Consider the following 102500-nt stretch of genomic DNA (forward strand, 5'->3'; position numbering starts at 1 on the left):
GACTGCGGTAGGCACAAAACTGACATACATACATCTTATCTGAAAAAATTGAAAAAAACTACAATGATGCTCATGTTCTTCCCAAATTTACATATATTTATTTTGACTTAAAATTTCAAGTAACGCATATCGCTGTGAAAAAGGGTGTTATAATTTTTTCAGACAACTTATCTCAGCCATGTAACTTGTGGTATTTTGAAATATTTCTTCCACGAAAATTTGGATCGCTGGACATGTGGAATCATGATGCTGGCAAAAACGGGTAATAAGTCAAATCCAAAACGGAAACAAAGTTAGCACGGCTTGTATCATTGAAAGAAACCACACTTTCGCATGCAGAAAGAAAATAATCACACAAATGCAACGGACTGTACTAATTATCTCTGATTTGTGGCAATAGACGTTAACGTAAATAGTTGTAAGGCACCCGTATGAATAAGCATAAAATTAACGTGTCTGTCGTGAACAAAATTAACGTGAGTACGGATTACACGGTAATGCAGTAAACGTAAACATAACCGTCATAAGTATAATATTAATGCGGATCACTCTCATGGAGAAAGTGAGGCTAGGAAAGGACCTTGTATTGTTGCGCTCGCCGCGTCGCTCGTTCTCGCACAGTCACTCACTCGCTCGCACTCCCGACGCTCGCGGAAATAAAGGAGACACTGCGGTATAATGGGAAAAACAATCTCAACGTTTATTAAAGGCTCGCGATACAGAGGAGCGTGGACCACGTCCGCACGGTCCAACAGCTCGAGACAAAATCCATCAGCTGTTTCATTAAATCAATAAATCCATAAATCAACAAGCTCGTTGCTAAGGACATTTCGGAAAGACGGCTCGTCGCACGCTTCAGCTCGGACTCGAAGCATACCGGGCGGCATGCACGCAACAATATTAACGCAGTAGGACAAGAATCGAATTATGACTCTGTCGCGGAGAGCCGGAGGTCTCTTTCTCTCTCTCAATACCGTGGTACAGGTAAGATATTCACATTGGCACGTGGAAAGATGCCGCAAGTCGGGCACTGCCGTAATGGCGGACAAGAATACTGCCGCCTTCCGCGTGACCTTCGGCCACTTTCTCTTATATCTCGAAGCTGCCCTCAAATCTCGAAACTGCCCTTAAATCTCGTATTGGCAACGGCAAGCGTCTCGTACGCCTCGTATTGGCAACGGCAAGGGTCAAACTCTGATGGTCATCCGCGGGATGACCGTGTAACTGCCCTCGAATTCGTACACCACACACAAGATAACGTAACAATGTCGTCTCACGACACAACCAACCTCAACACACGCACGCGGGACAGTCCATGCACGCTCGCTCCCCGCGACTTCAACGCCTGTCTCGAGATCTCTCCGTCGATATATCGAGTCGTTCAATCGACCGCGTTATCGGCGTCGATAACATTGCCCCTTTCCGTAACACACTAATATATGATTTATAAACACATATCTTTAATAACTTTTTACATCACCCATGATCCTCGCCAAATTCAATAACAACCTTCCTTAAAAATAATACTTTATCCATCAAATAACTTATACATTTTTTAGACATAAATCGGTACCTCTTTCAACGATCCTCGCCAAATTCAAAACAACCTTCCTTTAATACTCTATATAAGACGATAGAGATGTATAACTTATACACTTTTTAGGCAAAAATCGGCAACCCTTTCATCGATTCTCACCAACCGACCTTTACCTTTAATAATACTCCATCCGTCACGACCGTGTGCGTCTACGACGCGCGCCACGCACTTGCAGATTAACTCGCACGCCACCACGGACCAATTAGGTGCGTAGGCATCTGCGCACCATTTCGCGGCGCAGTTGCCTGGCGTTTTCACACTTTGTCTTTTATAACAGTTGATGTCTTATTGTTTAATAAGACACATAACATTGAATATTAAAAACCTATTTAAGATTTTTTGGAATACGGAAGGTAATAATACATAATATGTATTACGCATATCGTAATATTCAATTTCGAGTGCATCGTATTTTTCAGTTCGCCGTAATTAAAATCCAAAGTCGTATTGTATTTTCAATGCTTTGTTTGCAACAAATAAATTCATATACAAATGTTCTCATTTTCAATCAAAAATATGTATTATTACTTTGCGTATTCCAAAAAATCTTAAACGGGTTTATAATATTCAATGTTGTGTGTATTAAATTTTATATTAGTGATTCAAATTCATGTTTGTGTATGAATTTAGCTATACAAATGCAAGCATTTTTATTTTAGATACCCAGTTTGTAAATTTCATTTACCATGGTATTGTAAATGTGTTGTAAATTTCATATCTTTTTTAACAGTGATGTACAACAGCAGCGCGGCAACGTTGCAGTCAGCTGAGTCAGCAGTCTTCGTCGTCGCAATCTACATAACTTTGTACATACAAGCGATACAAGTGTGAAATATGAGCTACAGCGAGCAGCCTCGACGTAAGGGACGTTTCGAGACGAAACGAAAAATTGATAGAATCTATACCTCCGTGCGCTATACTCAGCAGTTGACATGTGCGACGTTGCCGAGCTGCCGCTAGTGCCGCTCGAGTCCAGCCATTAGTTCCGTGTTGTCGATTTAGTCAATCGAAAATTACGTTTTATTATTATATGATTCGGTCAATGAACTCGGGCTTTCATCCAGTATCTTTTGCAAAATGTTTATTGCATCGTTTCGTCAGTTTTTGGTTCGTTCATCTATTTTTTAAGTATTGCAATTTTTGCAGCATAAGCAGCATAAGCTTTAGTCTCATTTTTCGCAAGAGCGGCTACCCCCCGTGTTAAATTGGCAAAGTTTGCGGACATATATATCTCTGGAACCAATCGGTTAAAAAATTCGAAATTTTACAGACACACTTTAGGAACGTTAACTTTTTATTTCATATCACATTTTCCGGGCTAACTACATTTGACCTAAATGCATGAACCACCTTAAGAAGTCGTAGAACGCGCATCAATATTTTGGGAACTCCCAGCCGCACGCTCACCGATTTCTCGCATGCTTGCCTTGCCTTGCTTACATGCGCCTGTCTTGCCATTGCGAACCTAGCTGCTTTGCGAATGCATGCCGAACCAGACGAGGCCTTTCTAAGCAGCCACGAGACCAACGAGATAAAGCGGAAATCGGCGACTTCTCCAGGAGACGACCGCCGGCGGACCAACGGTGAGTCGCTTTCGTTATTTCGTTGCATGTGCACCTTACTTGCTTTCTCGCTTTACATCTTGTTTGGGAGGGGATTTTGATTACCCCCCTTTGGTCCTTTAAACAATTTAGACAAGCTCGCCTCCGGGGGACTGACACCCCTCCCCTGCACATATCATATCCCACTCGGCATGTAATATTTCAGAAAAATGTTTGCAAAATTTTATTTGAAATATTACACTTTTCATCAATACTTCAGAAATATTTCACAACCGTTTCTACATCATTTCGGCAATGTTTCAATGTCCGCAATTATTTCAAATCTACTTTGCTAAAAAATTTCGTCAATATTTCTGTAATAACTGAAATATCTTTGAAATATATTTACGAAATATTGCAGAAACACTTCAGAGATATTTCAAATACATTTTACACTGCAAAAAATGTTTTGTATTAGCAAACAAAAGAGCATCGGCAAGCCCCTTGCAAAAAATGCCCGTTTTCGGTACCTTGATTTTTGAAACTTTTTTTTATGCCAAATGGTTACTTATGATGACCCAATAATCCCTGCAAAATTTTAAGAGGAGCATACGCCCCGTTTAAGAAATATAGGGGGTCAAAGTCGATCATTTCCAATCAAAAAATATAGCAGCTTCACATTTATACTCCAATAATAATGTCCAAAAAATTCAGCCGAAATGGTTCTTTTAAGATTTTTGGCTGCTGATTACAAATCTGAAGTCAGATTTTAAAAATTTAAAATGGCGGATTCAATATGGCGGACGAATTTTTCTTAAATTTATCGGATTTACTTGAAACTCGTTACTCGGGGGTTTTTGGAGTCGCTGATTACGAAATTGAAGTCAGTTTAGAGAAATTCAAAATGGCGGATCCAATATGGCGGACTGATTTTTTCAAAATTCATCGGATTTACTTGAAACTCGTTACTCGGGGGTTTTTGGGGTCGCTGATTACGAATCTAACGGTGAACTAACTTTTAACCAAAACTAAATCTTCTTTGTCACTACATTAAATTTACATAGAACCTATTTTGTCCTACAATGGACCTATTTTTCCTTACATTGGACCTATATTCTACCTAGGAGCGGTGAGCATCGAGCGGACTGAGTCTCGTTTTAAACAGTTCGGCCTAGAGTTACGAAACCCTGAAAACAAAAGACGATCAGCAGATCATCATTTCATTAACATTTCATTGTGTTGAGGTGGCCGCCCTGGGTCCTTATCAAATACTAAATGATACTTCCTATTATGCAGAACATCAGAATGAAGGAATATTTCTGGTTTCTAAGTTTCAACCAAACCCAAAACACAAAACAGCAGCTATTGGATACACAGATTTTAATATTACTATCCAAGATCCTATATTAATAAAAGCTTACATGAAATCACGATACCGTGGTGGAAAACACCATCACATCTTTGTTCTTTTTGACAGAGCCTTAACAGGACGAAACTCTATTAAAGAATATTTTTGTACGTGTGAAAGTGGCGCTACAACAGTTGGTTGTTGTAGTCACATTATGACAATTGTTTGGTTTCTTGGATACGGACAATATCATGAAATAAGTACACCTAACCCTGGAATATGTGACGTTTCTATAACTATACCTAAGGAAAAGCCACAACCAATGCAAACAGAAAACTAAAGAACCTACATTACAACTTGCTTTTGCTGGCTGGATTGTCGATTACATCTTGCCTTTGCTGGCTGGATTATGCATTACATCTTGCTTTCGTTGGTTGGATTATTACAACTTGCCTTTGCTGGCTGGATTATGCATTACATCTTGCCTTCGTTGGTTGGATTATTACAACTTGCCTTTGCTGGCTGGATTATGCATTACATCTTGCCTTTGCTGGCTGGATTATGCATTACATCTTGCCTTTGCTGGCTGGATTATGCATTACATCTTGCCTTCGTTGGTTGGATTATTACAACTTGCCTTTGCTGGCTGGATTGTCGATTACATCTTGCCTTTGCTGGCTGGATTATGCATTACATCTTGCCTTCGTTGGTTGGATTATTACAACTAGCCTTTGCTGGCTGGATTGTCGATTACATTTTGCCTTTGCTGGCTGGATTATGCATTACATCTTGCCTTCGTTGGTTGAATTATTACAAGTTGCCTTTGCTGGCTGGATTATGCATTACATCTTGCCTTTGTTGGTTGGATTATTACAACTTGCCTTTGCTGGCTGGATTATGCATTACATCTTGCCTTCGTTAATTGGATTATTACAACTTGCTTTTGCTGGCTGGATTGTCGATTACAACTTGTTTTTGCTGGCTGGATTATACATTACATCTTGCCTTCGTTAGTTGGATTATTACATCTTGCCTTTGTTGGATATATTGGATCCGCCATTTTGAATTTTTAAAATCTGACTTCAGATTCGTAATCAGCGACCCCCAAAATCCCCGAGTAACGAGTTTCAAGTGAATCCGATGAATTTAAGAAAAATCAGTCCGCTATATTGGATCCGCCATTTTGAATTTTTAAAATCTGACTTCAGATTCGCAATCAGCGACCCCCGAAACCCCCGAGTAACGAGTTTCAAATGAATCCGATAGATTTAAGAAAAATCAGTCCGCCATATTGGATCCGCCATTTTGAATTTTTAAAATCTGATTTCAGATTCGTAATCAGCAGCCAAAAATCTTAAAAGAACCATTTCGGCTGATTTTTTTGGACATTATTATTGGAGTATAAATGTGAAGCTGCTATATTTTTTGATTGGAAATGGTCAACTTTGACCCCCTATATTTCTTAAACGGGGCGTATGCTCCTCTTAAAATTTTGCAGGGATTATTGGGTCATCATAAGTAACCATTTGGCATAAAAAAAGTTTCAAAAATCGAGGTACCGAAAACGGGCATTTTTTGCCGATGCTCTTTTGTTACTGACGCAAAAACTATTTGTTGGTATGTGAAAAATAAAATAGTTTTCGGTGTCTACGTGTATTAATACTTTGAATTCGATGTCCACGTATCCCAGGTTGCCGATGACGGGATCCAGATAGTGCGCTTCATAGTTTTCGGTGTCCAGGTGTAATCGTACGTTGAATTCGATGTCAAGGTGTCCCAGGTTGCCGATGACGAGGTCCACATAGTGCGCTTCATAGTTTTCGGTGTCCAAGTGTAATAATACGTTGAATGCGATGTCTAAGTGTCCCAGGTTGCCGATGACGATGTCTAAATAGTGAACTCCGTAGTTTTCGGTGTCTACGTGTATTAATACCTTGAATTCGATGTTTAGGTGTCCCAGGTTGCCGATGACGAGGTCCACATAGTGCGCTTCATAGTTTTTGGTGTCTAGGTGTATTAATAACTTTAAATTTGAATGGGTGCGTTTAGCCGATACTCCGCTAGCATAGCAATCGTGAGCAGTCGCTCGTTTTTGCTTGTTTTCTCTCCTTTTAATCCATTAGGTCAAAAGAGAGGAAACGAGCGAAAACGAGCGACTGCTCACGATTGCTAGGCTAGCGGAGTATCGGCTGAACGCACTTAATGTAGGACACGTAGATATCGAATTCGAAGTATTAATACATGTAGATACCGAAAACTACGAAGCGCACTATGTGGACCTCGTCATCGGCAACTTGGAACACGTGGCCATCGAATTCAAGGTATTAATACACCTGGACACCGAAAACTATAGAGCGCACTATGTGGACCTCGTAGCGCAACTTGAGACTGACGGTGACGCGGTTAACAAACTGTACATTGATCAATTCTTTAAAATGTTGAACAATCAACGAAAAGAATCAGACGAGAAGCTGACTGCGTTCGAGAAGGATCTGCAAGCGTTACGGACTACGATAAACAAGCTTCGCCATTCGAGCACCGTTGAATCGGACGCGACAACAAACAATAACAACAACAACAACAACAACAATGGACAAACGGTTCAGCAAAAACGACTATCGAAAGGCGTCGAGTGAAGAGAAGCAACGGTTCATTAACGACGGCGAGGAACGGCAACGAACGACTCGAGAACGGTTGTCGGACGGCTGTCTAGCGGTTCGAGAACGCTTGTCGGACGGATGTCAAACGGTTCAAAAACAGCTTAAAAACGATTACGAGCGGTTTAGAAACATTTTCAAACTACGCGGAGACAAAAAAGGCTACAAACGGCTAAAGAACGTCGACGACGACGACGATGAGTGGTAAGAAGCAGTTAACTGACGACGACAACAAACGACAACGAACGATTCACGAATGGTTCAGAAGCGGTTACGAATGGTTCAGAAGCGGTTACGAACTCTTCAGAAGAAGTTACGAACTGTTCAGAAACTGCTACGAACGATGCACTAGAAGTAGAAACGGCGACAACGAAACATGAGACCGTTAAAATCGACCGATGTGGATAAAAATATCGAAAAGCGACGGTTGGTGGACGAATTGCACGCTCCGGCGAGAAAAAATTTTCCCCGAAGACACGTCATATAGTGTGAGGGTACGACAACCTGTGGCAGGCTGACATCGTCGAGATGCGTCCGTACTCGCGTTTCAACGGAGGCTACCACTACATACTTACCGTCATCGATGTGTTGAGCAAGTATGCGTGAGCCGTGCCGCTTAAGGGTAAAGGTGGCAGCGAGACGGCTGACGCTATCGCTGAGATAATTCGAGATAGCGAGAGGTGCCCTAGTAATCTACAAACCGACATGGGGAAGGAATTTTACAACACCGACGTGCAATGTCTCGTGAGAAAACACGACATCAATCATTATTCCACGTATTCGGTGTTGAAAGCGTCGGTCGTCGAGCGATTCAATCGTACGTTAAAGAACAACATGTGGAAGATGTTTACGCTCAACGGAAATTACAAGTGGGTCGACGCGTTGCCGCGACTCGTGTCGGATTACAACGCGCGCAAGCATCGAATTATCGGCATGCGACCCGTCGACGTTACCCCCGCGATCGCCGAAAGACTCTTGGCTACGGTGTACAGCGCGATAAAGATCGCGGGCCCGGCAAAATTCAAAGTGGGCGACTCGGTACGGGTCAGCAAATACAAGACAATTTTTGAGGAGGGTTACACGCCGAATTGGACCACCGAGGTGTTTAAGATCGTTAAAGTGCAGCGTACCAATCCCGTAACCTATCTACTCGAGGACTATCGTGGAAAATCCGTCTCTGGAGGGTTCTACGAGCACGAGTTGCATCGCGCGACTTATCCAGACGTGTATCTCGTGGAAAAAGTACTGCGCAGGAGGGGCGACGAGGTTTACGTGAAATGGCTGGGATTCGATGGATCGCACAACTCTTGGATACACAAGAACAATGTTATTTAATTTGTGCAAACTGTATTTTATTCTTAATATAAAAAATGATACATATAAAATGTTTGAAATATGTGATACATATACAGTATATAATAAAAAATATTAAATACTAAATACATGTGCGCGATATCCTTATTAATATCCCTTCTCATATATAATACGATATTTACTTGAGGACTATTTCTTACATACATACATATATGTTATACTACATACATTACGTACATACATTTATATGTACATACATACATACATTTTATTACATGTATTGCATACATTACATACATACATGCATACATACATTATATTACATACATACATACATGAATCTTCACTGTTCCTTATTACAATAACTACTATGATAAAGGTATGCGATAATGTCCCTACGGCAACGTATCGGTCGAATCCGGCACGATATATCGCTTATCGTCGTACGGACGGTACAAGGGAGACATGTATTCGTGGTGAAATTCGTATAGGCACACCTTCGACATGTCGAGGATGCACATGCCGACGTAGATCGGTTTGTCGAGTTTCACCTCGAGTTTGCGCAGTTCGATGGCTACCAGATTTTCTGAAAACACGCTACTGCTGTGAAAATTCGGTCGCGCGATCATTGCCTCTGCACCGTATCTACCCTTCCACTTCGTCACTAATTTTACATCGACGTGATTTCGTACATTCTCCATTGTTTTCCCAAAAACAGCGTTATACATTAATTTATATAACGTTTTTTCGAACTCATTTTTGGCTTGTATTCTGAATTTTGTATTGAGTTCGATGTAAGAGCGGAGCCACTCAGATTGAGCAAATTGTAATACGCGATGTATTTTAGTGATGCGAAGACCATGGCGCGTGCACTATTGCAGATTGCGATAATGGATGACATAACGCTTCTTATCGTGCAGCGTGGCGAGAAGTTTGTCCTGCCGTTTGCCGGATGGTTTATCGCGCGTCGGACAGAACGGTAGGTCAGTGTGCGCGTCGTGTTTATCCTGTGGATACTCAAGATTGACCTCGAGAATATAGCCCGTAGGCGAATCCAAAGCGATCGCGTTAACGTCGAAATTTGACGCGTCTTCGACTCATCGAAACTCTGCGTAGGGCAGTGGCTTACACATCGCCCAGCCGTATAAGTTGACATCGAAGTACATTAGGTACGATGACGGTTTCGATGAATCGTACAACTCCATATACTTGTTGTTGGCCTTCGCGTATCTGCCGGAACATTGACTCAGGCCGCCGCGTATACCACGTTCGATAAACATGACCATGTCAACGTCGGTCAGTAGTTCAAAATTGATACATGTATGTTTCAACATCGCGTCCCACGTAAAGCCTGGTAAAGTGTAGTAGTACGCGGGATCAAGTCCGTAACTCGCGACGCAGCTGTCGCGGAAATTTTCAAACACGTCGGCCAACAGCAAGACATCGCTTTTCAGGTATACATCGCTGTATTCGCCCAGAGTTCGAACGGAGAATCGCTGCCATACGTTCGCGGCGTGCGCGTAATCGTTCTCGGATACGGTGTCACCGGTCAAGGAACTATAAAATGAATCGCGCGGCGGTAAACATGTATCCTCCAGCTTTTCGACGCTGTCCACGTATTCGTATGGAAAGACACCTTTTCGCGTCAATAATTCGAAATCGTCGTCGGATAACGCGGAAAATTTTGAACGTATAATTTTTAATTTATTATTATCTAGAAAGGATGCCAATTTTGCGAGACTCGCGCTCAGAAATTTGTATGAGTCGATAAATCTTAATTTTATATCGCTTCGCAAATCAGATCTTTCCGTGGTGTCTTTCACGTGTTTAGTAAATGAGATGTACTTTTCCTTTGTTATAGGCAGTACATCGATTGAGCCTTCGAACGCGGCAGCTATCTCCTGGATAATAAAGTGCGCGTCATAGCCTGACAGATTGTGGAATATTACTGGGATAAAGTGAGATTCCTTATAATTCAGATTGCACGTCGAGTGTGCTGGACATCTGTAACACCCAGTTAGGTGGCAATGATCGCGTACACGATTATTTGGCGCGAACGGTTTTTCACATATGTGACATTGCGCCGCGCTGTGAAATGTCTCCCACTCGTCTCGCGTTAGGTCTACCATGCATACAATGTCGGACAAGACGTTCTTTACGCGATGCGCCAATCCTTGGAGTTCCTCGACGAACCACGCGACGCAGTCGTTATCGCGACGAAATTGATACGCTGATAATGTTTCATCATACGAGCACTGTATGTAGTATGCTATACTACATACTCGATGATGTTGATAGGCGTATGACGCGTGTTTCGTCTCCGGTTGTGTCTTCTGCAGCACACACTCCAGATCGGCGTATACCACGAAGGGAAGTCGCTCTTTCCTGCTGTGGTTCTTGAAGCACAGCCACTTGTTGTCTTCACTCGGTAGTTTGATAGCGCAATCGTTTACCTTTCGGCAGTCTACAGTGTGAGACTGCAACTTGACGCTCGAACTAAAGTAGTGAAGACATCTGCAAAAAAAGAATCATAAATATAATTTTTTTTTATACACAAAATATAAAAATGATATATATATTATTAAAAAATATAAGTACTTACCGATCGCAAAAGTATTTTTTGTTCTTCTTCTTGCTCAATTGTGAGCTCACGAGACGGGATAGATTTTTAATCCACGCGAAATGTCCAACATTGTTGTCTCGCGGATTTTGCATGTACAGCAGATTAACATGTTTTTTAACACTTGTGCGGTCGGTAAGCCGTATTGGAAGAACGTTTGAAGTCTTCTGTCCCTTGATGGTATAGACGTTGACGGATATATCGTTGAGTCGTTCGAACTGTTTAATTTGACTCAACGTCATTGGGAACTCAATGTCTCGTAAATCCAGTACCCTTGAATAATGCGGGTATGATGATTCCCGTTTTGGATGTCTTTCGGCTGGATGTAAGGCGGCGACCACTGACCACGCAAAACACGCATTGTCCATAGACAGCACATTGATCACCGCGTTCTTTACTTTAATATCTTTAGACAATTCCAAGTGACACCCCGCGCGCAAAGGATTGTATTTGTTGACGCTCACCGTCAAATTGAGGATTCGAGTCAACGCCCACCCACTGTCGCGTTCCGGGAACTCCTCGAGTTTCGCTAATGTGGGCTCGATAACGTGCAGCTCGTACCAATCATGCAAATGCGATGTACCACAGAGTTCTATGTTATTTGTACATATACTTTTATTGGCACGTTTATCACCCGCCACAAACTCCCCGTTGAACACGGTGTTCACTTTGACTCAGTTATGTGTTTTTATAATGTCTCGTACTCGCTTGCACACTACGCTGCAGGCGTCTTCCAAAAATTGTCGCGGTTCTATATGGTCTGTATTAATTACCGCACCGGTCATTATTCGCGTTTCGAACCCGGCGTCGATTTTTTGCCATACGAGTTCTGCCGCGCGCGTGTCGCCACTGGTGCCTGCATTCGCATAATTACCACCGCTATTGATAAATTGTTTTTCCAATCGCGACTTCACACCCTCGAGTCGCGCGATTCGGGCAACCAACGATTGCCTCTGCCCGATCGTTGGATTGTCGGAGAGCCGCTGACGTTTGGCACTACAGCGTGTCTCGAGCTGCTCGACGAATTCCGCGCATTGCAGTGTCCATGTGAAATATTCACCCACGGTAGCTACTTGGTCGGATAGCTCCAATAGATCGCGTTCGGTTTACTCGAATTGATCCATGTTTCATCATTTTCGCACCAGTTCTTTTATTATATCACTTCACAGCACTTGTACGTGATAACGTGTTTAACCACACAATAAATCTCGATGCTCTTTGACCGATGTATCGCTCTCAAATCGTATACTAATGCGGCTCGACGCGCTTCATCCCTCGTTATATACCCTTTGCCCTCTTTCTCGCTCCAATTGAATCTTGAAAGATCATTTCTTCCTTTGTCTTTTACGTACTGCGTCGTAAAAAATAGCGCGAAATTGTTTAGTCTACGAGATAACACCTCCCCCTTTTCCTTGAAAATGTTGTTTACAACGAACATGTTCCAACAGGTTCGATGCGTTATCGGATCGATCATCGTCCCGATGACGTCATTTCTTCTTTTGTTTTTTTACGTACTGCGTCGTAAAAAATAGCGCGAAATTGTTTAGTATACGAGATAACACCTCCCCCTTTTCCTCGAAAATGTTGTTTACGACGAACATGTTCCAACAGGTTCGATGCGTTATCGGATCGATCATCGTCCCGATGACGTCATTTCTTCCTTTGTCTTTTACGTACTGCGTCGTAAAAAATAGCGCGAAATTGTTTAGTCTACGAGATAACACCCCCTTTTTTCTAGAAAAATGTTGTTTACGACGAACATGTCCCGACAGGTTTGATGCGTCATCGACAAAAATACACGCTCCTACGCAGTGCGCTATTGAGTTAGTCTTACTCATTGTACGCCGCCAAGCGGCGTCGTTGCGAACGAGGCCCCCGCAACCCGACGGACCCCGCGGCGCAACCGCGGACCTCCACGCGGCCCCCGCGGACTCCCGCGGACCCCCACGCGGACCCGCGGACCCCCGCGGACCCCCACGCGGACCCGCGGCGCGACCGCGAACCCCCTCCCCCCGCGCGGACCAGCGGCGCGGACCAGCGGCGCGGGTGAATCATCCCGGTGACTCATCCCGGTGAGTCATCCCGGTGGTATGTCAAGGTCAACCCCCCCTCCCCCCACCCCGCGAAAAATCCGATATTTTTGTGTAACCCGATACCCCTACCCCTCACCCCCGCAAAATCCGATATCCTTGTGTAGCCCAATACCCCGCCCCTCCCCCCGCCCCTCACCCCCGCGTTATCTCCTTGTAACCTAATACCCCTGTGTAACCCGATACCCCCCTCCCCCTCATCCCTGCGAAATCCGATACCCCCCCTCCCTCACCCCCTCACCTCCCCCCGCGTAATCCGATACCCCCCCTCCCTCACCCCCCCTCGGAGCTCCCGGTTTGGAACCCGCCTAGTATAACTACTGACGTGAAACGACCGCGAGAAACATTAGTGAGCCGACCGCCTCACAATACGGTACATTCTCGGATTTTATCTTGCCCTCGACAACAGGGCTCAGCACTACATGCGGATCCGCCGGAACTCCGATCGGTTTAGCATCGCTCATTCCGAACTTCTCGATCATTCGCACATACGCACTCTGATGTAAGAAAATAGTTTTTTCTCTCTGTCACGATCAATCTGCATCCCTACACACTCGAATCTCCTGTAGTGATCGCAGACACACTGCTTAGGTGCTTAATCACACGCTCATTTATTTCGTGGGACTTGGCTGCAATCAACCTGTCGTCCACGAATAACGCCAAGTAAACTATCGAACCTTCGACACTCCCGACAAAAATGCATCTATCGGCTTCGGTTTTTTTGAACTCGAATTTTTGCAAGAATGCACTGAACTTTTCGTTCCAGCACTTCGGCGCCTGCTTGAGTCCATATAGGGATTTTTCCAAGCGGCACACAACACTTTTCCTCGCACTTCCTCGCAAATCTTCGACGCTGAGACACTTCGGTATCTCCATGAAGATTTCTTCTTCCAGCTTCCCGTGTAAAAACGCCGTTTAAACGTTGAACTGAGCCAACTCGAAATCCTTTGCTGCAACAATCGCGAGGAGCACTCTCAGCGAATCATATCTCACGACTAGCGCGAAAGTTTCCATAAAATATACTCCTTGCCGCTGCATAAAACCCTGAGCACACAGTCACGCCTTGAACCGATACACGTTGCTCTCTGGATCTTTCATTAGCCTAAAGACCCATTTTGAATCGATCAACTTCATACCAGGTTTCCGCTCGACCAGTAACCACGTCTTGTTCTCTCGATGCGCCTTCTGCTCGTCTCCGATTGCTTCAATCCACTGCGACGCTTCACTGCTTCGCATCGCTTCCTCGTACGACAACGGCACTTTGTATTCCGCCACGTTTGACTCGTAGCGAGAAGGTCGCCTCAAGCTCGAGCGTTCTCGCAGATTTTGCTCTTGGACGACCGGTTGCGCTCTCTCAACTGGCTCTTCTTCCACCGCCGCTGCTCCGTCGACAGCCGGTGAAAATACGTCCTCGCCTACCGCGCTGTCCTCGTCGCTCCTTTCTTCCTCGGCACCTTTTTGATTTCGCTCTTCTACGACTTTCGGCAGAATTATATCGTCGTTCTCTTCGTTATCGACCGGAAATGCTATTTTCCCGATCTTTTCTTTGAACACTACGTCACGTGATACCATGACTTTCTTTGTCACCGGGTCCCACACACGGTAATTCGACGAGTCACAATCGTATCCGACAAGCAGCATCCTTCTTGCTCGTACATCGAGCTTCGTTGTCATCCGCTTCGGTACATGCACGTACGCTTCAGATTCAAAAATACGCAGATGTTTCAGATTTGGTTCCTTGCCGACCCAAAGCTCGTACGGCGTTGACTCGCCCCGTGTTCCGGATGATCTCGATCGATTGAGTAAGTACACCGTGTTTGATGCCTCTGCCCACAGGGTCAGTGGGAGACTCTTCTCATGTATCATCGTCCTCGCCGCTTCGATGATCGTCCTGTTGTTTCGTTCAGCTTTTTCGTTCTGCTCCGGCGTATATGGTGCAGTACTCTCTCGTTGAATTCCTCTCAACCATTGTAGAACCTCAGAACTCTCATCGGCTTGCCGAACTTGTTTTCCACTAGCTTGTCGAACACCTTAAATTTTTCGTACACATCACTCTTGTGCCGCAGAAAGTATATGTAGCGAAAACTTGTTGCATCGTCTTTAAACGTCAGAAGAAATCGCGCACCTCCCAGAGTTTCCACGGACATCGGCCCGCATACGTCCGTGTGAACCACTTCGCCCGGAACCGTCGCCGCTCTGTCGCGCTTTTTTCGAAACTCGAGTCTATGTGATTTTCTCATCTGACACGAATCACAGAATAAATCACCTTTTTCAGACAGCTTTACTCTGTCCACGAGGCTTTTCTTGACTAGTTCACGCAACTTACGACCATTAACATGTCCGAGCCCCTCGTGCCACACTTGAATATCTGTCGCCGCCACATTCGCCTCCTCGCCGGCATTCGCACGTTTTACTCTGAATAGCATTCTGTAGATTTCGTTCTCTTGTTTTACGCCAGACGCGAGCATTCTGTCGCCGTCACTTATTGGTACGTAATTTTTCCGGAAAATCACCTCGTAACTCCGCGACGTGCATACTTCAACCGAAAAAAGATTCTTTTTCATCTCAGGAACATAAATAACGTTCTCTATTCGCTATTCAAACCACGCTCCATCGACGAACTTCTCAATCACGACAGTTCCCGTGCCAATAACTTTACATTCTTTATTGTCTCCCAGCGATATCGTTCCGCCGTTTAGCACTCGCCGATAGTCCTTCAACCACTCGCGTCTATGTGTGATATGCGCCGATGCCCCGCTGTCGGTAATCCAAATGTTTTCTTTACCAGCGTTCAGCACCTCGTTGACGACACTGACCAAGGCTCCGAGCCCTTCGTTCCACCGACTTTACCGGCCGTCGCTTTCGACTTCTCCGTGCAGCCGTCAGCTGCGTTCGGAGTAGCCCCGGTGGAGCAGCGACAACGGCCAATCGTCTTGGAGGACGTGCTGCTGTCGAAGTCACTCATACGAGCAAGGAGAGCGTCCAGGAAGCAAGCCGAGGCGGTGAAACGAGGCCTCGCGGCGACCCAGGAAGAGGGCGTTGATTCTACCGAGTGTGCAATGATCAACGGCGCGCGGGAAGTAAAGCGTCAGGCAAAGACAATAAAGACAAGCATTAGCAATAAGACGGTCTTATTGTATTAAAAACGTTCTGATTTTGAGCGGTGAACGTCAGAGTCTCTTGTAGTGCTGAGAATATGTTATTTCGTGTTTAAAAACATTATCTCCACATGAAGAATAATTTGATTTTGCGAGTTACAAACATAAAAAGGTTTGTTTGGGTATTAACAATTTTGGTTTAGCGTTATATTCATACCTAAAAAAAAAAAAAGTAGTAGCATTATACCTCGAAAAAACCTAAGTAACAAGTGGTAGATCTTTATATCTCAAAAAATCTCGAAAAAATCTAAGCAGCAGTATCTTTATTTCCGAAAAATTATAACCCAAGTGATACACGTCACAAAATTATGCTACCTTATCAAAAAGAAGAGTCGCGCTTCAAGTGATCGATTACAATTACAAAATAAAATGATATCTCTTTAAATTAGAGCGCCAATTACAGAGAGAACATGTATATTGCCTCAAAAAATAATTGTTGCATTACTTTGAAAAATCTTTACATTGTGTCAATTAGAAAAGAATGTATAATAACAATTTTATAAGATTAAAAAATTTTATTTAAATTTAACAAGGGAATACAAGATATTTAAATACAAAGTTTACATGTGTATTTTTTAATGGTCACAAAGAATTACAGAGGTAACAGTACAAAATACAAATATTTTATTAAAATATTTAATCCAACGAGGGAATACAATTTGTATTTTTTTTTAGGTAACAACATGTACACTACTATACGTGTACTTGGCGCTTTTTTTACCTTTTTTAAAAAAAGGTAATTTTGTGCGGATATCACGCTTTTTTGTATATTACGCATTTTATAAACAGTATGTACAGGATAAAGCTATTTGGAGGTATAATACTACCATTTTGTTTTTTTTTTTGAGGTAACAACATAACAGGGTAACAACATAATACATATACACTACTATGCGTGTACTTGGCGCTCTTTTTTACCTTTTTTTAAAAAGGTAATTTTGTACAGATATCACGCCTTTTTGTAGTGTTACGCGCCTTAATCTTATAAACAATATATCTTATAATCTTATAAACAGTATATAATACAAGGTATGAAGCTAAAAGTGTTACGGACTATTATTTCTAAAGAAAACAACAATTTAATATTTTGCTTAGTTTTTTTTAAATAATAATCTGTAACCCTTTTAGTTGTACACCTTGTATATATTTTTCAATTTTAACATAAAACATAACCGCAATAAAGCATGATTAATGTTAATAAATCGTTAACTGTAAAATTATTTATTTATTTTTATTTGCGTGTCTTACTGAATGTTGTTCGAAACTGTATATGTACCGATATCTTCAGGTATCGATATTTTTGATAATTATTTTTACGTCAGACATAATTTTAATTCATCTAATTTTTATTATGTCTAGACATAATTTTCGTCCAATTTCTATTATGTCTAAACATAATTTTAATTCAGCGATTTTATTATGTCATGACATAATTTTAATTCTGCCGCTAGGGAAATTTCAAGTCGATTCTTATAAATCAAGCTTGAATTTAATGTCTAGGTGTCCCAGGTTGCCGATGACGAGGTCCACATAGTGCGCTCTATAGTTTTCGGTGTCCAGGTGTATTGTTTAGGATTAAGGTAAAGTCAGGTGGCAGGGCGCTGTCGCGAAAGTCATCGCCCCTGGCGCAAGCACAAACAACCCTCGGGCTTGACTCGACTTTATCCGAGATCACCCGAATATCGCGGTTACCGTGTCGACAGCGCGATTGCAAAACGCGCACGCGTATTCCTAAATATGTATACCGCGCAACGCGTTACATCGCGGATCCATGTGATTCGCCCTTCGTGAGGCCCATACCCCCGCCGAGGGTCTCCTATCGGGACGAAGGATAATCGATATCGATCCGCGCTCTCTTCTGTTCTCTGCCGCGAAAAGAGATACATCGAGCCGGGCGTTCGCGACATTGTGTCTATCGGGAGTGGTCTCGACCGCCAGTGCGTGAAGTCCGTAATCAAGTTTCATCGCGAGCCGCATCCGTGAGATCGCCGCGTGAAACATCTCGAATCGCTCCTTCGCTCGTGCCGCGAAGAGTGAGCCGTTTTCCGACTGCGAGGAGTTCGGTATTGGGGAACGCGAGACGCCCTGTGCGAGGGTAGTTTCGAGCGTACACGTGTCGTCGCGAGCGGCATTAGTCGTCGCGCACGATCTCTCGTCATACGAGATTGACGAGTTGTCGCCCGCAATCGAGGGGGCAACGAGCACAAACAGATCACGTGATCATCGCATGCGGTACCGTGATCCTCATCTAAAAGACCGTACAGACGGCTAACGAGACCGTCACATGCAGTCAGCCCGGGTATCGTGAGTGCAACAAGTGTTGTGATAACCGAGCGTAAGTGCAAGCGAGCACTTCTCAATAACTCAGCGTAGGGAGCTCGATCCCGATATCGACCCCTCTCTCGCGGCCATCTTGACGTGCCGCGCCGTTCGTGAACACGGACCATCATCGTGAATGTAAAGCGTATAGTGATTGTGTAAAAAGCGAACTCACTATCGCGTACCCGAGACCAAGGGAAAGCCTGAGCATCTCGCACCTCGTGACCGCGGTCGCTCGTCTGCTTCGCGCCAAGATATCCGTTAACCGCGAGCAAGATCTCCGGACGCGAGGGCGGTCATCTACCGTTCTACAAGATTTCCGTTTCGCGAGCCACGCAGACAGAAGGAGCGACTCAAGATTTCCGTCCCGCCATCCCGCGAATGCTCCGGGTGCTCGGGTGCGTGAATGCGAGAAGTACTCTATGTGCAATAAAGTGTGTTTGTCAGAAAACCCGGCGAGCGTTTTTTGAACCCTCTTTTCGCTACCTCCTTGGTTCTTGCCCCGCGCCCTGGACAGGGTGGTCCCGGCATACTTCGTGTCCCGAGGGTACCTCGGTCGCGCACGAAACATATTAATTGTATTAATACCTTGAATTCGATGGCCACGTGTTCCAAGTTGCCGATGACGAGGTCCACATAGTGCGCTTCGTAGTTTTCGGTGTCTACATGTATTAATACCTCGAATTCGATATCTACGTGTCCTACATTGGGTGCGTTCAGCCGATACTCCGCTAGCCTAGCAATCGTGAGCAGTCGCTCGTTTTCGCTCGTTTCCTCTCTTTTGACCTAATGGATTAAAAGGAGAGGAAACGAGCGACTGCTCACGATTGCTAGGCTAGCGGAGTATCGGCTGAACGCACCCATCGTGTTACTATCGCTGCCGGAAAAGAAGGTTCTCTACGCTTGGCAGAAAGTGACGACTGACACGTTCGATCCCGACTTCGTTGATCGCAGAAGAGCTGAACTCGAGGTACGTTTCCGATTTGCAATTATAAAAGTATCGTCCGATGAATGTTGTACTCAATTATAACCTCAAATGAAGTTGTGCCGAGGGAGCGTTTCAGGATGTTGGGTGCAAGTATGAGTGTGAACGAGTGTGCAACACGCTGAAACGGTGGAAGTGTTGGAGAGGTTTGACACGTGTTGCCTCTAGTCGGTAAAAGTGAAGGGCGAGTCTACCGGCACCTAGACGATTAGCAGTTGCGGTGAAGTCGAGTTTTTGTTTTGTTCTAGTTAGTTTTATGTCAGCCCTTGTAAAGGCGAAATCTCTCGTGCGCCGAATATTAATATATATATATATCGTTCACATTAATAAGTCTCTTGATACGTGAAAAACCTGTCTCCTCCTCACAATTGAATCCTGCCTCAATATATTGTTTAAACAACTAGATTTTAGAATTTGTTTTAAATAACTGTGTAATAAGAAACAAATATTTTTATTTTAATCAGTTTTTTTTTTAATAAAATGTTTTATTTCAAGCAGATGATAATAGTATATAAAAAAAGTTTTGTTTATATAAGTAAATTAGTTTATATGTATAAAGTTACATCAATAAATGTATTATATTTATATAAAACTATATATATAAAATAAACAAAATTGTGGGAAAAATCACTTATTTAAAAATTGTAATAAAATTTGTACATTCATTTAAGTTAAAATCAATTAAATGGAATAATATATATTCAGACATTTTTATAAAACAAGATAAATTATTTGTAATATATACGTAGATATATAGCATGCCGTTTTACTTTTTAATAGCATAAATAAAATTATACTAAATATAAAAGTTTCAAAAAATAATTGTCTTCAGAAAAATTGCGATTCTTAATAATGAATTAAAATTATGTCTAGACATAATAAAAATTGGATGAATTAAAATTATGTCTAGACATAATTTTAATTTATTTTTATTATGTCTAGACTTTTTTTTTTTTTTTTTAATAAAAATTGGCTGAATTAAAATTATGTGTAATAATAAAAATGCGGATTTATTTTTATGTTAGACGTAATTTTAATTTATCCAATTTTTATTATGTCTAGACATAATTTTAATTCATCCAATTTTTATTTTATGTCTAGACATAATTTTAATTCAGAATTTAAACATCATTTTCATTCGATGCATTAAAATTATGTCTAGACATAATAAAAATTTGTTTTTATTTTTGTGTACAGATAATTTCATTTTTTATTATGTATATAGACATAATAAAAATTGAATAAATTAAAATTATGTGTATACATAATAAAAATGCGGAATTATTTTTATGTCGAGACATAATTTTAATTCATCCAATTTTTATTATGTCTAGACATAATTTTAATTCTGCCGCTAGGGAATTTTTAAGTCGATTCTTATGAATCAAGCTTGAATTCGATGTCCACGTGTCCCAGGTTGCCGATGACGAGGTCCACATAGTGCGCTCCATAGTTTTTGGTGTCCAGGTGTAATCGTACGTTGAAATCGATGTCTAGGTGTCCCAGGTTGCCGATGACGAGGTCCACATAGTGCGCTCCATAGTTTTCGGTGTTCAGGGGTAATAATACGTTGAATTTGATGTCTAGGTGTCCCAGGTTGCCGATGACGTTGTCCACATAGTGCGCTCCTTAGTTTTTGGTGTCCAGGTGTAATCGTACGTTGAATTCGATGTCTAGGTGTCCCAGGTTGCCGATGACGAGGTCCACATAGTGCGCTCCATAGTTTTCGGTGTCCAGGGGTAATAATACGTTGAATTTGATGTCTAGGTGTCCCAGGTTGCCGATGACGACGTTCACATAGTGCGCTCCATAGTTTTTAGTGTCCAGGTGTAATCGTACGTTGAATTCGATGTCTAGGTGTCCCAGATTGGCGATGACGAGGTCCGGATAGCGCGCTCCGTAGTTTTTCCTAGTCTGAGAGTTGTCAACTTTAACGCTAAATATCTCGCTTTGCAGGGCAGACCGCCGCAATTTTCTGCCAGATTCTTTCGTTTCGCGTCAAAACTTGTCGAATGAGCATAATTTTATTAATATTCAAGGTGCAGCGCATATTCTAAATAATTACCATGAATTTTTATTATTTTTTGACATAGGCCGGTATTCATGTTTTAAATCTTGTTTCAAGACCGTCTTAAGTAATATCTTAATGCATGGTCTACAATGCAAGTCGTGGGTCGTTAGTCGTAGGAAATGGACCAATCACAATCGAATTTGAAGGGAATAATCGGCTGTAATAGGTCAATTCTTACGACTCATGACTTTACGACTCGCATTGTAGACCTAGCATAAGCTGCTGATACGGCTCTGTGATTGGTTAATGACATCTTAAGATTATACTTAAGATGGTCTTATAGGGCCTTAGCACATAACATGGCGTATTGGTCTACGGTCCGTATTCATAGTCGGATCTTATTTCAAAACTGTCTTAAGTAATGTCTTAAGATGCTAATGCGGCTCTGTGATTGGTTCATAACATCTTAAGATCGTACTTAAGATGGTCTTAGATGTAAGATTTGACTATGAATACCGGCCTACGTCATTTATTTTTAGAATAATTAAACATAATTCTTAATTATTCTTTAAAAATAATTAGATTGTTTACTTACTTTCGATTTGTAACACGCTAATAATAAGTAGTACGACATATAAGTTGTACATCAATTTTTGTGCGTTGTTTACGCCTAAGGCTGCGGTCACATGGACTGATATTTTTCGCGTAACGCGTATCGCGTAACCAATCAGAAGGACCGTCTACAATAGCCGTAAGAGAATGCAGTAAGATGTAAGCAGTAAGCTATTGACCAACCGCAGTCAATTATTCTTGAGCTGTAAAAATTCTATTAGTCAATAGCTTACTGCTTACGTCTTACTGCACACTCATACGGCTATTGTAGACGGTGCTAAAGACATTCCGTGTTTTCTATTACGCGGAATTGAATGTCCTTAGTTCACATGAGCCATTTTTTCCGCGTAACGCGTATCGCGTAACCAATCATATCGTTGAATTTTTTAAAATATTCCAATAGAAATGTCAAACGTCGTAATTTATTGGTTACGCAATACGCGTTACGGGGAAAAAATGGCCCATGTGAACTAAGGACATTCAATTCCGCGTAACAGAAAACGCGGAATGTTTCTGATTGGTTACGCGATACGCGTTACGCGGAAAATATCAGTCCATGTGACCGCAGCCTAAAGCTGGATTCAGACAGGACGCGTCAAGCGTCAAGCAGCAAGCAACAACCAATCAGCAAGGCGATATTTTCCACGCCACTGCTGATATCACCTTGCTGATTGGGTTGCTGCTCGCTGCTTGACGCTTGACGCGTCTTGTCTGAATCCAGCTTAAGACTTACGTCTGACGTAAACCAATACGCCATGTTATGTGCTAAGGCCCATAGCGTTTTTCATTGGCAGAGCTGGTGCGCATTCAGTGCACATTAAAGCCGTCGTACACAAACCAACGTAAAGTGTATGTATAATATATAAACGGCTTAAATCATGAGATTTTCAATATTCTTTACTGCACTATTTAGTAAAGTATGTACTGGGTATTTTATCAGTCGAAACATATTTGCGTTTTACTTTAAATATTAGAAATTAAGGGCCTAAGCAGAATGGCTGTCTTATAACCTTAAGGCAGTGTTTTATGCTTTAAGTCTTTTGTTTTATGTAACGCACAATACTGTGTTAATGTTTCCTGTCTTGTATAGTATACGTTGCGTATACTACACAAGACAGGAAATATTAACACAACTAGTAAGTGGATAAGTATGGGGCGTCAAAACAAATCCCCTCCACTGACCCATCCGGCGCCAGGGGCGTGGCCAGACGGTCTGCCCACGTAACCTCGGAGCGCTCTGATTGGCTGCCGCGTGAGGGGTGGGGGTAAAATGGAGCGATTTGATTGGATACCCCTATCTACCCAGCGTCTGATTTGCCCTCCCTCCCCTGAGGTGTCTAGTGTCTAGTAATTTTTTGGGGGGGACTGCACGTAGTGGAAAACTATGAGACAAAAATGGCGGATTCAAATAAAACGTTTTGATTGGATACCCCATACCTACCCAGCGTCTGATTTGCCCTCCCCCCCTGAGGTGTCTAGTATCTAGTAATTTTTTGGGGGGGACTGCACGTGTCCCTCGTGAATGTAACGAGTGCGTCTCACGAGTGCCGGATTTGGTGTTTCCGAATATACGAGTGCGTCCATGAGTCCGGGGGTATCCATGTCCCACAGACAAGAGGTCAGATGGGAAGTTTTTGCGGGTGAAGAATAATTTAACAACGCCTCTATGTACGCGCGGTACGCGTAAGCGTTGTTTGGGGGTGAGACAAGCTTTTGATTGAAATACACGTCGATTTGATTGAACATGGAATGCAGTAAATGATTTACAAGGCCTACTTTGAACGCGCTTCCGCCTGGTGTATTTGTTTGGCTGTCGAGGTTATGGGCTTGTAATAGATCCATTGCGAACTCTCGATACTAGTTTGAGTGGGCGGCAATGTGAAGAAATCGAGCTCACTTTTTAAACACTCGTTCGAATGTGTGTGAAGAAAAGACATGCTTATCCTTCTCCTCCGCTCCTTGAATTCTTGGTTTGTGTGTGCGCGCGCGACGATTGAAAGAATATGTCGGATACGCTGCGTTTCTTGACGCTGTGGACTCGACGACCACGTTGTCTCGCAGTGGTGGTAGATGACTTTCTGTTTACAGCACGAGTCTTCTTCTTCTTCTTCGATGATTTTTTGTTCGTTATTCTCTTTCTTTTGTTTTTTGATGACGATTTTATTTTGTCCGTTTGAGGACGACGACGTTTACGAACTGCGACGCGACTGTCGTGGATGCCGAGGGAAAACTGAAACGCTGAATTTTTTGCGGCTACTTTATACCCCGATTCTTTCATCAAGCTGCTTATCTTCTCCTGTGCTTTTCTTTTAAGATTTCCACTCGATTCCTTGAAGCGAATTTTGAGCGCCTCCTTCAACGGTGCATTATTTTCGACATCTTTCATCACATTGATACCCGCGCGTAAAGCTTCTTTATCGACCGCTCGCGCGCCTCTACTTAAGAAAGGCAGTATAGAAAATAGAACTATTCTTTTAAGTTTTGCGTCCTTACAGTAGGAAGTAATGCAGTGGCGCCAGGCGTGCGACGCTATATCATATATGTTCTTTAACAACGGAAGCGAGTCGCGCAGTCGCTCGTGAGCTACGAGGTTATACTGTACCGTTCTGTAATAAAAAGTCTTGTAATAGATACTGAGAGTAATTTTGTAGAATACCCCGAATCTCCCGGAATATAAGAGAACACAACAGGCAGTACCTTTCTGAATAATCCGCCGAAAAAACTACCGATGACCTCGTTGATAGGGTGCTCCGACGAAAACTCGTGGAATTCCTCCGCCTCGTCCACTCTGGTAGTGTGAATCGTAATATTCGTAGTCCATTGTACTGAAACTAATTTTAAAATAAGTCGTTTTATTTTCGACCCAACTGGCCAATTGAAACCAAATTGCACAACGTTTCGACCGAATTCCGGTCCTTATCAAGTGCTTTAGGTTACACCGATCCGCATAACAAATTTACATGCATCGTTGACGTGGTGTCCTGACAACGTCAAGACAAACGCAAAACTAAACAAAAGACAAAATAATACATTTAACAATAGAAAACTATACAAAATCGTCATAATATCGCGCTGGTCAAAAACAATAAATTAATTAACACTGTAAAAATCAGTTAAAAACTTACAATTCTTATGCGTTCCAAAACAAACGGTGAGATCAAAACGTCACAAGCCATATTGAGGCACAAACTAATTTTTATTTTTTTCAACGACGACACTTCACCGCGGTCTTACTGGAAACGTCTAAAGTGCAATGTCACCGTCAGCGTCCCGGATTCAAATGGTATATTTTTTCCGAGTTGATCTTTTATATCTATTTCAATCGTGCGGAAATTTGTTTTGCGTAATGGAATATAATGCAGCGGAGAGAAATGTTTCACCTGATTCGTTCCGTAAGCCTCTACGTGATTATAGCGGTATGTCTCGACCGGCACTATTCGGAGAAGAGGAGTTTGTACGTCACCTATTACATAAAGCTCGCAAATATCGCAATAAACAAATATTTTATCTGGAATACCGCGCTGCAAACTACAAGGTTCACGACTATAAAAAGCTGTTTCGCGTACACCTTTACTTTCGTTAAAAAATCCAAGTTTAATATAATTTGCAGTAAACGGTTTTTTGGAAATAGGATAAATTGGGTTGCGCCTGGCATATAATTTGCCATAGTATACGGGATTATTGAGAAGAGCATGACCTAAACCGAGTATTTGTAGAAGAGTATCGGAAACGCTCATATAATGTATTAGATCGCATTCGCTTGCGTTACAGGTAATGTTGATGTAGATTTTTCCTCCAGTCTTCTCTTGCTGATCTAAATAAAAGTGCGAGTCAGCTTGTTTGCATGCTTCATTAATTGCCGAGATAAGTTCTGTGGTATTTTTGTAAAGACCGTACCATATTGTGCCTTTTTTCACCATTTGTGCTTCTTTCTCCCCCGGTTTAGTATCAAAGAAGTAGATTTCATTTTCTTGATAGCGCAAGTGTGAAAGAGTACTTGGAAATTGAATCTCGCTAAGCGCGACTTCCCATTCGCCGTGTGAGTGAACAGTTTGAGGTAATTCCGTAACGAATGACGAGTGACGAGGTTCTATTTTCCGGGAAACAGCGCATACTGCTATTGCTTGGAAGAACCATAAGAAATTGATCGTCCCTCATCTTGAGGAAGAGAAGTTAAATTCGAAGCGGGGATCCAAGTGTCGAATTTGCTGGGATAACCGCGCCAGCTAACTAACACCTGTTTATTAGCGCCGCGTCCTCTGGTCTTTATCACGCGATCGACGATAAACTCTTCTTCCCGCAAGTTTTTTTCAACTCTAGCTAATTCCTGTTCATAAAAAATACCGTCTATGACCTCATCCGCTAAATCGCTCAGTTCGTACACGCGTGGTTTTCGCCACTCGAGAACGCGGTGAATTCAAAATATCTCTTCACTTCACCTCGCCTCGTATCCTTTCTCGAAGGTAGCTTTTGCTCTATTGACGCGAACGAGTTCTCCACCGCTGTATTTAGCTTTTCGCGCGCGTTTTACCTTTTTGCTCTTTCTCCATTGTCGAACTATATTTTCGCGCGCTACACGAGCGTTTTCTCTCGTAACGACAGCCGGTTGCATTCTGATGGAGGAATGACGGGTGTGATTGTAAGCGCTTACAATATCTTGCAAAACATCGACGTAGCGCCGCGTATTTTTATGCGTAAAATAGCGCCACATTCGCTCCTTCAACGTTTTGTTGAAGCGCTCGACGACGGCAGCTTTGATATCCGGATTACGGGCCACGCAAAAACGAATGTCGTTTTCTTTCAGAAATTTTTGCAACGGACGTCCGATAAATTCTTAGACCGTCGTGAGACAGGTTAGTTTTACCCTACTGATGACCAGTCATTGCGATAGTAATCCTGCTCAGTACGAGAGGAACCGCAGGTTCGGACATTTGGTTCACGCACTCGGTCGAGCGGCCGGTGGTGCGAAGCTACCATCCGTGGGATTATGCCTGAACGCCTCTAAGGCCGTATCCTCTCTAGTCAAAGGTGGCAATGATATCTCTAGGAGTCTCGTGAGTCGAAAGGCTCAAAACAATGTGACACACTACTAGGCGGCCGGTCCCCCTTAAACGGGAGACCCGGTCGTCGCACGAGCCCGGTTTGCCGTACGGCGCCTCTGCCCGTCGTCGGGATTTACCTTTATCTGTTTGTAAGTATACCGGTACGCGCCCGTCGCTTTTCGAGAGCACGCGCTGGAAAGCCGTCGTCACGTGCTCACTCGTTTTGTCTCGTAGCGGTTCTACCCAGACATATTTACTAAGCACGTCTATAATCACCAGAACATACGAATATCCGTCGTTGTAACTTTTGAGATTTCGGAGCTCGATCAAATCGGCCTCCCACAGATCGTCGATATTCGACACGTTGTAATGCAACCGTGGAAATTTTTTGCGCGATGGACGATGCAACGTGTAAGTGTCTTGCGTTTCGAGCCAACGCGTGACTTCGTTACGGGAGAAATTCGGTTTAGCGGCGCGCGTCAGATTATCTGTTGCCGAATAGCCCGCGTAATGTCGCAGATCGTAGTAGAATTTTTTAAGTTCCGTTATTTCTGTTTACTCCAATCGAGTAAACGTCTTTTCTTTGCCTGCTGCGAATCAACGGTACTTTTCGGTGTCTCATCCGACGGTGTAAAACTCCTGAGAGGTCGAAAGGTCGCGATATTCGAAGAACTAGCGGATAATAATTCCTTATTTCTCACTAGTATTGAGGGGACGTTTAAGACGCGAAGTAATTGTGCGAACTGAAGTCTCCCCGTTGCTTTCACGGTTTTTCTTTCGCGCATAGCCTCGTTTATCAGGTCGTCGATATTCGAATCTTTTATAACGCTGCCGTCTATAGTGACGACTCCATCTTCGTTCCAGCTAATTCTACTTGGAACTGCTTTATCGAACAAATACTTTAACAATAAGCGAGCATTCGCGCAATAAATTTTTAGTACGCTATCCAGTATTCTTTTAGTCCTTTTCGACATATTACGCTCGTTTGCGTGACCGTAGCAGCAGCAGCAGCAGCAGCAGCAGCAGCAGCAGCAGCAGCAGCAGCAGCAGCAGCAGTGGCGGCGGCCGCGACGTCATTTTTCGCCATAATACCGCTAAAGTGTGAAGCCGATTCGAGATCGCGCGTTGTCGTCGTTTCGTAGTCGTCGTCGACGTCGTTGATGTCGTCACGACGAATATCGTTGTCCGCATTTTCGTCTCCTTCATCGTTGCGCGCGTCCTGATTTCGCTTTCGCGCTACACGAACAAAATGAAGATATCGCTAAAGTGCCTCTTTATATTTTTTTCATTTATTCCCGACGTCGAGTGGTAAGGGTGAATTAAGAATGAGACTCATCTCCGCATTGAGTCGCGATAGAGGTGTTCCCGGTGTACGCACGGAAATATTGGCGTTCTCCGAATTTTCGCTATTTTCCATCGTTCGTTCGCTACCGACGGCGGCAAACGCGGTGGGGAGCGTTTGTTGGGATAATTGACGCTGCATTCTTTCGAGATTTTTCGTAGTGATCAAAACCATCTTTTTTGCCCTTTCCATAACGCGCGTTTTAATCTTTACCGCCGATAATTCGCGACAGTAAGGCGGCTAATATAGGACTGATAATATAAGGTAAGAATCCACTTGTTGTACCAATAGCTTTCTTTTAGCCTTCAAATTACTGTCTTTTAACGCGATGCGATGCAGCGTCGCTTTGTGTTTGCTTAATCGTTTTTTTTTACGTCGTTCGAGCGGAACGTTACCTTTGAGCGTGTTGAAAACGCATTCGCTGATACACCGTATTAATTTATCGTCAGCGGTCCGTAAGAAGGTTGCGCGTTGATTTTTGTTCAAATACAGCAACGCCTCGAGAAGACAGGTATTTTTCTTTCCGATCGAGCGTCTGGCGTTTTTCGTCGCTCTGTCTGATTTTGCGTTATTTTCTTTCTTTTCCATTGCGAGAAAATTGCACGACTGTCCAGCGTGTGCGCTAGTGCGCGTCTTTTATACGTAGCCGTTGGAAAATGATCAACGCGGTACGTAGACGAAATGTGCCGTATCGTCGGGAAAAATACTCGTTCGAAATCGATATTCGTCCGGAGTTGATTGTTTCAAATCGAGCAGTAGATACCCGTGCGGTCTCGACGTGGCGTCGTAGTACGCCTCTTCTAGAAACTTTGGATCGTTGGGAAAGACTTGACGCGCTAAATGACGAATTTGCGCACGATCGTGAGGATTCTTGAAAACCACGATGTAATTTGCATTGAGCGATATATCGCGTTGCCCACGTCCCTGATGAAAAAGATTTTGCGAGATGAAAATTACGCTGAGATTCTTATGATGACTGCCTTTGGTAAAAAGATCTACGATCGCGTCGCTCGATGACGATTTTCTCATAAGATCGTCGATTATCATCAATTTAGGGGAAAGCGGATCGGCGGAATAATCTTCCGGACGTGGCAATTTCTCGCGAAATTCAATTATATTTTTCTTCACCGCTGCTTCCTAGCGCGCGTCGTATTGTAATTGACGATAAGCCTCACTTGGCGTAGTAAAACAAAACTCTCTCGAAACGCACGTCGGACATGTGAGATAGTTGTCGGAGAAAGGTTTTCACGAAGATCGTCTTCTCGCAACCGGTGGGTCCGCACACGATCGACGTCCAGGGATGTTTCCAGCGCACGTCCATTTTGCAAAATGATTGACTCGAATTTCGCGCGTGACTTCAAAAAAAATAATTTAAGGAGGAGAGGAGCGGAGGGAGGGGAAAGGATAAGGTAATCAACGGCGGCGACGGCGGCGGCGGCGGCCCGAACGTGCGCACCAGGGTACCTCCGCAAACGCTCGCGCGAGCGAACATCACCGCGGCCGTTGATCAGTTGATTTGCGCGCCGCGGTGGACATAAGCTTATTCGCCCGTCTTAGCTTATTACGATTCCGCAGCGAAAGCATCGCGATCGACGAGCTTGTACGCGATGCTCCGAGCGGAGAAGTGAGAGAGAAAAAATAAGCGCAGAGGGAAAGGGAGGGGACAAATATATATATGATACAGCAACTATTTACGTTTTAAATGTGAAAATATTTTACATTTTTAGAGGTTTTTTGAGGAAAGAAATCACAAATTTCAAGAAATTTTATATTTTATCACACACACACACACACACACAGAATATATTACATATTACTACATTATATTTTTTTAGTTACATATGTACAAAAATCCTTTTACGCACTTACAACTATTTTTACAAAATTAAAAAACTATTTACAATATAATACAAGAACATTTTTTTTGTTACCCTAAAGTGGCAGAAAACGTGTTAGCCTAACTTAAAAATAAAGAAAAAGGAGAAAAAATTATTCACTCCACGCAACCGTACGGAAGTGAATAACAATTATTGATAAATCTACGTTTTACCAATACCGGTGCGCACGTTTTCGTTTCTTCGCGAGTTACAATTTCATAAAACGCGGTGCGGCGAATTGCACTAAAACGTAGATTTATCACCGTCCCCGCCGCCGACGACGTTCCTCCCTCTTCCTCTTCTCTACCCTCTCTCTCTCTTTGTATTATTAAGTTTTTAATACTATTGGAATTTACAGCTATTAGAATTCCTATAATTTAAAGTAATACCTTTTACTTTACACGACTCTACAGTACGTCCGTCCGGTGTACAAACAATATAAGCGTAGAATTTTGGCCCGCCCGACACGAACTTCTCGATATAGCTGCCGTTGCCGTAGCTCTCGAGTTCGTCCGTCATGTCGCCGAGGAAGTTACCGGTACGCGGTTCGTACTCGTTCGGATCGCCTGTACTTACATATATACAAGAGTCGGTATCGTAGTATAAAACGCGTCTATCTATTGCTTCTAAATATTCGTTTAATTTTAAGCGCGCTTGTGCCGTCGCGTACGCCGCGATCACAACATTTGTCAATGGAAAAGCCACGACGGCCTCTTCTCGTAGCCGCCACGAAGCATATATCACCTCGTCGTTGACGGGTAATATGTCGATTATCTCGTGCTCGGAACTTGTGAGCAAAGTCATGAAACGCAAACAAGATTTCACGACCTCGGTCTGAGGCAGATTGGTTCGCTGGCCGAATTTCCCCCAGAAAGAATTTAAACAGAGTTTCGCGACCGAGCGCAGGCCAGGATTCCGCACGATGTTGTCCTTATCGAGAACAACACCCTCGGTTTCCACGTATTCTCGCAGGTATCGTTCTTTCGCCTCGTCGTCATGACAATCGCTCGGCCACCCACTAGCTTCTTGTTTTAATTTCAAAAATGTATTTATGTATTCGGCGAACAAACCACTCTGCCGAGTAACGGGGTCATATCGCGCAACTTTATATTGCCATATTTCGCTCACATTTGTCACGCGATATCCCTTCTCGACGGCTTTGCGCAATTCGACGGATACCCATGTACCCTCGATTTCACGATCGGCGGGGTTATCGTGAGTGCACGCGGCCTGCGAGAACGTTTCACAGCAGCTACGGCATAACGCGAACAATAATTTTCCGCATACGCGATATGGGAGTACCGGGTGAAAAAGATCGCGCGGTGGAAGTACTCGGCATCGGATGAGTCCTTCGATCGAATCAAAATTATAATTCGGTGCAGTTTTGATTATCGCTTGGCATTCTTCACCGATAAAAATATCGGGGTGACCAATCGGAAAAGCACCGGTTTTCAATACGTAGAGATACAGAGAGCATACGTCCACGTAACGTATTTTTTCCGTACCCCGAATTTCGCGTCGGGTGGCGATGTTTCCCGTGCGTCCTCCGTAAAATGCGTCGCGAGGATCGAGAGGTGCGTGTTTCAATAATGGGTGATTTTCTACATAATCTTTCATCGCCTGATTTTCTCGCAACTCACGGTCGAAATCGCATTCCCACATTTCCGACACGAGGTACCCCCTCCTTCGGAGACGACATGTCATCGCGAGTGTTCGTTCGTAGCGCGCGTCGATCGTGTCCTCGCGTTTCGCGGTCGAAGGCTTTCTATCGCGATTTACTTGAAAACATGTGGGACATCCGTGCCAAAAGCAATCGTAAAATTGTAGTACGTAACGTCGAGTCTCGTTGTCGTCGTCGTCGTCGTCATTAGTCGGCGTCTCGTAATATCCATCAACGCGCGTGCCGTCGATTTTATGCTCGCGCCCTCGCCCTGCGTGAATTATGGGATGTCCGAGCTCGTGCTCCATCCACACCAGCCACTGTAGAGCTTTACGCGAGTGATTATCGGCGAATCCGTATCCTCCCGCTGGAATGATTCCTATTCACTTATCATCATCATCGTCAGTGTTCGGAGCAACAGCAGCGGTAGGACGATCCGCACCACCTCCACCCGACTGTACTAAAAAATAAAAAAAACTTAGTATCGTATAATATTGATTTATATTAACATTTAAAGAGTTAAAATTTTTTTTCACGACCGCGATAGAGCATACTAAAATAACTCACCTTTAGTTGCTTTTATTACTGGCGTAGGTCAAACGTTCTTTTTTTTTAATGTTTGTCTCTTACTAATTTTCCGGAGACAAGGATCGAACCGGCGAGTAAGAAACATCTAATCAAAAATAATTACTTGTGTGATTAAAACAAAAAAAAATTACGGAATTAAAATTATAATAGACAAATATTATTACCTTCATAATTCCTGGGTGCGTATTTTTCGTCGTCGTCGTCGTCGTCGTCGTCGTCGTCATCGTCGTCGTTGTCATCGTCATCGGTTTCACTAATAATATCATGGTCAATATTATCGATATTATCATCACTCTCCTCCCCCTCCTCCTCCTCCTCCTCCGCCTCGTTCATCATCTCCTGCGATTCTTCTGTGATTCGAACTTCTTGTTCTTGTTCATGTTCTGCTTCTTCCTCTTCCTCTTCTTCTTCCTTTTCCTCTTTCTCCTCGTCGTCGTCGTCGTCGTCTTCCATCAATATTCGGTCGATCACCCCATCGATCGTCGAAACATCATCATCAGATTCCGATCCTTGTTCTTCTTTTTCTTCTATTTTCCTTCCTGGTAAAATGTAACATTTCGTTATTTCTTTTATTCGCTGTTAAATTTTTATCTTAACTTATTTTTTAAAAACTTACCACGCGGCGTATTAAATATGACCGAATCGGGTGAGCCCACAATTCTCAATTCCGCTTCTTGATCTGCTTCTTCTTCTTCCACCTCCTCTTCTTCTTCATCGTCATCTAAAACAGTATAAATTATATTTGTTTTATTATACAAATATTGCAAGTGTTAGTTTTTACGCGTTATTATTATAATCTCTTACCGGAAGATAAATCAATGACGGGGATGTTGTCTGCAGGTGGTGGTGCCACGATTCTAGCTCTTCCTATAAAATTTAATATTTATAATATTTGTTTTTTAATGATTAATTAATTTTATTATTTCTAACTTACGTGCTGGTACTGCCTCCTCAGCAATGTTTTCTTCCGCTCGACGTCTCTGCCCTCGTCGGACCGGTTGGACAGCGACAATACGGTTCTCTACTATTAAATTCATTTAAATTTTAATAATAAACTCCGTTATATTAAAATTTTAAGGTGCAATTTTTATTTCTTACACTTACCTATTCCGCCGTTACGACGCATAAATCTCGCAATATGCCCTCTTCCTGCGTCTTCTTTTTCGTGATTAAAATCCTCACGCAATGATAAAATGTTGGAAATGATGTTTACCAATCTTTGATTTCTCTTACAGTAACCCAGTTCATCCATAACGGATAATAGGGTACTGGAGCACCCATCCGCGAAACGTAAGAAAAGACCGGAAAGTAATTCGCCTCTTCGTCGTTTGTCACTGCTTCTACAAACTTACGTTGCTCATTTAAGCGATTGCTTAAATTGCAACTTACTTTGAAAAAATCGTCTAAAATTGCGCGGAGAAACATTTTTGCGACACTTCACTTGTCTGACTAACTATAAGAGCGTTGCAAGACGACTCCAGTACGACCGGACAAGTAAGAACTAACGCTCAGATATAGTATTACAGACTATTTATAGTTGAAAATATTTTCAAAAACTTCTAGAATAATGGCGTGACAAAAATTTTCTAGCTATCCCATTGATTACCAAATTTGAGGCTTTCCCGCCCATTTTCTTCCCACTCTCCATTACCGGCGGAAGGGTGAAAGGTTTTCGGAGAAAAGTTATTTTTTTTGCCATAAACTCTTTTCCGTCTTGTTCACAAAACCATATTCTTTTATTTAAGGCCTTACAAAGAATTCCTTATTAAAACTTTCTAGTAATGCTTTATTCCAACATGTAACTAGACGGTTTTATTATCGCAACTGAGAAATTTATTGATTTATTGCTTCCAGTGTAAAAAGCCAAAAACTTCTAGAATAATGGCGTGACAAAAATTGTCTAAGGTCCTGGTTAACAAATTCGAATCTTTCCCGCTCACTTTCTTTCTCCACCTTCTCTTTCCGGCGGAAGAAAACAGTTTTCGGAGAAAGGTTATCCTATGCCATAAACCCTTTTCCGTCTATTGTTCACAAAATTATATTCTTTTATCTAAGGACATACAAAGAATTCTTTATTAAATAATTTAAAAGATAAAAAAAGTTCGAATAGATTTTTGTTGTTTTTTTATTTTTTAGAAATATTTTTATTTAAAATTTAAAAATTTTTTAACCATTATACGCTTTTTGTATAAAATTTTTAACCGTTTATTTTATTAACAAATTCTCTTAACTCCCTATAAACTACCTATATTTCAGAATTTATAGTTAAAACTAAAAAAATCTAGAAAAGTCTAGAAAAATCTAAAGATTTCTAATTTTTTATCTGCGCGCACAGACTAATTTTTCTAGAACGTTGCAGACAAAGTTAACGTTTTGACTAACGTTACGAAGCCAGAATCATTCGAGTCCCAACGTTCGAAGCGACAAGTTCGCCAGTGAAAAAGTATATCTCTCTCATCTGACTTTTCGATTAGTGTGTGTGTGTGATGTGTGTCAGCCGATATTACGAAGAAATAAGAACAATGGCTAGTCACAGAGAAGACGCTAATAATTCTGAGAAGCGGATGTTCACTCGCAATATTCCTGATAAAGCGATTCTCGATAAGGAACGTAACTTCGAGGAAAGAAACAAGCAATTACATATGCTGCTATCGACAACATATGGACTCAGCAGCTCCCATACGAAAAGAATCCACGTAGGTTTGCAAGCAACATCCGAGGGAGTTTTCGTGCCGATGGTCAAATTAACCGGCAACTGTGCGGACGGCGTTTATTTCGACGAGAAATCGTGGCAGCAGTTTCAAGAGAACATGGGACTCGTAAGCGAATATTAAAATGGAGAAAGCAAATTGAAGCCGAATTCTATCTCCATTAACAATATCTCCGTCAATTTTACTTTGGCCTACGGAGCAAGATTCATATTGCTGGCGTACAAGGAAAACGAGGAAGATACTTCTGCCAGGACGGATCAACGAACAAGCGAGGAAAATTGTTCACCGACGAAGAAACGAAAAACATACGCTGTGGCAATTGTGATGAAGAAGCCTACATTTCTCGGACTGAAAAATATTGCGAAATGTATCGATGCACATTTATTACATTTAAAATCAGTGGCCGATAATGTTAACAATTGAGCGCATTATCTTATTAAGGAAATAGAGTTAAATCTTCCTAAAAGTTATATAGATGAGGATATTGTGAAATTAACTCTCAGAGGAAATTACTTCGACATCGAGCTTAATGTACGTACGCAAATAACCGATTTAACTTTCCTCGATACGTCTTTTAATATAGTAATGATAGAACTTTGTTTGCTGCGCTTTACCGAAATCTGTCGTATAATTTTGTCGAATCGCAGATTGTAAATTTTATAACATTATTGTTTAACAATTTATCTACAGTCTTACTTTATAAACGACAAAATTGTATTTTTTCCTATGAAGAAGAATTTGTAGTAATAAACATTTTTTTGTAACTTCTACATTTTTCTATTTTTCTTCAATCCTCACGTTCTCCGCAACAAATTCCTTTTTTTCTTATTTTTTCAGGATTGGTCAAAATTTATAAATTGTAAATTTTTTGAATGCGCTCAATAATAAAAATTTTTATTTAAAACAAAATAGTTGCATCACGTCATAAAGCGAACCTGTCCGTTCCTGTTTTACAACCTCGTTTTTGCAAGAAATAAGTAATACATGAGCAAATCTTAGAAACCAAGCGTATTTGTTTATTTCAAAAACTCTTTGTCTAGGCCCAAGTCCTAAAAAGAACCCCCTGGCCACGCCCCTGGCGCCGGAGGAATCGGTGGAGGGGGTTTGTTTTGGCCCATACCTACCCACTTACTACTAACACAGTATTGTGCGTTAAGCGAGAAACACAGACTTCTGCACAACGCATAATACGTAAGCATAAGAAAATTGATTGGTCTATAATATACATATGCATAAGGAAATGGACCAATCCATTTGTGCTTATGTAACTATGCAAGTTTGACTGGATTGATCTTTAAAGTTGACGACTCTCAGGCTAGGAATTCTGTCATACCGACGTAATGTAGCGACCATGAACATGCCCCGCGGCTACATGCGCATGCTCTGTCAGCTCTGTGGCCACGTGCGCATGCTTCGTGGCCGCACGCGCTATGCATACTTATAATGCATAAATATAAATATGTACTTTTCATATACCAACTATTCTCTGCTTTAACAAATTATTTCTGCTACAGCGTCAAAGTTAACGAAACAGAAATAATTTGTTAAAGCAGAGAATAATTGGTATATAAAAAGTACATATTTGACGACTTGACAGGTTATGAAAGCTTTCAAATAAATTTGGGCCGTTTCCGCATCGCCAACAACATCTTATACCGCGAGCCACGGATTATTATTTATTTGCTCGACTGAATACAACTTTATAAATTAATAGATTTGGAGGTTGTAAATAACAATCTAAAGTTGAGCGCGTTAAGGTATGTCGCTGCGCATGTGGCCACGGAGCATAATGCGAATGTAGCCGCGGGGCATGTTCATGGTCGCTACATCACGTCGGTATGACAAGATTTCTAACCTGAAAATCGTAAACTTTAACGCTAAATATCTTGCTGCGCATCGAAGACCGCAGCGTTTTTCTGCTAGATTCCTTTGTTTCGTGTCAAAAGTCGTTGAATGAACATAATTTTATTGATATTTGAAGTGCAGCGGGTATTCTAAATTATAAAAAAAAGTTTAAAATGATTAAAATACCAAGAAAATCAGTAAAGCAAAAACTTGACGTGCCCGGGTCACATTATTAATTGCATTCTTATTAATATACTTATACATACTCTAAAACATTGATCAATTATTGTGTTTTAATACAACCCGGGCACGCCAAGTTTTTGCTTAACTGATTAAGTTTATTTTATAACATTTAAAATTGGACGGAAAGACAATAGCATAATATTTTGCTGCATGTACTTTTGGATTTAAACTATATGCTACATATATGCTTTTAGATGAATTAAACATTTATTGCATATTCTTTAGGATTTAAAATTTGTGTATAAAATACTTTTCTTTTGTGTTTTTTTTTACATTAAATAAAACACTTGGATAGTTGTTTGATCTAATATTTGTTTTTGAACAGTTTTAAGGCTCCTAGTCCCTGAGCCGAGAACTTCGCATTAAAGATGGCGACGTACCGTCGCGGTAAAATTAAGAACTCTTTTCAATAGAAAATAAGCAAGAAATATTGAGAATTCTTGCGTAGTATTTCCAAATAAAAAGATGTTTGCTTAAGGATCAACAGGAGTACGGCACTTTATGCACTAATACATTTTAAACTGCAATATTAGTAAAATTCATATTGTACATATTGTAATATTTATATAGCGGCTACGAATCGTTTATCCCAAATTTTATCCAAATTAATTAATGAATCTCATTAAAATCATGCTCGTTTTAATCAGTAAGATTAGCTGCATCCTTGTACATAGCCGGATTTTGGAAAAAAAATCAAAATAAATTTTCCGAAAGTAAATATTACAAATATTGCAGTTAAAGTGCAGTTTAAAATGCACTTAGTGCATAAAGTGCACCCGTACTCCTGTCGATCCTTAAGAATCGGCAAGAGTCACGGTGGGAACCGGTGTCAGGTTGGGTTAGCTGCAAGTCTGTATTTTTTTTTATTATAAATTTTTAAGAGCCAAAATGAAAAATCCGGATCAGTACCGGGTAGCGGCTGATCTTACTGATTAAAACGAGCCTAATTTTAATGAGATTCGTTAATTAATTTGGCTAAAATTTAGGATAAACAAATCCGTAATTCGACATGTTAGCCGGTCGGAATTACGAATTCGTTTTTCCCAAATTTTAGCCAAAATAATTAACAAACTTCATTAAAATTAGACATCAAATTCAACGTATTATTACACTTGGACACCGAAAACTATGGAGTGCACTATCTGGACCTCATCATCAGCAACCTGGGACACTTGGACATCGAATTCAAGGTATTAATACACGTAGACACCAAAAACTACGCAGCGCACTATGTAGACCTCGTCATCGGCAACGTGGGACACCTAGACATCGAATTTAACGTATTATTACACCTGGACACCGAAAACTATGGAGCGCACTATCTAAACTTTGTCATCGGCAACCTGGGACACCTAGACATCGAATTCAACGTATGATTACACCTGGACACCGAAAACTATGAAGCGCACTGTCTGGAACCCGTCATCGGCAACCTGGGACACGTGGACATCGAATTCAAGGTATTAATACACGTAGACACCGAAAACTACGGAGCGCACTATGTGGACCTCGTCGTCGGCAACCTGGGACACCTAGACATTAAATTCAACGTACGATTACACCTGGACACCGAAAACTACGGAGCGCATTATGTGGACCTCGTCATCGGCAACCTGGGACACGTGGACATTGAATTCAAGGTATCAATACACCTAGACACCGAAAACTACGGAGCGCGCTATCTGGACCTCGTCATCGGCAACCTGGGACACGTGGACATCGAATTCAAGGTATTAATACACCTAGACACCGAAAACTACGGAGCGCGCTATCTGGACCTCGTCATCGGCAACCTGGGACACGTAGACATCGAATTCAACGTACGATAACACCTGGATACCGAAAACTATGAAGCGCACTATCTGGACCTCGTCATCGGCAACCTGGGATACCTAGACATCGAATTCAACGTACGATAACACCTGGATACCGAAAACTATGAAGCGCACTATCTGGACCTCGTCATCGGCAACCTGGGATACCTAGACATCGAATTCAAGCTTGATTCATAAGAATGGACTTAAAAATTCCCTAGCGGCAGAATTAAAATTATGTCTAGACATAATAAAAATTGGCTGAATTAAAATTATGTGTACACATAATTTTAATTCATTTTTATTATGTCAAGACATATAATTTTAATTCATTTTTATTATATGTCAAGACATAATAAAAATGAATTAAAATTATGTGTACACATAATAAAAATTGGATGAATTAAAATTATGTCTGACATAAAAATAATTCCGCATTTTTATTATGTGTACACATAATTTTAATTCATTTTTATTATGTCTTGACATATAATAAAAATTGGCTGAATTAAAATTATGTGTACACATAATTTTAATTCATTTTTATTATGTCAAGACATAATTTTAATTCATTTTTATTATGTCAAGACATAATAAAAATGAATTAAAATTATGTGTACACATAATAAAAATTGGATGAATTAAAATTATGTCTGACATAAAAATAATTCCGCATTTTTATTATGTGTACACATAATTTTAATTCATTTTTATTATGTCTTGACATATAATAAAAATGAATTAAAATTATGTCTTGACATAATAAAAATGAATTAAAATTATGTGTACACATAATTTTAATTCAGCCAATTTTTATTATGTCTAGACATAATAAAAATTGTATGAATTAAAATTATGTGTACACATAATAAAAATTGTATGAATTAAAATTATGTGTACACATAATAAAAATGCGGAATTATAATAAAAATTGGCTGAATTAAAATTATGTGTAGACATAATAAAAATTGTATGAATTAAAATTATGTGTACACATAATAAAAATGCGGATTTATTTTTATGTCAGACATAATTTTAATTCATCCAATTTTTATTATGTCTAGACATAATTTTAATTCATACAATTTTTATTATGTCAAGACATAATTTTAATTCATACAATTTTTATTCTTTCTAATAAAAATTGGATGAATTAAAATTATGTGGGTATAATTAAAATTCAAAGTTTGATCATCTAAACATTTATGTATTTAGATAAAATTTTTATTCGTTGAATTAAAATTATGCCTTGACATAATTTTAATTCTGAATTTTAATTATGTCTTGACATAATAATAATTGTAGGATTAAAAATTATGTCCTGCTATAATAAAAATCTGGTTTTATTTTTATACACGTTGTGCGTTGTATTTGAGCATAATTTTAATTTAGTAAATTAAATAATGTCAGGATGCGTAATACAAATTCTAAATTATTTTTATATTTGGACAGAATTTTTATTCGGTAAATTATTGTGTCGAAACATAAATTTAGTTTACCGCATTATTGACTCAACATGATAATATTTTAAAGAAATACTATTTATCTAAACCTTCTTAAGCTTTAAATAAGAAAAGTGGGTAATACGGAAATAGTCTTTTATAAAAATAAGGTGAATAAATTTTTTCCTTTACTAAGAATGGTTTTATAAAGTGATTTACTTTCATAATGTAACGCAAAAATAAAATGCTTCTAAATTTAAATAACTGATGTCATAATAAAAATTGACACGCTTAAATTGTGGAAGCATGTAAATTACAAAATTTAAAAATGCGATTTATTCTGTACATTTTAAATAATGCACGCCTTCAATGTGTTCCTACGAAATTGCATTCAATTTTTCAAAATTTTGCAAAGTGAAAGATTTAATTATGTTAAGACATAATAAAAATGCATTATAATTATGTCTTAACATAAGAATAATGCTACATTTCTTTATAAAACGCTGTGAAACGCCGTTTTATTTTTCAGTAGCATAAATAATATTTTACTTGATATAAACGTTTCAAAAAATAATTGTCTGAGAAAAATTGCAATTCTTATTCATGAATTAAAATTATGTCTAGACATAATAAAAATTGGACGAATTAAAATTATGTCTAGACATAATAAAAATTAGATAAATTAAAATTATGTCTTGACATAAAAATAATACCGAATTTTTATTATGTGTAGACATAATTTTAATTCGTCCAATTTTTATTATGTCTAGACATAATTTTAATTCATTAATAAAAATCGCAATTTTTCTTAGACAATTATTTTTCGAAACTTTTATATCGAGTACAATATTATTTATGCTATTGAAAAGTAAAACGGTGTGCCATCCAATTTTCGTTAAATTTTACTTTGACGAATTAAAATTATGTCTAGACATAATTTTAATTAATTATTTTTATGCCTAGACATAATAATAATGTTTCTAAACCATTTTTCTCTTTATTGTAAATTGGAGAATTAGTTCTTATTTGTATACTAAAAATGTTTGCTATTAAAAAGTAAAACGGCATGCCATAAGAAACGTGGACAGAAATATATAAATCTAGAAAATATTAAACTTTCTTACTCGTCAATGTCACTACATAACAATTATTAAAACACTTGTTTTAATTAAGACATTATTATACGTGCATAAAAGTAAATAACAAATGTCTGAAATATATACCACATCTGTTATTGACATGTTGTAACAAAAATATCATTCCAGTCCACATTACTGCTCGATGGAAACCGCGAGAAGGTGGTGGTTTCTTCCATCAGGAGGAAATGTAAAAAAATTGTCAAATAAGTTACTTACGAAATATAACTATTTCACAATTTTCTACATTTCCAAAGGATTGAGGGAATAAAAAAAAATAAAGAAATAAAGATACATATTTTTTAAAGCTACTGCATGCAAGCGACAAGCGATAAACAAAACGTAAAGCACAATACGTAAATAAAAAGTATAATACATTTTAAAATACTTAAGAAACATACAAACACAATAAAAACTACTGTATTTACAGTTGCAATAAGGCATGCATTTAAAAATTGTCCTTTATAAAAGTGTTTCACGCAATGGAAAACGAGATTTCACGCGTCGATCTCTTTTTCGCTGGCAACGTAACTCGTAGGTAAGGGATGCGAAATAATAATAGAACCCTGAACTATCTATACAATCGGAACGCGAAAACTCTTCACAAACCGTGGAGAATACGTATTCGAGAATCTCTCAGGTTTTGGCCAGACGACGCTGTTTTGCGTCATCCATTCTCAGTTCAGTCCTCTAATGCAATCTCACGCGATGCAATGTTCACGTCTCGACACAGAATGTATCCTAGATCCGAAAGTTTCTCCGGAGTATTATGCGCGGTTTTTCAGTCCAACTGTTAAGTCCAAAAATCAATATTTTTCTTTGATGCAAAGTTACATTGGTTTTTAACTCAAAGCCACGCTTCGCAATGTACCACGATTGTCACCACTCGTTTAAATTTAATATTAATTGTATTCAGTTTTAATTAGAACAATGGCTTTAAGAGTCTACACGTGTTTGTGTATCGACATTATTAATGATATAAAACTCACATTAAACACCTCTGCGTTGTTCACACATTTTTCAATCACATTTACAGTGTGAGTTTGTGCCTCCTGACTTTCATTTATCGCATTTATGGCGTCGTCAACTAAAAAAATATACAATATCAATTTTTAACACTAAATAAATAAATATACTCTCAAACATAAATGTAATAACTTTACACGTAATAACTTACATTTGCTGAAGCCAAGGCTTTACTTTGAGAGTAATCGCCCCACTTTCTTTCACCGCTAAGACAGAAACGAAACTTGGTTCGTTCCGCCGTTTACATCTTCAATACAGAAATGTGAGTTAACGCTGATTCCTCCCACTTATTGTTAATGACCTGTAACAAAGATTTGTGTTCAAATATGTATTATTATCTGTTAACACATTTTTTCTTGTATGTTAATAATAATTAATATTGTAATATGTACTTACAATAAGTTTAGCCAAGGCCTTTCTTGAGAAGTAAACATTCGTCTCACTTCTATTTGCACGACTCTGTATCGCCGTCAGTCACGAAAATTCTAATCTTAGCAGATCGTAGGATATATAAGTGTATAATATACTCAAGTGTATATCATTAATAATATATTTAAGAAACGCTTTTAATATAATTTATCGTGCCGATGAATTATATTAAAAGATAGAACTGTGAATTATTTTAAAATCCGCCACTGTTATTGTCAAATGTACAGAAAAGTCACCGGAGTTTATCCTCAATCCACAATAAATGGTATTTATTGGGTGAGTTAGCTCCGGTTTAGGGTGATCAATATACCAAAACCTTTTACTTCTGTAAAAGGTTTGGATAAGTATATGATCAAAAAATGTATATTTGACAATAACAGCGGCGCATTTGTTACACAGTTTTTTACATATGTATTGTAAAATTTATAACTTTTCAGTTACAAATTATACAATAACAATTTAGCTCTTTTGCAAAAATTAAGCCATTTATTCCAATTAAAACTAAATACAACGAATATGAAATCCAAACGAGTGGTGACAAGCGTGGTACATTGTGAAGCGTGGCTTTGAGTTAAAAACCAATGTAACTTTGCATCAAAGAAAAATATTGATTTTTGGACTTAACAGTAGGACTGAAAAACCGCGCATAACACTCCGGAGAAACTTTCGGATCTAGGATACATTCTGTGTCGAGACGTGAACATTGCATCGCGTGAGATTGCATTAGAGGACTGAACTGAGAATGGATGACGCAAAACAGCGTCGTCTGGCCAAAACCTGAGAAATTATTGAATACGTTTCTCTACATTTGTTTGTGAATAATTATCGCATTACGATTGCATGAAGTTCAAGGTTTTATTAGTATTTGCACTCACCGAACACATACGAAAATACGAATAATTTAAGCAGCGAATTAGAGACCGACGTGAAATATCTTGCCGGTCCATAACGTGTAAACAAATTTCGTGAGAACTAGCAAGAAAAATAAAAAGCAAAAGAGTACAAAAAGCAAAAACATATATACATGCATTACAAAAAGCAAATTTACAGCCACCAAGCAACCCGGCCAAGCTGTATCTGAGCCTCTCTAAAGCTAAACTGGAAAGCAAACGTTTTTTTATCAATCTAACATGCTCCTGCGGCACTTTAAAATATTTGTAAGTACGTCTTCCACAATAAGTATAGCTTATGAGAGACTCAATTATAAATCCGAGGACGTAGAGGGAACTTTATCACCAGCAAACAAACGCAAATAACATGCATTATTTGTTTCGTTTGTTCGACGAAAATTCTCGGAGGACATGAGAGCTAAATGTCGAGCATCAACTGTCATGGTTCGAGCTGTTTCTCCTCTCGCCCTCAGACATGATTTAAATACGCATATACCTTGAACGTGACTCGGAGAAAGGCAATTACGTTTCTTCGTTTTTACGTCTGTCAGCATGGAAAACACTCTTTCGGCATCAGCATTAGAATTTGGAAGAGATCGAAGTGCATTTACTAATTTTGTAACCATAGGAAATTTAAATTTGTCATCCGCGTCTTTAGTTGCCATTATTGTTTTCAAGGCATTATCAAAATCCAAACTGATTATATGTTCCTTCTGCTCTGATGTAAAATCCAGAACTAAAGATTTCCATTCTTTTCGCAACATCTCCTCATCAAATCCGCCCAATCGTTTGGCAACAAGAAGAACATCCTCAACAACGGAGTTGTTTGGTCTGTTCTCCTCGTCTTCTTGCTGCAGAGCAAATTTCGGATCAAAAATCCTCAATTTACTCAGAAAATCCTCTTTGACAAAAAGTCTCCGACGAATTTCTTTAGCAGCGATGTTATAGAATGACAAACAACTGGCGTATACTGATTTGACAATTTCACTTTGACCTTCTTCATTCAATTGATCAAGAAGGTCTTGGCAATCCTGTCCGACCATAACTTGATCAGGAGATATACGATTGCACGCGAGTAAAGGATCAATTACACCCATCCCTACAAACTTTAATAACGGAGCTTTTACTACATTACGAAGGATGGTTTTCAAAAAATTTTCCGCGGCTGACTGTAGTAAATGAACTTTTGTTTCTTCAGCTTGAAAAGAAGCATTGAATTTGTTAAAAGCATCAAGAATATACTCAAGAAACAAAAGATATGCTTTGATTTCTGGATTTTGCATCATGGGGGTACTTGGGGGTCCCTATAATTACCTATCTCCGATCCGCTGATATTTTGCGTGGCACTTCGATCCTTGCGTGACGCGACCGAAATTCAGAATTAAGCGATTTCATATTTATAATAATGATGAGAGATCACATTAATAATAATATTAACCTCGCGACACGACGCGGGTCGATTAACCTCGCGACACGACGCGAGCTGTCACATCATGACACACACGACGCACTACACGCACGAAACTCGCCACACTCCGCGATGACAGTCCCTCACGGGATGAAGCAAGCTTGCGGCGCGGCAATCAATCGAGATAGCCAATCGGCATCGCGGAAAAGAGGCTTCAGTTTTACGATACAAACGAAATTCACTCAAGTAACACGCCTTTTTTAAAAGTGGATTCTTCGTTGTTTCATAGGAATATTCAAAAGTGACACTATTTTTAATAATATTGATAAAATAAAAAACTGACTGTAAATATACCAGTAACAAATATATACAACTACACTCAAAAATCATATTTGGATTATATTTATCATATATTATGAAAGGCATTTCATAAATTATTTAATAAAATGTGTATATAAAAATTAAAGACGTATCCAGTTGTAAAATGTCAAGGTAAAATTCCTTAGCGAACAAAAAATGTCAACAAAAGATAAAGAAAGTAATTTTTTATGTGAAAAATAAACATTGAAATAATTAAGATTAACTTTTCGCATTGGCAAAACTTGTTCATATATAGCTATCGAGAATATTAAATGTATATTAAAAAAAGTAAATTATTCAATACTTAATAACTATTCAGATTTAGAAGGGTTTTATGTTCTGTGTATGTGAATAATTAATAAGTAATAAATAAGTTACAATAATCACAATTTACACATTTTGGATTACTATGAAGAATATCTGAAAGATAAGCTTATATTATCTTCTACTATTTTGAGACAATTTGTTGGTAATTTACTTACTGTTACTGTAATATAGATTCTCGGGATGCCCTTTGCTTCCTCATAGAGGAAGCTTTGTGATGGTGAAAAAATTTTTTTTTCGAGATTTTGATGGAAATAGGTTTAGAATGTTCTAAAATGTCGAAAAATCGTATTAGTAAAAAATGTCCGGAAGTATGTATGTATGTGTGTGTGTGTGTGTGTGTGTTACGGATTTTTTGTACACGCATCTACTTCTACAATTTTTTTAGATACCGGGTTGAAATTTGGCACACAAATAGAGTATCATAGAAAGTATGTCCTCCTCAAATTTTATTAAAATCCATAAAACGGTATAGATTTTATGCAGATTTTCATTTTTTTGAAAAATGTGTTTTACGCTGCATCTTTCTCAATATTTGAGATAGCGATCTATTTTTAACTCTATTATATTTTTGAGTTTTTTCTACCCCTATTTCATATATAATTCATTAAAATTTGATTGATTAGATCTCGTGTTACACACATTTGAAATTTCGGAGAATTATACATACAGTTTCTAATTTATATAATAATTGAAATCGAGTTAAAATGTTCATATTTGATAGCTTCGGTTTTATCTCGAAAAATCGTATTAGTAAAAAATGTCCGGAAGTATGTATGTATGTGTGTGTGTGTGTGTGTGTGTACGGATTTTTTGTACACGCATCTACTTCTACAATTTTTTAGATACCGGGTTGAAATTTTGCACACAAATAGAGTATCATAGAAAGTATGTCCTCCTCAAATTTTTTAAAATCCATAAAACGGTATAGATTTTATGCAGATTTTCATTTTTTTGAAAAATGTGTTTTACGCTGCAGCTTTCTCAATATTTGAGATAGCGATCTATTTTTAACTCTATTATATTTTTGAGTTTTTTCTACCCCTATTTCATATATAATTCATTAAAATTTGATTGATTAGATCTCGTGTTACACACATTTGAAATTTCGGAGAATTTGTACATATATAGAAGTTTTAAAAAACAGGATCTGATCAACCAAATCTGAATCAATTATATATAAAATAGAGAGGTAGAAAAGACTGAAGAAAATAATAGAATTAGAAAAGTTGTCAATATTTTATATATAAAATATAACAAAATTAAGATAAATTTTCTAACATTATTCTTTAACAAGCGGTTAAGACCTCACGTATAGTCTCTAAGGGTTAAAGTTGATTTGCTTATCACAATCTTTAATCTCTATTTAATTAAAAAAAAATACTTTAAAAAAAAAATTATAAAAATTATTTAAAAAAAAATTATATAAAATATAAACGTTTATTATTTTAAATCACATTTAACGCTTTTATTATTTTCAAAGATTACATTTTAAATATAACATTAAATTAAAATTGAAATACAATATTAAATAATATAATAACAAAAACAAATAATAAATTTCAATTCTGAAAATGTAAACAGGGCCTGTAGTAACGGGTCCTGAACGCCCCCTATTAAATCTTCTCAATCCTCCTATCCATCTTCCTCTATATCCTCTTCCTCGCCATTCTCCTTCTCTCCAGTTTCCTCTTCTCCATCCGCCTCTTCTCCATTCACCTTCTCTCCATCCTCCTCTTCCTTTCCATTCTGTACCTCTCCAACTCCCTCTGCCTCTCAATAAGCGTGCTCTTGATGAGTAATATCTATTCCAAAAATATAAAGAGTAAAATAATGAAAAGAGGGAAGAAGAAGATTGGAAATTCAAGGAAAAATGAAAAAAAGGAAACGGTTATGGACAGGGATTATAATTGAATTTATAACCTTTTGTAGTTATACGTTATAAATTAATGTTACATACCTCCTATTCCTTTCCTTTAGATTTTTTCCTCCTCTTCTTTTTCTTTGATTATTATTTTCCTTATCGTCTTCTTCTTCTTCTAAAATTAATTCTTTTTCAATTTCTCTCTTTCCATTCTCTTCTTCTTCTCTTCTCTGCTTTGGTTCGGTTTCTCTTTTCCGTTCTCGTTCCATTTCTCTTTCTTTTTCTTGCTCTTTCCGATTTTTTTCAAGTCTCCTAAGTATTAGAGAATTGACATAATGTTCTAAGATTGTTTCTTTAATAGTGACAATCTAAAAATAAAGGAAAAGAGTACAAACCTTTCTTTATTTATTTCCTTGTTTATTTCTTTTTCCCTCGTCTTTTTTGGTTCTTCTTTCTTCTTCTTCTTATTTATTTTCTGCAATTCCATTATATTCTCCTCTTTATCGTTTTGAATCGACATATTTGTTCTACGAATTTGATCTGTGAAACAAGCATCTATTGATTGTCAATTTAAAAGTTATTAAGTGTGCAAGTTGAAACTTGGACATTGCTTCCTTAGAGTTATTAAGTGTGCAAGTTGAAACTTGCACATTGCTTTCTTAGAGTTCTTAAGTGTGCGAGTAGAAATCTGCATATTGGTTCAGTTTTTAAGTGGGCAAGTATATTTTTATTTTTTTATTTTAGTGAATGTACATAATTATGTATACAGGCTCCTAAAGAGTTAGGTGTGCGAGTAGAAACCTGCACATTGCTTGATTAGAGTTTTTAAGTGTTTAAGTAGAAACCTTCGCACACAAAGCTTCCTCTATGATGAAGCATTAATTTTTTTAAATGTATAATTTTCAGTATTTATTTGTTTTGGCTTCCTCATAGAGGAAGCTTTGTGTGCGAAGGTTTCTACTTAAACACTTAAAAACTCTAATCAAGCAATGTGCAGGTTTCTACTCGCACACCTAACTCTTTAGGAGCCTGTATACATAATTATGTACATTCACTAAAATAAAAAAATAAAAATATACTTGCCCACTTAAAAACTGAACCAATATGCAGATTTCTACTCGCACACTTAAGAACTCTAAGAAAGCAATGTGCAAGTTTCAACTTGCACACTTAATAACTCTAAGGAAGCAATGTCCAAGTTTCAACTTGCACACTTAATAACTCTAAGGAAGCAATGTCCAAGTTTCAACTTGCACACTTAATAACTCTAAGGAAGCAATGTCCAAGTTTCAACTTGCACACTTAATAACTCTAAGGAAGCAATGTCCAAGTTTCAACTTGCACACTTAATAACTCTAAGGAAGCAATGTCCAAGTTTCAACTTGCACACTTAATAACTCTAAGGAAGCAATGTCCAAGTTTCAACTTGCACACTTAATAACTATGAGGAAGCAATGTGCAAGTTTCAACTTGCACACTTAATAACTATGAGGAAGCAATGTGCAAGTTTCTACTTGCACACTTTTTTTCTTCTTGATTCAGAGCATTGATGTCGACTTCAATTCTATCATCTTCTAATAATCTAAATGTTCATGTAACATTTGCCTTCCACATCGTTATCATCTATCGCGATTGATCTAAGGAAGTTTTATGCTATATAGCACTCCCCGGGAAATTCTACCCCTACTTCATATATAATTCTTTAAGATTCAATCAATTATTTCCCGAAAAATTGGAAAAATTAAAAAAACCGGCTTCCAAAAAGATCGGTAACAAAAAATTATACACTTTATAACACTCCCCGGAAAATTTTACCCCTGTTTGGTCTAATAATTCTTTGAGATTCGGTCAATTATTTCCCGAAAAATGAGAAAAATTAGAAAAACCGGTTTCCAGAAAATCGGTAACAAAAAACTATACACATAGTGGCACTTCCCGGAAAATTCTACCTCTATTTCATATAATTTTGGTAAAAATTCGGTTCAGGGGTTTGGGCTGGGCGTTGATAAGTGAGTGAGCAGTGAGTGAGTCAGTCAGGACATCTTCCATTATATATATATATATATATATATATATATATATATATATATATATATATGTATAATAGTTCCTTATTCAACGTTCCAATTTGTTTGTTTCGATTATCTTTAATGGGCAATAATATATAATATTTACACTTATTACCAAGAGCGTTTTTTTATGTTAAAAGTTGCATACCTAGAAGAAACAGTAAGTGGAAATCCAGTTATTAAATATTATATTTAAAAAAAAAACAACAAAATGTATAACAATAAAATTAAAGGTTATTTATCGTATTCAAGGGAAAAATACGAATGAGTAATATTGATTTTTATATAATTACAGTAACGCTATAAAAATTTGAAATAAAATAAGTCGTTATATATATATATATATATATATATATATATATATATATATTCACCCAACCTCCTCGCACTCTTTAACTTCCTTTTTCTCAAGTAATGGTTCGCTAAGGTCCAGTTTCACAAGTGTCGGTTAAGTTTTAACCTTAGATTAACTCACTCTTCGTCTCTTTCTATATAATAAGGGGGACGTTATTATAGAAGGAGATGAAGAATGAGTTAATCTAAGGTTAAAACCGACACTTGTGAAACCGTGTCTAAGAATAGTAAAACTGATGTTTGGACTTATAATTTCGACCAACATGGTGCGACAAACTGCATATGGTCTCTTTATATGGGATATGTGTCACTTCATTTATCCAAAATTCTAAAACTACGAAACTATTGTACTTATTTTATGCTGCCCGATTTCTAAATAATATACAATTTTTCTGGTTTATTATAATTTACACTACCTATATTTAAAAACATGTCTTTTTGTTTGTTGTCATGAAAATATTTGCTTTTGACATACATATAAAAATATATTTTTCTTATAATTGTATAGATCATTTCTTGACGGTCCGTTTTTATTTATTTTTTTGTGTTTTTAATATATAATATTACAACGTAATTTAATATTCTGCAAAGGAAAATATTTTGAACCAACAAAATACGTATCTCTTTATTTTATGTATATTTTATGTAAAAAAAAGTTTTAACCGGTTTAAAAAATACGAGGTCATTTCTTGTCTGAATTGACATGGAATTTCTCATGTATAATCAAGGACTAATAGTTTGTCCGGTTGATCTTCGGAAAGAGATTTTATTTATATTTAATATCTATAAGCTTCTATATATATATATATATATATATATATATATATATGTCAGCAATTATCAACTTTTTTAACATTTCAATATATATTTGACATCCCGTTTTTCTGCTCTTATAATAAATCACTACGTGTAAGCCGTGTGCATTGGTGCTCATCCACTTCCAAATGAGATGCATCCCAAAACTCAACCGAACAACCTTTTAGTTCTCGACTACATTGCATAATAGAAGTACAATTTGTCACTAGGAAAGTAAAGAAAGTAATTTTAGGAAAAATTAATGTTTTTAAAAATAAGATCTTATACATTATTTTATGTAGAACAAGATTTATTTTGTACTTTCGAAAACTGTTTAAAAATTTATTATTTAAAATTATCTAATATTTAAAGTGACTATAAGCATACTAAAGGTCTATCCAGACAAACTTAATTGCATAGGTGCATAACCATATGCATAAAGAAACGGATTGGTCTATTTCCTTATGCACATGCATATATGATGCCATGGACCAATCAATTCTCTTATGTTTATGTTTATGCGCTATGCAAGTTTGTCTGGATTGACCTTAACAGGCTACAAACGGATTATCCAACCAATACTACTACATAAAACAGTTTTACTTTTTTGATCGATATATTGAGTTTTAATGTTTAATATAAATATAAAATAATAGCTATTTTTGATTGGTCGGAAAGACACTTTTAACACTTTAACACTTTTAACACTTTTTCTAAACATCATAAAAGAAACAACGAAACGGTATTTTATTTATGATGACAAGCATCGTTTGTTATTGGGAGCCAATAAAACGGCGTACTTAGTGTTGACTTTGCCCCGAACCTCGTTTTCACTTTTGTCACTCCAAAAACATCAAGATTTTGAAAATATGCAAAAACTATTATTGGATTCGTATAGAGCATCAAATTTCTCATCAAAATCACTTACATATAGGTTCGCAAGAGTAAACTTCGATGAAAGAATAGAAATTTTAGAAAAATTAGAAAAATTACTTTTTACCATCAAAAACGCTTATATCGCGCTAAAAATTACACCATGGCTCAGAATTCCACCAAATTCCATTAATAATACTGGCACATAAAGAAGCATTTAAAGTAGGAAAGGCAAGTTTCTAGATTTAAATAGGCAAAAAGCCTAGTGTCTAGTTTACCCTGGTGTCGAGTTTGCCTCGGTCTTCCCTATACTAAAAAAGAAAGGATTATTATTCTCCATATATTTTGCCTTCTTTTAGAGAAAAAATATGGCAACCCACAATCAATCTTCATATTGCGAAAGTTGTAGTCGATATCCCTATGTCGGCAGAGTATCCATAGGAAAAAAGGAAAGTGTTGACTTCATCTATCAATTTGTGACGAAAAGATTTGTTACCACGAACCACCGGAAACTTAGCGTATTCCATACTGCCCCTGACATAATAGGACCACCCAAATTTCAAAACTATGGAGAACTGTTTCATCCATCATGTTCTTTTTGGAGTAAAATATATCGAAGTATGTGTATGGGCCGGTATCACAGTCTCTGATTAACGTGATCCTCCGATTAAACTCACTCTGCATCTCTTTCTAACTGTCCCCCTAGACAGAGACGAAGAGTGAGTTTAATCGGAGGATTACGTTAATCGGAGGCTGTGATACCGGCCCTATTTTCTGGTATTATCTGTTATTGTCCTACACAAAGTAATCGCTATCTATAAATTTATGTTACAAAATTTTCTGCTATTTGACACATTTTGATTTTCTCAGGGTTGGCATGTTTTAAACAATTTGTTTAAAACTGTCTGATTAAAACTGATTTAAAACAGTGGACACTGTTTTAAACATTTTTAAACTACTGTTTAAAACTGTTTAAAACACTGCAATTAAAAACATGTGATTATTTAGAAAAAATTGCAAAAAAACAAAAACTAAACCTTTATTTAGTTTTTTATCTATATTATTTGTGTAGCATATAAATATAAAGATATATATCAATTAATTAATCTTTATTTCACCCCCCTTTCCGGGGTTGAAAAGGCGTTTTTTTCAGTAAAAACGTTCCCAAAAACCTTTACAAATTCTGCTATACAAATAAAATCATATACATTATACATTCAATCATTAATCGTATACATTTTATATCTATAATAAATCAGAGTCTGTATTTACGAATTACATAATCCAGGAAACGTAATTCAAATTTGAGCTCAAGATTCTAATAATCAGTGGATTCAGTTGTGGAATGGATCGTCTCATATTGTACCCCCGAAATCAATATTATTTTCTCCACCCTTATCGCACCCGTGCGACTTTAAAACCAAAATGCTCAGACTATTTTTTAAAGGCAGTTCACCTGGCTCTTACACACAGCTAGATGCAGTGATGCTTATCGGTACATCAGAATTTATCTTTTCTAGAAATCCTAACGAGAATTTAACTAATCTGTTAAAAAGAATAAACAGCATGTACTCTCCTCACCATGACGATGTTCATAATTTAACAGCAGATTTGAAAAGTGCACACTTGGATATAGTTCATCTGCAAAGAAATTTACCTGAATATGGTGTTATTTCTAACAGGTATTACTATCGTACATTAGGGAATATTTAAATCCTTTTTTTTTGTTAATAATGAAAATCAATTTGTTCCAATGATATTTGTAGCAAAATAAAAAGGATTACTTATAAAAGTAATTTAAAGCGCAAAAGGGCATCTCAAGAATTAAATAATCATTCCAATTGTGTAAACAGTATGAAACTCTCTTCGAATGAATCCAAAGAGCTATCACCTTGCAGTTTATCGGCGCACGTTGCAAGTAGTTGCAGTTTATCGGCGCTTCCTGTAAAATATTATAAAAAATCTATTTTTTATAATAATATTTATTGTAATGTTATTTCGTGTATTAAAGTTTTATATTTTATTTTTGTAGGATAGAGTACTACTAATAATATTAAAGAATTTAGATCTGACAACGTTATGCAGCATGAGTCATGTAGATGAACGCTTCAAAAATTTAACACAGGACTCTGAACTCTATACACGTTTGAACATGCGATGTGTAACTGACAAAATTACAAAAGCATTGAATTTCATGGCTTGACAGCTATATTTAAATATTTGCGACAGTTAGATCTTACAGCAAGCAACTTTGATGCTACGAATTTTATAAACTTTCTACATAATTGAGGCAGGCGTTTAACGCACTTGAGATTAATAGCGTTTTTCACTGGCAGAGCCGGTGCGCACTCAGTGCACATTAAAGCCGTCGTACACAAACCCACGTAAAGTGTATGTTTAATATAATCGGGTTAAATCATGAAATCCTCAATATTCTTTATTGCACTATTTGGTAAAATATGTACTGAGTATTTTATCAGTCAAAATATTTGCATTTTACTTTAAATATTTGAGACTAAATCAGTGTACAACGGCTTTAATGTGCACTGAGTGCGCACCAGTTCTGCCAGTGAAAAACGCTATAAGTGACTACAAATCTGTTAATAGTCGTGCTCTACTTAAAATTTCAGAGATATGCAAAAATTTAAAAGGTATGCATGTATGTATATGTATGTATATTGTATATGTAGATTATCAAGATTACGGGTAAATTGCATATATTCAAAACATATTTTATTTTTAGAATTGGATCTATGTCGTTGTTATCGCGTAAACAACAAAGAATTTTCATATCTCGAGAGGCTAAATGGTTTGGAACATTTAGACCTTTGTGATACATTTATAAAAACTAAACGTCTTTGCAAAATACTGCAAAAAAATCAAGGGATGCGTGAATTGCACTTGGTATGGAGCGGTTTAAACAATAGAGTTAAGAAATTTGTGTCACAACTTGGAAGTAATAAGTTTATTAAGAGGTCTTACATCGCAGGGTTTAAACGCTCTCGCTGACTGTAAGAATTTACGAAAAGTGACATTTGGCCTTTACAAGTATGTCTTTTAATTTTTTTTTTAAATACATTTACCGTATTTTTTTCCAAATTTGTATATGTTTGCTTCTCTTGCATCTCAAGTATCTTGAAAAAGTTGCATTAATTTCCTCTTTGCAATTAAAGTATTGTGATAATTATATGATTTTTTGTTACAGATCAAAGAAAAGCCTAATCACTGATAGCTTAAACAAATTACTTTCTTCCTGTCAACGCCTGGAAAAACTTTTTTTTATGTGGTGTCCTTACTGATCGCAATTTGGAATTGCTAGCGCAGTGCAAAAATTTGAAATAGTTATATCTTGCAAATGTGGTTTATGATAGACCTGATAAATTTTCCATCATTTTCGAACAATGTCCTACACTGCAAGAGTTTTATCTCGACATAATGTGTAAAATTAACGATGGCTTATTTCATGATTGGAAAAAGAGATATCCACATGTGACGGTCTATACGTGTTATTGAGATGAATTTAGAATTGACCACACGATGCTTTTAAAATCTTGAATTAATGTGCATATACTTTTTTACATTGTGCCAGTTAGTCGAGAAATCAAATAATATTTTAGTTTCAATCTCACTGGCGGAAAAAGTTATATATATATTTTTTTTTATTTTTTATACACCTTCGACATATATAATGGTGTCTACAACGCATGATGGATTTTTCCGTACCATCACAAATGAATTTGGAATTGACAACACGATGCTTTTAAAATCTTGGATTAAGGTGCATACTTTTGCTTCCTCATAGAGGAAGCTTTGTAATGGTGAAAAAATTTTTTTTCGAGATTTTGATGGAAATAGGTTTAGAATGTTCTAAAATGTCGAAAAATCATATTAGTAAAAAATGTCCGGAAGTATGTATGTATGTGTGTGTGTGTGTGTGTGTACGGATTTTTGTACACGCATCTACTTCTACAATTTTTTAGATACCAGTTTGAATTTTTGCACACAAATAGAGTATCATAGAAAGTATGTCCTCCTCAAATTTTATTGAAATCGGTCTACCGGTATAGATTTTATGCAGATTTTCCTTTTTTTGAAAAATGTGTTTTACGCTGCCGCTTTCTCAATATTTGAGATAGCGATTTATTTTTAATTTTATTATATTTTCCAGTTTTTTTTTTCTACCCCTATTTCATATATAATTCATTAAAATTTGATTGATCAGATCTCGTATTACACACATTTGAAATTTCGAAGAATTCGTACATACATAGAAGCTTTATAAAACTTGATCTGATCAACCAAATTTTAACCAATTATATATGAAATAGGGAAAATTATATATGAAAAGACTGGAAAATATAATAGAATTAAAAATAAATCGCTATCTCAAATATTTATAATATCGGGCTGATTTTTTTTATCGATAAAGTGTTGTTTTAGTTTTTAAGTGGACAAGTATTTTTAGTATTTTTTAGTGAATGTATATAATTATTTACGCAGTCCCCAAAAGAGTTAAGTGTGAAATCAGAACCTTTGCTAACAAAGCTTCCTCTATGAGGAAGCCAAAACAAATAAATACTGATAATTATACCTCGAATAAAATAAAAACTTGCACACTTAGGAACTATGAGGAAGCAATGTGCAAGTTTCTACTTGCACAATTAAAAACTACGAGGAAACAATGTGCAAGTTTCTACTTTTTTAATTATCGCTGCAGTGCCATTTTAATGATATAACTGGGTTTTAAATAATTTTAACAGTACATTGTGCATGTAGAATTTATGAATATTTGTTATTTACATTTTGACATATAAAAGTACAATACAATACGAAGTTTTACAACCGATTTGTTGTCGCAACATATTTAACACCGTTTATTTTAAAAATTAAGCATGGTGTTCTTGATACCATTGCGTTATAATTTACTAACCGTCGGTTTTCGACGTCTGCAGTGATACTGTACCCAAAGTAATGTTCACTAAAGCCTACAGTTTTAAATGGAATGTACCAGAAAATTATTTCATCGTCTATGATATAAATTTTATCAATTTCACCGAAACCCACGCAGGTTTCATTCATTGTACCTACTATAATTGTTCCACATTTGTACGTATAGTCGTTGATAATTACATTACTTAATGATTTCTTCGTAATTGCATGTGGGAAATATGTATGCATCGTATAGTCTTGTACTTCATGGCCATACGTTGCATACAAATCTTGATACTGACTGTATTTTATATTCATGACTTTTAATTGTAGCCTGGTCCCTATTGTTTTTAAAACATTTCTTCTTGAAGCAGTTGCTTGAATAATAGCTTTTAATTCTCGATGCTTTGATTCAAAGCGCATTGATGATACTTTTATTAATGGTCCGTTTTGTAATATAAGATTTTTGTAATGCAACATCATATGAAACTTTGCTTTTAAGTTGCCGAATAACTTAAGGTACATGTCATGATGTTCTTTAATCAAAATTTCCAGTTGCAAACAATCTACGTAACTTATTTCTGGAGCAGTAATTATGTGAATAATTTCTCTCAGTTTTACGTATAATAACCAATACTTATTATCTTCGGGTACTAGATGTCCCATCATGAGGCCAAAATATCTCGTGAAAAAAAGCATTTCGGATGCCGACATTTTTAATTTGTTGTTCGTTTTTACATATTCTATATTAATGTTGCGTGGTAAGTTAGTGGACTCGAAAGCAAAGTCTGTTGAATTTAAAATGTTATTTACCAGATCGATCGAAAAACATTTGTCTTCCAAAATGAGTTTTAGTAATATTTGTGTCATAACATAATTGGCCACTCCCTCAAAAACGTCATGCATAACGTCAACGTTACCATTTTCAATTACATGAAAATCGGCTAAGTTATTAAAAATGCACGCTTCTTTTAATCCACTTTTAGAAGTACTAATTGTCGATATATCTTCCTGATATTGTTGCACTGTGCGTACTGCCGAAGCATCTACCTTGGATGACGTTTTCACTTTATTTGGGTCCATATTACAAAATCTACAAAAGCGTGTTAAACCAAATGATTCCACAAACCCTAAAATGCTATTAAGGCCCAAATTATCACCTAAGATGAGACTAGTTATGATGTACAGTTTATACACTTTGTTTTTAACAGTAATTATCATTCCATTTTTTCGTAAATCATTTAATTCGTTGATTAGGCTCTGAAAAATTATTTGATTTCCATATTTTTTCCGATCTTGGGAGTAAAAAATGTCTGTTACAAAAATGCTTTGCAATTTTGATGCAAAATTAGGAGGAAAACAGGGAATTGTGGCATATACACCACCGATTTGATTTTTCCCTGCATGTGAGCCTAAAGCGTTTCCAGTTTCTACATCGTCGAAGTAAATGACTAACGGCAGAGGAATACCAGTTTCTTTAAAATGTTCAAGCTTTCTCTTCCATAAGTTCCCTTGAATAAAACTGGACACGATGTAGTTTTCTTTTTCCAGAGAATTTATATACAAGAATGTAGCTTCTACAAGTCCATCCATTTGAAGCAATCTCTGTAATGAATTCTTGACCGATAAGTGTACCATAGTTATTGGTTTACTTTTCAATGACATTGTACTTTTATGCATTTTAGAAACAGTACTGTTATCTATAATAATAATTTCTGGTTCGACAAATAGTCCTAAATTTTTATATAAGCATAATCGTTTTTTGTCAGAGTTATATTTTTGAAATATGTCCTTGTGTTTATTGAACGTGAACTTTATGTCATTGACTACGTCGTTATTAAGAACTTTGAAAACGCCTTGGCTCAACTCATTTAACAAAAATGGGTTATAAGAATTTAGTATGAAATTGCTGATAAGGTTAATAATAAACTGTACATCGCTGTTTGTAAATCTTACGTTATTATATAATGCAGAAGTGAGTTCCAAAATTTCTTCATTAAGGTCCATTTTGTTGACGCAAATGCTGATGACAAAATGACTAGTCTATATTATAATTTACTTTAACCAGGTATTTCTTATCGATTCCAATATTCTTGCAAAGAACGAGTTGTAATAACCTATCGTATAAGAAAAAAAAAATAAAAAAAAATAATTTATAACTTTTTTTTAACTCTATGTTTAAATCTAAACATTAATAACTATATTACTTCAGACGAAAGTAACAATTGCTGATTTTTTTCTATTTCAGCAACGAGGTTTAATATTTTTCTCATTGCAACTATCGATTTGAATCCTTTAATTTCGTACACGCATATTTGGAAAAAGGACCAGATATGCCTGCAGGCAACCGGATAATCCAAATGAAAAACAAAAAATAATTTGAAGCAAAAATCGATGGCTTCAAGTGGAGATGAGCACTTATAAGTAAGATTGGCGATGATGACGTAAAACTCTTTTAAGTCTTGTAAGGATCCGCAGAAAATCATAAATGGCTGTGGTACCGTGATCCTTTTGTTAATATAAAATTGCTGCTTCTCAGCTATGAAGGCGTTTAACGCACTTTCGCTCAATGGCTCCTGAAAACGTAAATTATTGGTACATCATAAAAACTACGTTTTTTCAGTAAACTGTAATTAATACAATCACTATAGATGAAAATGAAGTTTGCTTACCTTAACGTGTTCTATAAATGATACAGGGATGTCTCTTTGTGTTGGCCTCCACTCATCTTTTTTTCCTTTAAATGAATGGCTTATAAGACTAGAAAGCAATAGCAATGCCAATGCGTGAATACTGTCTGTAGAAAATATTGTACAATTATAATTCTGACATATTTGACAGTAACCATTCAAATCCTTTGATAAACGTACGTATTACTATTCATTACAAAACTCACCAATACTTAAAGCATCAATGTCCTCATGAAGTAATGGAGACTTCATGTAATCTTCACGAAAACAGACTTCTTCATCAAAGTCTTCATCGATGACACACTTATCTGTAGATTTTTTCTTAATAGATTTTTCTGAATTGGCTTTACAAGCCCTTTCTTTAGCGTGAAGAATTATCTTTTTTGAAATATTTGACCAATTTTCAGTACACCGATCAGAAACCGGTATGCTTTTTAATTTATTATTTAGTCCCGATTTATAATTTTTAAAATGCTCCTGAAAGTCTGATAAAATCTGCAAAATTTAATCAAACCTACGTTTTTTATCTATTGTATATAAGCAAGAATTATTTATTATATCATGCGATATTTACCAGTCGTTTACCCAAATTTCCTTTCAGCACTACAAATTGATTCGTAATTTTTGAGAAAGTCTTATCTTTGTAATGCACATTGTACCTTTGATCATATGACAATTTCCAGGTTTTCAGAACTTCTTCTTCATTATTTTTTACTTCATTACAAAGTAAACTTATATCTAATTCGATATTAAAACCTGTGAAATGAATACAGACAAGGATACAAGGATACGATCTTAAATCTTTACATGCAAGTAATTTGTATTTATATTACACTTTCTCCACAACGACGAATAAAATTTCCTCGCACAGTAATTGATTTATGAGTGTACTAATAAAAAAAAATCTCTAAAACATTCGTCCTTCTAACAAATAATATAGTTTTTATAGTTTCATACATATAATAATCATGTTTACCACTGTTAGTCTTCTTTTCTTCAGGTCTTTTTGGATTTGGAATCAATTCTAAAAGATGAACAAGACTCAATTTTTCTCGAAACGTTTGATATGCTTTATATAAGTAACCGCTGCAATTTCTCCGTTTATTTTTCTCTCCTCTTATAATATAGGATGGTGAAAAGTACAACTCTCTTATTTTTTCTGAAGGAAACAATTGTACAATTGATTTTGTTAATTCACCAAATTTTGAAGCATCTAATCTATAATACAATTTAAATTATTGCATATGTATATATTGAATTGCACTTTGTTTATGTACATAATCAAAGAGGAATAATGTCAATATTTCTTACGAAAATTGAAATGATGCACTATCTGAAATGGTCATCTTCATTGCATTTTCTATTACTATATTGCACAAATCTTTCCGTAAAACTTCTTTTGTGTATGCGTAATGGTAAAGAATTAATTGACCAGTAAGTGTGGAATTTAATAACATATATAACATATATGGCTTTGTTTTTTGGACTGCAAATGTTACATTATCTAATAATTACTACTCATAAACAGTACATAAATATTATAATAAATTATTTCATATGTAGCAAATTTTAAAACTTATTTTATTACTAAATTAAAAAAAGAATAACTATATTGATAGAATTTACGTTTGGAATATAATCGATGAAATGTCAGGAACTGTTGTATTCCAGAATTACTCGCGGTCACTTCATGTTCATTATAATCAAATAATTCAGTACTAATTTCTTCTACAGTTGCACAACTCTCAGGATTTTTCAAATAAAATGTGTTTGTGATATCATTTAAAGGTTTCTGGGTAGTTATTGCCTTTGCATGCTCAACTTCAACATCAACACTAAAAGTACGTGCATTATTTTCATCTGGGATTATCAATGCTTTTTCACAATGACGGGAAGATGTAGAAGATTTAGTTTTTGTACTGCACATGTAGTTTTGTAATTTCTCATTATCGTTGATAATTTCAGCATTATTGGAGATAGGTATGACAATGCAACTGTTTGGTATATTACATGAACGTTGAGATAGCTTGCTTCTCTCGCATAAAGCAATTTTATACATGCATTTGAATTCGTCCCTGCATTTTAATGCTAATGGTATAATATTATCAATATCGTGTTCAGATAGTTGATAAAAATTTGATTACGATACTTTATGAACTGCAAAAAAAAATGTGAATAAACGATGTACTAACTTTACACTGCTTAAACTACGATTGCCTTATTTAAGTTTTGCCGTATCTACATTTCATTTCAATAATACATTTGCTAATAATTAGAATCAAATAATTGCATATTTTCAACCGCACGTGCATTTTATGGTTATGTTGTAGGTTATGTGTACTACAGTTACGTTGTAATATATAAATTTTATGACTATGTTATATACTTACACTTGAAAAGCTCCTCTAAATATGAAAATCCCAAGTCACAAAGTTTACTTCGCACAAAGGAATCCATTAGATTTAGATGATGTCAGAGCATCATATGTATGTCACGTATACACATATTCTAAACGTGCGCATGCATGGTAAACAAACGCACATCGAAGGTAATCGAGAACTCTAGCACCGTGCACCACAAAATCTGGTGCAGACGTAACAAAAACTTATTTGTGTGCTTCCGAAATAACGCAACCCAGTAAGCACTGTAAAGTTGAACGCATAGTATACAAATAAATAGTGCTGGTTGACATATACATAGTGCTCGAATCATATATTATAGCTACCTCAATTTCTAGCACCAAGTTTGATAGTGAGTTGGGTTTTCCGTGCAGGCTTTTCCTGGCACCCCGTCCGGCCCTGGAGCTTTGCCCGCCTTTAATTTGCGAGCGGCTCTTCGCATTTCATCCATGGACACTCCGAATTCGTCCTCGTTCCATCCTTCCACTATTGGTGGGGGAGGACCTCCGTGAGCCCTTTCCTCGGGGTCATCCGGGAAGAGAGTACTCACCACTTGCTCCAAGAATCCGGGGTCCATGGACTCCGTTACCGGGGGCGCCCAAGTCCGCAGTTTGTTCAGAACCATGCGGTAGGGACGCCCCCACGGATCCTCATCCAGGGCCATTAGGAGTTCCTGCCAGGACCTTTCCTTGGCCTGCTTGATGGCCCAGGAGTAGAGCCGCTTGGCGGAGCGGTACTCCACTCCCGTCTCATCCATTCGTCGCTGGTCCCGGCCACGTCTGGCCCTCAGCTAGCGGCGTCTGGCCCGGACAGAGGAGCGCCGTAGCTCGGCGATCTCCTCTGTCCATCAATAGGCCGCCTTCCTCGTCATTGGCTTAACGCGGGGCATGGCGGCATCGCACGCAGCCATCATTAATCCCCCAATCCAGCCAGCGGCCTCATCCACTTCTTCCGAGGAAGCTGCCACGGCTAAATTGACACGGACGGTGTCACCTGAAGGTGTTGTGACTCTATTAATCATAGAAAGAAATTCAGATACTGGTTGAGGTAATGAGGGCCATTGCGTCCCTCTCGTCACTGTATCTGTCCTCTGCGTTCAAATCTGTTACTGTTCGGAATAACCAAGCATTTAAGCACGTGGTCATTGCTTGTAAAAACGAACAGAATGGCATCTCCCTTTTAAGTCTAGGGTTAGATTGCTTAAGTTCGCGGTAGAGTGTTTCACATAGGACGGGAAAAGTAGAGAATTCTACATTATGCGCGTATATCTTTTTGACGGGGCGCGATCCTCCCACAAAATCGTAAAGGGGTTCGTCCTTGTTTCATCCACTTCTTCCGAGGAAGCTGCCGGATTCTCCGCCCAGAGCGACACGCTCATGGCCGCCCTGAGCAGATCCGCATCGATCTTCCTTAGAGCCCACCTGGGGAAACGTACTTCTGCCTCCCTGCGACGGGCCTGTACCTCCGGCGGGATGACCGAGAGAGACATCTCTATAAATAGGTGGTCAGAGAGTGACTCTATCTCCTCGGCCACCCTCCAGCCCTCTATTCTGCGGGCAACAGGGGGACTGGCCCACGTGAGGTCGATTATTGATCCCCCCCCTGCTGTCTCACACATGTCTGTACCTGTCCGGAGTTAACTATGACCAGGTCCAAGCCCGCCGCCCATGTCTCCAGGATCCTGCCCCGTCTGTTGGTGACCGGGGAGCCCCACAACGCTGATTTTGCGTTGAAATCCCCGGCCACAACTATCTGACGTTGAGCGAGTGGGATCCTGGAGATGCAGGCCCTAAGGTCCGCCAGTACCTCCTCGTATTGAGCCGCGTCCAGATTTGGCGAGACGTAAACGCTCGCCACGTACACGCGACCCCACTTGACAACAACGAACCCATCCCCCGCCTCGAATTTCGAGCAGGGGACGGGCTCGGCCGTCCGCCTCCATGTAATCGCCGCCAGACCGCACCTACTGCCTGCCCACAGCGAGTGATCGCGCGGCACCCGGTGCAGCTCAGCAGCTATTCCCAGGCCGCAGCCCCGCTCCGCCATGGTGTGCAAGAACACATCCTGCGAAGCAGGGCTGCGATTTAAGTTGGCCTGGATTATGCGGTGAGGAGGCATTAGAACGTTTCATCTCTCCACATGTCCTCCGCATTCTCCTTGCCTTCGGCTGGTTCGCTGTCAGCCGCAATCGTTGTTGGGGTCTCCTGAACTGGCGCATTTATGTCCACGTCTTTCTCCTTCCCAGATTGCTCAGTAGTCTCAATCTTGGGGGTGGGCTCCGGAGCATCTGTCTGCGATACGGTATCCGCAGCTCTCTTGACCTTGCTCCCTCTCTTTCTTTGGGCCTTGGGCATTGACTCTCCTTCCTCATTTTTAGCGTCATTATCGCTGCTTTCGGTGAAATCGGCCGTTCTTTTGACTGCCTGTTTACCGGTTACCTTCAGGCTCACTGTTTCAATGGCAGTGATCCTGGGTCCCTTCCCGACTAAAGCCGCTGATTCCTCATCCACATCCATAGGTTCCCCACCCCTCTCCCTCCTTCGGGCTGGAGATCGCTGGGTGGCTGGCGTGGGCAAGGTCCGAGGTTTCTTCTTACTCTTTGCCGAGGAGCACGCCTTGCCCCCGGCTCGGTGATCCGCGCGACGTCCCAAGTCTGCGCACACTGGGCAGTTTGGTTTTTCGCGGCAATCCCTGGCGCGGTGATCAACGCCTCCGCATCTGTAGCACCTTTCGCTGCGGTCCACATCACTGGGGCATTGGGCCCTCACGTGGCCCTCCTCCAGGCATCTAAAGCACTGGAGGGGCCTCGCGGGAAGCTCCCTCACCCTGGCTACGAACCATCCGATCCGCAATTTATTATTAGCCTCCCGGATGTTCCGCGTCATTCCCAGTGGGCATTTCGCCCACGCCGTGTACAGGCCATTTGGACCTCTGCTCATTTGGTCTACCTGTATCTGAGCCGGTGAGCAGCCACCCAGTTCCGCGATGGCCTCTGCTAGGCTCTCCTTGGTGACCGAGTCGTCCAGATCGAGGACCCTGATCTCCGTAGTCTTTATCGGTCTGGACACTTTTACGTCGGGTCTCCCCTCAAACAGTTGGGTCAGCCGTTCCGCCAGTCTGTCCGCCTTGTCGGAGTTGCCCGTTCCGGGGATCTCGATGATAAGACCCCCGGTTACGGCTCTCTTAGGTTTCAGACCCTCCGTTATGCCAAGTTCGGCGAGACTGATGTTGCTCCTTGCTTCCTTGAGGAGCTCCTCATACTCGCCACCGGCGCTCGTAATCACCACGGCTGCACTTCGCGGCAACCTGACCTTGCCTTCTTTCTTTTTGGGCTGATTGGCAGGTTTGTCGGGTGTTGCCTTCCCCGCTGGTTTGTCGGGTGTTGCCTTTCCCACCGGTTTCGGAGTAGGGTTGCTTCCTTGGTGAGCTTTATCCGGCGCCGGCAAATCAATAATTGCATCAAGATGTTTCGCGATTAGAATTCGTTTTCTTTCATACGAGTCGTTGAGAAGCTTTCACGCGTTTTTGTAATTTTCCTCACTCACGTTGTAAATTGTAATCTTATTCAGCGCGTCTCGTAATGAATCTTTTAGATATAGAAACTTTTGCAAGTCCGTTATATCTTGTCGTGAATCGATCATTGTTACAAACGTATTTTTAAACGATAACCATTTTTCTAGATTACCGTCGAATTTCGGTAGTTCAGCAACCGGTAATTTAATACGACGCGTATTGTTATTGACCGGGATCGAAGTTGCATTTAAATTGACTGTGTGCGATGTTGACGCCGGTGTAAGAGTTTCGATTTTGCTCGCAACCGTGTAATATCGGTCTTGAATGTCATTAAGTTCGACGAGATTTTCATCCGCCGGCTCTAGCAATTGGAGCTCGTCATGCAACTCTTCGTACGCGTGAAAAAGTTCTGTTATACGCTTTGTGGCCGCTAGCCACTTACGCTGGGGCGTCGCGTGCCCTTCGCAGAGGATATGCCGTAGCGTGAGAGGGATCGCCGAGTGAACTGAGAGGCAGATGTATGTAATAAATAGGTCGTTTATTCTATGTCCTATGATACAGATGTGGGTGTGTCAGTGTGCTGAAGGAGGCCCTGAGAAGGGCCGTGGAGGCGGCCCTGAAAAGGGCCGATTAATTTCTACGTTACTCGGACTTAGCGTCTCGCGCGTCTCCAACGTCTTTTCGATATTTAGCGGTTGTAGTTATACGTTTTAGCTCGCGTCTCAATCCTCGACTGTTCGTCATGTGAAATCCGTACATATCTATTCTTTACACGCGCTCATCATTATTGCTATTACGATATGTTACTCGGGATTAAATAATTCCACAGTATCTATCACGAAGACATGAATGAAACTTTATTCAGAAACATTATTATCGGGATCTTGACTCAGTGTAAACAAATTAAATCTCGCACACATTTGTATTTACCGCTATGTACTTTTCATCGGGCCTTGGTATAATAAATCGCACGCTCACTCTATATGCTTCTTTACATTACGCCATACAATGCAACTCATAATATATTTGTGCATAAATCGATAATCAACAAAACATCTTATATCTAATATTGTTACGGAACTAAATAATATCTCCGGGCGCAATTATTCGTATTTTGTAACTCAAAAGTCATTCTTTATTATGATAACATAAAACCAAAATAAATGTGAAAATGTTTCCCGCTCGCAACTTATAACTAGGTTTTGATCGTCGAAGTCGGGATGGCTGATTCCTCCGTCGTTTCTCCGTCGTTACTTGGCCGCTTCGCACCGTCGTGACCTCCGGGTTGTCGGTCTGCGCCGTTGTCGTTTCTGGAGCGGCGCCTCTCATCGTCGTGACCTCCGGGATTTCTGGCGTCGTCCATCTCCTCGTGGATGCGCTCTACCACGACCTTCGGGAAGCCGCTTGGTATACCTTTCCTTTCGGCCTTGGTCTTTGGCCTCTTGCCTACAACAGCTGGCGGCTGCATTCTCCCCGTCAGTTCTCTACCGGAATTGTTACGGGAGGAGAACTTTGTTTACCTGAAGCAGTTGCCTGCTGTTGCTTATTCAGCTGTTTTCGTTCGGCGCGTCGGACCTTGCGTTCGTCCTCTTCCTCCTCCATGAGGGTTCGGTTGGCCATCTGCGCTGTTTTTGCGGCCTTCCGCTGCGAACTGCCTTGTATCGTCACCCACGTGTTACGTTCCTGAAGAAATCTGACGCAGATATTGCGTTCAGCCTCGCCAGTTGCAGTGGATGCCTCCGTGATTTCGGTCCGCCGGATTGACGTCACGTTGGACGGTTGCCCTGCCGGTTGTTTGTTCCCCGCCGTTTCCATCGGTGTCGGTGTTACCTCGGTTGATTCCGGTGGTTCATACGGTGGTGGAGGGACATCGTTGTCTACTCCATGCTCCATCATCACCGTCGTTGCGATCGACTCGCTGTCGGAATCAATCGATTCTTCCTCCAGACCGTATTGGTTCAACTTCTCCGGACGAAATTTCATCCGTTTGTATATAGATGGATCGCGTTCTGTGAACCCCTCCATATATGGTAAATCGACCTGCACTCCTTTGCTGGAGGCAGTGGTCTGCAACGAATCGCGTTCGTCGTCGTCCTTTATCAGTTCCGAAGTGATCTCCACTTGTTCGCCTCGTACATCCACCGAAAGGCGAAATGGCGGTGGTGGCTCCTCATTGGCTGGTTCCCTTATCGAAATGTTCACCAGTACGTCCGCTAGCACACGACCCGTGGCTGGGTCACGAATTTTCACCGTGCGAGTTTGCGAGCGCACATATCCATCGAGCTCTTTAGCTTTTGTAATTGCCGTTGCGAGCTTGTTGTTCGCCTCGTCATCGGCCATTGCCTCTTGTGGCGTAGGTATTAATAAATACGGAGTTTCATTCAGGTACGATCGACCCATCTGAATGATTTGTTGCGTGCCTATTTTACGCATCAGCTCCTCGTTTCGGCGTTCGAGTTGCTCGATTAGTCGATCACGCTCCTCTCGCTCTTCTTGCGTAACTCGCGCATCACGAATTGCACTGTTTTCTTCGATACCAATTAATGAAAGTTCGATACGCGTTGGAGTTGTCCGGCCAACTTCACAGAGGTAGTTATGGCTTCAAATCGCGCGAAGTTTTCACTACAAAAAAGTTACAGAATCGACCCCCCTATAATAAGAGTCTGGCCATACGGCACGCGGTCTTACATACAGGTCTGGAAACTCCTGTGTTTTTAAGTGGTGGGGGGTGTCACCGTTAGTGAGGCACGTAGACCCCAGTATTGCAGCAAACCTATCGGACGGACGGGAAACTGAGCCGACCGTGACCATGTTCAAATGGTGGTGATCGTGTGTCAAAATTCGAAATCAGTGAAAATCTTTGAAACTTGTATGAGTGAAAGTTAACATAAATTGTAAATACAATGCCAAAAGCGTGCATTGTGCCGAAATGCTGGAAGAAATTTAAGGACAATACAGAAAAATGTTCCGTTTTTAAAGTGCCTCAGGACGAAGAATTGCGTAAAAAATGGGAATCTGCAATTCCCGGCATTGCAGTATTGAAATCGTCGCAACATGTGTGTGAGCGTCATTTTGAGCCAACGTGCATCGTGCGAAAATTAGAGAAGCGTGGTCCAGATGGAAAAATTCTCATTGATGTAAGTGTGAATTATTTAAACAGTTTTGTCGATTGCATTTTCGCATTTGCATAAGGTTATGTATTAATTATATAGAATTATATACAATTATATAAAATTATATATCAAAGGTATTATATATATCAATGTACAAATGTATATAATATATATATATACAATTATACATACATACATATATACATATACACATACATACATATATATATATATGTATATATATAATATGTATGTATGTATATGTATATATGTATATATATGTATATATGTATATATGTATGTATATATATCTATATGCACACGCACACGCACACGCACACGCGCGCGCGCGCACGCACACACACACACACACACACACACACACACACACACACACACACACACACACACACACACACATACAACGAGACAATCTTTTTGACAGATTCCTTACAAGCGTCCCCGTTGCTGAAATCTGTGGTTCCATCGATTTTTGACTGTGGATATCCATCGCATGAACCAAGAACAGCATCCTTTAACGCCATCAATAATGAAGAAGTGACTGTAATATCAGTAGAAGAAGCAGAAAATATCAGCAGCAATGATCAATTTTTGACATTTTCTGTGACAAAGAATTCACAAATACATTTTTAAATCGGCGACGATGTTTGTACAGTAATAACTGTGCCAAATTCATGGAGTATCGTTGAATCATCAACAGAACAGAAGCTTCTGATGTTATCTCAGATTGTCTCGAATGCTGTAAATAACGGTGATATTGCTTTAATTCGTAAAGGTATCGTGATTGATGATAAGAGAAGAATTAAGTACGCGGTCCATGGAAAGCTTATAAAGCATGATGACGTACCACAACTTCCACAAGAACTGACTGACCCTCGAATTTTGCCGAACATTTTTAGCGAATTTCATGATTTGCATGTTTGTGATGGATTGGGAGATGCCAATATAAATCTTGTACAAAGTTTTGTATATCAAGATAATATGAACATGAACCGATCAACGAATGCATGTTAAAAATTTGCAATTTTTGTGCGCGACTCAGGAAAACGTTACAACAAAAAGATTCTTGTTACACAAAACGTGATAAATTCAAACGATTTACTGTTTTGTCAAATCCTGTTGATCAGATAAAGTTTAACGCTATGCGGCTGAAGATTAATCGTGAGAGACGAGCAAAAAATCGTCGAACGAGACGGGTGAAAATACTTTCAGCGTATTTAAGACAGAAACAAGACGAATTAACTGCGTAGAAAATAATTTGCTCGAAGAACGGTGTGCAATGTTAAACATTCCAGAAGTGCAAAAAAATGCATTGCGGCAAATAGTCGCAGCAGCAAAACAAAAAGATTTGAGAGGACGACGATACACCAAAGACTGGATAATGACGTGCATGCTGATGAACATACGATCTCCAGCTTATTATGAATTTATAAGAAAAAATCAAATACTTCCTCTACCATGTACAAGGACTGTTCGAAATTACTTCTCTCTGATTGATTCGAAATGTGGTTTCGACAACAAATTCTTCGAGTTGTTGAAACTGAAATTTCAATCGAAGGATCCAATGCAGCGCCATGGTTTGTTAGTTTGCGACGAAATAAGTTTACGGAAATCACTCGCCGTTTCATCAAAGGATCTCACATACACCGGCTTGACAGATTTTGGAAATGATAGACCGAGGGCTACGGACATAGATGATCAGGCAACACACGGCCTCGTGTTACTTTTTCAACCTCTTGCTGACAAATTTACTCAGCCAATTGCAGTTTTCGCCTCCAAAAATCCCGTTAAGGGTGATGAGCTAGCAAAATTGATGGTGAAGGCAATAACTCTCTTGGAACAATCCGGTGCTCTCATTCATGGAATTATAGCCGACGGTGCACAAACTAACACCAAGATGGGCACAATACTTGGCATCGACAGGACGATAGACAATTGTAAATCATGGTTTACACATCCATTGGACAATGAGAGACGAGTGTTCGTTTTTTCAGACGTACCGCATCTGTTTGTAGATTAACGGCAACGAGGTCTACGTCCAATGGCAATATTTCAAAAAGCTGTTCGACACCGACACAAAACTACCCGGGAATGCAAGAGTGTGCCAAAAAATCTCCAGACGACATATCGATCCGGATAATACTAGCAAAATGCGTGTCCGACTAACAACTCAGATAAATGTCAAAATTTCTATCGATCCATTTACAAATTACTTTAAATAAAACTGTTTTTTGCTTTGTATAGATATTCAGTAATTCAGTTGCCGATGGGTTAAAATTCTATCTTGAGCAGAAATACGATGGTTTTAGTGGATGCGAAGAAACCATAAAATTTTGCAAGCGCTTAAATGATCTCTTCGATGCTCTCAACCGCAAAATGCCCAATCAAGGACTGACACCGGACACCAAAGATTTCAAGGTATGAAATTTGTTTCTTGCAGCAACTTAATATATTTATATTTTTAATATATTTTTTTTTAATGTATTTTTTTAATATATAATATATTAAAAAGTATGAGGCCTTAGAGAGAGTAGACGTCTTCACGACGTCCCTAGAAAAATCCAAACTACCGTGCAAAGAAAAAAAACCGTTTGAACTCCAGTACGCGTTTTCACAACGTCCTTGAGAATTTAAAGTATCTAAAAAAAACATCGATTGCAATACAAAAAAAATCGATCCCAGTACACGTCTTCATGACGTTGTAGGAAAAGTAAAAACTACCCTAATAAACGATCCTAGGAAACTGAAGTATCTGAAAAAAATAATTTCGTCCTGCAGACACTAATGGATAGATTTTACAGATTATACAAACATCTCTAGAGTGGTTGGACAATTGGGAGCGGGCAAAGATAAAGGGGGACGTGACGAACGACGAGTTTCTCACGCCAGAAACTGCAAACGGACTACAGTTGTCTCTCCATTCCACGATGGGTCTTTGTCGGTACCTGATCGAAAAGCACAATTTCCAGTATGTACTGTCCGGAAAAATCAATCAGGATAACTTAGAGGTAATATCGCATGGTTGTGACCATATGCTTTTTAAACTGATACTTGCGCTCTCGTCTCCCCTTATTGTTTCTCATGCAATTATTTTCCGTTACAGAAATTTTTCGGCACTATTCGTCAAGCGGCAGGCAGCAACGACCATCCTTCCTGTTCAACGTTTTTACAACTATACAAACTGTTATCAGTCTATAGCGTAATCAAGCCGCCAATTTATGGCAATTGTACAGTTACTGATAGGAAACCTCCCGAAATTTTAGTATCGGTCGACGATCTAATGAAAATTTACGTTCGGACCGAGTAAAAAATTTCTGAAATAGCGAGGAAACTGCAACTGAAGTTAGATGAATTAGTTGAGTACGAAGACTGGGAGATTGATGAGCTCCAAAACCATGATTATTCCCTACCTCGGGTCCTTGATTGCATAATTTATTATGTCACAGGTTTGGCTGCTCTATATTCATATTCGTCAGATATTTGACCCTTTACTTGTCGACGAGATCAGTAGCCAGTTGTACCTCTTTAATGCGATATACAGAAGCGCGATTTTATTTCACTCATATTCATAATCAATTCATAATTTCATAAATTACCATATTCAATAGGAGGTATTAACACGGTTTTTAAAGTTAGTTGCTTTATGCTGTAAACGATATACTAACAATAATATTCTTTCTAGCTGTTTATGTGTCCTACGGCTTGTTATTTTTCGTATTTTATCGAGCATAGTTGCACATATCTACATAATAAACTACAATACCACTGAACGCTGATATATGCCTCGTACACACTTGCATATACTTACAGACACTCACGCAATAATATATGGTTGCTTATAGCACTCGTAGGCCACAATAACCTGCTAGTATTATAGCATGTTATATAATTATTATATGTTATTATTAACATGCATGTTAATGTGCTATTATCGCCTCAGTTTTGCTATTATTATTGCATGTCATAGATAAACTCATAAATACGTACTATCACGGCTTTGTCGGTCGCTTTTGTTGCCATGCATGTTCTTCCTTAACATCTTTTTACAACAATTACAGGCTACTTATGTAAGCAAGTGCTTCGACGTTATGATGCATGTGAGGAGTGCCGAAAAGCTATCCAACAAAGTAACTCGTCTTCAGTATCGAAGTTGGTCGACGAGAAATCCCGAGGGCGGTTAATTCACGCCAATACACATTTTTTTAAACTAATCTCGTTTGTAGAGTTTTGTTTTGCCAAATACGCTCTTCAGAAGCATGTATTTGATTTAACAGTGGACGAAGTTTTGTATAATTATAATTTTACATTTCCGTGCATGAAGCATGCTTCCCAAATTTTATCATACGCTATATATTATTATATACGACTGGATGCGTCAATTCACGTATCAAGAAAACCAAAAAAAAAACAAACAATTCGTTGTAAAAAACAAACTCGCCAAACTCACTAAACAATAAAATCATTAAGTATCTTAAGAAAAGCCTAATGAGAGCCAACACTGGATGTTCACGTGTATAAATAATTTTTTATGCTAACAAGCATCTACACAAGATTTTCCTTCCCCAAATCCCTGAAAAAACTAAAGAAATTATTGCGAAAAATAATACCTCATCAGCCAGGAAAGGCTTGGAGACTGTTAAATTATAATAAAAAAAATTATTTATACACGTGAACATCCAGTGTTGGCTCTCATAGGCTTTTCTTAAGATACTTATGATTGAATTCATCGTGAGTCTGTTATTTGATTTTAAACAATAAAAGTTATGACAATTTAAGAAAAAATTTATAATAATGAAAGTTTTATGGGGTTTAAAAAGGACAGAAAAAAAAACATTAAAACAAAATAATTTTTGTAAAATTTTTTTAAGGGGGGGGGGGGGGGGGGGGGGGGGGGGGGGGGGGGGGGAAAAAAAAAAAAAAAAAAAAAAAAAAAAAAAAAAAAAAAAAAAAAAAAAAAAAAATTTTTTTTTTTTTTTTTTTTTTTTTAAAAAAAAGGGTTGGGAAATTAAAAAAAAAAAAATAAAATTTAAAAAAAAAAAATTTTAGGGAAAGGGTTTTTTTTAAAAAAAAAAACCCCCCCCTTTAATTTTTTTTTTAAAAAAAACCCCCCCGGGGGAATAAGGGGAGGGGCCTATCCCGGGCGGAAAAAAATTTTTTCCCCCCCGGGGGGGTCCCGGGGGAACCCGGAAAACCCCCCCCCAAAAAAAAAAAGGGGGAAAAAAAAAGGGGAAGGGGGGGAGGGGGGGGTTTTTTCCCCCGGGGGGGGGGCCGGGGGGGTTGGGGACCCAAACCCCAGGGGATGGGGGGGAAAAGGAAAGGAAAAGCAGGGGGAAAAGGGACGATGGGTGGGGGGGGGCCCCCCCCGGGGGAAAAGAAAGCGTTGGGGGAGGGAAAGGGGAAGGGGGGGGGAAAAAGGGGAAGGGGAAAAACGCCCGTTTGGCTTTTGGGGTTTGGGGGTTTGATTTTAAAGGTTTTTTTTAAAAAAAACCCGGAAAAATTTTGGGCAAAAAAAGGCCCCAAAAGGGGGGATTTTTCGGGGGATTTAAGGGGAAAAAATTTTTAAAAAATTTTTGGAAAAAATTTTTTTGAAAAATCGGAAAAATTACGGAAAAAAAATTCCGCAAAAAAAAATTTTAAAAAGGGGGGAAAGAAAAAAAAAAAAAAATTTTAAGGGGAAAAATTTTTAAAAAAAAAAATTTTTTTTTAAGAAAAAAAAGGGAAAATTCCATTAAAAAAAAAAAAATGAAATTCCAAATTTTTAGAAAAAAAATAAAAAAAAAAAGAAATTTTTTTTTTAAAAAAATTTTTATTTAAAGGGTTTTTTTTTTTTGATTTTAAAAAAAATTAATAAAAAAAATTTGTTAATTTTTTTAAAAAAAAAAGAAAAGTTTTTTTTTAAAATTTTTAAAAAAAAAAAACTAAAAAAAAAAAAAAACAAACATAGGAAAGACAGAAAAAAGGGCAAAAAAGGAAAAAAAAAAAAAAAAAAAAAGTAAATTAGGGGGTTTTAATGGGAATTGAAAGGAATTTTAAGTTTAAAAAAGGGAAGGGGAAAAAAATTTTAGGGGTTTTTTAAAGATTAGGTTAAATAAGGGGATTAAAACCCCCAAAAGGGTTGGGAAAAAAAGGGGAAAAAAGTAATGGGAAAAAAAAAAGAAATAGGGGAAAAGGTAAAAAAAAAAAAAACTTTAATTTTTTTTAAAAAAAAAATTTTTTTTTTAGAAAAATTTTAGCGGAAAAAGGTTTTGAAAAGGAAAAAGAAAATTTTTAAAAAAAACAAATTTAAAAGGGAAAAAAAAACAAAAAGATTTAAAAATTCTTTCAAAATAAAAAAAAAAAAATTTTCGCTAACAATACAAATTTAAAGTAAAATTTTTAAAAGTGTTGAAAAACCCAAATTTTAAAAAAATTTTAAAATCAATTTTTTGTTTTGTTTGTAAAAAATTTTTTAAAATTTTCATTCTAAGTTAAAAAATTAAAAAAAAAATTAACTAAAATTGGTATTTGAATTGTACAAATTTAAATAATTCCAAAAATATTTCTTAAATTTTTAAATAAAAAAAGTTAATTTTTAAGGAAAATAGATAATGGAATAAAAAAATATAAAAGGTTTATTTAATTAAAATAATTAGAAATTTAAAAAATTAATAAAATTAAAAAGTAGAAAAAAAAAATAATATTTAAAGAAAATATTATAAAATTAAGTTAAAATAAAATCTTTTATTTTTTTTGAAATTTATATAACTAAAGAAAATATCGGTAAAGTAAAAAATTTTGGGGTTATTACGGTGGAAATTAAAAATAATCGTTATGTCTTAGGGGTTTACCCCGGGCCTGTAGAAAATTTACTAAAAAACTTTTTAAAATGGACGAAAGCCAAAGTTTTTTCCACCGCTTTAATTTTTTGGTAGCCCATTTTTCACTCCCTGCGGAATTTTCCTAAAAATTTTTTAAAAAATTTTTCCACTCCAACTACATTGAAATGGTGCAATTATAGCACTCCCGGTAAATCTGACCAAAAAAAACCATTAAAACCACGCATTATTTGAACCCGAAAAAAAAAAAAATTTAATTTTAAATTTCGTGAAAATATTGAAAAAATGTTGATTGGGGGGAAAAAACACATGTTTTGTTCACGGTGCCTTGCTAAAAATAAAATTCTTGCTATGAAAAAATTTTTTTTTTATGTTTTGCAAAAACCCCCAAATTTTTTAAACTTCCAATTGCGTATTACTTCACTGATAAATTAAATGGCCGTGAAAAAGCAAAGTTATTAAAGACTATTTTATGTGCACTTCATGAAAACGATCTAGATATTGTCAGTATTACGTTTGATGGAGTATCTTCCAATATATCTATGTGTGAAGAATTGGGCGCACGTTTGAAACAAACTGAAATTGAACAGATTGTACCATATTTTGTCCATCCCGCTGATGAGTCTAAACGTATATATATTTTTTATGACGCGTGTCACATGATAAAACTTGTTAGAAATGCACTTGGTAAAGAAGACTTAAGTGATAACGAAAATCATATAATTAGTTGGAAATTTATACGGCAATTAGTTTCGTTACAAGACGCGGAAAAATTACACCTTGCGACTAAAGTTAGAAGTAGACATGTATACTTTTACAACAAAAAAATGAAAGTACATTTAGCAGCAAAAGTTTTCAGTAATTCGGTAACTGCTGCACTTGGGTTGGAGAATATGACTTAAAATTACCTCATTTTGCCGGAGCTTCAGCAACTGCGACATTTTGCAAGACATTTAACGACGTATTTGACATATTAAATTCTAAAAATTTAAATAATTAAACAGAAACCAAACGAGCAATAACGAAAGATAAAATACGTATTCTAAAAGATAACATTGAGAGGTTTGTTTTATATATTAAATCTTTAAAAATTAAAGACGTTCCTGTACTTCAAAGTGTACGAAAAACAGGCTTTATTGGGTTTGTTATTGATTTACAAAATAGTATTGCTTTAACAGAACAGCTATTTAATGAAAATACAATAGAGTTTTTGTTAACATACAAATTATCCCAAGACCATATTGAAACTTTTTTTTCTTTGATTAGAAGAATGAACGGTTGGAACAATAATCCGAGTGCGAAACAATTCAAAGCATCTTATAGAAAAATATTACATTTAGCAAATGTGTCTGTTCCTTTAAGTGCAAACTGCATTCCACAAGACGACACTGTACTACTTAATGTATCTAATAATGAATCTGTAAGAAACGAGCAAGTAACTGCACATAGTATACAACAAAATGCAGATAATGATTCTGATCAAGATGCTGCAATGCTATTTTTATGGATCATGATTATTTCAATCAAAACAATAATTGGTTCTTAACTGAATATGCTGAGGAAGTTATTACGTACATGTCTGGATTTGTTGCTAAAACTATTACACATAAAATTGATTGCTTATTTTGTAAACAATTGCTCATTGCAAGCGAGGCACAGAAAGAATCAAACACATTTACTGGTAAACTGTTACAGCGAAAAAATCGCGGTGGTTTGTATGTAGCATCACCTGATGTTATTATAATATGTAAAAACGCAGAAAAAACTTTCAGAAGTAATCAAGACAAATTATTTACAACTAAAAATATATTAAATGTTTTAATATGTCAATCTTTCCGCTCACTTCCTTCATATGTATTTAATACAGATAGACATATTTATGAACAGTCTCCATTGTTTGATCACCGAAGTCAAATAATAAAATTAATTTTGAAAACTTTTTTCAACGCGCGTCTTAAACATGACAGTACAACGCTTACAAATTCCACCCGAAGAATAAGAATGAAAAATAATAAATTAACACTTTTCAAAATCAATAAAATTCGAATTATAATACTGAATAAGATACATATGTTAAAGTTTTCTCTGCTATTTTAAAAGTATATAAACAAAACTACTATACATTTTTAATACTACAACACTTAATGTTATATGTTTTTATAACATTAATTGTTAATATTTATTTTATGTTAATGTAACACATTAATACTATAACATTTTATATGTAAACGATAAGTATATCCTAATAAACACTAAGCAACAGTTCCAATACATCTGTGATTTTATTTTGTATTCAATTATACCTTAATTATTTTATATATTTATTTATAATTATACCTTATTTATATTTATTTGGTATTCAATTAAACTTTATTTTATACATTGCAATTCCCTGAATGAGAATCCTCCGCTTTTCTGCATATCTTTTGGAAAACTATAAACATATAATACTTTACATTATTTTGATTTGAAAAGTTGAAGAATATTTATATATAATAAATAAATAACTCAGATTTATTATACATTACCTGTGAAATTGCAATGAAAACGAAGGATTCTATTCTTTGTAACATATGTGGCACTTCATAATTTTCGGCAATTTTAGCCACACTTTTGCTATAAAATATTAAAAATAATTATCACTTAAAATAGTAACGATTTTAAGATTATAATAGCTCATATATATATATATATATATATATATATATATATATAACAACCAATACATACAACTTGTGTTTATTCCTAATGTTGATGGTATTTACTTTATGCCGTAGCTGCAGAACCACAGAGTAATATGCTTTTTACGTATAAATTGCGATATTGCTTTTTACGTCATCTGTTTATAGTATTTATTAACGTTTGATATATATAGTCACTATCTACCATAGAGAAAGAGAGTTTTCACGTTCCCCAGGCACTTTATTTCACTACTTTATTTTATTGGCGTCCTTTTATAAACTTGAATAAATACCGATAAACAAACTCGCCGTAAAAAGCATTATCTTTTTATATGTAAAATGTATAAACGTATTTACTCTGTGGTCCTACAGCAACTTCTAGCCGTTTCATGTTCCAAGTTTTAGTTTCTCGTTCCACCTCGCTCCTCTTTCTTAATACCTCCCTCCCATCACACATATTTTGCGTACGCATGCGCGAAACGAGAGAGAACGAACAGCCACACAACAGAGTGTCTCTCTTTCTACGTGCGCCTATACCCCCACTCCTTAACGCTCGGTCTAGATATAACCAATGTCTATGAATAAGACCGTGCCATACGGTAACAGAGACTTTTGATTGGTCCGCCATTTCTCCTCAACTCCCGCCGAATTTTAAATCATGGTAATTTCAATAATTGCAAATTTTAACAACACAATTAAAAAATAAATGTTCTATAGTAAAAATATTGTTAAAATATAGTAGTTTAATTATAAATCTTTATATTATATTTATTTAAAATCTAAAAAAATAATTCAATAAATCTGTTCATTATATTTTGTATATTATATATTTACACAAGTATCTCTCTCTCTCTGCTGTTTAAATGTTCTGTGTATTTATGTTTTTATATTGAATTGTTTATAAAAAATAATAAAATGTAAAGAAAAGGTAGAATAAACGAAAACTTTAGAAGTATTATAAAATTATTTATTTAACATGCATTACTATACTTTTGCTATCGTATCTACACTTCTTTAATGCGGTACACTTTCTCTTATTAAACATTTTTAATCTAAATACTACAAATCAACTTATAATTTTTTTATGTAACTGGTGACAATTCAAAATATGATCGGCCTCAACCTTATTAAATTTTTCTATTAAAAAGGATTTCAAATTTTTGATATTATTAAAATATTTAGAATAATGACGGAACATTTGTTCTAATTTCTAAAATAATATAAATGTTTTTATATTAAGAAAATATAACAAATTTGTTGTGTAACATTTTAGTTGCACTAATTTTGTAAATAAATAGCGCACTGGTGTTTTTGATAAAAATAACTGATTTTAAACCATTTGTACATGTTACACATATTTTTTGAATTGATTGCAAAATATATATCCACCAATATTATATAAAGAATTCATTTCACTAGTACTTATAAACTCGCAATACCTTTTATCGCGTACAATAGTATATAGCACCTATGTAATTCGATAGGACTGTCCATGAAGAATAGGGACTGTCTAATTGCATGCTGGTGGACACAATCGCATAATAAGTCCCGTTCATTCTACTGATCGAAAGCTGTTATTGCGTCGCAATAGTAATTATTCTGAAAATTACAAAATTTAAACACGTGCCGGCACGCGGTAGTTTCAGGTTATGTAAGTTACGCCACCACGCCACACACGCCACATCTTCTTCTTCTTCTTCTGGTTATTGGCACTAGCGATTTCCTTCTCGGTTTGCAACGGCCATTATTCAATTTGTCCATGTATGTTACTACGTTTACGCGAGCGTTACTTCTGTAGTAACTTACGATATATCACTCGTTTATAAAGAAAACAATTAATTTTCAATTTACAGCTTTTACAGCGTTGGACGTAATTCACAGTACATTTACTTTACAGACATAACCTGACTTGGTTGATATCTGTTCACGGCGAAGATTTTGAAGCCACTTTTTTCGTCGCTCCACATTTGTTGGAAATTGAAAAAAGTCGAAACCCTTTTTCGCGTCTATTACTGCAATTAATTGCAACGCAGCCAGTCATTTTATAAGCTGAGAATACGAGACCGAAAAGATTCGTATGTATTTGACCGGAAATGAATATCCGGGAAAGAATCTACCATATGAAATCGGTTGTATTTCGTATGAAGACTTTTGAAGTGCAATTGAAAAGGTTTGTGAGTCATTCGTTTAATTGTAATTAATTAATTATTTTTACACCATGCATTTAGCCGAAATAGATAAATTAATAAAAGTTTTTATACGGAATCGTTTGTATTTTGTATGAAGAGTTATGAAGTGTGATTAAAAAGGTTTGTGAGTCACCCAGATAATTTTAACTAAATATTTATAAACTCGGTAATTAGCCGAAATATAGATTTTTAGTTATTTATGTTAAAAGAAGAAGGCGCTAGTGTTCCCGAAGGTCCGTCTGCAATCAGAATTAATATAAACGTTTTAAAAATTATTTTATAGTGAAATAAATAAATATACAGACTACTAAGCCTGTAATTATAAGCGATAGTTGCTAATTAAGTTTGTGACTAATATTCTGTCTTGCAGAGGACCTCCGTAACGAGATCAAAGATGTACCAGCTGTGCAGGGTAAAGAGGTTATCTCAAACGCCCTGCCACAGCCCAATTGAGCGACTCAAATGTCATTACCGCTGAGAAGTACTTCTTGCCATTTGAATCAGCATGTCAGAGCTAGTAACTACGGATTGTAGTGACACAGCACTGGACTGCCTGCAGAAGTTAATCGCATATAGCCATCTCACTGGCAATGTGCCTGATTCAACGGAGCCTAACAAGCTGCTGATTGTGCGCATTGTCGAGACAATCTGCGGTTGCTTCACCGGTTCACAGACCGATGAGGGTGTGCAGCTGCAGATTATTAAAGCTCTGCTGACTAATGACAAGCCAGCGGAGGTGTGGAGGTACACGAGAGTACGGTACTGTTAAACAATTCGTACTGTTTACAACGTTTACTTGGCGTCGCGCAACCTGGTGAATCAAACAACAGCCCGTGCGACTCTCACGCAGATGATCAACGTGATCTTTGCGCGAATGGAGACTCAGGCGGAGGAAGAGATCGTGAGGCTTGATGGGGAACATCAGCAGGAGGGTTCTGTCATAGCAAACGGCGAAACTGAAGCCAAGGTTAGTCCAGAGAATGCTCCTAGTAATGATGACATTGATTCTCAAACAATTGTCAAGAGTATTCTTGATGATGTAGTAAAATCCGTGGTGCCATTGGAAGAGGAAGTCAGTTTGGAGAACGGTAGTCCGGAGAACAACGGTGACGAGACAGCCACTGAGAATGACAACATGGTAACTGCAAAATTCACCCATGTGCTGCAAAATGCACAGCTCCGTTCCAAGATCTTGTCGCTTCAGTTACTTCTGGGAATCTTGCAGAATGCCGGTCCAATATTGCGCTCTAACGAGATGTTTGTTATCGCCATTAAACAGTACTTGTGTGTCGTGCTGTCGAAGAATGGCGTGTCTTTGGTGCCGGAAGTGTTCGAGCTGTCGTTAGCGCTGTTCCTGGCGCTGCTCGCCCGTTTCAAGATGCACCTCAAGATGCAGATTGAGGTGTTCTTTAAGGAGATCTTTATGAACATCCTCGAGACCTGTAGCAGCTCTTTTGAGCACAAGTGGATGGTCATACATGCGCTCACGAGGATCTGTGCGGATGCCCAGAGCGTCGTCGACATCTACGTTAACTACGATTGCGATCTCAGCAGCGAATCTCTTCGAGAAGCTCGTCAATGATCTCTCTAAGATTGCTCAAGGTTGTCAAGCTCTGGAGCTAGGTGCATTGCCAAATCAGGTGCGTTATAAGAAAGAGGATGACAGGATAGGTGTATTATTTGGAACAGAGAATGTTCTTCGAAACAAGCAATATAAAGTTTTGTTTGTAATATTAGTGTCTTGCTCTTTCAGGAGAAATCCATGCGCATTCGTGGTCTCGAGTGCCTCGTGTCTATTCTGAAATGCATGGTGGAGTGGAGTCGGGATCTTTACGTAAATCCCAGCGTGCCAGCGGATCAGCAACCATTGTCACATCCACCGGATACGATGCCGGAGACCCCGCTACCGCGTTACGGCAGCGCTGGCAGCCTCTCGTCGGCCAACTCCAGTCTCCAGTCTGACTGGCAACAAGGAGGTGCCGGACTCGCCGGAGCAGTATGAAGTACAGATACAAAAGGAGGTATGGGAGGCCGATATCAAGATCTTTAGTTGGAAGCCCGGCAAGGGTGTGCAGTACTTGCAGGAGCAAGAACTGCTCGGTACTTCGCCGGAGGACGTGGCCAGGTGGCTGCACCACAATGCGCTCTATCTAAATGAAGATGGAGATGTATATAGGGACCAGCTTTTTCACGGTCACATCAAAAAGTTGGCAAAGGTCGTAACTCATCCAAATCACAAGGACCTACACATTTTAAAAGTTCATCATTACGAATGCCATTGGTCATGGGCGCAGGCTGAATTGGCTGTGATATCGGCGTATAAGACTCCTAGGGATAAGTTGCAGTGTGTATTTCGTTGCGCGACTACCATCATGAATCTCCTCTCCATGGCGTCGGAGAAAGGCATACCTGCTGCCGACGATCTGACTCCCGTGCTGGTCTATGTCATAATCAAGGTATGCAATTAAAAAGAGAATTGTGATTTTAGTAAGAAGAGTGATTGTTAACGTGTGCTTAATTTCAGACTAATCCGCCGTCGTTGTATCGACTGTTCAATATGTAGACAGCTTTTACGGGAATCGATTGGAGGGAGAGGAACAACATTGGTGGACGCAGTTCTGCGCCGCGATCGAGTTAAGACAATGGATTAACAGTTTCTCAAGAGTATCACGATAAATAAGATTAGATTCGATGCTGGTGATAATGTAGAAATGTATCATAATCATAATTTGACGATTTCATAAAGAAGAAGACCAATATCTTTGTGTAAAGCTAGCTGAACAGTTTTATGCTTTCAGTATCTTAATTAAAATTCTTAAATAGCCTCTTAAATAGTCTAACTGTTAGTTCTTTCGCACGTTATTATGTAACATTAGCAAAGACTGAATCAGATTATACGTAAAGTGTGGCTTTATCTTTATTTGTAACTCTATTGTACAATTTCACAGGACATCGAAAAAAAAGAAACGTTTAGATATTCTATAATTTATGTGTAAACAATAAAGAACTTATAGGGATTGATAACCATTTTAGCAGGATAAACTGTGTTGGCGTACTCTTTCTACATGCGTACCTTCCCCAAAAGCCGAGACTCAAACCAGATCCGTGGAAAATATCGCCACTTTCGTAGAGTTTTTGTACAGTTTTACTCTAGGAATATCGCGAGAGAAAGAAAGACTTCGGAGATTTTTATCTGAATCGATTGACGTAAAGAAAGAGCATAGTAAAGAAGCTAGCTTTCGAGAATTTGAATGCATAATACTTTGTTATAATACTATGAGCGAATTAGTTTACGTCACTCTGTCAAGTTTTAATATTAAATTACTAATAATATATCGATATCGGTAGTTTAATAATAATAATACATTAAAAATGCTCAATTTAAAAGTAGGGCAATCCTAATAAACGACTGTAAAAAAAATTTAAGGTGGAACGCAATGGACAATTCGGTTGCTCTGACATGCTAACTTAAATGGCAAGAAGTACTTCTCAGCGGTAATGACATTTAAGTCTCTTTTAATTGGGTTGTGGCAGGGCGTTTGAGATAACCTGCTCTTTACCCTGCACAGCTGGTACATCTTTACAAACTTAATTTAGCAACTATTGCTTATAGCTACAGACTTATTAGCCTGTATATTTATTTATTTCAGTATAAAATAATTTTTAAAACGTTCATATTAATTCTGATTGCAGACAGACCTTCGGGAACACTAGCGCCTTCTTCTTTTAACATGAATAACTAAAAATCTATAATTCGGCTAATTACCAAGTTTATAAATATTTAATTAAAATTATCTAAGTGACTCACAAACCTTTTTAATCACACTTCATAACTCTTCATACAAAATACAAACGATTCCGTGTATAAAAAATTTATTAATTTATCTATTTCGGTTAAATGCATGGTGTAAAAATAATTAATTAATTACAATTAAACGAATGACTCACAAACCTTTTCAATTGCACTTCAAAAGTCTTCATACGAAATACAAACGATTTCATATGGTAGATTCTTTCCCGGACATTCATTTCCGGTCAAATACATACGAATACCGAAAAGCGTATTGACGTTTACGAAAAGGTTATGTTTTCATGTGTTTAGTTAAAAAATGGCGGACGAGAATACCTACTTTTTTAGAGCTCTATCTATATCCAAAAGATGGGCGAGGATTTACCGGAACAAATCAATATTCTCCAGACGATAATCCATACGGCACCATATCAGAGGTCTGTAAGGCTTTGCTTCAACTGCGGCCTTTTTGGTCACTTATCGAAGTTTTGCGAGAAGAGTCCTAGATGTCTACAATGCGCAGGCGGGGATCATCAAAGTTCAAAAGAGGCTCCCTGCACTAAACAAAAAAATGCATAAACTGCGAGGAAGCTCACGCCACCACTGACAGGAAATGTCCCAAATATTTGAAAAATCTCGAGATCTTCAGGGTAATGGCTGTCGATAACTTGCCCTTTTTTGAGGCTAGGGCCTTGATACAGAAAAGGGAGAAAAATAGCTCTTCCTCCGAAGATCGCGCTGCACCATCTCTCTCTTTGAAGAACTTTCCACAACTTCCATCGAAGATGGGCGTCTCTATGACAAACACTCCGGCTATTCTCCACTCTCATCCAAAAGGAAGATCTTTCGCTGCATGCCTCAGGAATTGTGCTCCGGAATTCTCATCCAAGCTGCTCGAAATTCTGGAAAAGGCGACCCTCATGAAGGATCTAGATGTCCTGCTGATGAGACTTGAGAACACCATGAGGTTTCACAAAGGAACCAAGGAACCAAGGAATAGTGCTAAGTTTTTTGTGTTCTTTTTTATTTATTTTATTTTATTATTTTACTTTTCTGGGTTAAAGAATTTTTGTATTTGCATTTTCAATCTTACATGTGTGTTTTTTCTTTTCTTGGCATTTGTTTTTAAGCGTCAGTTTACTCGCATATATTTTTAATCTAAGTTACTTATATATATTTCTCAAGAGTTTATTACTCTTATTATTTCTTTTATTTATAACTTTCATTATGTCTAACAAGCCGATAGATAAATTCAAACTCGTACAATGGAATGCACACTCTATTTTACAGCGCTATCAAGACCTGGAAAAGCAGAGTACATGATTCGACTGTGTCGCGGAGACGTGGCTTAAACCGCAATTTAATTTTTTAATCAAAGGATTTGATTAGAAATCCTTCGTCAGATTACGGGACAGGATTAATGGCAGCAGAGGCGGAGGGGTGGCTATATTGGTTAGCCATTCTCTTAAATATAGAGATGTTAAGGATTTTTCTGAGAGAAAGGGATCGGAGAGCTGGAATTAACGACGCGTATTTTCTACAACCTTTCTTTATTGCAAAAATAGCACTTGAGAAGTAACGCGACTATCACTCTCTCGAGTCGACGGTTAAGAGACGGAAGCACGCAGGCTTCCCGGCGCTTTCGCTAAAGACCCGAGTTCCTCCGAAAACACCCGAACGATCAAGTGCTCGACCGCTAGCTTGTCGCTTATGCTACCTGGACGGTAGCGCACCCCTTCCCTCGCGGCTCTTATCCTTACTATAGACGCGATAAACTATCTGCCTCAATAAGAGAGGTCCCCGTTACGGAGGACTGTGCGGGTAAAGTCGAGGCCTGCGCGATTGAGATTTTCTTTTCTTGTGAGAATCTGTTTCTTGTTACTTGTTACAGGCCTCCGCAAGGTGGCCAAATTTCAGAAAACGATTGGTTAAGATTTTTTACTCAATTTGATGACTTTAATGGCAATGGCAATAAAATTAATAAATGTATATTTGTAGGTGACTACAACGCCCATAGTCCTCTGTGGGGATCCTCTTTCCTCTGCCAATCGGGTAGATCCTTATCGTCGGCAATTGAGGATACAGAGCTTGTCCTTATAGGTGATGGTGCTCTATCCTTTCGGGGTAATGCTTTGTGCGGCCCTTCGGTTATAGATTTGACGCTGTGTCATGTTTCCATCGCCTCTAAATTTAGGAGTCGGACCTTGGATGATACCTGGGGTTCGGATCATTTCCCGATTTTAAGTACGTCTTCGGTGGTCAAAGGTTCCACTCCCTCCCTTCGAAAGAGGCCTAGGTTATATAATAAGTACACGGATTGGGAACTGTTTAGTTCAAATATGGACAAGGATCTTAGACTATTGATGTCATCTCGGCAATCTACTTCTACAGAACTATATTCGACTTTTCTAGCGATCGTTGAAAAGGCATTGATGGAGGCTTCCCCGGGTGATCCGCGTAATCCTCCTTCCTCTCCCCCCCATCCCCCAGGTATTTGGTGGTCTGAGGAGTGCGATGCTCTCATCTCCTCAAGAAAAGAGAAGTTACAAACCTTTCTAAACACAGGGGAGGTTACAGACTACGAATCTTATAGACATCAATATAATGAAACAAGGAAAGGACTCAGGAAGATTAAACTTGAAGAATTTAAAAAATTTGCCAAATCTCTCAAAAGGGATACAAATCCCAAAATGGTTTGAGACACCATGAAAAGGTTCAATTCTAGATGGAACCGGACTGAAACGGGCCGAGCTATTCCGGTGGAAAAAATTGAGAGCGTCCGCAATTAGATTGATGACCTCTTTCCTCCTTGGGCTCCCCCGCCCCCTCCTACCTTTTCTCTTACTTCCCCGGGCACTGACCCCTTCCTCGACTTACCTTTTCTTCCCAAGGAGCTCGATTGGGCTCTGGAATCAGTTAACATCGGATCTAGCCTTGGGCTTAATAGTATTGATTATAGGGTCATTAAGAAATTCTCCCCTTTAGGTAGGTCTTTTCTCCTCAAAATTTACAACCTGTTGTTTGAGGAAGGTAATTTTCCTGACGAGTGGAGGGATTATCTTGTCTTTTTTATCCCTAAACAAGGTTCTAATAGCAAATTTAGGCCCATTTCACCTTCATCGTGCCTTTATTTGTAAGGTCATGGAGAGGCTGGTTAATAATCTCTCTGGCAAGCACCAGAGGCTTCTCTGGTGGCTTGAGGTCAACAAGCTTATTCCGGATTCGCAATACGGGTTCAGAAAACAAAGAAGCTGTCTCGATAATTTAACAATTTTATATACAGATATTCTTATAGGGTTTGGCGAGAAACGAGCTACTCCCGCTGTGTTTCTTGATGTAAAATCAGCTTATGACTCCGTTCTCCCGGATATCCTTGTTGGTACACTGGCCTGCTCTCTTGGCCTTACCCCTCTTATTAAAACATTTATTTCTAACTCTGTTTCTTTCAGGAAGGCTTCGTGTAGTTTCCATGGGGTGAATGAGAAGAGATTCGCTTATCGGGGCCTACCGCAGGGCAGCGTTATGAGCCCTATATTATATACTTTATATGTGAGTCATATAGATAAGTTCGGTCAGAATGACGTGCACATTCTCCAATACGTGGACGACATTTGTCTTTATTCATCCTCCCCGTCGGAGGCTAACGGTATCAAGAATCTTGAACGCGCCATCCGTCATATTGACCGTGTGCTGAAGGAAATTGGTTTGGTATTATCTCCGCTAAAGACCCAATTTTGCATTTTTAATAAGGTTGGAATGAAAAACAAAGCTACTCTGAATGTTTCGGGAATAACAATTCACCCTTCTGACGTAATTTCTTTTTTAGGAATCACGTTTTATAAGAACTTAAATTGGAAATCTCATATGCTAAAGTTAGAAAAAAAGTGTGCCAATTCTATGAAGACCCTTAAATGGTAGGAAGTGGTGGGGTTCCTATCCCTATGTGCTGAGAAGAGTATACAGGGCTTTAGTCCGCTCTAGATTGGAATACGCAGGATTGCTTATGGACTCTGTGTCTAGGGACCTGTCCACAAAACTGGGGAGTATTTCATTGTCGGATCTTTTATATTTAAGACCGGCTGGAGTATAATCTTAAGAGAGAGAGAGAGAGAGAGAGAGAGAGAGAGAGAGAGAGAGAGAGATGTTATAAACTAATCACTCGATTGTTAGATATAACAGAGCCGTATTATCAAATTATCAACCTTAAGCCATTGTCTTGAAATAAGAACCGACTATGTATACTAGCCTTAATTTTACTCATTAATTCTTCCTTTGGAATAAGGATTGCTTGTTCGTTGCTTAGCAAGGAAGATTTTGCAGAAAAATATATTGCTCTTTTTCTTACCTATATAACAGGAGATGAGGTAATATGCGAAATCGAAATATATACGCAAGCCGTCCGCGACTTCTCTGCATATATTTACTTCGTTTACTGTTTTCTCTATGGTATTATTCACTTTATTCCGTTGAGGTTTCTCTGTTCGTAATATTCTCGGTTCGGAATATTCGTAAACTGCGTCGTAGTAAAATCAGTAAAATGCTATGCCAACCAAAGATTCCGGAATATTTATCACAGTAGGTTGCGCCGGAAATACAAGCTGAAATAAATATCAGTGATATATTTGTATACCTACTATTTGTTTTCAGGGAAAGATTAGTTTTTAATATAAATTACAATTAATGCGAATCAATGAGAATGACACCGGCTGCTTTTTCGCCTCTCTGTATATGAACTGGACGACAAATCTGACAAATAAATTGAAAATAGGTTAAGTATGTTTCCCGTGTTGATAAACTATTACGTAATGCGTTCCAAAACCACCACATATTCTACGTCTCACCCCTACTCTCCGGCAGCTAAACGATATACTTTTTTTCGCTTTTTTTAGCGAAACCGTGATTTAACAAACGCTTTACTTAGTATATTCGGAACTAACAAACGGTTTGAATCAAAAATTGTAAAGAATTCTATATTTACCGGCTAAATTAACACTACAAATTATTTTCGTGATTACGTAAAAACTATTAACTAACAAACGTTCTAATTAGTCTAACAATCAATAACAAACGACTAACAATCGATTCGTTAAAAAAAATGTCGTAAGTCGAAATTGTCCGGCTAACTTCTATGAGGTATCTCCTAGCTGCTATGCGGTCATGTTCAGTTAAGGCCCAGTTCAACAGTGGCCAGTTAGCTTAATTAGTAGTTAACTCTCACTCTCTGTCTCTTTTTAACTCAAAGGTTAGATAGAGACGGAGAGTGAGAGTTAACTACTAGTTAAGCTAACTGGCCACTGTTGAGAGCTGGGCCTTATAGTGCGTTCCCACTGTATGCGTCGCGCGTCGCGTCACGACGCCGCGTCATGAGTTATCCAATCAAAACGTTTTATTTTATGACGTCATTTCCGACGCGAGATCTTGCACGACGCGACGTCTGTTTGCTAGACTTTTGGTTACGTTGTGGTTGTGGCATTCACCAAAGTACGAAATTTCCCAATCTCACGATGTCTCAGCGGTACACGGATAATGAAGCGTCATTCGTAAGTTCAAAATTTATTTATTTATTTACATGATAATGATTATATACAACTTTAATATTATTATCCAAATGATATTCGTAATAAATTATTACAGATATACGGTTGCCTAACCTAACAATTCACTTCATTATAGTTGTTACAATACTTTTCATTTTCAACGCCATGTACGGTGCATGACACTTGGCAGATTATTTATTCACAATCTAGAGAGATTAATAATAAATGACATTGTACTGAAAGTATAATCAAATGCCTTATATAAATATAACCATACAATGATACGCTTAGGACACAAAGAATGTATTACACAAAAGAACTTTTGTTCGAGAAATTTATTTTTGGTCTATTTTCTTTATATGTATACAAGTTTATGAACCAATCAATTTTTTTATGCATATGTTTATGCGTTATGCATAAGAAAACTGATTGGTCCATAAATTTGTGTGCATAAGGAAAATAGACCAATCCATTCTCTTATGCATATGCTTATGCACTTATGCAAGTTTATCTGGATTTCCAGTTACAATGTTAACATCATGCTATGTATATTCACGCGATAGATACAAATATATAAATAGACTTTGCGTTCACTATCCGTTCACCTGTTACAGATTTGCGACAACTGTGATACAGTCATAGAAGGCAGTGCAGCTGCCCAACAGCATTATAGTGTATGTACACTAAACGCGGGAGACAGTGAAGGAGAAAATTCACATTCAAGCCAAGCTGCAGATAGTCGAGAACTTCTCATTGGAGAAGTTTTGTGCCGAGAGCCGTTATGGAACACATCACTTCCGTATGCCAGAAGGGGTTTTAAAGTAACTTCAGAATTGTGGCAAAAAGTCGATATAGCTTTAGGTAAGTAAAATTCAGCTCTTTACGCAGTAGATGTACATAAATATCACTTCTTAATCATGTATGAAGAAATTGATTTCACACTTTCGGCAAATAGAATAGGGGTTGGTTATACATATATACTATCAGTGAATATCGTAATATCATTTTCAGGTGTACAGACTGGGTGGAGTCAGAAAACATTCAAATCCTTAAGAGATCGTTTCGTAAAATTATACTCACAGAGGAAACAAATTCAAAACGCAGTGGCAGTGTTACAATGAACAAAACCAATTGGAAATATTTTACGCAGTTGGAATTCCTCCGTCCCAGTGTAGAATATAGATCGTAAGTCCCTTAATTACCGTATACAATCATAGAAAAGGGTACAATTGTAATTTGTACATTGCTTTTTCGTAATTTTCTTTACTTCACAAAGACCTCAATGTAAAAAATAAATCTGGAAAAATTACAATGTTTGGCTTGTATAATATTTAGCATAAACGATATTTAAATTTAAACGTACACTACTACTTTGTTGTCAATTATTCAGTGACAATTCCCTGCTAAAAATGACCGATTAAATCCGATTGGTTCCGTATTAAATTTGGTGAAATTAAATCGGAATGAATGCGTTTTCAATCCGGTTAATCGGATGCCCGATTGGAAGTGAATTGGTTCTAATAACAAATCAATCGAAATCGTTTTTAATTCGGCATTTCCGGATTAATCTGAATCCGTCGTTATCAGTTTCAATCGTATTAATGCACATCCATTTTAATTGGGTGAATAAAGTAAGCACATGAATCGTGTTGAATCCGCATCAATCGTAAAATTTTAATACAACACCAAAATCGGATTTAATGCGATATTTCCGGATTCATCTGAATCCGACTGAATCGGTTTCAATTGTATTAATCTTAATTCATTTTAATCGGGTAAATAAAATGACCACATGAATCGTATTGAATCCGCATCAATCGTGAAATTTTAATACAACACCGAAATCGGATTTAATGCGATATTTCCGGATTCATCTAAATTCTAATACTCAATCGGTTTCAATCGTATCTGCGCTTAATTTATTTAAATTGGGTAGTGAAAGAGTAGCTATGTGAATTGGATTAAATCCGCTTTAATCATTAAAATTGTATATAACACATCATTTTTACGTAATAGAGTTCTTACTACAGGATTTCCTTTTGGTAAAGTCATGAATTCCATATTTGCAAAACTGTAAAATGTTTTTATTTAACCCTTCGAGAACACACAGGGTTAATTTGACTCTTTTTTTCTTTTTTTTTGCCAAAAAAATTTTTAACCAAAAATATTAAACAAAAAAATTAAATTTTTTTTGTAAAAAACTTTTTTTTTTTAAAGAACACTGTTAATCTGACTCTACACACATTTTGATCGTCCACCATTTTAAATTGACAAGTGCGATCAGCTTTAAAAAATTCCCAGATGTACTTGAAAAATTGTTAAATTAATTGATATAAATAAAAAGTGCCCTTAGAATTATTTACATATTTTAAAAAATTTAAAAGAAAAACAAATTTTTTTTTTAATTTTTTAAAATATGTAAATAATTTCAATGGCACTTTTTATTTATATTAATTGATTTAACAATTTTTCAAGTACATCTGGGAATTTTTTAAAGCTGATTGCACTCGTCAATTTAAAATGGTGGACGATCAAAGTGTGTGTAGAGTCAGATTCTCCGTAAATGAAAAAAAGGTGTGTTTTCGAAAGGTTAAATAAATACTGCACATTGTAATAAATTTGTAGTACAAAGAATGGAATTATAATAAAGTAGTAAATAATCCTGTTTATATATCCGGAATTCACGGATTTTATCAGTTTGAATCGGTCTCAGTCAATCCGTTTAAATCATTATAATTTCGTGATTTTGGAGTTCACGAAGTCATAACTATTTAGACTGATTCAAACCGATAGAAAACGAGTGAAATTACATCTTTGAGTACGAATCCGTTTCAATCGTTTCCAATCGGTATAATCGTTATGAAATATCATACACGCAGAAAATTTTTCTCGAATAATGTAGAATACTCATAATAAAATGTACTAGATTTACATCACACCGGTAGAATATACGCGTATTCAACCGGAAATTAATATATGACAAAGAAAAGTAATAGTTTGATCAGATACATCTTAATTGTAACCTAAAGGTAAATAAGTTTGCCATACTAACAAGGAAATATGAGAAAAGTAAAAAAAGTTCTATACTGAGATGTTTATAGACGACGGAAGGCGCGCGGCGCGAGCGGCAACGCGGGCTCGCGCGGCGAAAGGGTTCGGCTTGCGCCCGCTACGCGGCGCATCGCCGGTATATTCTCGCGTGATTAAGATTCAACATCGACCCCTATATCTAGGGTAGCTCGGCAGGGTTTCTACAGCGTTCTCAAGTTCGCTCGTGGCAGACAGCTGACCGCCACAGCCTATAACAGCAACTTGTGTTTTTGCCATGACTGCAACAGACATCTCGTTTTCTGTCCATCAGCCATATTTTTATTCTTTGCTTTCTAAATTTCCTATATTTTCTTGAAATTTTTTGCATATTATGACTATATTTTAGCCGTGCAAGATTAGTATGGTATTTACTTTGTTCGTGTATACTGGTATTTTCCAGAAAAATTTTCTGCGTGTAACGATTCAAACCGATAGGAACCGATTGAAATTACATTGTTAAATACCAATCCGTTTCAATCGGTTTTGATCGGTGTAACCGTTATAAATCCGTGATTTCCGGATCAAGAATCCAGATTCATGCGGATTCAAAATTTTTAATCGGATTTAATCGGTTATTTTTGGCAGGGTTGTCATAAATAATTATTAGTAATTTCTTAAATTATGAGATAAAAAATTTTCAAAGTTTTCTTTGTTGGTTCTTGCTATGATAAATAGCAATCGTAAGTTAAATACATTCAAATTATTACATTTGATTTCCAATATTATACATTTTGTGAAAAAGTAATCACATTTTTAAGAAACATATATGTATTCAAATTTCTGACGTTCGATAGCAGTTTTAATGAATTACATTGTCAGATTTGAAAAAATTATATTTTTTTAAATTATGCTATTTTTTTAAAAAAGAAAGTATAGTATCTGAGAGTTATCTATGTGCTATCTTATGTCAAAAACTTATCTTTCTAGATTATTAGTAACGTTTAAATATTTACACAACTTCAACTAACTTCAAACAATTAGAATCAAAAGCCATGCGATTCAAGCTTAGGTCTTTGACAGCCTTATATTAGTTTCTGTATATATATATGTCTATATATATACATATAATTTTCTTTTCAGTTTTTAGATAATTAAATCGAGTCGATTTAATTCCGGGGAGGGAAGGGTTTTTAATTCTAACAATTACTGTGTTTTAAGTCCGACAAATAATCGGCGCGCAGTTTGTTGGAAAAATTATATGTATATATATAGACATATATGTATACAGAAACTAATATAAGGCTGTCAAAGACCTAAGCTTGGATCGCATGGCTTTTGATTCTAATTGTTTGTATATCGTTACGATCCTATTTCTCTTATTATTATTCAACTAACTTCTTGAAAAATATTTCCTGAGAGAAAGCAAAATAAATGAAGAATGTACGTACACTATGTATATTTTTAATTATAGGACCATAAGCAGCCTCTCGAAAAATAAACGTCCCAATGCTGAAGTAGAAGCATCGGAGGCAAGCTGTTCTTCCAAAGGAAAAAGACTTAAGAGTCCCCAACATACCAAACCTTTGTCAGAGCAATTTGAAAATTTCTATAAGAAACAAATGGATCCAACTATACCCGATAAGATTGGGTCTTTTCTTCTTTATTTAGAAAATGAAATGAGAGCACTCCCAAAACAAGCTGCGACAAAGTTGATACGAAGAATAACGATGTCTCTGATAGATGCTCAGGATAAGTTAGCTTCATAACGAAAAAGACCTTACCTTACTTTAGTTTATAACAAACAAGCCAAACGAACCTTTTATATAAGTTTATATAGCATTTATTCTTTTTTTATTTTTTTTACTTTTTATTTTTTAATTTTTCTACTCTTCTACGACTGTGTATCAGGCGGGCTTCACATCTTAGCAGAAAAGCAGGAAAGCAAAACCCAATCAGAATTCTCACTCATAGTAAGCAGTATGTAATAGTATATACCAATACATACTGCTTACTATGAGTGAGAGTTCTGATTTGCTTCTGCTTTTCTGTTTTTCTGCTAAGGTGTGAAGCCGGCCTTAGAGTACAAACACTTACATAGCATTTTTTTTCTATGATAATAACCTTACTGTATTAGATATGTTACTCTATAGACTATTGAAAGTTATGTATATTTTATAGCGTACGTGTATATTTTATACTAAATATGTAATTGTTACATTTTTATACTTTTCTACGACTGTGATAATGCATTGTAACCGGACGGTACTATTGGAGGCACGAATCAACGCTACGTGTCCCTTGAAATCAACGGTCGCCACTCGGTTTGACCTTTGAACCACCGAGAAGGTAAGTATCGAACGGTATCTCGAACAATCAATTAGACTAATTCTCTTCTTTTTTCCGGTTCCTGCCACCGCTGGATCATCGCCGTCATCGATCAGGATCGTCGCTGCCACCGGAATCCAGGATCAACGAGGGACTTCGAGTGATCGACGACAATGGATCAGGCCGTCAGAAGGTAAGTCCAATTTAATAAATTCTCGATATTTTTTATGAAAACATTGTTTAATTTATTCAATATTATTGATTTCCAGAGAGAGAGAGAGAGAGTGTTGGTTGTTCACAAAAGTTGAAGTCACAAAAAATGTCGGACGCTTGGATACGTAGGCACACACGCCCCGTTTATCTACGACGCACGAAGTTATTTCGGTCTAAAAAGGCCGTTCGTCAATGTAAAGACGACAATTAACGCGTTCCGCGGGCGTTTCCGGTTGTTACGAATGTTGGCGAGCCGTAATTCTCGAACTTGTTTGACGATCGCGGTGACTTAGCGCGACGACACGGAGCGAATCTTATTACGTGTTATACGCTCAAACATCCCCGAGAGACTGGGTGCGTTCAGCCGATACTCTACTAGCCTAGCAATCGCGAGCAGTCGCTCGTTTTCGCTCGTTTCCTCTCCTTTGACCCAATGGATTAAAAGGAGAGGAAACGAGCGAAAACGAGCGACTGCTCGCGATTGCTAGGCTAGCAGAGTATCGGCTGAACGCACCCACTGCCTCGAGTTGCTCGTCTTGCTCGAGCTCCCCACTATCGGTACCGTATACCCCCACTCGGGCGTATCTCCCGCTTTCTCTCGCCGTTACCTACGCGTTGGCCGCCGGTAATTTTCCACGCGGGTGTTTACGCCGATCGCGCCGAACCCCGTGGAAATTTCCACGCTTATCGCGCTTGCGCGGCTGCTCCGTCCTGGCAACAGGGTAGTCGTTTTCCAAATTTTTTATTCTCGCTTGGCCGTTGACGCCGACCCGTGCGCCAGGTCTATTACTCCCTCTAGTATCCCCATCCGGGCGACTTCCCCGAAGAAGGTGCCCGGGTGCAGAGCACCGGGCTCGCCAACGACGCCGACCCCTCTCGGCTCCTATTCCGGACCTGGTATCGCGATTCCCGCGGTTTATCCCCGCAGAAGATGTCCAGTTCGCGAGATGGCGGACGGTTTTCTAACTTCGTTCCCGGTCGTCGGATTTCGACGGCGACCGGATCTGAACGTTCACGCGGACGTCCCCGTCAATCGTGAACGTTTTTTCCCCGTAGACGACGCACCTAGTGCGAGTTCCCGGACGGTCCGCCATCTTGCCAACCGACCAACGCATCTCGACGGGACCCGGTTTCGTGGGCTCGGCGAAGTGCCCCTAGACGTCGGGAGTGTCCACCTCCCGTAGACGACGCACCTAGTGCGAGTTCCCGGACGGTCCGCTATTTCGCCCCCCGGCTGACGGATCTCGACGGGACACGGTTTCGTGGGCTCGGCGACGCGCCCCTAGACGTCGGGAGTGTCCGACTCCCGTGGATGACGCACCTAGTGCGAGTTCCCGGACGGTCCGCCATTTTGCTACCCGGCCGACCGATCTCGACGGGACTTGGTTTCGTGGGCTCAGCGAAGTGCCCCTAGACGTCGGGAGTGTCTAACTCCCGTAGACGATGCACCTAGTGCAAGTTCCCGGACAGTTCGCCATTTTGCTACCCGGCCGACCGATCTCGACGGGACTTGGTTTCGTGGGCTCGGCGAAGTGCCCCTAGACGTCGGGAGTGTCTTACTCCCGTAGACGATGCACCTAGTGCAAGTTCCCGGACGGTCCGCCATTTTGCTACCCGGCCGACCGATCTCGACGGGACTTGGTTTCGTGGGCTCGGCGAAGTGCCCCTAGACGTCGGGAGTGTCTAACTCCCATAGACGACGCACCTAGTGCGAGTTCCCGGACGGTCCGCCATTTTGCTATTTGACCGACGGATCTCGGCGGGACCCGGTTTCGTGGGCTCGGCGAAGTGCCCCTAGACGTCGGGAGTGTCTAACTCCCGTAGACGACGCACCTAGTGCGAGTTCCCGGACGGTCCGCCATTTCACATCCGCGCGCCATCTCGTCCTCCCTAGTGTAGGGAAATTCTTCGGCCATCCGCACGTGAACCTTTTCCTGGAAAGTGTGCTTGGGCTTTCGCCCTGTCACGCCGCCGCGTGACCTCCCGTACCCGTGCCGACGGGAACACAATAAAATCGCGTGGCTCCATCGTCTCCAAACCAACTACGAATGAACGCAAATAAAACGAAGTATTTCGGCGCGGCAAATTGACCTTTTAATTACTGGTGCGCCGGATGGGACCATTGTTCGCACTGTGACCCGACGGGAAATAAGAGACTAGTGTACAAGGCCGTGGGCGACAAAAAGGAAAATCCTAATTTAAGAACGTTAAATAATTATGTTCCCATCCTCGGGACGCAAACGCTGTTCTTATATCTACTCTCGACGGGTTTTAAAAGATAATAAGAGAACAAGGAATGCAGTAAAATTTAACGGGTGACTGCTCGAAGACGAATTCCGCGTCTAACACGCCATATTGCTCCCATACAGTCCGGCCCCTTCGTCTCCTCCTTCCTAGTCCTTGCCGGTGATGCGTGCGGCTGCAGCATCAGAGTACAAAACAGTTTTGAAAGAAACTGAAATTTAAGACTGTATAAAAATATGTTTAAAATAAACTTTAATACGTATAAAGTTACAAGATTATTGCCCGTATTTATATATATAATTTATTAATTATATATAAAATTTTGTTTGCTATATTTGCCATTGCCAGGGTACAGCTCCTTTGGTCATAAAATAGTCGGCAAATCGATCTCTGATCTCAGATGCTTGTCTTGAATAATTAGTTGCACGGGCACCATGATAATCCTCAATTGCACCTGCTAGTGGTATATTTTCTCGCCACGCACCGTTCGCTATGATACCATGACAATCCATATGATCTGCAAAGTTGTTGTTACAGTAGCAATCTCTTGTCATCATAAAATTGTGCAGGCAAACAGTAGCTTGTACAATTGATTCGGTTGTAGCTAGTGATGTGTTCATAGGCTTATGGTAGATTCTCCATCGTGCTGTCATGATACCGAATGCATTCTCAACTACTCTTCGTGCCCTGGACAATCTGTAGTTGAAAATTCGTTTTTCTGGAGTAATGTTTCGTCCTGGGTACGGCCTCATAGTAAAGGTGTTCAGCTAAAAAGCTTCATCTCCAACGATTACATATGGAAGTGCGTACGAGTGTGCTGGGTCAATAATATTTGGAGAAGGCAAGTTCATTAGGCCTGCACTAAATCGACGACCTATTTCGGAGTTTTTAAATACACCTCCATCACTATGACGACCTTGAGCTCCAATATCCACCATCAGAAACTTATAATCTCCCGATACCAAGGCCATGAGTACGATGCTGTGCTGTCCTTTGTAGTTGTAAAATGTGGATCCAGATTTCGCTGGAGCTTTAAAAGGTAAAAATTTTATTATCTATAAAATATTTATAAATGTGTTAACTCGTGAAATTTTTCAGTTACTCAGCTATCAAAAACAGTGCTCCAATTTGTAAATTCCTGAGGATTATATTAATTGTTTGAGATCGAAAACTCAGCACCGCGACGAAGTCGCGTTCGGCTGCATGTCAGCACATGCAAATTGAGTAAATTAATATTCGCGTGAAATGCCGCTCAAGAATTGTCACGGAATATTCGGTATAGCATGGATCTTTCGGGATTAGCTTCCTAGAAACTTTAACATTGTAATCAATAATAAAGTCAAACAACAACGCTAGAACAAAGGAACGATCCATGCTATACACAAAGCACTCGAAAACAGGTGACGACCCCGTCGGGTCGCCACATGAAACCGGTGACGTCAGCTTCATGACGCGGGACTTCGGCGGCCAATCACCCTCCCGAAATTCGGAGAAATCTGCAGGGAGGGAGTTTCGCCTCGGAAGTGTTAAAAGGACCGCCGCTGCGCCGCGGAATCGATTTCGCTCGCAGATCACAGAAAACCGCCTTTCGTACCGCTTTACGCCGCTTTGCACACCTCCTTTCGCTATTCCGCGTTTTGAACACGCTTTCGCCGCGTCGCTCGCCGTAGCTTCTGTGCGCGCTTCACGGCTTTCTTTGGCCACAAGGAAAAGAACTGTAAATACCTGTACATATACATTTTCGAATATATCTGTTATTTCTCAATTCTGTACTTGTCTCCCTTTTTGTGGTCGTCTTCTACCTCGCGCTCTCTCGCGCTACCGCGTGCTCTCGAACATTAATTTATACCAATTATCTAATTAATTCACACCAATATATAATTTTGTTTTTATGTCAGATATAATGAATAAATTTAAATGGCAAAATAAAAACTGGAATTTAAGCTAGGTAAGGATAGCTCTAACACACGTTCCTTCAAATATTTTAAAACAACCTAGCTTCCGAAGCGCGGAATTAGCTCGCGGCTGGTCAGGGTTCGGAGTAGGCGCGGAGGAAGACACAAGACTCGGTTAAAGTATAATACAACAAAATACGGTATTTATTCAGTTACGCGTGAATACATAGAGATGCTCGCGGGAGCAGTGAATATGTACAAAAGATCGCGGTCGTTGCTACGTGAATACATAGAGATGCTCGCGGGAGCGGTGAATATGTACAAAAGATCGCGGTCGTTGCGACGATGGCGACGGATTACAGCGATCGCGGAGTCGCTGGCTACGTGCGGTAAGTCGCGGACGCGGTTACAAGATGCGCGTAATAGGTCGCGGACGCGGTTACAATATCGATATCGCAGAGCGTGCGGACGCCTGGTAAAGCGATGATGCACGGAGATCGCTGGGTTTCGCGGACCGGCGGGCGTGCGGGCTTGCGGAGGTATTTCGGCGCGGGTGACGCGGTATCGCAGGTTTGGATATCGCGATGGGGCGTGATATCGAGCGGCTAAGACCCTTAGCGGAGATAGAGAAGTACTCTCTATCCCCTGGCACCTCGATTCGTGTAGGCGGGAGGCGGCACCGGGTGGCCAAGACCCTTGGCGAGTAAGAGAAGAACTCTCTTACCCTGGTTCACTCCGGTGTCACAGGTGTTCGTATAGGATTTCGAGTCAACCGCCCAGATACTTCACTCGGCAGAGGCAGAGAGCTCTCTCTACCTCCGGGTTGTTCGACTGTGGGATTGGGATCCGTGAGCAGCGGAATCGGTCGGATCGGTTTGCTGGCTCACGGTGGAATCTAAAACTTAGCAACATTGCTCGGTTTATATATTCGCGGTGGCGCGTCGGCGTGGCGGGGGTATACGCGACGGCAATCGCGCGCGCCGGGATGGAGCTGTGGAGCGTTCGAGAAGTACGGCGCCCCGACGCCGCGATTGCGTTCGGTGGCTCTCGGCCGTTTTCGGCACCGCTCGGCGCTCCGAGTCGGTTGCCGCGCTAAGTCCGTTTGCGGACTGATACGCGCGATGATTAATTTAAAAAAGGGCACATCGTGCCTTGTCTCGCCCGGCGGGTGTTCGGCCGGGCGGCATCCGGCTGATGCTCGCCGGGAATGATGCGTTTTGGGGCGCATCGTTACAATTTATTTTTGAAATATTTATTTTATTCTTTTTTACTTAAAGTATTTTGAATGAAAATATAAATTTGGGATATAAAAGTTAAACATAATTTTCATAAGGGCAATTAATTTTAATACTTCTCAATGTAACATCTTGACTCATATTGCTTATGAAGAAATATACTTACCATAATGACAACATGTTTTCCATCCAATGCACCAACACAGTGTGGAAAGTTCCAGCGTTGTGCAAATTTTTCCTCAACGTATAGCCAATTTTCTTGAGAAGGAGTAAAGAATTGATGGTGCATGTTAAGCCATATGAGTTTACATGTCTCTCGAATTATTTTCGACGTAGTAGATATCCCAATTCAGAAGGCTAAAGCCGTTGATTTCAGAGAATCTCCAGTAGCTAAGTATCTGTAAAAATTTCGTAAGTAGTTATTTATTTATATCTTGTCCACTGTAAAACCATTTTACTAGCTAATCATCCTAAATTTTTAATTTACCGTATCGTTAAAGTCAAGCGAGCTTCGATCTGCACTAATTGGCTCCCGAAAATTTGTTGTCTGTTTCACAAGCTGTGGTCCAATTAATGAAAGAATTTCTTCAAAAGTCTGTGGTGTCATTCGCATAAAATTGAAGTAAGTTTCATGATTATATAATCGTAGTTCATTAATTAAGTGTTCCCAGTTTCCGTGTGTTTGTCTAGTATAAAGTATGGGACGTATCCAGAATCGACGAATATTTTGGTGTTCCTTCTCAAAACGTTGTATTCTTTTATGAAGTATCATCATATCCATAACTTTTGTCTGCCATCTCCTTCGATAAGCTTCCATAATTCTATAAACACAATATAAATAAAAATATTGAATAATTGGAGTAAAAATACCCATTAATAATGCAATAATTAATAATATGTAACCTAAAAAAAATTGAATATAAATTAAATTTATTTCAGATATTTCATAATATACTTACACTCTAATTCAATTAAAATTGTGTATTACTTTTTATACTTTTTTTATTTTTATTTATTAATACAAAATATTTATTTACTTATTATACAATTGTATAAGTTCGAGTAATATTATTCATATACATTCATTTTTAACACATATTCTTCAAACGCGACTTTTATTCCTCTTATGGGTTATGTTCTGCCCGTGCGTTGATATGACGTGCGCGTTCAGTGAGAATACAATTGACGCTGTTTTTCGTCTTTCGTAGCGTTGAGTCGTGACGCGTCGCGCGACGCGACGCGCGATGCGTACAGTGGGAACGCACCATTATAGTTCCCTAGTTATTTTCTGTCGATGTGTGCTCTGCTTATTTTAAGTGTTAATGTATACTTAAATACAATCTAGTTCTAAGTTGATGAGTGCTTTTTTGGATTCTTAACTATAAGTTATTTTATTTTATACATTAGTTTTAATTTAGTTTTTAGCTATTTCTAAAGTCCTCGTAAACACCCCCTGTGTCCACGATGCTAGAACTGCGTCCAAGTTTCGGTTTAAGCCAATCAACTTGCAGCTCTTACAGAAAAGCAGCAGTTTCAT

At 38.5% G+C, this 102500-nt stretch overlaps 10 protein-coding genes, 3 long non-coding RNA genes and 1 pseudogene across 23 annotated transcripts; 5 read left to right on the forward strand and 9 right to left on the reverse strand.

Moving 5' to 3' along the window:
• Window positions 1-9554: 9554 nt before the first annotated feature.
• LOC143893767 (uncharacterized) lies at window positions 9555-13649 on the reverse strand. The gene is made up of 4 exons (XM_077399485.1): window positions 13493-13649; window positions 11177-11669; window positions 10303-10971; window positions 9555-9858 (listed from the first exon to the last, which is right to left on the reverse strand). The coding sequence occupies exons 1-4, from the start codon at window positions 13647-13649 to the stop codon at window positions 9555-9557; spliced, it is 1623 nt and encodes a 540-aa protein (XP_077255611.1).
• Window positions 13650-29199: 15550 nt separating this feature from the next.
• LOC143893744 (uncharacterized) lies at window positions 29200-29957 on the reverse strand. The gene is made up of 2 exons (XM_077399460.1): window positions 29809-29957; window positions 29200-29774 (listed from the first exon to the last, which is right to left on the reverse strand). The coding sequence occupies exons 1-2, from the start codon at window positions 29955-29957 to the stop codon at window positions 29297-29299; spliced, it is 627 nt and encodes a 208-aa protein (XP_077255586.1). The 3' UTR covers window positions 29200-29296.
• A 468-nt stretch (window positions 29958-30425) lies between these two features.
• Window positions 30426-32481, reverse strand: LOC143893739 (uncharacterized). The gene has a single exon (XM_077399455.1). The coding sequence runs from the start codon at window positions 32479-32481 to the stop codon at window positions 30856-30858; it is 1626 nt and encodes a 541-aa protein (XP_077255581.1). The 3' UTR covers window positions 30426-30855.
• A 12-nt stretch (window positions 32482-32493) lies between these two features.
• On the reverse strand, window positions 32494-34870 carry LOC143893742 (uncharacterized). Its single transcript, XM_077399458.1, has 7 exons — window positions 33866-34870; window positions 33696-33785; window positions 33566-33628; window positions 33378-33482; window positions 32926-33300; window positions 32741-32846; window positions 32494-32633 (listed from the first exon to the last, which is right to left on the reverse strand). Exons 1-6 carry the CDS (start codon window positions 34011-34013, stop codon window positions 32803-32805), a joined length of 825 nt encoding a protein of 274 aa, XP_077255584.1. The 5' UTR covers window positions 34014-34870; the 3' UTR covers window positions 32494-32633; window positions 32741-32802.
• A 69-nt stretch (window positions 34871-34939) lies between these two features.
• On the forward strand, window positions 34940-38955 carry LOC143893741 (uncharacterized; annotated as a pseudogene).
• A 9153-nt stretch (window positions 38956-48108) lies between these two features.
• LOC143893751 (uncharacterized) lies at window positions 48109-48820 on the reverse strand. Of its 2 annotated transcripts, XR_013255919.1 has the most exons (3): window positions 48649-48820; window positions 48350-48565; window positions 48109-48194 (listed from the first exon to the last, which is right to left on the reverse strand). It is a non-coding gene; the product is annotated as an uncharacterized LOC143893751 (long non-coding RNA). The 2 variants fall into 2 exon arrangements; XR_013255918.1 differs by having other exon boundaries at window positions 48350-48820.
• A 14389-nt stretch (window positions 48821-63209) lies between these two features.
• LOC143893768 (uncharacterized) lies at window positions 63210-64408 on the reverse strand. Its single transcript, XM_077399487.1, has 2 exons — window positions 63989-64408; window positions 63210-63452 (listed from the first exon to the last, which is right to left on the reverse strand). The coding sequence occupies exons 1-2, from the start codon at window positions 64406-64408 to the stop codon at window positions 63210-63212; spliced, it is 663 nt and encodes a 220-aa protein (XP_077255613.1).
• A 2423-nt stretch (window positions 64409-66831) lies between these two features.
• Window positions 66832-68400, reverse strand: LOC143893740 (uncharacterized). The gene is made up of 2 exons (XM_077399456.1): window positions 67396-68400; window positions 66832-67321 (listed from the first exon to the last, which is right to left on the reverse strand). The coding sequence occupies exons 1-2, from the start codon at window positions 68306-68308 to the stop codon at window positions 67071-67073; spliced, it is 1164 nt and encodes a 387-aa protein (XP_077255582.1). The 5' UTR covers window positions 68309-68400; the 3' UTR covers window positions 66832-67070.
• Window positions 68401-69329: 929 nt separating this feature from the next.
• On the forward strand, window positions 69330-73777 carry LOC143893743 (uncharacterized). 2 transcript variants are annotated; one of them, XM_077399459.1, is made up of 4 exons: window positions 69330-70946; window positions 71025-71427; window positions 71811-72017; window positions 72113-73777. In XM_077399459.1, exons 2-4 carry the CDS (start codon window positions 71386-71388, stop codon window positions 72314-72316), a joined length of 453 nt encoding a protein of 150 aa, XP_077255585.1. In that variant the 5' UTR covers window positions 69330-70946; window positions 71025-71385; the 3' UTR covers window positions 72317-73777. Both variants share the same exon structure in this region; 1 of them encodes a protein (XP_077255585.1).
• A 4310-nt stretch (window positions 73778-78087) lies between these two features.
• Window positions 78088-78945, reverse strand: LOC143893748 (uncharacterized). Its single transcript, XR_013255912.1, has 3 exons — window positions 78555-78945; window positions 78353-78440; window positions 78088-78258 (listed from the first exon to the last, which is right to left on the reverse strand). It is a non-coding gene; the product is annotated as an uncharacterized LOC143893748 (long non-coding RNA).
• Window positions 78946-80525: 1580 nt separating this feature from the next.
• Window positions 80526-82575, forward strand: LOC143893746 (brefeldin A-inhibited guanine nucleotide-exchange protein 2-like). 4 transcript variants are annotated; one of them, XM_077399462.1, is made up of 4 exons: window positions 80526-80675; window positions 81065-81661; window positions 81738-82334; window positions 82448-82575. In XM_077399462.1, the coding sequence occupies exon 3, from the start codon at window positions 81830-81832 to the stop codon at window positions 82274-82276; it is 447 nt and encodes a 148-aa protein (XP_077255588.1). In that variant the 5' UTR covers window positions 80526-80675; window positions 81065-81661; window positions 81738-81829; the 3' UTR covers window positions 82277-82334; window positions 82448-82575. The 4 variants fall into 4 exon arrangements, with proteins under 4 accessions (XP_077255588.1, XP_077255589.1, XP_077255591.1 ...); XM_077399463.1 differs by lacking the exon at window positions 80526-80675 and adding an exon at window positions 80878-80927; XM_077399464.1 differs by lacking the exon at window positions 80526-80675 and having other exon boundaries at window positions 80996-81661; window positions 81762-82334.
• LOC143893769 (receptor-mediated endocytosis protein 6 homolog) lies at window positions 82387-83639 on the forward strand. The gene is made up of 3 exons (XM_077399488.1): window positions 82387-82417; window positions 82540-83150; window positions 83219-83639. The coding sequence occupies exons 1-3, from the start codon at window positions 82387-82389 to the stop codon at window positions 83255-83257; spliced, it is 681 nt and encodes a 226-aa protein (XP_077255614.1). The 3' UTR covers window positions 83258-83639.
• A 1727-nt stretch (window positions 83640-85366) lies between these two features.
• LOC143893749 (uncharacterized) lies at window positions 85367-89300 on the reverse strand. 4 transcript variants are annotated; one of them, XR_013255917.1, is made up of 3 exons: window positions 89160-89300; window positions 88830-89082; window positions 85367-85386 (listed from the first exon to the last, which is right to left on the reverse strand). It is a non-coding gene; the product is annotated as an uncharacterized LOC143893749 (long non-coding RNA). The 4 variants fall into 4 exon arrangements; XR_013255914.1 differs by lacking the exon at window positions 85367-85386 and adding an exon at window positions 85545-86776; XR_013255913.1 differs by lacking the exon at window positions 85367-85386 and adding an exon at window positions 85546-86763.
• Window positions 89301-89882: 582 nt separating this feature from the next.
• Window positions 89883-97975, forward strand: LOC143893745 (uncharacterized). 3 transcript variants are annotated; one of them, XR_013255911.1, is made up of 6 exons: window positions 89883-90024; window positions 90636-90882; window positions 91033-91206; window positions 94523-95397; window positions 95493-95569; window positions 95646-97975. XR_013255911.1 is itself a non-coding variant. In XM_077399461.1 (3 exons), exons 1-3 carry the CDS (start codon window positions 89989-89991, stop codon window positions 91140-91142), a joined length of 393 nt encoding a protein of 130 aa, XP_077255587.1. In that variant the 5' UTR covers window positions 89883-89988; the 3' UTR covers window positions 91143-91372. The 3 variants fall into 3 exon arrangements, 1 of the variants encoding a protein (XP_077255587.1); XR_013255910.1 differs by having other exon boundaries at window positions 94523-95569; XM_077399461.1 differs by lacking the exons at window positions 94523-95397; window positions 95493-95569; window positions 95646-97975 and having other exon boundaries at window positions 91033-91372.
• The last annotated feature ends 4525 nt before the right edge of the window (window positions 97976-102500 follow it).

This window comes from Temnothorax americanus, unplaced genomic scaffold, assembly GCF_048541705.1.
Source record: "Temnothorax americanus isolate GAGA-0224 unplaced genomic scaffold, ASM4854170v1 Scaffold127, whole genome shotgun sequence".
Classification (NCBI taxonomy): domain Eukaryota; kingdom Metazoa; phylum Arthropoda; class Insecta; order Hymenoptera; family Formicidae; genus Temnothorax; species Temnothorax americanus.

What these genes read in the sequence shown, in the direction of transcription:
- LOC143893743 (XM_077399459.1), top strand. Translation starts at nt 71,386, where the DNA reads ATGCCCAATCAAGGACTGACACCGGACACCAAAGATTTCAAG. An exon ending in CGGACACCAAAGATTTCAAG is followed by an intron (nt 71,428 to 71,810) that starts GTATGAAATTTG and finishes TAGATTTTACAG; the next exon opens with ATTATACAAACATCTCTAGA. An exon ending in TCAATCAGGATAACTTAGAG is followed by an intron (nt 72,018 to 72,112) that starts GTAATATCGCAT and finishes TTTCCGTTACAG; the next exon opens with AAATTTTTCGGCACTATTCG.
- LOC143893746 (XM_077399462.1), top strand. Translation starts at nt 81,830, where the DNA reads ATGGTAACTGCAAAATTCACCCATGTGCTGCAAAATGCACAGCTCCGT.
- LOC143893744 (XM_077399460.1), bottom strand. Translation starts at nt 29,957, where the DNA reads ATGGACGTGCGCTGGAAACATCCCTGGACGTCGATCGTGTGCGGACCC. An exon ending in TTGTTTTACTACGCCAAGTG is followed by an intron (nt 29,775 to 29,808) that starts AGGCTTATCGTC and finishes CGACGCGCGCTA; the next exon opens with GGAAGCAGCGGTGAAGAAAA.
- LOC143893767 (XM_077399485.1), bottom strand. Translation starts at nt 13,649, where the DNA reads ATGATCGAGAAGTTCGGAATGAGCGATGCTAAACCGATCGGAGTTCCG. An exon ending in AAAAAACATGTTAATCTGCT is followed by an intron (nt 10,972 to 11,176) that starts GTACATGCAAAA and finishes CTTTTTTTGCAG; the next exon opens with ATGTCTTCACTACTTTAGTT. An exon ending in CTGCCTATAACAAAGGAAAA is followed by an intron (nt 9,859 to 10,302) that starts GTACATCTCATT and finishes TTTCCGCGACAG; the next exon opens with CTGCGTCGCGAGTTACGGAC.
- LOC143893769 (XM_077399488.1), top strand. Translation starts at nt 82,387, where the DNA reads ATGTTCTTCGAAACAAGCAATATAAAGTTTT. An exon ending in AACAAGCAATATAAAGTTTT is followed by an intron (nt 82,418 to 82,539) that starts GTTTGTAATATT and finishes CGTAAATCCCAG; the next exon opens with CGTGCCAGCGGATCAGCAAC. An exon ending in TGGTCTATGTCATAATCAAG is followed by an intron (nt 83,151 to 83,218) that starts GTATGCAATTAA and finishes GCTTAATTTCAG; the next exon opens with ACTAATCCGCCGTCGTTGTA.
- LOC143893742 (XM_077399458.1), bottom strand. Translation starts at nt 34,013, where the DNA reads ATGGATGAACTGGGTTACTGTAAGAGAAATCAAAGATTGGTAAACATC. An exon ending in CATATTTAATACGCCGCGTG is followed by an intron (nt 33,301 to 33,377) that starts GTAAGTTTTTAA and finishes ACATTTTACCAG; the next exon opens with GAAGGAAAATAGAAGAAAAA. An exon ending in CGCACCCAGGAATTATGAAG is followed by an intron (nt 32,847 to 32,925) that starts GTAATAATATTT and finishes ATTTTTGATTAG; the next exon opens with ATGTTTCTTACTCGCCGGTT.
- LOC143893745 (XM_077399461.1), top strand. Translation starts at nt 89,989, where the DNA reads ATGTCTCAGCGGTACACGGATAATGAAGCGTCATTC. An exon ending in CGGATAATGAAGCGTCATTC is followed by an intron (nt 90,025 to 90,635) that starts GTAAGTTCAAAA and finishes CACCTGTTACAG; the next exon opens with ATTTGCGACAACTGTGATAC. An exon ending in AAAAGTCGATATAGCTTTAG is followed by an intron (nt 90,883 to 91,032) that starts GTAAGTAAAATT and finishes TATCATTTTCAG; the next exon opens with GTGTACAGACTGGGTGGAGT.
- LOC143893739 (XM_077399455.1), bottom strand. Translation starts at nt 32,481, where the DNA reads ATGGAGCACGAGCTCGGACATCCCATAATTCACGCAGGGCGAGGGCGC.
- LOC143893768 (XM_077399487.1), bottom strand. Translation starts at nt 64,408, where the DNA reads ATGGCGGAGCGGGGCTGCGGCCTGGGAATAGCTGCTGAGCTGCACCGG. An exon ending in TCATAGTTAACTCCGGACAG is followed by an intron (nt 63,453 to 63,988) that starts GTACAGACATGT and finishes ATTTGAACGCAG; the next exon opens with AGGACAGATACAGTGACGAG.
- LOC143893740 (XM_077399456.1), bottom strand. Translation starts at nt 68,308, where the DNA reads ATGCGTAAAATAGGCACGCAACAAATCATTCAGATGGGTCGATCGTAC. An exon ending in ACAGCAGGCAACTGCTTCAG is followed by an intron (nt 67,322 to 67,395) that starts GTAAACAAAGTT and finishes CAGCTGTTGTAG; the next exon opens with GCAAGAGGCCAAAGACCAAG.